We start from the raw sequence: 144,179 nt of genomic DNA, 5'->3' as shown, positions 1-144,179 counted from the left end.
TTTATGAAATCTTGCAGATAGGATGTCAAAACATTGTTTCCTCGACGATTTCCTTGAGGAAAGGTTGTATGTGATGCAACCAGAAGGTTTTGTCAATCCTAAAAGATGCTAACAAGTATGCAAAACTCTAGCAATCCTTCTGAGGACTGGAGTAAGCATCTCGGAGATGGAATACACACTTTGACGAGATGATCAAAGATTTTGGGTTTGTGCAAAGTTTATGAGAAACTTGTATTTCCAAAGAAGTGAGTGGGAGCACTATAGAATTTCTGATGAGTATATGTTGTTGACATATTGTTGATCAGAAATGATGTAGAATTTCTGAAAATCATATAGGGTTATTTGAAAGGTGTTTTCCAATGGAAAACCTGGATTAAGCTACTTGAACATTGAGCATCAACATCTATAATGATAGAGCAAAAACGCTTAATAATACTTTCAAATGAATACATACTGTCGGATTTCGGGTTCCGGTAGACCCTCTAGGTTCGAAGTCTGGGGTGCATGCGGAGATCGCACCTCCTACCTACCTGTGTCTCATTGCCTTGCAAGGATCTAAACTACACGAAGAACAACACAAGGGACACGAGGTTTATACTAGTTCGGGCCACCATTGTGGTGTAATACCCTACTCTAGTTTCTGGTGTGGTGGATTGCCTCTGGGGCTGATGATGAAAAATACAAGGAAGAACTACCTCGCGAGGGGTGTTCTTGGGTTGGTGGTTTTGGCAAGGGTTCAACCTCTCGATCTTCAGATGCCTCTATACTATGGTGGCTAGCCCTACTTATAGAGAGAGGCCCTGGGCCTCTTCCCAAATATTGAGCGGGAAGGGTGCCAACAATTGGCCATATTGAAGGGGAACATCTAGTACACCTATCCTGACTAAAGTCGGTCCTTGCTTGCCAAAGACTCTGGCGGTGACGCCGGCTTGGGCTCCACGATGACCTCCATCCTGCCGTTCTGCTGGTCTTGGTCTTGCTGCACCGAAATGGTTGCCTTTGCTTGATACTCTTGCCTGCACTTGCTCCCTTTGCACCAAAGAGGAAACAAGGACTATGCGCAGGCCGGCGCCCGCCTGGCTTGGGTCGTCATGGCTGGCATCACGGGCACCTCGTGAGGAACCCCACCATGATCTCTCCGCCTCCTTGCGAGCCAGCCTGATGAGGCCATGCCTGAGGAAGCTTCCTGTCGTCCGACCCGCGAGGCTTGGCCCCTCGCGAGGGTCTTGAGCTTGTGTTGATGAAGATGGGCCATACTGGGCCACTCCTTGAGCCACGCCGCAGGCCGCAGGCAGGCAAGTCTGGGTACCCCCATTCCCAGGACGCCCACACTAGCCCCCGGGCCCAAGGCGCGCCTGGACTTGGCTTAGTCGAGAAGTGAAGGGGCAAGTGCGAAGCGCCGCGGGCCCCAACAGCCTGCGGCCTTGGGCGCCGTGTGGCGGTTGATTGGACGTGGGCGTCCCCGCTTCCCACGATGCCTCGGCAACTGCACGAATCAACAAGTCCCTGCATGCAAAGCGGGTCATGATTGCCTGTGATCGTGGAGGCCGACGGTTGGCCTCCATCGACTATATGTACGGAATGGCGAGAGCCTTTCCAGTCCATCCTCTCCTGCTGCTCTCTGTCTCCTTGTCCACCCTTGCTCCACCATACGCCAATGGCACTGATCCGATGGTTTTCTACCGAGGAGAAGGGGAAAACCACTCGAGAGGGTCCTTCCCCGCTTCCGCCGAAGAAACGGCTCGTCCCTCGCCGCGGAGAGGGGGGTGACCGAAAGGAGGTGTCGAGGCCATGGCTTGAGAGGCCGCCTCCTAGATTCCCATTGCCATTGTACACCCGGATCGAGGGTCCCAAAGGCGTAGGCGCCGAGCAGCACCGCCAGAGGCGCCGTCGCTGTCGGCGGATCACAGCGGTGCGCGTCATTCCTCCCGGGGTTCACGTTGAGGACTCCTCCCGCAAGCTTGTGCTTCATGCCTCCATGCCTCCTTGATATTGGATTCACCTTCCTCCTTCCTTCACCTTCGAGATTCCGCCAAGGGGGCCTTTCAGGCTCTGGCTGCAGCACACCGACTGCCAGAATCCTGCGACCAAAGCGGATGTTGAGGTTGTTACTCCAGGCAAGGTCTTCATGACACGAGGTTGGGGTGAGATCGCCCGGATCTGCCGATTGGAGGGGGCCCTCGTGATCCACGTGGATTGTGATGGCGCCTCCTTGATGCTCTTCAAGGTCTTCGACGAAGATGGGCGCCGGCTGGAGTGCTGCCCCAGGGGCAGCGGCCGAAGCTCTGGAGCGGCGAGGACCAGGCCTGCCACCCACCCTTCTAGCAGCTCCTCTGATGGCAGCGGACGTACCGGAGGGTCCAGCGACTCTTCCGGACTCTTCTTGACCCCGGCGACAAGCGACGACAGCTACGAGCCCCCGAGCTCGCGCCGTGCCCGAAGTAGGGCCGGCGCACCCGGCAGTCGACGCAGCTGGTCTGGATGAGGTTGGCGCTGGCCTTGCGCGGCCCACTGTTGATGATGGTGTCTACCGTCATGGTCCCTGTAGTTAGGACTCCTCAGGATACGCGTCTTTTGTCCCTGCGAGGAGCAAAGAACACACCCCGTGGGGGCTTGTAAGGTGTCTGTAGTTCCTTTTGTTAATATGATTCTTATCGCGAAGCAGTGTGAGATGCTCGTCCCGCCTTAGCTTAGTTCCTCCTTTCAAACCTCGCAAGGGCTCGATGGTCTATGCCGACAGGTCCCAGCCCCAAGGCAAGCTTCAGCCGTTGCTGGTATGCCAGGTTGCGATGCCGTGGTCAAGGCCAGGAGGTGAGCGGCCCGAGGTCCAGTAAGAGCCCCTAAGTCGTGATGCTCAAGAGGTCCCCTTTAGCGCTCAAGTAGCCATCGTTTGGTGAGAAAGGAGCGCAACTTTGCCAACACGGAGCTGCATTAGGTGCAAGGTTGGTGTTGCGATAGTTAGTAGCTCCGAAGGATGACTTATCTCGGGAGTCTGAAGCCTCTCCTTGGCGCGGCGCCAGGTCCGCGCGTCGGCAGCTAAGGAGTTGCCGGACAGGATCCTCGCGAGCCTCTCCCCCCTTTCCCTTACTCCCCTTCACGCTCTACGTCCTCGGGTCCCGGCCCTCGAGCGAGCTCAGCCGTCGCTGGTATGCCAGGTCGCGATGCCGTGGACAAGGCCAGGAGGTGAGGGATGGAGGACCAGTAAGAGCCCGTGAGTCGCGATGCTCAGGCGCCCCCCCTTTAACCTGCAAGCGGTTCGCGCGGTCGAGAGGGAAGGATATGTCGCGAAGGCCTCCCCTGACGTTGCTCCTTAAAGATATCATGTGAGCTCACCACAAGGAAAACGAGCGTTGCTGTTACAATTGCCAGCCAGCTGCTGGTTGCTCTGGAAGGGTGACGAGGGCACTGAGGGCCTGGTGAGGTGGCGCCTTGCTGGGCTGCAGCAGCCAGAGCTCAGCCACTTAGGTTTATCGGCGTTGCAGGGATGGACCCATGCACAAGCGTCGTGCCGTTAGGCAGCAGCTCCATAAGTTGGTGTCAATCGAGCGGGCGATTAGGTCAAGCATGTTAAGCACGAGGGAGCAAATCCATTTAGATACGCGCAAAGAAAGGAGAATATCGCTGGGTCGGGCCCGAGCGACTTGGGGATAATGCAGCCCGAGGGGCGCCCCCAACAAAGCAAGCTAAAAACATGAACAAAAGGGATACATGCCACAGGGACGGACCCACGCGGCCTGGGAATGATGCAGCCCTGAGGGTGCTCCCAGCTGAAAAATGAAACTTGAAAGATGTCACCTGATGGTGTTGAAGTTGAAGGGATGCTGAAGTAGCGACGTCGTGTGCTGCGGAAGCCAATGTTCACGAGCCCCCAGGCCCAAGAGCCTCGGGAGGCTCTGGAGGTGCTGGTGGCTCCTCGTGGACCATCTCCATCTCTGCCAGGACTGTGGAACGCCTGGCAGTCTGGGCCTCCAAGATGCTCCTCATGAGGCGCTGGCGCACAACAGCCGCGTTCGGCAAGCTGTAAGGCATGCGAACATAGCTATGGGGTGGACCTTTGCATCATCCCACGCGTGAGGGCCAGAGGCGCTCCAGAGAGGCGGCTCGGTTGAGCCCTGGTATGTCGATGCAGACGTGCAGCCCACCATCCTCGCCCGGATGGGGAGCTACGGCGGGTAAGCGGCGGCTGCCACTTATGACTCTTGACTCCAGCAGCTCTTGAATGATCTCGCTGATGAACTCTCGAGGATTTGGCCCTCCTTGCCTTGCTCCTGCCTGAGGGAAACGTGCTTTGAAACACGTCTCCAAGTGGTGCCCGAGCGCCTCCCTCGTGATCTTAGCAAAGTCGATGACCCTCCAGGAGAGAGCCCCCGAGCCTTGCTCGAGGAGGGCGCCGAGTGCGCCTTCCTATGCGACAGAAGGAGGCGCCTTTGGAACGGGCGTGGACTCTGAGGGGCTTGCCTCCTGAGGGTTCTGACCAGGCGACGCCTTCTTCTTCTTAGGGACTGCATCAGGAAGCCTTCCGCTCCTGTGATCTGGGTCTTCAATTGATGCGGCTTGAAAGGCACGCTCCAAAGAACACACTGCGTCTCTCTCTTCACAAGGCACTGTGATGACTCCACCGCTTGCTGTCATCTTGAGGACATTGTAACCATGATGTGTTACGGCCATGAACTTGGCCAGAGCTGGGTACCCGAGGAAGGCATTGTATGGCAGGCAGATGTGCACGACGTCAAAGTCAATGAGCTCGGTGCGGTAGTTGTCACGCTTCCCGAAGGTGACAGGAAGGCGGACCTGCCCTATCGGGACTATGGAACCAGCAGTGACTCCTGAGAAAGGCTTGGTTGGCTGAAGCTGGTTGTATGGCACTTGGAGATTGTTGAATGTCTCGACGGACAGGACATTGAGCCCCGCTCCGCCATCGATGAGGGTCCTGGTGACTTGCACATTGCTGATGATCGGGGAACAAAGCATCGGGAGGTCTCCGGCTGTGGCTGCGCACTTGAGCTGATCCGCTGAGCTGCACGTGATGGTGCATGCTGACCACCTGAGGGGGCGCATGGCTTCGAGCTTGGGGAGGACTGCATTCACTTCGCGAGCAAACTGCTTGAAGATGCGCTGAGAGGCTGGGGCTTGAGCTCCGCCCAAGATGCAAGCGATTGCGCTCGGCTCTTGGAAGCCCCTAGCCCCCTCATCCTGATGCTGGTCTTCGTTCCTTCTTGGCTGTGGTGGCAGAGGAGGGAGGCCCGCGTTACCTTGCGGACGATCCTCATGAGGCTGATCCCTCAAGCCTCCCTCGCGAGGCTGGTCCTGCAAGTGGTCCTCGCGAGGTCGGTTGCGCCACCCTTGGCGAGGGCCACGGTCTTCCCATCGTCCTCCACCTCTTCCTCCTCCTCGGCCATAGCCCCGGTCGTTGCGCTCGGGGCATCGGCCGGTGCGCACGCCCCGCACGGCCCGGAGCTCTTGGCATTCGTTGGTGTTGTGGGTGTGGAGGTTATGGTACACACAGTACCGGCTGCCCTTGGACGACTCAGGTTGATCCCTTCCCTGCTTGGTGTCCGGTTCTGCTGCAAGCATGGCTGCCCCCTTGCGCTTCATGTCCTTGACCTTGGGCTTCTTCTCTTCTGGGTTGGCAGGTGGCAGCTCAAGCAGGGAAAGGCGTCCTTCCTCAGCCCTAGCGCACTTGGTTGCCAAGTTGAACAGCTCAAGGGAGGTGCACAGGTCTTCACGGATCGCAAGCTCTTCTTTCATCTTGACGTCACACACACCGTCGGAGAAGGCTGAGATGATGGCCTCCTCAGACACCCTGGGGATCTTAAGGCGAGCGTTGTTGAAATGTCACACCCTAGCTAGTCATGCATTAGAGTGTTGCATCATGTTTATTCTTTCATCAGAAACTTGAAATGGGGATGACAGAACCCCCAGTCCCCTCTGAAACCAATTAGGGTTACTAAAATAATTTTTCAATGAACCTGAAATGCCCTTCTAAAATGTCCATCATTTTAGCCTTGGTTCAGAACCTCTGACAAAAGTGGTGCACTTTTTTCTAGGCCATCATAGGGTCTTTGAATTAAATCATAGATATTTGAATTTGGGCATTTGAAATAATATAAAATATTTAAATGCTCAAATATCTCCAAACTGAAATGTTTCATGTTGGAAATATTCCAACTATGGACCAGGAGTAGTTTGGTGATTTTTGGAGTTGCCTAGGTATTTTATTTAACTCAACAAAGTTGCAGAATTATTAAATAAAACAGAAAATAGAAAAAAAAGGGAAAACCCTACCTGGCGCCACCGCAGCCCACTAGCCAGCCCACCTGCCGGCCCAGCCCAGCACCGCTCCAGCGAGCTGCTTCGGCCAGGCAGGCAGGCAGGTGCCCGACGGCGACCGCGGCGTGCGCCACGCACCTGCTCGCCGCCTCGCCGCTCCCCTCGCCAGGTGACGACGTGGATCGTCCTCCCTCTCTCCCCCGAACCCCCCAGACACCCCCTCTCCTCTCCAGCTCCTCCCCCTCGCACGCCCCAGCCATGGCCGACGCCACCATCGCCGCACCACCGTCGTAGCCGTGCTCCCCGTCGTCTCCACGCCGTCTCACCGTGTCCAGGAGCTTCGCCGCTGTCCACTTCATCGAGCAGCCGAGCCCCGAGCGCTCGCAACGCCCGAGACCACCGCACCGACCTCGCCCGAGCTCACCGTCGCCGGAGATCCCCTTCAACGCCGACGTCGCTCCGGTCCATCTCCGACCGCACCAAGGACTCCGTCGCACTCACTGTGAGCTTAGCCATCTTCCCCTCCCTTCCGTTCTTGCTCCCGAGCCGTGTAGCAACCTCCCGGAGCTCAACCGCACCCACCGCCGTGGACCTCGTCGCCGACGTGCTCCCGGTCATCCTCTGGCCACAAGATGGTGTCCATCTTGCTCACCGCGTTCCACAGCACCTAGCTAGCCACTCCACGAGCCTCACCGAACCCTCTAGCACCAAGTTCACCTCCGACCGAACCTCGGTGGCCGCCAAAGTCGTCGCCGGCGTCGACTCCGGCCACCCCGACCCCAACGGACTCCGCCAAGAGCCGCGGGTCGTCCTCAGCTTCACTCCGGTGGTCGCCACGTTCCATTTGGTGGCCGAAACGACCAAAACCACTATCGCCGCCGCACTGTTGGTCGCCGCCGGCCAGAACTCCGGCGAGCTGACGTGGCCCAGTTGATTAACCACTAATCCATCACCTACTGACGCTGACAAGTGGGCCCCAGGGGTTAGTCAAAGCTAACCAGCCCGGGGTCAACGCGGGATTAGCACCTGGTCACTGACGTGTGGACCCCACACGTCAGGTTTGACCCGAGCCAGCCCTGTTGACCTGCTGATGTCACTGTGATGTCAGGCTGACGCAGTAAATGATATTTCTGGATTTAATTAAATCAGGAAATTCCAGAATATTATTTAAACTTCAAAAATTCATAACTTTTATTCTGTAACTCCAAATTGGACAAATAATATATGAAAAATGATCAGAAAAATCCAATCTATCCATCTGTACTATTTTCATGCATGATCAAACAAGTTAACTTGATGTTTCAATCAGAACAAGAAAAGGCACTTTAAAAGGCCATATTTGAATTGAAATTTGAATCTTTGATTCAAATTTGCTCAAACACTTCTGGCTTTAGTTGCATTACCCTAACACACTCATATTGCCATGTTTCATGCATGCATCATATTGTTGCACATTGTTTGGTGATGCCTGTGTATCGTTATCCTTTGCGACAGGATCTGTCCCCGAGGAGTACCGTGATTACCCTAACGAGGAATCGTATCCGTGCAACGAACCATCAGGCAAGCAACCAACCATTTGATCATATCGATACAAACCCATGTTCTCGCTCCTGCTCTATTTTACTGCATTAAGACAACGCGATTCAAACTGCTGTGTGCTACGGTAGTTGAACCCATTTCCTCTGCATGACCTGTCATTGCCACAGTAACTAGATGAAACCCACTAGCATGTGTAGGAGTTGATTGAGCCATATGTATGTGTTGTTCCTACCTTGCTATGCCTGCTATGCTTAGAGTCGTGTCAGGTCTGGTTCATCTGGGGATGGGCTAGAGTGAAATGATTATGTCGGTAATGAGAGTGGTGTGGTGAACACGATTTGGTAAAGGTATCGATGAGAGGCCATGTAGGAGTACATGGTGGGTTGTTTCATTGAAGCCGACCTTAAGCACTGAGATCTGTATGTGTGATTTAAGAATCAGCTACTACCATGCATTGGGCCCGAAACCAATGGACCCTCTTGACTTCTTATTCACCCTAGTTCTCCGTCCAGGAGTTGCAAGTAGTTTCTGGTGTTTGTAGCCTACTGGAGGCCGTGGACAGCGCTGACCGTAGGGGTGGGCTGTGATGCGGTAGGTACGTGGCCGGGTGTACCGAATACCCGTTAGGTATCTCGGGAACCCTGTTCACATCGTTCGGGGCCGTATGGGAAACCTCAGCCGGACTCCCTGCGGATGGAACCTGAATAGGCGATAAACCTGGACTGGAGGCTTAGGTGATTAGGTAGGTCGTGGCCGACACCCACGTTGGGCTTCCGCTTGAAGGTTGCCGAGTACATGTCGTGTAAACGACGATAAGTGGTGAGAGCGTGTATGAAGAAGTACACCCCTGCAGGGTTAACATGATCTATTCGAATAGCCGCGTCCGCGGTAAAGGACTACTTGGTTGCCTATACAGTTCATAGACAAGTAAATGGAAACTATTAAAAGCCTCAAGATAAGTGTGAGTGCCGAGGATGGCTCTTCCGTAGGAAGACGGAGGTGGATCCTCGGTAGTGTATTGAAGTGGTGAGTAGTGGACTCGTGTGCGCAAAAAATTTCAAGTTGGTGTATCGTAGGATAGTCTAGCCAAGAGTCAAAGCTGGCTTGCTGCAATAACTCCACCAACCCTTCTTGATACTATGCATGTATGTAGGATCTGATGTAAGTCTTGCTGAGTACCTTTGTACTCATGTTGCTATATTCTACATTTTTTTACAGAAGACGCTGCAACCCCTTCTGATGGGTTCTATGTAGACGTTGACATCAACGAGTAGGCTAAAGACCCAGGTGGTGACCCTGAGCTTGTGAAGGACCACATAGTATAGCCAGGCTTTCCAAGCCCCTTTTTATTTTACTAGTTGTCTGTACTCAGACAAGTTACTTCCGCTGTTGGCTTGTATGATTGTATGACTTGTATGTTGGGTCGTGAAACCCGTACCTTTGTGTGTATGTTATGTATGGCTCACTGAGCCTTAAATAAGTATTTGTGTCGTAGAGTCATGTTGTGATGCTTCGTTGTATTTGCACATATCAAGCATATTGTGTGTATGATTGAAATGCTTGGTATGTGTGGGATCTGACTATCTAGTTGTTTATCTTTAGTAGCCTCTCTTACTGGGAAATGTCTCCTAGTGTTACCGCTGAGCCATGGTAGCTTGCTACTGCTCTGGAACACTTAGGCTGGCCGGCATGTGTCCTTCTTCGTTCCTGTGTCTGTCCCTTCGGGGAAATGTCACGCTTTGAGTACCGGAGTCCTGTTAGCCCGCTACAGCCCGGTTTACCGGAGTCCTGCTAGCCCAGTGCTACAGCCCGGGCCCACTTGCTGATGACCGACACGTTCGAAGCTGGGTCATGGATGCCTGTCCCTGTAAGTCTGTGCCACTTTGGGTTTACGACTAGTCATGTCAGCCCGGGCTCTTTATCATATGGATGCTAGCGACACCATCATATACGTGAGCCAAAAGGCGCAAACGGTCCCGGGAAAAGGTAAGACGACACCCGTGGGGATACCGTGCGTGAGGCCGCAAAGTGATATGAGGTGTTACCAGCTAGATCGATGTGACATCGAGTCGGGGTCCTGACAGCGTTGGCATCAGAGCCGGACTGCCTGTAGGTTCTTCAAGCCAAACTGGTCGATGTTGAGTCTAGAAATTCTTTAGTTATATGTAGGGGAATTGTTTGTGGGTTGGAACGTAAGGCTCTTTTTACTCCTTATATCTTATGACTTTCTGATCTGAGTCAGTCCATTCTTCCACCGGGGGTTAAGGAATTAGGATCTGCTCTCTCTATCAGGATCACGAGTTACTAATCAGTAGTACCTTATAAGTTTGATGGTTACAAGCCTAGTTCAGTTCTACTACCACATTATGTTGTAAGAATGGTTTCAAGACTTGATATGATGATGTTGAGTGTGTACGAAATCCTTTGTCAAATGTCTCAATATCCTTTTTGAGCATTTACAGCTGTTATGCTGCCGAAATTTTGCTAGAAATTCTAATGCCTTTGCATTATAATTGTGCTTTCAGATGGCCACTCGCGACCTCAATCAAGTGGTTCGCCTGACTCGCTGCCTAGATGTACCCGGCCATACTGCTAAGTTGGTCAGGGTAATGACTGAGGCTGGATACCGCTGGTATCCTGAGTACACGGTCGAAGAGCAATTCCGAGATTTTAATCAAAGCCAGTATCTCTGCACTGTCAGGATATTTCCTTCTTATCCTGGATCCACTGAGCCTCTTCACTGCTCCTATGGACTCGGGGTTACTATCGAGATGGCTGTGCAGGATGCCGCCTACTCTATGATGACCATTATGCGAGTCAGATCTGGGTTATTTCGGGACTCTGACTTCCGGTATATGCCAGGATCACTTCCGGGAGCACAAGGATATTTTCAGGCTATATATGCTGACTCCACTCAGGAGGATTCACGGACTCGCACCACTGCTGAGATGCTCGAGGATAAGGACCGTGAAAATCGGGCCTTAAGGTTAGAGCTCTTCAATACCCGTGCTGACCACTGGGCCACTTTGACTCGGTTCGCACCGGCAGTGCAAGCTGGATATTCAGACATGCGCGATCTCTATCCTGTGAGATCTGCTCTGCTAGACGTGATGGTTTGGCGTGATGTAGGAGGCATCACCCCACCTCGCGGTCCCCGCAGGCCACCGTTTGCTGGTCCAAGACCTCATCCTAGCCCCTATGGTCCACAAGCTCCGCGAGACCGTCTGTTTCCGGATGATCATGTTGAACTTCCGGGCTATGGAGGTGACTTCTACGAGGACTACTACGGATCGGTCTGAGTTAGTAGTAGTATCACTGGTTCGCACTAGCTGTGTCGTCTGTCGTCCCGCGTGACTCGTGGGATATGACCTAGTTTGTACTCTTCCGGAGTTGTAGAAAAATAATGTATAGGAGTTTGGAATGCCTCCGATGAGATGTAATCCCTTTTCACCGTAATAGTACTTTGTTTGGTCTTGTACTAAACCTTGTATGGTGTGTATGACGATGGAATAAAGAAGCAGTTTCTGTATCTACCATGTCATACGGATGATCATCTTGCATTCCGAGTTATTCCTTGCATTATGTATCCTATGTCGGAATTTTATCATTCTGACTAAATCATTGGCTTGTTTACCTAGGATGGTCAACACGCGTGCCAACCCTGCTTCTCAAGAGCAGGCCGAAGGCAGTGAAGCCAGAAATGAAAATCTGCCTCATCCTCCTTCTCTAGCCGAGGTGATGATGGAAGCTGAGAGAAACAAGCGGGAGACAAACCGTTTGTTGGAGCGTATTGAACAGAATACAGCACACCATCAGAGGGCTAACGTGGTGTCACTCAGCGATTTTATCAAATTGCATCCACCCACGTTCCACCACTCCGTCGAGCCTCTCGACGCTGATGACTGGCTTCACAGTATTTCTCACAAGCTGCGTTCCGCGCTGGTAGCGGAGGCTGACAAGGTCACCTTTGCCGCATATCATCTTGAAGGCCCCGCCTGTCTATGGTGGGAGAATTATGGAGCTATGCGCCCAGCGGGCCATGTCACAACTTGGGCTGAATTCAGCGAGGCTTTCCGTGAACATCACATTCCGGAGGGTCTCATGGACCGTAAGCGTGAAGAATTTTGCAATTTCACCCAAGGACGACTTTCTGTGGATGCCTATAGCAGAGAGTTTGGTAAGCTCGCCCGTTATGCAACCGAGGAAGTTTCTACTGACGCCAAGAAGCAAGCAAGGTTCCGTAAGGGCCTTAGTCCTGAGCTTCGTCGCGACCTCCGTCTACATGAGTGCACATCTTTTTCGAAACTTGTCAACAAAGCCATCAGTGTTGAAACTGGTCAGACTGATTATGACGCAACACGCAAGCATGGACGTGACATGGGTTCCTCATCCGGTGCTGGTCCTCAGAAGCGCCGCGTGTGGGTACCCAATACCGCCCTGCCACCCAGGTTCACACCGAGGCCATCTTTTCAGGCGCCTCGCCCTGTTCAACAGTCTGCACCGGCCAAGCCCTATGGGGGTCCAACCATAATGCTCCTCCACGTACCAGTTCCGTGACTTGTTTCAAGTGTGGGGAATCTGGTCATTATATGCGTGAGTGTCCCCAGACCAACCCCAATCAATCTGCTAAAGCTGTTGGCCGTGGCAAGCCGACAGGGAAGGTGTTCCATGCCAAACCGGTCACCGCTTCACGTGGCCATGTCAACTGTGTCTCTGCCGAAGAAGCTCAAGAGGATCCCAACGTCGTTCTCGGTACGCTTCTTGTTAATTGCCACCCGGCATCTGTTCTTTTCGATACAGGAGCCTCTCATTCCTTTATATCTGAAAATTATGCTCGTTTGCATAACGTTGCATTCTGTGATTTGCCGTCCACTATGGAAATCTCTACCCCTGGGTCTAGATGGCAGACCTCTAGGGTAAGTTATGGAAATGAAATCCAAGTCGACAGACTTGTTTTTCTCGCATCTTTGATAGCCCTTAAATCTTCAGACATTAATATCATTTTGGGTATGGACTGGATGTCAGCTCATCATGCCAAAATCGATTGCTTCTCTAGGACCGTTCAACTCACCCATCCTTCGGGGAAGATAGTCAATGTTTTGACCCGAATAGCCAAGCGGCAGTTATATTCTCTTAACGCCAGCCCTTTGCCAGACCTTGAGGACGTTCCGGTAGTCCGTGATTTTCCGGATGTCTTTCCAGAGGAATTGCCAGGTGTTCCACCTGACAGGGATGTTGAGTTCGTAATAGACCTCATTCCAGGTACCGTTCCGATTGCTAGAAGACCTTATAAGATGGCACCCCTAGAACTAGCCGAGCTTAAGAAACAACTCGATGAGTCCTTGAAAAAGGGTTTCATCCGCCCTAGTTCATCTCCGTGGGCTTGCCCCGTCCTATTCGTCAAGAAGAAGGATGGTACGGACCGGATGGTTGTAGATTACCGACCCGTCAATTTGGTCACAATCAAGAACAAATATCCACTTCCCAGGATCAACGATCTGTATGATCAGCTCGCTGGATCCTCAGTCTTCTCCAAGATGGATTTGAGGTTGGGCTACCATCAAATCAAAATCAGAAACGGGGACATTCCTAAAACGGCCTTTGTTACTCGTTACGGCCAATACGAGTACACCGTCATGTCCTTCGGTTTAACCAACGCTCCAGCCACCTTTTCTCGGTTAATGAACTCAATCTTCATGGAGTATTTGGATAAATTCGTCGTAGTTTATCTCGATGATATACTCATCTACTCCAAGAACGAGGAAGAACATGCCGAACATCTAAGGCTAGTGTTGCAGAAACTTCGAGAGCATCGCCTTTATGCCAAATTTTCAAAATGTGAATTCTGGTTGCCAGAAGTGACCTATCTGGGTCACGTAATATCTGGTAAAGGTATTGCTGTTAACCCTGAGCGAGTTCAAGCTGTCCTTGACTGGACTCCACCCGAATCGGTCAAGCAAGTTCGGAGTTTTCTAGGCTTAGCGAGCTATTGCCGTCGCTTTGTCGAGAACTTCTCCAAAGTTGCTAAACCTCTAACCGAACTCCTCAAGAAAGATAAGAAGTTCGAATGGACTCCACAATGTGAGCACAGTTTTCAGGAACTGAAAAGACGCCTGACTTCTGCTCCCGTGCTGGTACCGCCAGATTTCTCCAAGGACTTTGTTATCTACTGCGACGCCTCGCGACAAGGACTAGGTTGCATCCTTATGCAAGATCGACACGTAATTGCTTACGCTTCACGGCAATTGCACCCACATGAGGAGAATTACCCTACTCATGATCTAGAACTTGCAGCCGTAGTCTATGCACTTAAGACCTGGCGACATTACCTCCTCGGTAATCGTTGCGAAATATTCACTGATCACCAAAGTCTGAAGTACATTTTCACCCAACCGGATTTGAATCTCAGGCAAAGACGTTGGGTTGAATTGATCACAGACTTCGACTTAGGAATAACCTATACCCAGGGAAAGCCAACGTCATGGCTGATGCGCTAAGTCGTAAATCTTATTGTAACAACCTGATGTTACAACAAAGTCAACCGCTTCTCCATGAGGAATTTCGGAAGCTTAACCTTCACATTGTACCTCAAGGTTTTCTCTCCACCTTGGTGGCAAAACCTACCCTTACGGATCAAATTATCAAAGCACAGAAGGTAGATCCGGGAATATCCCGCATCAAGAGGAACATTCAGAAAGGAGTTGCGAATTGTTTCTCCGTTAATGATCAAGGAGTCGTATACTTCGGGGATCGACTAGTGGTTCCCAAGGTGCGCAACCTGAGGCGATTGATCCTTAAGGAAGCCCATGAATCTCCTCTCACCATTCATCCCGGTAGTACTAAAATGTATCAGGACCTACGCCAGAGGTTCTGGTGGACTAGGATGAAGAGAGAAATTGCTCAGTATATTGCCAATTGCGACGTCTGTCGTCGTGTAAAAGCAGAGCATCAACGGCCTGCTGGCACCCTTCAACCCTTAGCTATTCCTGAATGGAAATGGGATAAGATTGGTATGGATTTCATTACCGGTTTTCCCAGGACCAAAAGAGGGAATAATGCTATTTTCGTCGTGGTCGATCGTCTTTCCAAGGTAGCTCATTTCTTACCTGTTCGTGAGAGTATAACCGCTAGTCAACTGGCAGACTTATACATCTCCCGGATAGTGTCCCTCCATGGTGTTCCTTTGGAAATCAATTCGGATTGAGGAAGTCTTTTCACCTCTCGATTTTGGCAAAGTTTCCAAAATGCTATGGGAACCCGTCTCTCCTTTAGCACCGCTTTCCACCCTCAGTCAAGTGGTCAAGTGGAACGCGTCAACCAAATTTTAGAAGACATGCTTCGAGCCTCCGTTATCTCTTTCGGAATGGACTGGGAGAAGTGCCTTCCATTTGCCGAATTCGCTTACAACAACAGCTATCAATCTAGCTTGGGTAAAGCCCCTTTTGAAGTTCTCTATGGACGACGATGTCGAACACCCCTTAACTGGTCAGAGACCGGGGAAAGACAATTCTTTGGCCCGGATATGATTCAGGAAGCAGAAGAACAAGTTCGTATCGTTCGTGAAAAGTTGAAAACAGCCAATCCCGTCAAAAGAGTCAATATGACCGAAAACATAAGGCTATGACTTTCGAGGTTGACGAGAAGGCTTATCTTCGGGTCACCCCTCTGAAGGGAACCCATCGCTTCGGTATCAAAGGCAAATTGGCTCCTCGTTACATTGGACCTTTTCGCATTCTTGCCAAACGAGGAGAAGTTGCCTACCAATTGGAACTACCTCCGCACCTCTCCAGAGTTCACGATGTCTTCCACGTTTCTCAACTCAGGCGTTGCTTCTCGGATCCTATCCGTGAAGTGGACCACGAAACGCTTGATCTCCAAGATAATCTTACATATCGGGAGTACCCCATTCGTATCCTCGATCAAGCCGAGCGTACCACACGACGTCATAATATCAAGTTCCTCAAAGTTCAATGGTCGCACCATTCTGAAGATGAAGCAACTTGGGAAAGGGAGGATCGTCTCGACTTGAATATCCTGCCTTCTTCTCGGAGGAACCCAAATCTCGGGACGAGATTCTTTTGAGTGGGGGTGAGTTGTCACACCCTAGCTAGTCATGCATTAGAGTGTTGCATCATGTTTATTCTTTCATCAGAAACTTGAAATGGGGATGACAGAACCCCCAGTCCCCTCTGAAACCAATTAGGGTTACTAAAATAATTTTTCAATGAACCTGAAATGCCCTTCTAAAATGTCCATCATTTTAGCCTTGGTTCAGAACCTCTGACAAAAGTGGTGCACTTTTTTCTAGGCCATCATAGGGTCTTTGAATTAAATCATAGATATTTGAATTTGGGCATTTGAAATAATATAAAATATTTAAATGCTCAAATATCTCCAAACTGAAATGTTTCATGTTGGAAATATTCCAACTATGGACCAGGAGTAGTTTGGTGATTTTTGGAGTTGCCTAGGTATTTTATTTAACTCAACAAAGTTGCAGAATTATTAAATAAAACAGAAAATAGAAAAAAAAGGGAAAACCCTACCTGGCGCCACCGCAGCCCACTAGCCAGCCCACCTGCCGGCCCAGCCCAGCACCGCTCCAGCGAGCTGCTTCGGCCAGGCAGGCAGGCAGGTGCCCGACGGCGACCGCGGCGTGCGCCACGCACCTGCTCGCCGCCTCGCCGCTCCCCTCGCCAGGTGACGACGTGGATCGTCCTCCCTCTCTCCCCCGAACCCCCCAGACACCCCCTCTCCTCTCCAGCTCCTCCCCCTCGCACGCCCCAGCCATGGCCGACGCCACCATCGCCGCACCACCGTCGTAGCCGTGCTCCCCGTCGTCTCCACGCCGTCTCACCGTGTCCAGGAGCTTCGCCGCTGTCCACTTCATCGAGCAGCCGAGCCCCGAGCGCTCGCAACGCCCGAGACCACCGCACCGACCTCGCCCGAGCTCACCGTCGCCGGAGATCCCCTTCAACGCCGACGTCGCTCCGGTCCATCTCCGACCGCACCAAGGACTCCGTCGCACTCACTGTGAGCTTAGCCATCTTCCCCTCCCTTCCGTTCTTGCTCCCGAGCCGTGTAGCAACCTCCCGGAGCTCAACCGCACCCACCGCCGTGGACCTCGTCGCCGACGTGCTCCCGGTCATCCTCCGGCCACAAGATGGTGTCCATCTTGCTCACCGCGTTCCACAGCACCTAGCTAGCCACTCCACGAGCCTCACCGAACCCTCTAGCACCAAGTTCACCTCCGACCGAACCTCGGTGGCCGCCAAAGTCGTCACCGGCGTCGACTCCGGCCACCCCGACCCCAACGGACTCCGCCAAGAGCCGCGGGTCGTCCTCAGCTTCACTCCGGTGGTCGCCACGTTCCATTTGGTGGCCGAAACGACCAAAACCACTATCGCCGCCGCACTGTTGGTCGCCGCCGGCCAGAACTCTGGCGAGCTGACGTGGCCCAGTTGATTAACCACTAATCCATCACCTACTGATGCTGACAAGTGGGCCCCAGGGGTTAGTCAAAGCTAACCAGCCCGGGGTCAACGCGGGATTAGCACCTGGTCACTGACGTGTGGACCCCACACGTCAGGTTTGACCCGAGCCAGCCCTGTTGACCTGCTGATGTCACTGTGATGTCAGGCTGACGCAGTAAATGATATTTCTGGATTTAATTAAATCAGGAAATTCCAGAATATTATTTAAACTTCAAAAATTCATAACTTTTATTCTGTAACTCCAAATTGGACAAATAATATATGAAAAATGATCAGAAAAATCCAATCTATCCATCTGTACTATTTTCATGCATGATCAAACAAGTTAACTTGATGTTTCAATCAGAACAAGAAAAGGCACTTTAAAAGGCCATATTTGAATTGAAATTTGAATCTTTGATTCAAATTTGCTCAAACACTTCTGGCTTTAGTTGCATTACCCTAACACACTCATATTGCCATGTTTCATGCATGCATCATATTGTTGCACATTGTTTGGTGATGCCTGTGTATCGTTATCCTTTGCGACAGGATCTGTCCCCGAGGAGTACCGTGATTACCCTAACGAGGAATCGTATCCGTGCAACGAACCATCAGGCAAGCAACCAACCATTTGATCATATCGATACAAACCCATGTTCTCGCTCCTGCTCTATTTTACTGCATTAAGACAACGCGATTCAAACTGCTGTGTGCTACGGTAGTTGAACCCATTTCCTCTGCATGACCTGTCATTGCCACAGTAACTAGATGAAACCCACTAGCATGTGTAGGAGTTGATTGAGCCATATGTATGTGTTGTTCCTACCTTGCTATGCCTGCTATGCTTAGAGTCGTGTCAGGTCTGGTTCATCTGGGGGATGGGCTAGAGTGAAATGTTTATGTCGGTAATGAGAGTGGTGTGGTGAACACGATTTGGTAAAGGTATCGATGAGAGGCCATGTAGGAGTACATGGTGGGTTGTTTCATTGAAGCCGACCTTAAGCACTGAGATCTGTATGTGTGATTTAAGAATCAGCTACTACCATGCATTGGGCCCGAAACCAATGGACCCTCTCGACTTCTTATTCACCCTAGTTCTCCGTCCAGGAGTTGCAAGTAGTTTCTGGTGTTTGTAGCCTACTGGAGGCCGTGGACAGCGCTGACCGTAGGGGTGGGCTGTGATGCGGTAGGTACTTGGCCAGGTGTACCGAATACCCGTTAGGTATCTCGGGAACCCTGTTCACATCGTTCGGGGCCGTATGGGAAACCTCGGCCGGACTCCCTGCGGATGGAACCTGAATAGGCGATAAACCTGGACTGGAGGCTTAGGTGATTAGGTAGGTCGTGGCCGACACCCACGTTGGGCTTCCGCTTGAAGGTTGCCGAGTACATGCCGTGTAAACGACGGTAAGTGGTGAGAGCGTGTATGAAGAAGTACCCCCTGCAGGGTTAACATGATCTATTCGAATAGCCGCGTCCGCGGTAAAGGACTACTTGGTTGCCTATACAGTTCATAGACAAGTAAATGGAAACTATTAAAAGCCTCAAGATAAGTGTGAGTGCCGAGGATGGCTCTTCCGTAGGAAGACGGAGGTGGATCCTCGGTAGTGTATTGAAGTGGTGAGTAGTGGACTCGTGTGCGCAAAACATTTCAAGTTGGTGTATCGTAGGATAGTCTAGCCAAGAGTCAAAGCTGGCTTGCTGCAATAACTCCACCAACCCTTCTTGATACTATGCATGTATGTAGGATCTGATGTAAGTCTTGCTGAGTACCTTTGTACTCATGTTGCTATATTCTACATTTTTTTACAGAAGACGCTGCAACCCCTTCTGATGGGTTCTATGTAGACGTTGACATCAACGAGTAGGCTAAAGACCCAGGTGGTGACCCTGAGCTTGTGAAGGACCACATAGTATAGCCAGGCTTTCCAAGCCCCTTTTTATTTTACTAGTTGTCTGTACTCAGACAAGTTACTTCCGCTGTTGGCTTGTATGATTGTATGACTTGTATGTTGGGTCGTGAGACCCGTACCTTTGTGTGTATGTTATGTATGGCTCACTGAGCCTTAAATAAGTATTTGTGTCGTAGAGTCAAGTTGTGATGCTTCGTTGTATTTGCACATATCAAGCATATTGTGTGTATGATTGAAATGCTTGGTATGTGTGGGATCTGACTATCTAGTTGTTTATCTTTAGTAGCCTCTCTTACCGGGAAATGTCTCCTAGTGTTACCGCTGAGCCATGGTAGCTTGCTACTGCTCTGGAACACTTAGGCTGGCCGGCATGTGTCCTTCTTCGTTCCTGTGTCTGTGCCTTCGGGGAAATGTCACGCTTTGAGTACCGGAGTCCTGTTAGCCCGCTACAGCCCGGTTTACCGGAGTCCTGCTAGCCCAGTGCTACAGCCCGGGCCCACTTGCTGATGACCGACACGTTCGAAGCTGGGTCATGGATGCCTGTCCCTGTAAGTCTGTGCCACTTTGGGTTTACGACTAGTCATGTCAGCCCGGGCTCTTTATCATATGGATGCTAGCGACACTATCATATACGTGAGCCAAAAGGCGCAAACGGTCCCGGGAAAAGGTAAGACGACACCCGTGGGGATACCGTGCGTGAGGCCGCAAAGTGATATGAGGTGTTACCAGCTAGATCGATGTGACATCGAGTCGGGGTCCTGACAGAAATGTTGGATGAACTTCTGTAGGGTCTCTCCTGGCTGCTGCTTGATGCGGCGCAAGTCGCTCATGGCCGGGGGCCGGTCGCGTGTGCCTTGGAAATTGGTGATGAATCGGGTGCGCATCTCATCCCAGGAGGAAATCATGCCAGCAGCCAGGTTCAGGAGCCAGGTGCGGGCATCGTCCTTGAGCGCCATGGAGAACCAGTTCGCCATGACCTTCTCGTCCCCGTTGGGGGCTTCGATGCCCAGCTCATAGAGCTGGAGGAACTCCGCAGGGTCGGCCATGCCGTCGTAGCGTGGGGGCAAATCTGGCTTGAACTTGCCCGGCCAGGCCACGCCGTGCAGCTCGGCGGTGAAAGCGCGGCAGCCTGCAGTGGCCACGGGAGGCCTCTGGTGACGGAGGGCTTGATCTTGGGAGTCTCTGTGCGCTGCCACCAGGAGCAGCGCGGGGTCTTGGCGCACTAGAGCAGGAGCGCGGTCATGACGGGCCGGCACGGGGAGCGCCCGGGCAGCTTCTTGGGGACGAGGGATCTCTTGGCACCTCTTCTCTTGCTGCGCTGGTGCCGGATGGAGCGGGTTCCGTCCAGGGGCCACGCGCCTTGGGGCCAAGGCGCCTTCTTGAGGGAGAGACAGCTGAGGCGCCCCCGGAGCTTCCTCGTCCGTGCAAGGCAGGGCGCGATGCAGCGAGAGGGATGGAGCAGTGGATCCCCCAGCGGCGCTAACGAGCTCGGTGATGCGGGAAAGCCACTCGTCGTAGAGGTCATCGATGGGACGGTAGTGCAGGAGTTCCCGTGCCAGGAGCAGTGCGGCGTGCGCATCCGCATGAGCGCGATGGGCGTGAGACAAGGAACCGGATGGAGTCAGGGACGGGGTGGCGGTGCGGCCTTCTAGCCGCACCGAAGGATCCAGAGATGACGCCTGCTGCTCGTTCCCCGCCGGGCCGGTGGCGGTGTTGACAGCAGGCGACGGGGAACGACGGTGGCACCGGCCGACGGGGGCCGTCTGGGGAATGTGGGTGGCGAGGGCGGCCCGGCGCTCGGCGCGGGCTCGACGAGCGTCTGACATGGATGCCAGGGGCGGCGAAAAACAGGGCGGCGGAAAGCGGATTCCGGTGCACCCCTACTTGGCGCGCCAAATGTCAGATTTCAGGTTCCGGCAGACCCTCTAGGTTCAAACTCTGGGGTGCACGTGGAGATCGCACCTCCTACCTACCTGTGTCTCGTCGCCTTGCAAGGATGTAAACTACATGAAGAACAGCACAAGGGACACGAGGTTTATACTAGTTCGGGCCACCATTGTGGTGTAATACCTTACTCTAGTTTGTGGTGTGGTGGATTGCCTAAGGGGCTGATGATGAACAATACAAGGAAGAACTACTTCGCGAGGGGGTATCTTGGGTTGGTGATTCTGGCAAGGGTTCAACCGCTCCATCTTTAGAAGCCTCTATACTATGGTGGCTAGCCCTATTTATAGAGCGAGGCCCTGGGCCTCTTCCCAAATATTGAGCGGGAAGGGCGCCAACAATTGGCCATTTTGAAGGGGAACATCTAGTACACTTATCCTGACTAAAGTCGGTCCTCGCCTGCCAAAGACTCTGGCGGTGACGCCGGTTTGGGCTCCACGATGACCTCCATCCTGTCGTTCTGCTGGTCTTGGTCTTGTTGCACCGAAATGGTTGCCTTTGCTTGATACTCTTGCCGGCGCTTGCTCCCTTTGCACCAAAGAGGAAACAAGGACTCTGCGTAGGCCGGTGCCCGCCTGGCGCCCGCTTGACTTGGGTCGTCATGGCTTGCGTCATGGGCACCTCGTGAGGTACCCCGCCTTGATGTCCCCGCCTCCTCGCGAGCCAGCTTGATGAGGCCGTGCCTGAGGAAGCTTCCCGTCGTCCGCCTTGCGATGCTTGGCCCCTCACGAGGGTCTTGAGCTTGTGTTGATGAAGATGGGCCGTACTGGGCCACTCCTTGAGGCACGCCACAGGCCGCAGGCAGGAAAGTCTGGGTACCCCCATTCCTAGAACGTCGACACATACAGTGACAAGATTTTGAAGGAGTTCAAAATAGATCGGCAAAGAAGAAGTTCTTGGTTGTGTTATAAGGTATGAGTATTAAGTAAGACTCAAGACCTGACCACGGCAGAAAAGAGAGAAAGGACGAAGGTCGTCCCCTATGCTTTAGACGTAGGCTCTACTGTATGATATGCTGTGTACCACACCTGAAGTATGTCTTGCCATGAGTCAGTCAAGGGGTACAAATGTGATCAACGATTGGATCACAGCACAGCGGTCAAGGTTATCCTTAGTAACTAGTGGACTAAGGAATTTTTTTGATTATGGAGGTGGTAAAAGAGTTCGTCGTAAAGGATTACGTCGATGCAAACTTTGACACTAATCTGGATGACTCTGAGTAGTAGACCGGATTCATATAGTAGAACAGTTATTTGGAATAGCTCCGAATAGCGCGTGCTAGCTGCATCTACAAGATGACATAGAAATTTGTAAAGCACACATGAATCTGAAAGGTTCGGACCCGTTGACTAATAACCTCTCTCACAAGCGAGATATGATCAAACCCCATGGGTGTCGATTCATTACAATCACATAGTGATGTGAACTAGATTATTGACTTTAGTTCAAGTGGGAGACTGTTGGAAATATGCCCTAGAGGTAATAATAAAATGGTTATGATTTTATTTCCTTGTTCATGATAATTCTCTATTATTCATGCTATAATTGTATTGACCGGAAACCACAATACATGTGTGAATACATAGACCACAACATGTCCCTAGTGAGCCTCTAGTTGACTAGCTCGTTGATCAATGGATGGTCATGGTTTCCTGACCATGGACATTGGATGTCATTGATAATGGGATCACATCATTAGGAGAATGATGTGATGGACAAGACCCAATCCTAAACATAGCACAAGATCGTGTAGTTCATTTGCTAAAAGCTTTTCTAATGTCAAGTATCATTTCCTTAGACCATGAGATTGTGCAAATCCGGATACCGTAGGAATGCTTTGGGTGTGCCAAACGTCACAACGTAACTAGGTGGCTATAAAGGTGCACTACGGGTATCTCCAAAAGTGTCTGTTGGGTTGGCACGAATCGAGACTGGGATTTGTCACTCCGTGAGACGGAGAGGTATCTCTGGGCCCACTCGGTAATGCATCATCATAATGAGCTCAATGTGACTAAGTAGTTAGTCACGGGATCATGCATTACGGAACGAGTAAAGTGACTTGCCGGTAACGAGATTGAACGAGGTATTGGGATACCGACGATCGAATCTCGGGCAGGTAACATACCTATTGACAAAGGGAATTGCATACGAGATTGCTCGAATCCTTGATATCGTGGTTCATCCGATGAGGTCATCGTGGAACATGTGGGAGCCAACATGGGTATCCAGATCCCGCTGTTGGTTATTGACTGGAGAACGTCTCGGTCATGTCTGCATGGTTCCCGAACCCGTAGGGTCTACACACTTAAAGTTCGGTGACGCTAGAGTTGTTATGGGAAATAGTATGTGGTTACCGAAGGTTTTTCGGAGTCCCGGATGAGATCCTGGACATGACGAGGAGCTCCGGAATGGTCCAGAGGTGAAGATCAGTATATTGGACGAAGGGTATTGGAGTCCGGAATTGTTCCGGGGGTACCAGGTGATGACCAGCGTGTCCGAAAGGGGTTTCGGAGGCCCCGACAAGCGTTGGGGGCCCTTATGGGCCAAGGGGAGAGGGCAAATCAACCCACTAAGGGGCTGAGTGCCCCTCCCACCCCATCTCACGTAACCAGGAGATGTGGGGGCGCCACCCTTACGGCAGCCGCCCCTCCCGGCTTGGGGGGCAAGTTTCCTAGAGGGTGGGGGCGCCAAAACCCATCTAGGGTTTCCCCTATGGCCGCCGCCCATCCCCTAGGGAACCCTAGGGCGCCTATCCCTCCTTCCTTCCCCCTATATGTAGTGAGGGAGAGAGAGGGCAGCCGCACCCTTCCCCTGGCGCAGCCCTCTCCCTCCTCCAACACCTCCTCCTCCTCCGTAGTGCTTGGCGAAGCCCTGCCGGAGAACCACGAGCTCCATCACCACCATGTCGTCGTGCTGTCATAGTTATTCCCTCAACTTATCCTCTTCCCTTGCTAGATCAAGAAGGAGGAGACGTCCCCGGGCTGTACGTGTGTTGAACGCGGAGGCACCATTCTTCAGTGCTTAGATCGGATTCGGTCGCAATCTGAATCACTTCATGTACGACTCCACCGACCGCGTTCTTGCAACACTTCCGCTTGGCGATCTTCAAGGGTATGAAGATGCACTCCCTCTCTCTCACGTTGCTAGTCTCTCCATAGATTGATCTTGGTGATGTGTAGAATTTTTTTAATTTCTGCTATGTTCCCCAACATAGCCCAACTATGCTTTGCGCTCATGTGTGGCACAGGCCCGGGATCTCCTGTCGGTGTACAAAAGTATGGGCTCTTTTGTGCCCCCTACTTGTGCACGGGAAGTTGTAGCCATGCCTGTGGCGGGCCCGGCAGGACAGCAGAAGGAAAAACACAAGACTACCACGACAAATATTCAATATAGTAGACAAGGAACGAGAGACGAGCTGGGCCTCCCCTAACAACATCCTTGCCGGGATGGCTTGCGTAGCCCTGGCAAGCTCCTTGTCGGGACGACCTGCAAAGCACCAGCCAGGCCATAACCCTTGAAGACTGGGACCTCTAGCACCTTCAACAACGTCAAGACAAGGGCTCAGGGGGCGCGTGCAAAGTAGCATGCAGATCTTTGTGAAGATTGATAGCCTGCGGGTCCACGTGGGGCCAGAAGGAGAAGACCCCCGGCAAGACCCTTGCCGGGGACGACCTCAGGGCCTCCGGCAAGCCTTGCCGGGGACGATTGCTGGGCCACGGCCAGGACCGCGCCCGACAAGGATTTGCCACCTGACCACCACTCCAGTGCGACGACCAGCATGCCAACTAAGCACGCGTTTGTGTGGCGGCATGTAGATCTTCATGGAGGCTCTACCACTGCGCCAACATAGCAGTTAGCTAGCCAGTGTGGCACTGCATGCTTCATCAGCTTGGACGCGTGTCAAAGCAAGGAGCAACGACGATGGATGGGACGACTTCCGTTGCTGTCCCCGATAAAGTCAGAGGGCACGTAGGCAGCGCATTAAATGCGTTTGTCCTACAGTGCCGAGCGATAAGCTCATACACTGTAGCTTGCTTTCCACCTCCAGTGTGCCACTTTGGCGACCCATTTTACGTATAAAAGGAGGCCCGAGGCTTACTTAGAGAGGATTCAGACTTTTTGAGCTAGGCATGCACCGCAGCTAGTTCAAGAACACAAGAACACTAATATACAGACAAGCAGGACTAGGGTATTATGCATCTTTCCGGCCCGGACCTGGGTAAAATCCCCTTGTGCTGACTGCTATACCTTCTCTTCGTGCAGCTCCTCTCCCCGCCAACTGTAGAAGGGATACCTATGATCGCATAGATGTTTGTTTCCCTGACATCTCTGAATTCTTATAAGCATGATTTGATATCTTTGCAAGTCTCTTCGAATTATTGGTTTAGTTTTCCCTACTCGATTGATCTTTCTTGCAATGAGAGACGTGCTTAGCTTCGGGTTCAATCTTGTGGTGTCCTTTCCCAGTGGAAGTAGGGGCAGCAAGGCATGTATTGTATTGTTGCCATCAAGGATAAAAAGATGGGGTTTCCATTTTATTGCTTGAGTTAATTCCTCTTCATCATGTCATCTTACTTAATGCATTACTCCGTTCTTTATGAACTTAATACTCTAGATGCATGTTGGATAGCGGTCGATGTGTGGAGTAATAGTAGTAGATGAAGAATCATTTCGGTCTACTTGACACCGACGTGATGCCTATGGTCATGATCATTGCCTTAGATATCATCATAACTATGCGCTTTTCTATCAATTGCTCGGCAGTAATTTGTTCACCCACCGTAATATTTGCTATCTTGAGAGAAGCCACTAGTGAAACCTATGGCCCCCGGGTCTCTTTTCCATTATATTGAATCTATTAGTTTCCCATCAACTTTCCAATTTCTGTCGCTCTTCCTTTTAATTGCAATCTTTACTTTCCAATCTATAAACCAAAAATAAAAAAAAAATTATTTTACCGTTTATCTATCTCTATCAGATCTCACTTTTGCAAGTGACCGTGAAGGGATTGACAACCCCTTTATCGCATTGGGTGCAAGTTGTTGATTGTTTCTCCAGGTATTCGGTGACTTGTGGGTTGTATCCTACTGGATTGATACCTTGGTTCTCAAAACTGAGGGAAATACTTACGGTACTTTGCAGCATCACCCTTTCCTCTTCAAGGGAAAACCAACACAAGCTCAAGAGGTAGCCCTGGGTGCATAGCCGCACACAAGAAAATGCCTCCTTATTACACGCAAAATAATGATTCCTCCACGCGACAACTGGGACCCGCCTGAAGGGCCTCTATATTTCGCAAAAAAACGTCGCCCCCGCTGATATCTCTGACCCACCAGCTATATCTTCGCACGGAAGGAAGTGCCTCCTTATTACGCACAAAAAATATAAATACTCCCCCTACTAGCTAGGACCCACAATAGTGGGAGGCTGACTTGTGGGCCTACTAAGTTGACGCGGACGGAGGGCTTTGTCAACTTAGTCAATATAAATGATTCTAGCTCCAATGACTGTATGTTGTCCATCAAACAACCATAGTGCTTCTTCAACCTCTGGTCCTCTTGCTCCAGCCGCCCAGACCAGCGCCGACCGTGCCGCGTGCTCCTACCTCCTGTGGCCGGCTCTGCTGGCGCGGAGGCCTCACCACCCACTACTACTCCCACAGCTGGCCAACCCATCCCTCTACTCACCCACACCCCCTGTTATTCTGTGGCGACAACATCCTCACACCGCAGCCGAACTAGTGAACCCTCGTACTCCTCTCCGCGTGGGCATGCACTGCCGTGTCTTCCCTGGCTCTGTGTCGTCACCTTCCTAGGCCTCGCCGTCGTCCACCGCCTTGGTGATCTTGGCGTGGCATGTTCAATGTGGTCAAGAAACGACTTCCATCGGAGGAGTACTGTATGTGGAGAGGCTGACAACTGGGTCCACGGCCGCAGAAAGGAAGTGCCTCCTTATTACATGCAAAATAATGATTCCTCCACCTGACAGCAGGGACCCACCGGATGGGCCACCATATTTTGCGAGAAAAACATTTCCCCCTGACTATTGGGATCCACATGCTACATCTTCGCACGCAAGGAAGTGCGTGACAGTTGGGACCCACCTGGTTGGAGCGTACATAGTGTTGTCATTCTGGTCGCGAATGTGTACGTACATACTGGTCGACCAGTCTGTCTGTAGGCTGCAGTGATGAACCGTGGCCGAGTAAGGAAGGGCACGTGTCGTAGTAGAGGCGCGCATGTAGCATGTACAGATACGTACACCAAGGGTGCAAGAATGTAAGAATGGCCCTGCACATACATATGGGCGGGGTCTCGAACGCCTACCCGTGCATATGTATGGCCAGGGCTCGTGTACATGGAGAGGCAGCGACGGCGTCCTGTTCATTGGCAGCCAACCAGCTGGGTCAGAACGGAGAAACTGCATCATCGTGTTCATTGGGAGCCAACTGCTACGTCTTCAGCTTGCAATGGTTTTCATTGCGAGGAAACGGTGATACAGAACAGTAGCATAAGTATTTCCCTCAGTTTTTGAGAACCAAGGTATCAATCCAGTAGGAGGCTCCTCAGAAGTCCCACGCACCTACACAATCAGACAAGAACTCGCAACCAACGCAATAAAGGGGTTGTCAATCCCTTCAAGGCCACTTGCGCAAGTGAGATCTGATAGAGATAATATGATATGATAAATATATTTTTGGTATTTTATAATATAGATTGGAAAAGTAAAGATGCAAATAAAAGCAGATAGAAAACTTATATGATATGACATAGACCCGGGGGCCATAGGTTTCACTAGTGGCTTCTCTCAAGATTGCATAATTATTACGGTGGGTGAACATATTACTATAGAGCAAATTGATAGAAAAGCGAATAATTATGAGATTATCTAGGCATGATCATGTATATAGGCATCACGTCCGTGACAAGTAGACCGACTCCTGCCTGCATCTACTACTATTACTCCACACATCGACCGCTATCCAGCATGCATGTAGAGTATTAAGTTCAGAAAGAACAGAGTAATGCATTAAGAAAGATGACATGATGTAGAGGGATAAACTCATGCAATATGATATAAACCCCATCTTTTTATCCTTGCTGGCAACAATACAATATGTGCCTTGGTGCCCCTGTTGTCACTGGGAAAGGACACCGCAAGATTGAACACAAATCTAAGCACTTCTCCCATTGCAAGAAAGAGCAATCTAGTAGGCCAAACCAAACTGATAATTCAAAGAGACTTGGAAAGATAACTTAATCATACATAAAAGAATTCAGAGGAGATTCAAATATTTCTCATAGATAAACTTGATCATAAACCCACAATTCATCGGATCTCGACAAACACACCGCAAAAAGAGTTACATCGAATAGATCTCCAAGAAGATCAAGGAGAACATCGTATTGAGATTAAAAGAGAGAGAAGAAGCCATCTAGCTAATAACTATGGACCCGAAGGTCTGTGGTAAACTACTGACAACTCATCGGAGAGGTTATGGTGTTGATGTAGAAGCCCTCCATGGTCGATTACCCCTCCGGCAAAGCGCCGGCGAAGGCTCCAAGATGGGATCTCGCGGATATAGAAGGTTACAGCGGTGGAAATAGTTTTTCGTGGTCTCTTCTGATGTTTTTGGGGTACATGGGTATATATAGGAGGAAGAAGTACGTCGGTGGATGATCGAGGGGCCCATGAGACAGGGGGTGCGCCAGTACGGGGGGGGGGGGGCGCCCTCCACCCTCGTGGCCGCCTCGCTTGTTTCTTGACTTCCACTCCAAGTCCTCTGGATCACATTTGTTCCAAAAATCACGCTCCCGAAGGTTTCATTCCGTTTGCACTCCGTTTGATATTACTTTTCTTCGAAACACTGAAATAGGCAAAAAATAGCAATTCGGGATGGGCCTCCGGTTAGTAGGTTAGTCAAAAAATGATATAAAAGTGTAAAGTAAAGCCCATAAACATCCAAAACGGGTAATATAATAGCATGGAACAATAAAAAATTATAGATATGTTGGAGAAGTATCACCAACCGGCTTGGACGGAATAGCCGATTGAAATGAGGTCTAGCATACTACAGAATGGAGGAAACATCCTTGTGTTCGACCGGCCACGGTCGAAACGGGATCCTGTTCATCGGGAGGGGTCTGGCATACCGCAAAATGGAGAAAATGGACTTGTGTTTGAGTGCCTACGGTCTAAACGGGGTCCTGTTGGTCAGGAGGAGTGTGGCATGCCGCAAAATGGAGGAAACGGACTTGTGTTGGAGCACTACGGTCGAAACAGGGGCCCTGTTCATCGGGAGGGTTGTGGCGTACTGCAAAACGGGACTCCACGGGCTATTGTTCATCTCCACCATCGACCTCCTCCAGCCTCCACGGGCTACACTTCATCCACCGTGGACCTCCTCTAGCCTCCACCTACGACTGTTCATCCATGGCCTCCTGTTCATCCAGCCTCCACCACTCCTCCACCGGCTACTTCTCAACCAGCCCTCTCCACGGGGTCCTGTTCAACCACCCCTCCACGGGCTACTGTTCATCCAGCCCTCCACCGGCTACTGTTCAACCAGCCCTCCACCGGGTCGTCAAGTTCATCCAGCCCTCCATGGGGTCCTGTTCATCCACTCCCAACTGGCTCAATCGATCGGGGTCATGTTCATCCAGCGGCAATGGCCTCTACTACCACGGGGTCCTGTTCATCCAAACCCCCACCGGGAACTGTTCATCCAACCCCCCACCCCCGCAACAAAACTCACTATTCATCAAGGGAAGGAGGCAGCAGGTTCGATCGGCTTCAGTTAGCAGCAGTAGCGAAGGAATCGCTCGATCGGGTTCACTTACAGCCATGGATTGATCGATCGCTCGGGTTCAGTAGCGCGTATCCTGCAGTGCAATCGCTCGGGTCTAGTTAGGGCCCAATGCCTCGCACCGACGCACCTTCGTGTACGAGAGAAACGCGCATCGGTCGGTCCCCGACCACCCACCGTAACCGAGAACTCCCCGATATTTTCCTCGCCCTCGCATCTATCATGGGTTCTTCCGTCATGGACGACCCGAACAATGTCATGCAACTACGTCTCCGGCCCGCCCAGGACGAAAAGCCCATTTTCTGTCATGATTTTTTGTCATAGAAGTAGGAGCCCACCACACCTATGATGATACCGGGTTTTGTCACAATTACCATCATAGAAGTGTCATAAGCATGATAGAAAAAATATTCGTTTGGCCCAAAATGTCATGGATGTGTCTTTTTTTGTAGTGTATCCTTAGATGAGGAATTTGTGACCACATAAATAGTTGAAGAAGTTGAAACAATAGAAGCATTTGAACTCTTAGGTGAAGAATTAGCAGCTTCATGTTTGATGCATTTGAAAAAGGGTGGAATGAATTCTTCCTGAGCGGAACTGATCTGTTCAGCATGCAAAGAATCATTTTCCCTTTGAATAACGGATACATCTCTAATGTATCTATAATTTTTTATTGTTCCATGCTATTATATTATCTATTTTGGATATTTTATATGCATTAATATGCTATTTTATATTATTTTTGGGACTAACCTATTAACCTAGAGCCCATTGCTAGTTTTTGTTTTTTTGCTCATTTTTGAGTTTCCAGAAAAGGAATACCAAATGGAGTTCAAACGGAATAAATTTTTTGCGACGATCTTTATTGGACCAGAAGCAAACCAGGAGACCTGGAGATGAACTCGGAGGAGCCACAAGGAGGCCGCAAGGGTGGAGGGCGCACCTCGGGGGGTAGAGCGTGCCCCCTATCTTGTGGGCCCCTCGTGGGTCTCTTGGCCTAATTCTTTTGCCCATATATACTCTTATTTCCCAAAACCATCAGGAGGAGCCACAAAAACACTTTTCCGCCGCCGCAACCTTATGTACATGTGAGATCCCATCTAGGGACCTTTTTCAGCGTCCTGCCGGAGGGGGATTCGATCACGGAGGGCTTCTACATCAACACCATTGCCCTTCCGATGAAGCGTGAGTAGTTTATCACAGACCCACGGGTCCATAGCTAGTAGCTCGATAGCTTTTTTTCTCTCTTTGATTCTCAATACCATGTTCTCCTCGATGTTATTTGAGATCCATTTGATGTAATAGTCTTTTATGGTGTGTTTGTCGAGATCCGATGAATTGTGGATTTATGATCAGATTATCTTTGAATATTCATTCAATCTTCTCTAAATTCTTTATGCATGATTTGATATCTTTGCAAGTCTCTTTCCACTATCGGTTTAGTTTGGCATACTAGATTGGTTTTTCTTGCAATGGGAGAAGTGCTTAGCTTTGGGTTTAATCTTGTGGTGTCCTTTCCCAGTGACAGTAGGGGCAGCAAGGCACGTATTGTATTATTTACATTGAGGATAAAAATATGGGTTTTCATCATATTGCTTGAGTTAATTCCTCTACATCATGTCATCTTACTTAATGCATTACTGCATTCTTTATGAAATTAATATTCTAGATGCATGCTGGATAGCGGTCGATGTGTGGAGTAATAGTAGTAGATGCAGAATCGTTTTAGTCTACTTGACATGGACATGATGCCTATGTTCATGATTAGTGCCTTAGATATCGTCCTAATTATGCGCTCTTTTATCAATTGCTCGGCAGTAATTTGTTCACCCACCATATTATTCGCTATCTTGAGAGAAGCCTATGGCCTTCAGACCTCTTTCCCATCATATAAGTTCTCTTTTCCATCATATAATTTCTCTTTTCCATCATATAAGTTTCCGATCTACTATTTTACAATCTGTTACTTGCCGACCTATAAACCAAAAATACCAAAAATATTTACTTTACTATTTATCTATGTCTACCAAATCTCACTTTTGCAAGTGACCGTGAAGCGATTGACAACCCCTTTATCACGTTGGGTGCAAGTTTGTTTGATTGTTTGTGTGGGTATTCGGTGACTTGTGCATTTTGTCTCCTACTGGATTGATACCTTGGTTCTCAAACTTAGGGAAATACTTACTCTACTTTGTTGCATCACCCTTTCGTCTTCAAGGGAAAACCAACACAAGCTCAAGAGGTAGCAGGAAGAATTTTTGGCGCCATTGCCGGGGAGATCTACGCCAAGTCAAGCCATACCAAGTACCCATCATAAACTCTCATCTCTTGCATTACATTATTCACCAATCGCCTCTAATTTTCCTCTCCCCCACTTCTAAAACGATTTTTGAAAAGATTTGCCTTTTCTTCGCCCCTCTTCCATTCGTATTATTCGCTTGCTTTTTGTGTGCTCGTGTGTTGGATTGCTTGCTTTGTCACGATGGCTCAAGATAATACCAAATTGTGTGACTTTTCCAATAGCAATAAGAATGATTTTATTAGTACTCTGATTTCTCCCACTACTAATGCGGAATCTTGTGAAATTAATGCTGCTTTTCTGAATCTTGTCATGAAAGATCAATTTTCTGGCCTTTCTAATGAAGATGCCACATCCCATCTAAACAATTTCGTTGATTTGTGTGATATGCAAAAGAACAAAGATGTGGATAATGATATTGTTAAATTAAAGCTATTTCCGTTTTCACTTAGAGATCGTGCTGAAACTTGGTTTTCATGTTTGCCTAGAAATAGTATTGATTCGTGGAACAAGTGTAAAGTTGCTTTCATCTCTATGTATTTTCCTCCTGCTAAGATCATCTCCCTTAGGAAAGATATTATGAATTTTAGGCAACTTGATCATGAGCATGTTGCGCAATCTTGGGAGAGGATGAAATTGATGATAAGAAATTCCCCACACATGGTTTGATTTGTGAATGATTATAAAAAAATTATGCCGGATTGAATATTTCTTCTAGAAATCTTTTAGATTCACCCGCGGGAGGCACTTTTATGGAAATTACTTTAGGAGAATCTACAAAACTCCTAGATAATATTATGGCTAATTATTCTCAATGGCACACCAAAAGATCCACTAGTAAAAAGTGCATGCGGTTGAAGAGACTAATGTTTTGAGTGGAAAGATGGATGAACTTATGAAATTCTTTGCTAGTAAGAGTGCTTATTTTGATCCTAATGACATGCCTTTGTCCATTTTGATTGATAATAATGAATCTATGGATGTGAATTTTGTTGGTAGGAACAATTTTAGTAATAAAGCGTATAGAGGTAATTTTAACCCTAGGCTGTTTCCTAGTAATTCCTCTAATAATTATGGTAATTCCGACAACAATTTTTACAGAAATTTTAATAACATTTCCTTTGATTTTGAAATTATTGTTAAAGAATTTATGAGTTCACAAAAGAATTTCAATGCCTTGATTGAAGAAAAATTTCTCAAGATTGATGATTTGGCTAGGAACAAGGATAAAATTTCTCTTGATGTTGATTGTTTGAAAATTAGATCTATTCCACCTAATCATAATATCAATGAGTCTCTCAAAGCCATGAGAATTTCCATTGGTGAGTGCAATGAAATAACTGCTAAGATGCATGCTAAAAAGGATCGATTTATAAAAGTGTGTTCTTCTAGTTTTCATGAGAACAATGATGAAGATCTAAAAGTAATTGATGTTACTCCTATTGAATCTTTGTTTTACAATATAAATCTTTATAGAGATGGGGGTGGAGATGAGTCAACTTTATTTAAAAGGCGTCCCAATGATTTGGAGTTTTTTAGATCTAGATGCAAAAATTGATAAAAGTGGGACTAGAGTGGTCAAGACTTTAAGTAGCAATGAACCCACTCTTTTGGAGTTCAAGGAATTTAATTATGTTAATTGTTCTTTAATAGATTGTATTTCCTTGTTGCAATCCATGTTGAATTCTCCTCATGCTTATAGTCAAAACAAAGCTTTTACTAAACATATCGTTGATGCTATGATGCAATCTTTTGAAGAAAATCTTCAATTGGAAGTTTCTATCCCTATAAAACTTTATGATGAGTGGGAACCTACTATTAAGATTAATGTTAAAGATTATTAGTGCCATGCTTTGTGTGATTTGGGTGCTAGCATTTCCACGATTCCAAAATCTTTATGTGATGTGTTAGGTTTCCATGAATTTGATGATTGTTCTTTAAATTTGCATCTTGCAGATTCCACTATTAAGAAACCTATGGGAAGGATTAATGATATTCTTATTGTTGAAAATAGGAATTATGTTCCCATAGATTTTATTTTTCTTGAATTAGATTGCAATCCTACATGTCCTATTATTTTTGGTAGACCTTTCCTTAGAACGATCGGTGCAACTATCGATATGAAAGAAGGAAACCTTAGTTTCTGATTTCCGTTAAGGAAGGGCATGGAACACTTTCCTAGAAATAAAATTAAATTTCCATATGAATCTATTATGAGAGCCACTTATGGATTTCATACCAAAGATGACAATACCTAGATCTATTCGTGATTTATGCCTAGCTAAGGGCGTTAAACAATAGCGCTTTTTGGGAGGCAACCAAATTTTATTTTTGTTATTTACTTTTTTCCTGTTTAGTAATAAATAATTCCTCTACCCTCTTGTTAGATGTAGTTTTGTGTTTTAATTAGTGTTCCTGAAAAGTAAGACCTTTGGGATAGCTTATGGTGATAGTTGTGTTGATCCTGCTGAAAAACAGAAACTTTTACGCCCAGTAAATAATTTCCAGGATTTTATTGAAATGTGATTTTGATCTGATTCTTTTTGATATGGATTGGTGAACAAATTTCTCCGGCTGTCCTAATTGTTCAGAATTTTTGGAGTTACAGAAGTATTCGGGAGTTACAGATTACTACAGACTGTTCTGTTTTTGAGATTTTGTTTTCTATGCGTTGTTTGCTTATTTTGATGAATCTATGGGTAGTATCGGGGGGTAAGAACCATGGAAAAGTTTGAATACAGTAGATATTACACAAATATATATAAAGAATGAGTTTGCAACAGTACCTAAAATTGGTGATTTATTTTCTTATAAGATTTTCTGTTGAGTTTTGTGTTGTGAAGTTTTCAAGTTTTGGGTAAGGATTTGATGGACTATGGAATAAGGAGTGGCAAGATCCTAAGCTTGGGGATTCCCAAGGCACCGCAAGGTAATATTAAAGGACAACCAAGCAACTAAGCTTGGGAATGCCTTGGAAGGCATCCCCTCTTTCGTCTTCGTCTATCGGTAACTTCACTTGAGGCTATATTTTCATTCACCACATGATATGTGTTTTGCTTGGAGCGTCTTGTATGATTTGAGTCTTTGATTTTTAGTTTGTCATAATCAACCTTGTTTTACACACCTTTTGGGAGAGATAGGCATGAATTTTGATTTATTAGAATACAATATGTGCTTCACTTATATCTTTTGACTTTTGAGCTAGCAATATTGCTCTAGTACTTCACTTATATCTTTTTAGAGCAAGGTTGTGGCTTTATTTTATAGAAAATGATGAACACTCATGCTTCACTAATATTATTTTTAGAGTATTTTAGAACAGCATGGTAATTTGCTTTGATTATAAATTTAGTCATAACATGATAGGCATCCAAAAAGGATATAATAAAAACTTTCATATAAAGCGCGTCGAATACTATGACAAGTTTGATTCTTTATGATTGTTTTGAGATATGAGGATTATGATACTAGAGTCATGCTAGTGGAGTAATTGTGAATTTAAGAAATACTTGTGTTGTGGTTTGTGATTCCCGTAGCATGCACATATGGTGAACCGTTATGTAACGAACTTGGAGCATGATGTATTTTTTGATTGTCATCCTTTGTGTGGAGGTCGGGATCACGCGATGGTTAACTCCTACCAACCCTTCCCCTAGGACCATGCACGTAGAGCTTTGTTTTGATGACCAATAGATTTTTTCAATAAGTATGTGAGTTCTTTACGACTAATGTTGAGTCCATGGATTATACTTACTCTCATCCTTCCACCATTGCTAGCCTCTCTTGTGCCGCACTACTCTCGCCAGTATCATACACCCACCATATACCTTCCTCAAAACAGCCACCATACCTACCTATTATTGCATTTCCATAGCCATTCCGAGATATATTTCCATGCAACTTTCCACCGTTCCGTTTATTATGACACGTTTCATCATTGTCATATTGCTTTGCATGATCATGTAGTTAACATTGTATTTGTGGCAAAGCTACCTTTCATAATTCTTTCATACATGTCACTCTTGATTCATTGCACATCCGGTACACCACCGGAGGCATTCACATAGAGTCATATTTTTTTCTAAGTATCAAGTTGTAGTTTTCGAGTTGTAAGTAAATGATCATCATTATTAGAGCATTGTCCCATATGAGGAAAGAAAAAAAGAAAAAAGAAAAAATGAGAGGCCAAAGAAGCCAAAATAAAAAAAGAGGCCAAAGAAGCCAAATGAAAAAAGGAAAAAAAGAGAGAGAACGAGAGAAGGGACAATATTAATATCCTGTTTCCACACTTGTGCTTCAAAGTAGCACCATGATCTTCAAGATAGAGAGTCTCAATATTTTGTCACTTTCATATACTAGTGTGAATTTTTCATTGTAGAACTTGGCTTGTATATTCCATGGTGGGCTTCCTCAGATCGCCCTAGGTCTTCATGAGCAAGCAAGTTGGATGCACACCCACTCAATTTTTCTTTTTGAGCTTTCATAAACTTATAGCTCTAGTGCATCCGTTGCATGGCAAACCCTACTCACTCACATTGATATCTATTGATGGGCATCTCCATAGACCGTTGATACGCCTAGTTGATGTGAGACTATCTCCCTCTGTTTGTCTTCTCCACAGCCACCATTCTATTCCACCTATAGTGCTATGTCCATGGCTCACGCTCATGTATTGCGTGAAACTTGTAAAAGTTTGAGAATACTAAAGTATGAAACAATTGCTTGGCTAAAACCGGGGTTGTGCATGATTTAAATATTTTGTGTGATGAAGAAGGAGCATAGCCAAGACTATATGATTTTGTAGGGATAAGCTTTCTTTGGCCATGTTATTTTGAGAGGACATAATTGCCTTGTTAGTATGCTTGAAGTATTATTGTTTTTATGTCAATATTAAAAGTTTGTTTTGAATCTTTCGGATCTGAACACTCATTCCACAATTAAGAGAACTACATGGATAAATATGTTAGGTAGTATTCATCATCAAAAATTCTATTTTTATCATTTACCTACACGAGGACGAGAAGGAATTAAGCTTGGGGATGCTTGATACGTCTCCAACGTATCCATAATTTTTTTATTGTTCCATGCTATTATATTATCTATTTTGGAGGTTTTATATGCATTAATATGCTATTTTATATTGTTTTTGGGACTAACCTATTAACCCAGAGCCCAGTGCCACTTTCTGTTTTTCGCGTGTTTTTGAGTTTCGCAGAAAAGGAATACCAAACAGAGTCCAAACGGAATAAAACTTTCGCGATGATCTTTCTTGGACCAGAAGGAAACCAGGATACTTGGAGATGAAGTTGGAGGAGCCACAAGGCGAGCACAAGGGTGGAGGCGCTCCTAGGGGGTAGGGCGCACGCCTTGTCGTGTGGGCCCCTCATGGGTCTCCTGACCTAATTCTTTCACCCATATATACTCTTATACCCCAAAACCATCAGGGGGAGCCACGAAAACGCTTTTCCACCGCCGCAACCTTCTGTACCCGTGATATCCCATCTAAGGACCTTTTCCGGCATCCTGTCGGAGGGGGATTTGATCATGGAGGGCTTCTAGATCAACACCATTGCCCTTCCGATGAAGCGTAAGTAGTTTACCACAGACCTACGGGTCCATAGATAGTACCGAGATGGCTTATTTTCTCTCTTTGATTCTCAATACCATGTTCTCCTCGATATTCTTGGAGATCTACTCGGTGTAATACTATTTTGCGGTGTGTCTGCCGAGATCCAATGAATTTTGGATTTATGATCAGCTTATCTATGAATATTATTTGAATCTTCTCTGAATTCTTTTATGCATGATTTGATATCTTTGCAAGTCTCTGTGAATTATCGGTTTAGTTTGGCCTACCAGATTGGTTTTTCTTGCAATGGTAGAAGTGCTTAGCTTTGGGTTCAATCTTGTTGTGTCCTTTCCTAGTGACATAGGGGCAACAAGGCACGCATTGTATTGTTGCCATCGAGGATAAAAAGATGGGGTTTTCATCATGTTGCTAGAGTTAATTCCTCTACATCATGTCATCTTACTTAATGTGTTACTCCGTTCTTTATGAACTTAATACTCTAGGTGCATGCTGTATAGCGGTCGATGTGTGGAGTAATAGTGGTAGATGCAGAATCATTTTGGTCTAATTGACACGGATGTGATGCCTCTGTTCATGATCATTGCCTTAGATATCTTCATAATTATGCTCTGTTCTATCAATTGCTCGACAATAATTTGTTCACCCACTCTTTTATTTGCTATCTTGAGAGAAGCCACTAGTGAAACCTATGGCCCCCGGGTCACTTTTCCATCATATAGGTTCTCTTTTCCATCATATAAGTTCTATTTTCCATCATATAAGTTTTTGATCTACTATTTTGCAATCTTTTACTTTCTGATCTATAAACCAAAAATACCAAAAATATTTACTTTACCGTTTATCTACCTCTATCAGGTCTCACTTTTGTAAGTAACCGTGAAGGGATTGACAACCCCTTTATCATGGTGGGTGCAAGTTTCTTTGATTGTTTGTGTGGGTATTCGGTGACTTGTGCATTGTCTCCTACTGGATTGATACCTTGGTTCTCAAACTAAGGAAAATACTTACTCTACTTTGCTGCATCACCCTTTCCTCTTCAAGGGAAAAACCAACGCAAGCTCAAGAGGTAGCAAGATCATCGTGAGTCACCCTTCTCAAGATCTTGCTTTCTTTGCAGAAATTCATAAGAGAGCTTCTCATGATCATCTAAGAGTGTTTCATGACTACTTTGAAGGATATCAAACTTAGACTGAGGACATTGAAGATCATCAGTCACAGTTTGAATTCGATACATTTCCTTACTCAACAAGTCATCTCTTTTCTCTAGCAATTTCTGAACCTTTTCCAAAGCTTTTTGTTGTTTCATGGCAATATTAGCAAATTTGGATTAGCTAGGTTTGAGATTTTCATCAGATTCACTTCAATAGATTCATAGGAGGAAGGATATTTGAGTACCTTGGGACCTTTTGCCATGAAGCAATAGGTGGGAGCAAAGTCATCATTGTTGTTGTCAGTGGTGTTGGAGTTTCCATCTTCCTCAGTGTTGAAGATGGACTTGCTGACGAAAGCAGTAGCGAGAGCTAGGCTAGCCACACTAGAGTTTGACTCCTAAAATTCCTCCTCTTCCTCATTTACCTTAGATTCAGCTTCAGAATCCATTTTCTTTATCAATAAATGCCCGAGCCTTTCTGGAATTGCTCTTCTTATGAGATGAGGACTTTGAAGACTTGGACTATGAGGACTTTGAAGATTTCTTCTTTTTTGATTCCTTCACCCACTGATGACAATCATCAATGAAGTGACCAGACTTCTTGCATTTGTGGCAAGTCCTTTTCTTGTGGTCGCGGGATGAAGAATCTGATCTCATGTCATCACCTCTTGAAGATTTTCCAAAGTGGCCTCGTCTTGAGAACTTCTAGAATTTTCTCACGAGCATTCCTAGCTCCTGACTTAGTTTTTCAGGATCATCAAGGCTACTATCAGTGTCTTCCCCTTAAGATGAGGAAATTGCATTGGCCTTTAGTGCATGTGATCTTCCATAGCTTGGCCCATAGAGGTCTCTCTTCTCAGATTGTTGGAATTGATGAACATTTATTCTCTCAAGAATATCAGCAGGATCTAGTGACTTGTTGTCTCCACGTTCTTGAATCATCAAAGCCAGTGTATGGAATGAGGAATCAAGGGGTGTCAACAGTTTCTTCACCACCTCGTGGTCAGTTATGCCCGTGGCACCAAGAGCTTGGAGCTCATTGGAGATATCAGTAAGATGATCAAAAGTTTCCTGAACATTTTAGTTCTCGAGTATTTTGAAGTGGTTGAAGAGATTGCGAAGAACGTCAACTGGGAATCACATTTGGTTGAGACTCCTTCGTTGACCTTGGACAGCCTATCCCAAATAAGCTTTACAGACTCTAAAGCACACACTCTGCCATACTGTCATTTGCTTAGATGGCCACATATGATATTCTTCACTTGGGAGTTGAGTTGCTTGAACCTCTTCACATCCCCAGTGTTTACAGAGGGAGCGAAAAGGGAACACCATTTTCTACAATGTACTAGAGATCATCGTCAATTGCCTCAAGATGCATGCGCATCTTGTTCTTCCCGTAGGGGTAGTCCATACAATCCAAGGTAGGACACCCAGCCGAGACCTTGACCATACCTACACTCGACATAACTAGAACTCTAGGTGGTTAAACCAAAATGACATAGAACAAGGGAGTACCTTGTTCTAATACCAATTGTAAGTGTGTTATATCGACTAGAGCGGGGGGGGGGGGTTGAATAGACAATTTTTACAAATTCGTCACTAAGGAATTTCTACTTGAGGAATTTGCAAAGTGATGAAATACATGCAGCGGATAAAGTACTCAAGTGCAATCATAACATGGAAGTAACATAGTCAACATGATGAGACAAAGCATACACAAAGCACAAGTAGCGTGTAAACAGGATAAGCAGGCTGAAGACAAGGTGACTGAAGAATTTGGGTTGAGGAAATTGAGAAACTCTTCAGTCAAAGTCTTCAAATAGTAACAATCAATTTCATCAACAACTAAACAAGGAATTCAAAGGGTTGAGGAAATAGAGACAGTATTTCAAAGAAGACAGTGATTTGGTAGACCAGCTCCAACCGTTGTGCCAGTTGTACGTCTAGTTGGAGCGGTTTGGTATTTAAAACAAAGGACAAACAGTCCCTGGACACACAATCCTTACCATATTCTCCTTGAGCTAAGGTCACATAGACCTCACCCAATCACTCGTGGTAAGTCTTCAAGGTAGAATTCTAAACCTTTACAAACTTGGTCATCCCGCGATCCACAATTCCTCTTGGATGCTCTAGACCATGACGCCTAACCGTTTGGAAGATGCACAGTCATTAAGCGTTGGTTCCACACAGGAACAATCTCTTCAGTGATTCTCAATCACTTTGGGTTTGAGGTGTTGGGGTTTTGGGTTTTCCTCATTGATGATTTTCCCTCAAAGTTCTCAAAGGATGGGTTTATCTAAATGACACTTGTCAATCTCTCTCGGAGCAGCCAACCAGCTAGTGGTTGAGGGGGCGGCTATTTATAGCTAGGGTGCAACCCAACATGATAAGACAGAAATGCACCTAATGACATGACCGTTATGGGGATAAGATATTTAGACGGCTGGTGCAAAGAACAACAACGGTTAGAAATTAGAACCATGAAAGTCCTTAGGGCTTTGATGTTCCTCACTATAGGCAACTCGCATTGGTGAAATCCTAACTCCTCGGTCAGAACAAATTCCTTAGAGGTCAGAGGAACTTCGTCTCTGTTACTGAAGAACTTGACTGAACTACAAGAGATTTCCAAAGGCTTCGCTCGAAGGATTGGGTATGTGTAGGCTTTGAGAAGAGCATCACTTTAAATTATTTCCTTAGTATTACCTCGAACCCCTTTAATAGTATGATGTTTCCTATGACTCTAAAGAAGGAAATGAAACTACGAAAACAAAAGTCTTCATGCTTCATAGTACTCGCATCAATATCTTCATGGTCACACCAATTTCCTCATTTTCAAAGTCTTTAAGAAAAGCAAAAAGTCTTTAGATGAAGACATTCATTTTTAGGGGTGGACATATGTCAGACATATCAAACTTCTCATAGACTTATAAGACCTGTGTACACTCAAACATATTAGTCCCTTAACCTATAAGTCTTCAATACACCAAAATCACTAAGGGGCACTAGATGTCGGTGTCAAAACTGGCAGATCTCGGGTAGGGGGTCCCGAACTGTGCGTCTAAGGATTGAAGGTAACAAGGAGGCAGGGGACACGATGTTTACCCATGTTCGGGCCCTCTTAATGGAGGTAATACCCTACATCCTGCTTGATTGATTTTGATGAGTATAAAGGTTACAAGAGTTGATCTACCTCGAGATCGTAATGGCTAAATCCAAGATATCTAGCATGTATGTTTGTGGTCACGTCTATGGACTAAACCCTCCAGTTTATATAGACATCGGAGGGATCTAGGGTTGTATAGAGTTGTTTACAGAGAAACGAAGGTACATGATCCAAACGCCAAGCTTGCCATACACGCAAAGGAGAGTCCCATTCGGACACGTGGTAGGTTCTTCTACCTCATATCTTCCCGACCCATTAGTCCAGCCCATATCACATAGCCCAGATGCCATAGGACCCCTTAGTCTAGGACTCCCTCACTAGATGCACTTACAAAGTGGAATCAAGAGATCTCATGGTATGAGAGAGGATAAAATTCAAGGTTGATCAAGACTAACTGCAAAGAGTGATTCAAGTTGATCAACACATAAAGCTTAGAACCAAGTGGGATCAAGTGATCTCATGGTATGGTAAGCATTGTCCATTGCACTTTGTGTACTAACCCCTGATCTTTGTGAGGTTTGTTTGTGGGGTTAGGCTTGTTTCCATGGGCGTGCATCAAAAAAACATATCATATAACTCATGGAAGATTGTCGTGCGCAAGTTCAAGTTGAGCATCATGCTTGAAGCTTGCCGTCCATTCTCGTGATAATGGATATGTGAATATGTGCCTAAGGGAGGCTCACCCGTAGTGGAGTATGGGGGAGAAATCTACTAGTCTTCATCAAGTGTGCAGAATCATGATTGGTGGTCCAACTTGAGGAGGTCAAGATCGTCATCATCTAGCTCAAGAGGATTATGTGCAAGGCAAAGGTTTGTCCTCAATAGGTTTTTTATTTTACTGGTCTCATGGTGTTAGTTGGGAGACCAGGTTATATGATTGATTGTCGTACTATAAAGGGGGGCTCTTGAGTGAGTAGCTTGATCGTATCGTATGTGGACAGCTCAAACCATTGCATTCTTGGCACCATCTTTCTTGGTTCATATTTGGCTTTTCTCTATATGAGATTTTAGAGTCTATGTTCGTCTTCTTGTCAAAATCAAGCTCATCGAAAAAGGAGTTTGCATGCATCATCGATGTTGGAGGTTATGCCAGATCTTCATTCATGGCTTTTTCACACCTCTCTATCATTAGCATATTTCTATTGCCACTTCTGAAAGTTTCCAGTCATGATTTGACCTATCTTGTAAGCAGCTTTCTATCAAGCTTGAGTTCATCGTGATTAGAGTTCTTTTGCAGAATTTGGTAGTTTTGGTCTTACTTGCATCCATCTGTTTTGATTGGGAAATTCTACAACATCCAGGCGGTAGTACCACTCTCGCCCACGGTAGTACCACTTAGGCAGTACTTCCGTAGACCAGTGTCGCTCCTACTTCCGCCGGTTTTCTAGCTTCAGTGAGTCTCTGTTTTTTAATGGTAGTAGAGCGGTAGTACTACTTTGGCAGAACTACCGTTCTTGTACTTTTGTACTCATTGGGTTGCGTTGATCGAGCTAAGCGGTAGTACCACTTTCCGAAGTGGCAGTACTGCTTGTGCATGACCAAAGCACTTAAAGGTTGGATTTGAGCCCCTACTATAAAAGGGGGTCTTCTTCCCCATTGCCTCTAACAACTTTGGGAAAGCTTTCTCCTCCATTGTTAACCTCCAATATTTTTTCCTTTCTCTCTATTCCTCCCAGGATTCTTGCTAGATTTTGAGGGAAAAGAGGGAGGAGATCTAGATCCACATTTCCACCAATACATCTCTCCTCTAAGGGAGGGGAACCCCTTGGATCTAGATCTTGGAGTTCTTTGTGCTCTCTTCTTCGTTCTTCATCTCATATTCCTCCATATATTTCATTGTTTTGGTGGGATTTGAGAGTGAGAGGACTTGGGCACTCTGTGTGCCCTTGCCATTGCATTTGATGCATCGGTTTGAGTTCTCCATGGAGATACATGGAAGTGAAAGATAAGAAGCTTATTACTCTTGGGTGGTTGGGCACCATAGAGCTTGTGCCTCTTGGGTGCTTGGGCACCCTAGACGGTTGGTGGTGTCACAAAGCTCAATCATTGTGGTGTGAAGCATTGGGCAAGCGTCAGGGTCTCCAGTTTTGTTGTGGAGATTGCGTCGATCAATTTGTACAAGTTCGGTGACCGCCCACAAGGGTTGCCAATTGTACGGGTTCAGTGACCGCCCTCAAGGGTACCTTAGTGGAATCACGACATGTTGCATTGTGCGAGGGCGTGAGGTGATTATGGTGGACATGGTGGCATTTTGGGAGCATTATACCTCCACACAGCTCCAAACGGAGATTAGCATCCACAAGGGTGTGAACTTCGTGATACATCATCATCTCGATGTGCCTTGGTTATCTCTTACCCGAGCCCTTTACTTATGTACTTTACATTGTGGTAGCCATTGTGTTTCCTGTTATATATCTTGCTATCACTTAGTTGTTTATCTTGCTTAGCATGAGTTGTTGGTGCATATAGGTGAGCCTAGCTTATTTAGGTTTTGTTCTTGACAAATTAAACGCTACTTTTATTCCACATTTGTTCAAGCCTAAATTGTAACTATTTTAAAGCACCTATTCACCCCCCACTAGGTGACATCCACGATCTTTCACCCGCTAATTACTCTGAAATATATAAGTGAATCACATAGAAAAATAAGAATGCAATAGCCATGCAACTCTCGCATGGTATCTTTTCAGAAGTTTTGATTAAGTATATTTAAAAAGAATAAGTAATAGGTGATACATGAACTTACATATATTTTGGAACAAATTAAAACATAAGTTCACCAAGGACATCTAATATACTTGGGAGAAAAAGGGGGGCTTGGCATTCCCAAGCTTGGAGCTTGAGACCGCTTAGAATTAAATTGGGGATGCATTGGCATCCCAAAGTTTGAAATCTTGCTTGTCATTGCTTCTCTCATCTTCAAATTTTTAGAAAAAGAGAATTACCCCCGGCCTCTGCATCATAATGATGCATAGCCATAGTATTAAAAAAGGTGTATCAAAATGAACAACAATCAACCAAAACTCGCCACAACCGGCATAAACAGGACTAGATGACTAAACACATATCCTATTGTTGGAGCGTCATCCAAACCGGTTGTAGGTATCCCGTGCTACCGTCTCCCAACGGTTGCACCTAATAGCCATATGCTCCTTGGCATCTACATGACTGAGTGACGAACACATACAGATCCTTCCAGTTGCCCTGTATATGACTTGCAACAATTTTGTGAAATTTTGTCTGTTAAAAATTACATCATTCTGGCAGTTTCATATAGCCTAAATTAATGCACACACTTGATTCGAATATGCGTTGCCATTTTAGGATCTACCCCATTTAGCCACATTCCAAATAACATGGCTATGCTATTAGGGGGATTGACATTGAATTAACTTGTATTGTATGCCGAAGTAGCCTGGCAGGTGGGCATTTAATAAAAAAGATGTTGGATAGTTTCATTCTAATCGCAAAAACAACATCACTTACTACCCTCCCAATTAAGTTTTGGCCCGTTATCTTTAGTCGAAATCACTTCCTTGTGCACAAACCACATAAATGCCTTTATTATTAAAGGTACCTTAATCTTTCAAATGTGCAATGACTTTGTTATTGGACCATAATTTATCAAATCTGAATACATAGATTTCATCTAGAAGATTCCTGTCACTGAGAGTTTCTAGGGAATTTTATCTGGCTCATCGGATAGGTTACCCCCCATCAATCTATGCACAAGATGTAACCAGCTATGCCACCTATCCCCACCAAGGACCTCTAGAATTCACTACTGGGAAAAGGCTTATAGGTGTCTCTTAATGAGTGGCAGGTGTGGACTAGCACTCTCCACAACTACTTTGGAAAATTTGCAATGGCGGGTGCTACTAAACTGCACGCCACTTCTATCCACATAATAGTGTTGTGCGCAAGTAAGGACCATCCACTGCTACACTCTTGCTAATTTCTTTATGGGTGAAAATCAGCAGTGGCGGACATGTACAAATCCCCGCCACTAGTGCCTTGCTAATCAATGGAGGGAAATTTCTGGCCACCACCACAGCTATATTGGGGTGACTCGCGCACACTGGTTTAAAACTTTTAAGAGTTTCTAGTGGCGGGTACTATTAAGCGCTCGCCACAACTATATTTGGTCCCCCTGTCTAGCAGGTGCTATCTACCGCCCGTCACTATTATGCATGACCTTATCCGTCCGGCCCCACCCACAGCCGGTCAAACCTTATCCATGTAGACACAACTCTTTATCTCTCTCTCTCTCTCTCTCTCTCTCGCTTGGCCATTGCCAGTGTTGCAGCTTCATCCGTTACCTAAAACGGCATCGCAGACACAATCTTCCATGTCGCTTGTGCCGTACACCACCTCGAAGTTCCTCTGCCTCGCCGTCCAACGCCACCTCCAACTACTTCCCCATGTCCATCATCTACGCCTTCCTCTGCCTCCAACGTCGTCGGCGTCCCCGTCAAACTCATCGTCCACCTCCTCTATCGTCCTCGTCCTGCGCGCCATCTCCGCCCGCACTGGTAAGCAAACCTCCTTTCTCTCTCTTATTGGAGATTATAGTCGTTCTCATTTATTGTACTTGTACATTTGCAACATTTTGTTACTGTAGTTAAAATTTGTTATAGGATGTACTGTAGTTGTCTCTTGTTATATCAGTACCATTGAATTTTTAAATTAGACGTCTTAAATTTGATTGCTTGTGCTAGAGGACTATGTACTGCATATGGATCAAAAAATAGTACCATATTTTCTTCATGATGCAGGTATTCATAATGAGTGTCAATGTGTTCGTGAAGTGTGGATTAAGTTCTTTTTTCTTAATTTTCTGGCACTCAATATGTCTGATTTCTAGCAAGATCATGTCGATTTTTCCATAAATTTATAACTTTTTATGGACAAGCTACTTAATTATATTTTCCATCGAGTGGACAATACTCACTCTTAATCCACAAATTGAGATGAGAGTTATTCTGAGAGGAGGACACCCACTATTGTCATAGGGTGTTGTCCTTCTTCTTCTCTTCCTCTTAGACTTTGGTAAAGCAGGAGGATTAGATAAAGGACGACTGTCGGTGTCAAAACCGGCGGATCTCGGGTAGGGGGTCCCGAACTGTGCGTCTAGGCGGATGGTAACAGGAGACAAGGGACACGATGTTTTACCCAGGTTCGGGCCCTCTTGATGGAGGTAAAACCTTACATCCTGCTTGATTGATATTGATATTGTGGATGTTTACAAGAGTGGATCTACCACGAGATCAAGGAGGCTAAACCCTAGAAGCTAGCCTATGGTATGATTGTAATGGTTGTTGTTGTTGTTCTACGGACTAGAGCCATCCGGTTTATATAGACACCGGAGAGGGCTAGGGTTACATAGAGTCGGTTACAATGGTAGGAGATCTACGTATCCGTATCGCCAAGCTTGCCTTCCACGCCAAGGAAAGTCCCATCCGGACACGGGACAAAGTCTTCAATCTTGTATCTTCATAGTCTTGGAGTCCGGTCGATGATGATAGGCCGGCCGATGATAGTTCGGCTGATGATGGTAGTCCGGCTATCCGGACACCCCCTAATCCAGGACTCCCTCAACGACCATCACTGATAGTTGAAAATACAGTGACTGAGTGATTGTACACCAGATATACAACCACTTGAGAGATGAACCTACTGTTTTCGTAGGGGGTTGTTCCTTGATACGTCTCCAACGTATCTATAAATTTTTATTGCTCCATCCTACTTTATCTACTGTTTTGGACTATATTGGGCTTTCTTTCACTACTAGAAAAACCCCTACTAATGGCGCACCTAGTATGGCCATTAATGGCGCATCTGTGGTGCGCCATTAATAGCACGCCATTAGTAATTTTTACTAATGGCGCACCACCTGGTGCGCCATTAGTATCTGGTATACTAATGGCGCACCGCGGGTGCGCCATTAGTGTAGGCCAGGGTGCGCCATTAGTATGCCTCCCAGGGGCCATGTATATCCAGGTGCTTTGGCATAATAATGGCGCACCACCACTGGATGCGCCATTAGTAACCATGGCATACTAATGGCGCACTTACCAGTGATGCGCCATTAGTATGCTTTGTCATACTAATGGCGCACTGTCATGTGATGCGCCATTAGTATGAATATTAGGTTTTTTTATTTTTTTATTTTCTGTTTTTTGCATAGGTTACAAAATGTATAATTTGACAAAATATAGACAGCACATATCAACAACAGATTCATCGAATACAATAGAAGATTAGTCTTTGAATACAATTCATCATATTAGTCTCCGAATACAATTCATCATATTAGTCTCCGAATTGAAAAGACCGAACAAAGATAGAACATTATATTACAAGTCTCGAGACCGCGAGTAGCGAGTTTGTCTTCACATTACAAGTCGATATCGATCATCTAAACTACCATCACATAGAAGAGAGCTGCGGTCATCACGATGAGCATCATCACGATGAAACTCGTCTTCATCCGGTTCCTCCAACGCTCCCTCCCCTCTCCCGCTAGATAGCGGGCGTATCTAGATTCAGCCTCGGCCCTAGTGGTGTACCCTTTGTAACTGTTACCGCTGAATCGGTGAACCTGTCTCCGACACTCCTCCCAGTCATCGTAGACTCCGGGAACCTTACCCTCGTACACGACATACGTTGGCATCGCTATGCACTAGCCAAACGAAACGTTAGTACCAATTCACAGAAAATACATAAGCAATATATAAGTATGCAATAGAACGATCGGAAGAGAAAAGAAAGACATTAATAGCATCGATTACATCTAAGTTGAACGACTCTCGAAACCAAAGATACATACTACAAGTTCATTAAAGTTTAATTACAACATGAGCCAATCGATGTTTCAGAACTAGACACAGCATCATTGCTTTCGACTCGACTCAAGGGACCGGAGTGTGGATGAAGCCGCCGTCTATCGTGGGAGTCATGAAATAACGGTCGTTGTCAGCCTGCATTTGTAGCATTGTGTCGATGTCACTGTTGGACGGTTGATTTCTGAGGTAGAACTGCCCCGAGGTACGAAGGACATCTTGATGGATGATTTCCGCAAACTCCGACTGGATGCGAAAGAATTCTTGTCGGAGGTCCGCGTCCTGGATTGCCGACACGCTCGCGGCCCAATCTTTGAGTTTACTCGGTAGCAGAAGTTGATGATGGTCCCGTACGATCGCCCGCATGTGATGGATGGCGTAGTAGGCACCCTTCTGACCGCCAGGCGGCTGCTTGACGCAGCAGAATGTCGTATTGTAGGAGAACACGTGCTTGCCATACTTACGAATAGGCCTGGTGAAGGTGCCTCCAGATTTGGCACCCGAGCTGAAGCGAGTACCCCTTGACTATTCGTTCAGGCGCCGTTGGATTCCCGTTGGAGTCCACTTCAGTAACTTCCTCCTTGAGGGTGCGGAGCACGATCGGGCGCCGGTCCTTCCGTTGCCTCTTCGGTTGGCTGCCATCTGTGCGTGCGCCGCCATCATCTGTGGTGGCATCCTCGGCGGCACCATCAGTGGTGGCATCAGTGTGGTCATCCTCGGCGGCACCATCCGTGGTCTCAAGATCGGTGGGGAATGCGGCGGCCTCATACAAGTGAGGTTGTTCCTCCATCTCCTGGGACAGCTCCCAGAATGCCTTGCCGCCCCTACCCCCGGCCTCATCGTTGTGGGCCATGTTTCTCTCTAAATAGAAACAAAGTTTGGTCAAAAAGTTGGTTATTGTCAAGGAACAAGATCATGGTCTCATCATTTAGGGTTTGTCGACACCGAGGCATCCTAAAATCTAAGCTTTTAGCATTGAGGGTTTTTCGACGCCGAGGCACCCTAAAATCCTAACCTTTCATCATTTCGGTTTTTATCGACACCGAGGCACCCTAAAAGCCATGCATTAGTCACAAGTACGCCGGGGCACTTGATCCTACTTAATTAACTACTAAGATACCCCGGCCCATGCATTAGTCACAAGTACCCCATATGTCCTATTTTTAGCAAAATCATGCTAAAATTCACGGAAAATTTCAGCATGACCTTTGCTGAAAATAGGACATATGGAGTACCCGAATTTGCCGGAACGGAAGTTAATCGACATTCCGACAAACTCAAGGGCCTCTCGGGGTACCTGCAAAATCATTATCCCAGGTGGACATGGATGCAATGTCACATGTCACATGGATCCCACACCCACAGGAGCTCTGCTAACAAATGTGCTCTGCTTCAAGACAAATGTGCTCTGCTTCAACACATTGGAAACTGAGTTCTGACTGCTACAAATTCAGTTTTCAAATACCAGCAATCAGGAGCCTACATGGTACCATTTTGTTATCCTAGCAAGAACAGCATGAGCCAAACAAGTAAATGGAAAACATGTTTCCTCAACAAGCAAAAAGAGAAAATGCAATTTATGGCACATAGATGTTGATCCATTGAAATTCATAAATTTCAGAAGAGAAAACAGCAGGCATTGCCCATGCAGTATTTACTGCTAACCAGGGAGAAGAGGTTCTTATTTTCACTCCCGCAAATTGCCAAAGCTGAAGTTATATTCTGTTCTTGCTGTATAAACTTTGGTAACACGAACATAGCGGTTGATATAATGTACTACTCCTTTATCAATGATGGAGTACCTCTGTACCATAAGTCTTATATTTTGATACGGACGGAGTAATATTATGGTTTGCTTCTAGTGGTGATAGAAACTAATCATTGTCTCAGAAATGCAGAGTACTCTGTTTCTGATAAATAAATAGATCCCAAGAGACAAGAAATTAAGTTTATTTTTTGTGCGCTACAAATGGGCTAGCAATCCAGCGGGGCAGGCCATCAAGTGGTGACAAAAAACTTATTGCTCAAGCTTTGGTTAGCAGCACTTGTTGGTCTATTTCTCAAAAAAAACACTTGTTGGTCTTCTGCAACTGTGTTTAAGTGCTGGAGAAATTATTGTTCTTGGAGCATTAAGTATTTGGAAGACTGGTCATCCATTCTGCAAACTTTGTTCTGGCTTTGTACCATACTGTTTTTTCATCATCTAGACTAGACTAGAATACAGTTTGGCATTAGGATTTTTCAGATCCGTGTCACACCATTACAATTTAATCTGTGTTAATCCCAGTCATATAAAACACGCTTGAAATGACTTGGAAAGTTCACCAGAGATCGCGTACAGCTGAGAATGCAGCCTCGTGCTGTATGTGTTCCTGCGATGACTGAGTATGACGCTTTTCTCTAAAACAAAAAGAAATTCTCTAAAAACTGAGTATGACTCAGATTAACCACTACAAATAGCTGGACAGCTGCAGGAGCAACCTCAGTCCCAGGGCAACACAATTTCTACAGCATTAATTTTGGACTTGTAAATGTCGAGATAACTTCTACTCTAGACCAAAACCCAAACCATGGCTTACGAGGATTCATTTTGGTCGAACAGACGCAACTTTGATTTGATCTGATTCTCAGCCATGCAAACCACGTCTAGACTGAACCCATCATGCTTACATCTTTCTGGCAACATACACACATCGAATTTACCTGCCCAGCATGCCAAACTATAAAACTTCTATACTCTATAACAACTTCCTGGCATTCAATTTTCTACAGATTTCAGGGTGCCACCAGAACTGAACATACCAAAGAGCTACAGATTTCAGGATGCACTGGAACTCAGCACAAGGAAAAACAGCCGCATACCTTGCTGCGAGAGGGGCGGCGGGCGGCGGGGCGACGGACGGTGGTGTCGGGGCGGCGGGGCGACGGTGGTGTCGGGGCGGCGGGGCGACGATGGTGTCGGGGCGGCGCTGGGGCGGCGGGGCGACGGTGGCGTCGAGGGAGGCGGGGCGACGGTGGTGTCGGGGCGGCGCTGGGGCGGCGGGGCGACGGTGGTGTCGGGGCGGCGCTGGGGCGGCGGGGCGACGGTGGCGTCGAGGGAGGTGGGGCGACGGACGGTGTCGGGACCGTGCGACGGCGGCGGGAGAGGAGAGGGCGAGGGCGAGGGAAGGCGGGGAGAGGGCGAGGGAGAGGGAAGGCGAGGAGAGGGCGAGGGAGGGAGAGGGCGAGGGCGAGGAGAGGGGGGAGAGGCAGGGCGGCGGCGGTGGAGCGGGCGCGGGTGGACGGCGTCGGGTTAGGTTTGGGCGGACGGCGCGGGCTCGAGGGGGAGGAAGGGGAGAGGGAGGCGGCAGGGGCGCGTGGGCGGCTGCGGCGCAGTGGGTCAAGGCAGCGGGAAGGGGGGATCGGGCACAATACTAATGGCGCACCACCCCTCGGTGCGCCATAAGTACATCCATACTAATGGCGCACCTCACCGTGGTGCGCCATTAGTATTTTTTTTTGTTTCAACTCGAGCCAACAGGTTATGTACCACCAGAACTGATCCACATCAAGTCCCCTCTACTAGCTCGACTGGTCAGCAGCCAGTTCTCACACCAGGAGGTCCTGGGTTCGACTCCCAGGCTCCACAAATTGTTTTTAGCATTTAAAAAGTTGTTTGATACTTATTTGTGTTTAAATATGTTCAAACTTGTTTAAATAATAATAGTAATATTTTTTTATAAGACAGTAGCATTTAAAAAGCTGTTTGATACTTATTTTTTTATAAGACGGTGCACGGGGTGCGGGGGGTCGGCAGCGGCGGTTGAGTAGGGGAATCGAGGGTGCGGGGGGTCGGCGGCGGTGGCCGATGGACTGGGGGGTGCTCGGCGGCGAGGGGGACTGGATCTGGCGAGGTGGGATAGCGATCGAGATGGAGGGGGATCGAGATCGAGTGTCCATGAAATTTAAAAATATTCATGATAGTTCAAAAAGTACCCATGAAATACAATCGAGAAATGAAGGCTACGATTTAAATACAATCGATCTTAGCTAGCTATCTGTTCACAATCTTCTTGCCCTTCTTTTTCGCAAATGGAGTTCTTCTGTGGAACGGACGTCCTTTAGGTAGGGTGGTCCTGCTTCTTCTTGTGGTGTATGCTGCTACTTCATCATCGTCGTCATGTTCGATCCTCGGGTCGCCGTACTTGTCGAAGTCTTGCTCATTGGCTACTCCATCCATTCCGATGACCTTCCTTTTGCCTCTCCTCACGACAACACGACTGGGCTTTGGCGGGTCGGTAATGAAGAAGCATTGGTCCACTTGGGAAGCCAGTACCCATGGCTCATTTTTCGCTGTGACGTTTGCTCCCGCGGTCTTGGATTTGGCTTCGGGTATAACCATGGTGGTGAAATACCGGTCTTCTTTTATGACGTTCTTGGCCCATCTGACACGGAACATCGGGACCTTCTCTCCAGCGTAGCTCAGCTCCCAGATCTCCTCGATCCTTCCGTAGTATCTGTCCTTGTCGTTACCGGTGTAGGATTCCATCGTTACCCCGGAGTTCTGATAACCATCGCTCTTCATGTCCTTGGCCTCGGTGTAGAATGTGTAGCCGTTGATATCGTACGCCTCATAGGTCATCAGGTTGTGCTCGGCGCCCTGTGACAAGGCGAATATGAGTTGTTCTTCCGCGGAAGAATCCTCATGTAAAGGGTACGACAAAAGCTTCTGCTTGAACCAACGCGTGAAACATGAGTTGTGCTCTTTGATATATCTCCGTCTGTCCTCTGTTGGCCTCGGTCATTGTACGTCTTCTTAATAAAGGTTTTGTGCTCTACCACCCAAGGATCGACCACGTCTATGTGTTGTAGCGCGACTAGGTTTGCTCTTTCAAAGTCGGCGAGTCGACCCTCGAAGTCGACATGCATTTCGCGGCGACCCTCACGGTGACCCCATCCAGCGAGCCTGCCGAGGTGCCTGTTGACGGGCAGACCAACGGGGTTCTCGATGCCTAGATAATTCGTGCAGTAGGAGATGCACTCTTCGGTCAGAAAGCCCCTTGCTATGCATCCCTCTGGACGTGACATGTTGCGAACGTATCCTTTGATGACACCATTCATCCTTTCGAACGGCATCATGCTGTGCAGGAACGTCGGCCCGAGTTGGATGATATCCTCCACTATATGGACCAGCAGATGCACCATAATGTCGAAGAATGCGGGTGGGAAGTACATCTCAAGCTCGCATAGTATCACCACGATCTCTTCCTGTAGCCTTCTGAGTTGCCTCACGCCAATCGACTTCCGAGAGATGACGTCGAAGAAGTTGCATAGGCCAAATAGCGTTTCACGGACGTGCGCGTCCATGATCCCACAGATTGCAACTGGAAGTATCTGCGTCATCAGCACGTGACAGTCGTGAGACTTCATCCCGCTGAACTTCTGCTTCGCTGGGTCTAGGTATCTGCTTATCTTCCCCGCGTAACCATAAGGAAGTTTTACTCCTAGGAGGCAGGTGAAAAACTGCTCGATCTCCTCCTGACTTAGAGTGAAGCACGCGGGAGGGTAGTCATTTCCGGTCTTCTTGGCCTTTTTGCCTTTGCGACGACTTTCTGTGTCCTGCTTCGCCTCATCATCATCATCATCATCATCATCATCATCATCATCATATATAGCGTGAAGCTCCTGCCTAATGCCCATTGATTTCAAGTCTGCCCTTGCTTTCGGCCCATCTTTGGTCCTCCCTGGCATGTTGAGCAGGGTACCAAGCAGACTCTCGCACACGTTCTTCGTGATATGCATGACATCAAGGCTGTGAGGCACACGGTGGATCTTCCAGTACGGCAAGTCCCAGAAAACAGACCTCGTTTTCCATACCTTCAGCAGCGGCTCTGGCGCCTTTTGCTTCTTTCCCGGCAGTGGGCAGTCTTTCCAATTTTTCAACAGCTTGTCTATTTCCTCGCCGCTCCTTGTACATGGGCGTTTTCGGGGTTCGGTTTCACCATCGAACAGATCCATGCGTTTCCTCCATGGGTCATCGTCGCGAAGCCACCTTCAATATCCCATGAACACGGTTTTCGAAGACCCGGGATCTCTATCTAGCTGGCGATACGTTGTGTCATCCATGCACCTTACGCATCCAGAAAATCCGTGGACTACCTGCCCCACAAGATATCCGTAACCGAGATAGTCGTGCACCGTCGTGAGTAGTGCGGCTCTCATAGGGAAATATTCTTTCTCTGCAGCGTCCCACGTATTGGCTGGCGTTTTCGACAGCGTGTCAATCTCCTCTTTCAGCAGCCCAGATACAGATTGATGTCGTTCCCTGGTTGTTTCGGCCCTTCAATTAGCATACTCATGTGAATGTACTTCCTCTTCATGCACAACCAGGGGGGAAGGTTGTACATCCACACGAACACAGGCCAGGTGCTATGTGTGCTTCTCTGGCTGCCAAACGGATTGACTCCATCGGTGCTCGCGCCCAGCATGATGTTCCTTGGATCGTTCCCAAATTCTGGGTATTCGAAGTTCAACGCTTGCCACTGGCTCGCGTCCTTAGGGTGACTCAGCATCTTGTCTTTTTATCTATCTCCGGATCATTTGCGTCATCTTCTCGCTTCTTCTCCTCCCTATCCACGTGCCAACGCAGGAGCTTTGCTACCTTAGGGTCCGCGAAATACCGCTGCAGACGAGGAGTGATCGGAAAGTACCACCCCACTTTTCGAGGAGCTTTCTTCCTCTTCTTGTATTGAGTGACACCGCACACCGGACATATGGTAGACTCCGCGTGCTCGTCCCAATAAATGATGCAATTGTTCATGCACACATGGTATTTCACGTGCGGTAAATCCAGAGGACACACGATTTTTTTCGCCTCCTCCAAACTGGTCGGGCACTTGTTCCCCTTGGGAAGACGTTCGTGCCAGAATGACATGTTCTCGTCGAAGCATGCGCCGGTCATTTTGTGTTTTACCTTCATCTCCAGAGCCATGAGCGTTACTTTCAGGCGGGTATCCTCGGGCCTGCATCCTTCATACAATGGAGTAACCGCGTCTAACTCAAGTTGATCCATCTTGGCTTTCTCTCGGGCGGCAGCTCTTGCGTTATCTGTCTGCTTGAGAAGCAGCTCTTGAATATGAGGGTCCTGCACCCAGCCCATCGATGGTCCAGCGTCGTCTGCTCCGCCGGCATCATCATCATGTCCTGCATCTTCTACATGATGATTGTGTACAGCATCACCGTCGTGATCATCTCCTGGGGATTCTTCGTCTTCTCGCCCCCCGAGCCGCGGTGGTTGTCTTGCTGCCCTTCCTCATTTCTTGCCCGGCCCCCATGGATGACTTCGTAGTCATCTTCATCACCTTGCCACCGATAGCCATCCATGAAACCACGCAAGAGCAGGTGGTCCCGCACCTGCCCGGAATCCGGGTCCACATTAAGGCTATTCAGCTTGCATCTTCGATACGGACATCTTATCTCCGTCTCGTTCTTTTGAAGCATCTCGGCCTTCGCGGACCTCAAAAACCTATTCACGATGCCTTCGGTCATCGTGCGGACCATGGTCGCCTGTGGGGTAGAGCAAAACGATATTTTAGGACCAAGAAAAAATTTGGCATGACTTTCCCTAAAAATAGGACCAAAAAGAATGCTTAATGCGAAAATTCTCGCCGAAACGGAAATGAATCAACATTCCGGCAAAATATTGGCAACTATCGCATTTCAAATACCGGTACACCTCCAAACACAAACACATATGTAACACCACAAACATATGCAACACCACGAACATACATAGATCTAGCTAGGCCATAAAAAGTGCATGTGCACATTGTTGTAGGGAGATCAACATAAATATAGCTTCCCCCTTACTTACCTAGCAAAACAAGGTAACTTAACCACTTAATTTGAATGAATCTATGGTGGAAATGAGGTGAAAAAGAGGAGGCACCCGAGACAAGGAGGAGGCGGTGGAGAGAATGAAGTGGGGAGAAAGTGAGTGTGGGAGGAGAGGTTGTCCAAAATATCTTGTTGCTGCCCACTTACTAATGGCGCACCAGCAACAAATGCGCCATTAGTAATCCAGGTTACTAATGGCGCAACCCCTGGTGGTGCGCCATTAGTAGTTTTGCAAAAAAAAACACACTAATGGCACACTCTGCCACGGTGCGCCATTACTAGTTTGAACTAGTAATGGCGCACCGCGTGCGAGTGCACCATTAGTACTTTTGCAAAAAAAGGAATAAAAACAATAATAAAAAAATAACATTAGTGGCGCATCTTCTGGCTGGTGCGCCATTACTAGTTACAACTAGTAATGGCGCACCACCAGTGGATGCGCCATTAGTATGTTTGGATAGGCGCACTAGTTAAAAAAAATTGGTACTAATGGCGCACCGTGGGCAGGGTGCGCCATTAGTAGTTTCAACACTAATGGCGCATCAGAAGGTGGTGCGCCAAATGTCTGGTGCGCCATTAGTGTCATTTCCATCTATAGCCCTTTTCCTAGTAGTGTTTCCACTTTTATATTACTTTTGGGACTAACCTATTACCCGGAGGCCCAGCCCAGAATTGCTGTTTTTTGTCTATTTCAGTGTTTCGAAGAAACCGAATATCAAACGAAGTCCAAACGGAATGAAACCTTCGGGAACGTGATTTTCTCACCGAACGTGATCCAGGAGACATGGAACCTACTCCAAGAAGCAGAAGAGTTGGTCATGAGGGTGGGGGGCGCCCCCTGCCTCGTGGCCCCCTTGTTGCTCCACCGACGTACTCCTTCCTCCTATATATACCTACATATCCCCAAACGATCAGAAGAGGAGCCAAAAACCTAATTCCACCGCCGCAACCTTCTCTATCCACGAGATCCCATCTTGGGGCCTGATCCGGAGCTCCGCCGGAGGGGGCATCCACCATGGAGGGCTTCTACATCAACACCATAGCCCCTCCGATGAAGTGTGAGTAGTTTACTTCAGACCTTCGGGTCCATAACTAGTAGCTAGATGGCTTCTTCCCTCTTTTTGGATCTCAATACAATGTTCTCCCCCTCTCTCGTGGAGACCTATTCGATGTAATCTTCTTTTTGCGGTGTGTTTGTTGAGACCGATGAATTGTGGGTTTATGATCCAGCTTATTTATGAATAATATTTGAATCTTCTTTGAATTCTTTTATGTATGATTGAGTTATCTTTGCAAGTCTCTTCAATTATCCTTTTGGTTTGTCCAACTAGATTGGTAGTTCTTGCAATGGGAGAAGTGCTTAGCTTTGGGTTCAATCTTGCGGTGTCCTTTCCCAGTGACAGAAATGGCAGCAAGGCATGTATTGTATTGTTGCCATCGAGGATAACAAGATGGGGTTTTTTATCATATTGCATGAATTTATCCCTCTACATCATGTAATCTTGCTTAAAGCGTTACTCTATTTTTAACTTAATACTCTAGATGCATGCTGGATAGCGGTCGATTAGTGGAGTAATAGTAGTAGATGCAGAATCGTTTCGATCTACTTGTCTCGGACGTGATGCCTATATACATGATCATACCTAGATATACTCATAACTATGCTCAATTCTGTCATTTGCTCAATAGTAATTTGTTCACCCACCGTAGAATATCTATCCTCTTGAGAGAAGCAACTAGTGAAACCTATGGCCCCTGGGTCTATTCTCATCATATCAATCTCCATTACTTTATTACTTGCTTTGTTTTTACTTTGCCTTTTACTTTTCACTTTGCAACTATATACCAAAAATAACAAAAATATTATTTATCATCTCTGTCAGATCTCACTCTCGTAAGTGACCATCAAGGGATTGACAACCCCTAATCGCGTTGGTTGCGAGGGACTTGTGCGTGGTCTCCTACTGGATTGATACCTTGGTTCTCAAAAACTGAGGGAAATACTTACGCTACTTTGCTGCATCATCCTCTCCTCTTTGGGGAAATCCAACGCAGTGGTCAAGAGGTAGCAAGAAGAATTTCTGGCTCCGTTGCCGGGGAGTTTGCGCAAAAGTCAACCATACCAAGTACCCATCACAATCCCTATCTCTCGCATTACATTAATTGCCTCTCGTTTTCCTCTCCCCCACTTCACCCTTGTCGTTTTATTCGCCCTCTCTTTTTCGTTCGCCTTCTTCCTATATGTATCTTTGTTTATGTTTCCTTGTGCGTTCTATATGCTTGCATCTTTGCTTGCTAAAAATCTATTGATATGGATCCACTTAAAGTGTTCTACTTGGATCATCTTCGATCCTTAAGCACTCGTGCTGAAACCCTAACTAGCCTAGTTGATGGGAAATCTTTAGATGAGCATGCTCATTTTTTGCGTCATCGTTTATCTAAAAAAGGGAGACTCTTACGGTATCATATAAATAGTTTGCTATGCTATGCTTGGAATCTTTGTGAAATGTGTGATTTTACTTGTTGCTCTAAGAACCCTAAAAAACACCTTCCCTACCTATGTGAGTTTAATGATAATGAAATCTTATCTTCTTATGCAAAGGGTGTTTATAGTTACTATGATATCGAACAAATTGAAGGATTTGTCGTTTTTAAGGGTCCTCATGAACTTGCTTCTTTGATTGAAAAGTATTATTTTACTCTCAACAAATCTGAAAATTCCGTCATACTTAAATATTGCAATGAAAACCTTGCTTATAATGCCTATGTCCAAGAATTTATTGAAAGAATGACCGTTGCTTTGGAAGAAAATAATGATATGCATGAATCTATAGATAATGATGATTCCGATGATTTGATTGAAATATCCCTTGATGAACATGATGCTTGCTATTCTTGTGGCCATGAAGCCAATATTTATGAAGACGAATTTGCTATAGCTCCTTATGTTAAAAATGAGATCGTTGCTATTCCACCCATGCTTGATAGCTCCCTCAACGAAAAGAATGATTTAAATGATTTTACTATAAATTCTCTTGATGTCAATTGTGCTAATAATATGCAAAACCCCAAGCTTGGGGATGCTAGTTTTGCTATGTCTACTACTTGTTGCAATGATCATGATTGGGGTGATTCTTCTTATGATCTTGAAAATTTATTTAATCCCCATGATGAATATGAGATTGATAATATTGTTTGCAATAATATTGAAAGTGGGTTTGAAAGAGTGTCAACTCTAGATCCCACATATTTGGAGAATATTCAATCTTATGAAATTTTTGATAAAAGTGGGTTTGGAGAGGTCATGACTTTAGTTAATGTTAATCCCACTATTTCGGAAGAGTGTCAACTTTGCATGCATGTGGATCGTGTTGAAAATATTTTATGTGATAGCTATTTTGTTGAATTTTATTATGATCCCACATGTAATTATTATGAGAGAGGAAAATATGGTCGTAGAAATTTTCATGATAATAAATTACCTCTCGTTATGTTGATATTGCTATTGTTTGTATCCACCTCCTTGCATATGCTAGTTTTTGCTTGCCTTGATAAATTGTTTCCCTATAAAATGCCTATGCATAGGAAGTATGTTAGATTTAGATGTGTTTATACGTGTTTTATGACACTCTCTTTGTGCTTCAATTCTTGTCTTTCTTGTGAGCATCATCGAAATATCAATGCCCAGCTAGGGGTGTTAAACGATAGCGCTTGTTGGGAGGCAACCCAATTTTATTTTTTTTGTTTTTTGTTTTTGCTTATGTTTAGGAATAAATAATACATCTAGCCTCTTTTTGGATGTGGTTTTATGTTTTAATTAGTGTTTGTGCCAAGTAGAACCTATAGGATAAGCTATGATGATAGTTGATTTGATTCTGCTGAAAAAAAGAAACTTTGCGCTCACGAGAAAAAATTCAATAAATCACAGAAACGTGATTTTGCATTGATTCTTTTTGATGATGATAAATAGGCAAATTTTACAGTACATCCTATTTTTGTAGGATTTTTAGAGTTGTATAAGTTTGCGTTAGTTACAGATTTCTATAGACTGTTCTGTTTTCGACAGATTCTGTTTTGCGTGTGCTGTTTGCTTATTTTGATGAATCTATGGCTAGTAAAATAGTTTATAATCCATATAGAAGTTGGAATACAGTATGTTTAACACCAATATAAATAAAGAATGAGTTCATTACAGTACCTTGAAGTAGTATTTTGTTTTCTTTCTCTAACAGAGCTCACGAGATTTCTGTTGAGTTTTGTGTTGTGAAGTTTTCAAGTTTTGGGTGAATTCTTTTGATGGATTATGGAACAAGGAGTGGCAAGAGACTAAGCTTGGGGATGCCCATGGCACCCCCAAGATAATCCAAGGACACCAAAAAGTCAAAGCTTGGGGATGCCCCGGAAGGCATCCCCTCTTTCGTCTACTTCCATCGGTAATTTACTTCGAGCTATATTTTTATTCACCACATGATATGTGTTTTGCTTGGAGTGTCTTGTATTATTTGCGTCTTTGCTTGTTAGTTTACCACAATCATCCTTGCTGTACACACCTTTTGAGAGAGCCATAGAAGAATTGGAATTTGCTAGAATACTCTATGTGCTTCACTTATATCTTTTGAGCTTGATAGTTTTGCTCATAGTGCTTCACTTATATCTTTTGACCGTGACAATTTTTGCTCTAGTACTTCACTTAGATATTTTAGAGCACGGTGGTGGATTTGTTTTAAAGAAACTATTGACCTCTCATGCTTCACTTAGATTATTTTGAGAGTTGTTAATAGCATGGTAATTTGCTTAATATTAATATACTTGGTGTTCAAGATATGTGAAACTTTCTTTTGAGTGAATTGAATACTAAGATAAGTTTGATGCTTGATAATTGTTTTGATATATGGAGGTGATAATATCAAAGTCGTGCTAGTTGATTAATTGTGAATTTGAGAAATACTTGTGTTGAAGTTTGCAAGTCCCATAGCATGCACGTATGGTTAAAGTTGTGTAACAAATTTTAAACATGAAGTGTACCTGGCTTGTTCATCCTTATGAGTGGCGGTCGGGGACGAGCTATGGTCTTTTCCTACCAATCTATCCCCCTAGGAGCATGCGCGTAGTACTTGATTTTTGATGACTTCTAAATTTTTGCAATAAGTATATGAGTTATTTTGACTAATGTTGAGTCCATAGATTATACGCACTCTCACCTTTCCGCCTTTGCTAGCCTCTTCGGTACCGTCCATTGCGCTTTCTCACCTTGAGAGTTGGTGCAAACTTCGTCGGTGCATCCAAACCCCATGATACGATACACTCTATCACACATAAACCTCCTTATATCTTCCTCAAAACAGCCACCATACCTACCTATCATGGCATTTCCATAGCCATTCTGAGATATATTGCCGTGCAACTTCCATCATCATCATGACATACATTACTTTTGTCATATTGCCATTGCATGATCATGTAGTTGACATCGTATTTGTGGCAAAGCCACCATGCATTATTTTTCATACATGTCACTCTTGATTCATTGCACCATCCCGGTACACCGCCAGAGGCATTCATATAGAGTCATATCTTGTTCTAAGTTTCGAGTTGTAATCCTTATGTTGTAATCAATAGAAGTGTGATCATCATCATTATTAGAGCATCACCCAAACAAAAAAGAGAAGAGAAAGGCCAAAAAAAGAAAGGCCCAAAAAAATAAAAAATAAAAATGGCAATGCTACTATCTCTTTTTCAACACTTGTGCTTCAAAGTAGCACCTTGTTCTTCATGTAGTGAGTCTCATATATTGTGCTTCAAAGTAGCACCTTGTTCTTCATGTAGTGAGTCTCATAAGTTGTCTTTTTATACTAGTGGTAATTTTTCATTATAGAACTTGGCTTGTATATACCTACAATGGGCTTCCTCAAATGCCCTAGGTCTTCATGAGCAAGCAAGTTGGATGCACACCCACTAGTTTCCTTTTGGATGAGCATTCATAGCTCTAGTGCATCCGTTGCATGGCAATCCCTACTCCTCATGTTGACATCGATTAATGGGCATCTCCATAGCCCATTGATTATCCTCGTCAATGTGAGACTTTCTCCTTTTTTGTCTTCTCCACACAATCCCCGTCATCATATTCTATTCCACCCATAGTGCTATATCCATGGCTCACGCTCATGTATTGCGTGAAGGTTGAAAAAGTTTGAGATTATTTAAGTATGAAACAATTTCTTGGCTTGTCATCGGGGGTATAGAAGTTGGGAACATCTTTGTGTGACGAAAATGAAGCATAACCTAACTATATGATTTTGTAGGGATGAACTTTCTTCTGCCATGCTATTTTGAGAAGACATGATTGATTTGATTAGTATGCTTGAAGTATTATTATTTTTATGTCAATATGAACTTTTGTCTTGAATCTTTCGGATCTGAATATTCATGCCACAATTAAGAAGATTTACATTGAAATTATGCCAAAGTATCACTCCGCATCAAAAATTCTTTTTTATCATTTACCTACTCGAGGATGAGCGGGAATTAAGCTTGGGGATGCCTGATACGTCTCCAACGTATCTATAATTTTTGATTGCTCCATGCTACTTTATCTACTGTTTCGGACTATATTGGGCTTTATTTTCCAATTTTGTATTATTTTTGGGACTAACCTATTAACCGGAGGCCCAGCCCAGAATTGCTGTTTTTTGCCTATTTCAGTGTTTCGAAGAAACGGAATATCAAACGAAGTCCAAACAGAATGAAACCTTCGGGAACGTGATTTTCTCACCGAACGTGATCCAGGAGACTTGGACCCTACTCCAAGAAGCAGAAGAGTCAGTCACGAGGGCGCGCCCCCCTGCCTCGTGGCCCCCTATTGCTCCACCGACGTACTCCTTCCTCCTATATATACCTATGTATCCCCAAACGATCATAAGAGGAGCCAAAAACCTAATTCCATCACCGCAACCTTCTATATCCACGAGATCCCATCTTGGGGCCTGTTCTGGAGCTCCGTCGGAGGGGGCATCCACCATGGAGGGCTTCTACATCAACACCATAGCCCCTCCGATGAAGTGTGAGTAGTTTACTTCAGACCTTCGGGTCCATAGCTAGTAGCTAGATGGCTTCTTCTCTCTTTTTGGATCTCAATACAATGTTCTCCCCCTCTCTCGTGGAGATTTATTCGATGTAATCTTCTTTTTGCGGTGTGTTTGTTGAGACCGATGAATTGTGGGTTTATGATCCAGCTTATCTATGAATAATATTCGAATCTTCTCTGAATTCTTTTATGTATGATTGAGTTATCTTTGCAAGTCTCTTCGAATTATCCTTTTGGTTTGGCCAACTAGATTGGTAGTTCTTACAATGGGATAAGTGCTTAGCTTTGGGTTCAATCTTGCGGTGTCCTTTCCTAGTGATAAAAGGGGCAGCAAGGCATGTATTGTATTGTTGCCATTGAGGATAACAAGATGGGTTTTTTTATCATAATGCATGAATTTATCCCTCTATATCATGTCATCTTGCTTAAAGCGTTACTATGTTTTTAACTTAATACTCTAGATGCATGCTGGATAGCGGTCGATGAGTGGAGTAATAGTAGTAGATGCAGAATCGTTTCGATCTACTTGTCTCGGACGTGATGCCTATATACATGATCATACCTAGATATACTCATAACTATGCTCAATTCTGCCAATTGCTGAACAGTAATTTGTTCACCCACCGTAGAATATCTATGCTCTTGAGAGAAGCCACTAGTGAAACCTATGGCCCCCGGGTCTATTCTCATCATATCAATCTCCATTACTTTATTACTCGCTTTGTTTTTACTTTGCCTTTTACTTTTCACTTTGCATCTATATACCAAAAATACCAAAAATATTATTTATCATCTCTATCAGATCTCACTCTTGTAAGTGACCGTGAAGGGATTAACAACCCCTAATCGCATTGGTTGCGAAGAGCTATCGTTTTGTGTAGGTACGAGGGACTTGTGCGTGGTCTCCTACTGGATTGATACCTTGGTTCTCAAAAACAGAGGGAAATACTTACGCTACTTTGCTGCATCATCCTCTCCTCTTCGGGGAAATCCAATGCAGTGCTCAAGAGGTAGCATTCCTCTCCCTCTTCTTCCTCTAAGACCTTGGTAAAGCAGGAGGAGATGGGGAAGAACGACCATCACTAACAGTCAAAATTACTGTGGGTGAGTGAGTGTACACCATATATACAACCACTTGCGAGATGAACTGACTGTTGTCGTAGGGGGTCGTTCTGCTCCCTCTTCCTCCTCTGAGAGCTTGGTAAAACAGGAGGAGAGGGTGAAGAATGACCATCACCGACAGTCGAAGTACCCAACTTAAGAGCGAGAAATGTCCACCTGAAGGACAAATATGGAGCGTTGTCGTAACCGTTATCTTTTTATTGTCATAAATCTTCTTTCGTGAAAAATGTGTTTGATCTAAATGTCAATTTCTTTAATACGATTTAGATGGAGAAGACAAGACACCTTGTTAGGACTCCTACACCTATAGATGGAACTCCTACAGCCGTAGACATCATCGCGAGGGTGGCTGGGTACACAGAGATCATGCTCGCCTATGCTGAGAGCGCTCAAGCAACCACCGGGAGCGCTCGGGCAACTGTTGGGGATATATGTATTGGGTATGAACCGCCCAGGAGGGATCGGGTCATATTGCTGGAGATAACCCGCGAAGGTGGTGGGTCATAGAAGCCCGCTGACGGCCCAAGACCCAGAGGCGTCTTAGGGCCTAAGAGTATGAACCGCCATGAGAATAACTTGTATTCTAAGGTAGGCTTAGTTGGTCACCGAGCCGGACACGTTGTCTATGAGCCAGCCGGGACTTTGTAAGCCGTCGGGCGTTGACCTGTGTATATAAAGGGATGACTCGGCGGTGAGTTAGGGTTGGGAAAAGAAGAGATCGAGAACTAGGTCAAGCGTTTCATGCCCTGGTAATCGAAGCCCAAGCAATAACCACCCTACACTGGATTACGCTGTTACCTCCACCGCGAGGGGCCAAACTAGTATAAACTCTCCGTGTCCCTTGTCTCGTTTAACCCCTTCAAGCTAACTACGTTGCGATGGCTCCACACCTAAGTCCTTACGCTAGGACATCTGATGTTACAATTCCACGACAGTTGGCGCCCACCGTGGGGCTAGAGCATGGTGGTTTCGAGTTCTTGAAGGGCAGCTTCGCAGGCCCAAGGGGTACATTGTTGGCCGGATGACCAAGAGTCGTTGCAGCAAGCTCTACATCAACAACGAGGGTTGGGGTCCCGAGGCCGACTCAATCGAGTATAGGTACCGCGTCCCCTTTGGCAGAATTCACGTCTCTTTATTGGCAAGATCAGAGAGTCGGAAGCTGAGCCACACATCTGCAATCACATCATTGAATCAGCTCGGTGCGCGTGACCCGCCAAGGCTAAAGCCGCCCCAAAACATGTTTTTGTTGGTTTCGTTCATGGAGCAGAACTAGGAGGATCTGAATCTGGCGGTGAGACGTTTATTTACTCAGGCGATGAGTCTTCTACTAGTGAGACCAATTCCATCTATCAGGTTCAGGACGACGGGCTTGGGGGCTGTTCCGATGGCGACAGTATTCCAGACCCCTACGAGCTGCCACACCGGGTCACGATCTTCATGGCCGGTACACAGCCAGCGTAGGACTCTACAACTACAGCAGCAGCAGCGATGGCTTCCAGGGCAGGAGGCCCTGTGCGCCCGCCGGCTCAAGTTTTGTCTGATCTTTTGGATGCTCTGACAACATTGTTAACGGCGAAGGTTGAAAGTGTGTTAAGTCCACTAGAGGGGAGGTGAATAGGTGATTTTTACAAATTCGTCACTGAGGAATTTCAGGGTGAAGAAATTCCTAAGTGACGAACAACTAGCAGCGGAATAAGTACTCAGGTATAGGTGGAACAGAGCAATAGTATAGTCATCATGATGAAATGAAAAGCAAACACAGAGTACAGAAAGCGTAAACACAGGATAAGCAGGCTGAAGACAATGTTACTAAAGAAATAGGATTGAGGAAATAGAGAAAGTCTTCAGTCAAAGTGTTCAAATAGTAATGATCAGGTTCATCAACACATGAATGAGGAAATGAAAGGGTTGAGGAAATAGAACCAGTAGGCTTGGTGAAGACAATGATTTGGTAGACCAGTTCCAACTGCTGTGACAGTTGTACGTCTGGTTGGAGCGGCTGAGTATTTAAGCTCGAAGACACACAGTCCCGGACACACAGTCCTCACAGTATTCTGCTTGAGCTAAGATCACACAGACCTCGCCCAATGCTTGTGGTAAGTCTTCACTGGTGACTTCCAAACCTTCACAGACTATGTCACTCGATGATCCACAATTCCTCTTGGATGCTCAGACCATGACGCCTAAACGTCTGGAGGATACATAGTCCTCAAAGGTAAAATCTGGAGGATACACAGTCCACTCGGCGATCCACAATTCCTCTTGGATGCTCAGACCATGACGCCTAAGCGTCGGTTCGACAGAGGAACAATCTCTTCAGTGATTCTCAATCACTTTGGGGTTGTAGGTTTGGGTTTGGAATTTTGGGGTTTCCTCACTTAATGATTTTCGCTCAAAGTCCTCGAAGGATGAGATGCTCTCAATTGACAAGTGTCACTTTCTCTCGGAGCATCCAACCAGCTAGTGGTTGTAGGGGGTGGCTATTTGTAACCTTGGCAGCAACCTGACATGATAAGACGTAAATTTCTTTAAAGGATATGACCATTAGGTGGTAGGATATTTTGGACATCTGGCACATAGCACATCAACGGTCGGATTTTGAGGTTCGAGTTCCTTAGGGCTATCATGTTCCTCACTATGTAGGAAATCTGCACTTGCGAATTCCTAACTCCTCAGTCAGAACAAATTCCTCAGAGACCAGAAGATCTTCGTCTCTGTCAGTGAAGAAATTTACTGAACTGATATGAGATTTCCAATGGCTTCACTCGAAAGGATTGGGTAGGTGTAGGATTTTGAGATGATCATCACTTGGAAATCAGTTTCCTTAGTATTACATCAACCCCCTTTAACAGTATGGTGTTTCCTATGACACAAGAAGGAGAAAACGAAACTGCGAAAAAAAAAGTCTTCACGCTTCATAATCCTCGCATGAATATCCAAGTCTTCAAGGTCACACCAATTTCATCACTTTCAAAGTCATTCAGGAGAACCAAAGTCTTCAACTGAAGACATTCCTTTTTAGGGGTTGATTTTCACTGTAAATATCAAGCTCCTCATTGACTTGTAGAGCCTCTATACATTCACAAACATATTAGTCCCTTAACCTATAAGTATTCAATACACCAAAATCACTAAGGGGCACTAGGTGCACTTACAATCTCTCCCTTTTTCGTGATTGATGACAATATAGGTTAAGTTTTCAACGGGGATAAACTTATGAATTGAAAGTGCTCAATATTGAGGAATTTGATTGCAAGATATAGAAGAACTCCCCCTGAAGATGTGCATAGTGAGGAATTTGCTTTTGAAGCAATGCACATTTGAAGAGTAGAATCATGGAGATCTCCCCCTATATCTTGTAATTCATACACACATTTAACATATCGAATGAAGAATTTGAAATGCATGATGAAATATGGTGACTGATGTAATTCATCATGCGTGCATTGGATATATGAGGAAATAGCATGCAAAAAAACAGAGCAAAAGTATCAGGTCACCACCGGACTAAATTTACAACTCAATAAAGAAACACTTCAGAAGAGAGAGAGAGTTGCAACATAACAAAAAAAATGCCCATATAAACAGACCCGCTTGAAGGCTAACTCCAATTTCTCCCCACTTGTCATCAAATGACCAAAAGGAACAAAAAATGAGGACTAATGCCCCTGAAGAATTTCATCACGAATTTGATGGAGAAGCGCCAACATTGTTGGGGTCGGTTGTTGGAGTAGGGCCTGCCGGAGTGTCGTCCATGTCTTCATTTTCATCGGTCTTGCGCGATGAAGAATATGAGCTGGGCACCAAGGGAGGAACTTCGACTTTCTTGAATTTCTTCATCGGAGGCTTAGACCAGCTAAAGTCCTGCTTGAAGCCCATCTGCTTGAGATCTTCATCACCATAGAGATGAGTCAGAACAACCCGTGTGCAATCAAAAACTTCATGGATGTAGTAGTGGTTCTTCTTCAATAAATTATCTGTAGCAGTCATGCTATGAAGAATTGAGCCAAACTGACGCTTGACCCATTTATAGTTGCGATGAACCTTCTGATGAAGACTAAGGAGAAGCTCACGATCAGTCATCACCCTTGGAGCTGTGGCTTGAGGACTTTGCTTTGAGGAATTGGCGGCAGAATCATGAGTGGCAGATTCATCATTTGTGGAATACGATGCAGCTTTGAGGAACTGTCCATCCAAAGGATGAATTCCCTCATCAACAATTGTAGTGGCCTTGCCCTTTTCATCAGTTGAGGAAAATGTCTGCTTGAGGACTTCAATAGGCGTCAAGTAACTGCCATGGTTAAGCGTGTTATCCTTGTAGTTGATTGAAGACCTTGATATGAGGAATCTCATAATCCAGGGAGTGTAAGGCTTCAATTCAAAGGGAGACAGTGCAACATTTGCCAAAGTCTACATGAAGAAGTCATGGTAGTTTATTGGGATACCATGCATGATATTGAACAATAGGTTCATGATGCCAATGACTTCTTCATCATTCGAGTCATTGCCTTTGATTGGACTCAATGTCTTGGTCAAAATGTGATAGACAATTCGAGGAACATATATAAATTCTTTCACGAGGAATTTTGTTCTTGGGGCTTGACTAGGCTTCAGTGGCTTCATCAGTATTTGCATGAAGTGATCAGACAACTCAGGTTCATGATATATACGACTGGCACCTTCAAGGGGAGGACTGACAGGCAGGGCATGAAGTAATTCCGAGGCCAGTGCTTTGAAATGGGTGTTCTCTATCATCTAGTCCAGCACCCAAGAGTTGACATCTTCAATGGTGCCGGTAATGTGCAGCGTCACATGGAACTGAAGAATGAGTTCTTCATTCCAATTACATATGTCTGTGCAAAAATTGAGCAGTCCAGCGTCATGAAGAACACTGAGCACTGGTGTCAAGCACGATAGCGATTCCATGTCCACATGAGGAATATGCGCATGGTCGAAGACTTTGTCCTTATTGAAAAGCCGTGAAGAATAGAAGTTTGCCTAGCTGGTAGTCCAGAAACGCTTCCTTCTAAGACGAGCAGAGTCATAAGGGTTGTAGTCGGTGAAGAACACATGCTCATGGAAGAAGTCATTAGCCTTGAATTTTGGCGTCTTCGAGAATAGATTCTTCGGCTTCTGCTGAGGAGTATCAGTCAATTGCAGCACAACCTCAGGAATCTCAATCTTTGGAGCCGCAGACTGAGAAATTTTAGCTTCTACTTGAGTAGCAGCCTGGGTCTCCATTTCTGCAGCAGCTTTGTGATCAGCATTAGTGATTGGAATTTCTTCAGGAATGGAAGCGCAGAGTGAATTTCATCAGAGCCCATTTAAACTTCAGTAGGTACTGGGGACTGAGGAATTTGTTGCAGTGGTGTGAACAAAGGAGAGTTGGGGTAATGACTTTCCCAAAAGTCATCATTCATCACAGGGGTGGTGCTCCCAATGTCCACGTCTTCATCTTCTTCCATTTCTTCAATGCCTTCCTCTTCAGCTGTGAACTGAGGCATGGGCAATGATACCAGCGGAGTTGAAGTGATAGTGTCCACTTCAATTTCTTCATCCATCTGCTCTGTCGAAGCAGCAAAAGGAGTTTCTTCATCGGATTCACTCGGAATCACATAGTGTTCACCAGAAGGAATGTTTTTTTTGATGGCATGCTTGAGAGAGGAACAACGTCAATTGGATTCTCAAGTGGGCTTGTCAAAATCTTCGCCTTCTTGGGTGCAGAAGATTCTGAGGAAACAGATGTTTTCCTTTTCTTCAGAGCAGCTTGCTCTACAGCCTTTCTTTTCATCAGTTCCAAAGTAGAAGGAAGAATTGTACTTGGTGTTCGCATTGGTGCAGGAGGAGAAGAGGAAATTGGAGCAATTTCTTCAGGCACAACTGATGTAGTTGTCCTGTTTTGTTCAGCTTCTTGAGGTGCAACTTTAGATGCTTTAGCTGGCTTGACTTGTTCTTCAGGCGCAACACTAGTGGTTGCCTTGGCAATTTCTTCAGCGGCTGGAATTTCTTCAGCCCTGGTGCTTGCAGTTTCATCAGCAGATTGATTTTCATTAGCGGTGTTGGCATGTTCTTCCGTTGGTTGAGCAGATGCTTCAGCCTAAAGAATTTCAATGTGCATTGGAGCAACAACATTGGAAGTGAGTCCTTTCGCCATTTTGATGAATCTGACTTTGGCTCCCAGCCATTCTGCCCCGTAGGCGTCAAATTTATCACTGAGCTTTTTGATCTCAAATTGCAGAGCGATGAGTTGTTGCGATATCATGAGCACGTTCTCCTTCAGATAACGTTGTTTCTTGTACTGGGCTTTCTTCATAGTCCTGGCTTGTTCATATTTCCATTTTTCCTGAGAGATGAAAGCTGTCAACATGTGACTTTGTCCATGAGTGAGGTCTAACTCTGGCAAAGGAGTGTTTGGGTCTTTGTGCAGAGGTCAATGATGTCCAGGATCTTCTTCGGATCCAATAGAAGACGCACAACACCTCGCTTGGCTCTAGCGGCCCTTCACTGTCTATCTTTGATGATTTCGGCCAATTCTTGATCATCAACTTCATTATCATTAGATGGTACTTGGAAGGCAACTTGCTTTTTGTGAGGACTTGGTCTAGTGCCTCATCCTGCAGTGGCCTTGGTCTTCATCAAAGTGGGGATTTTTGAAGACAGAGGAGGAGCTGAAGAACTTGCAGAAGCTCCTGAGGCAATTGAGATGCATGTGGTCCTTTGGCAAGTGGCGAGATGCATAGGTGCCGAGGACTTTGCCGGAGAAGCTGAGGGTTTTGCCACCTGAGGAACTGGAGCAGCTTGAGGGATTTTCCATGAGGGCATAGATGAGCTTGGCCGTGAGGGCATTGCTGAGCTTGGAGGTTTGCAAACAGACTTCTCTGGCATAGCCTTCTTGCTTGTGGAAGCCTCAGCAGCGGCAACAGCAGAATCTTCATTGAATTTCCTCACTGCTTCTTTGGCCTGTTTGGCCAGCTTGGCTTGCTGCTTGTCCCATTCATCACCATAATCTTCACCACATTTGATGTTTGTGGGATTAGCTGTTTGGCCAGGTGCCAACGCAGGTCCTGAGCAAGGAAGGTTTAGAGCGAATTTCTTCATTTATTTTGGAGTAACATATTTGTACTCATTCCATTCCCGTGCCCATCTTCGTTAAATTTTCTGAATGCGCACCTTTCGTTCATTCTTTGTTTCCTTCCCATGAGTTGCCTCATCAGGCATGCAGTACCTTGCATAAATTTCAGCAGGGATCTCAAAAGCAGTGTTGACTTCCAGTTTCTTTCCTCCCTTCTGAGGTATTTTGCCATCTGCCATTTTCTTCAGCTGAGGAATTTTAACTATTGAGTTCTCTGAAGAAGTATGCAGCTTTTCTTCGAGGAATGCTGCAAATGAGTTAAGTTGATGAGAACCTAGTGATTCAGCAGCAGACGTGTGTACCTGTGAACAAAGTATATGTTCGAAGAATTTGGAGAGGTCATATGCGTTCTTAGAAGTTTTTGCAAAACGGAACAAGTTTGAGGAAATTAACCAGATATGTCTTCAATAATTTCACTAAGCATTCTTCGACTTAGGTTCCAGAGTTGTGTGGATTGTGAAATTCACACAATTGGGGAATCTTGAGGAAAAACGTCACTTAGAGAAACAGATCAAGAACAGATGATTGTGTGAGGTGTTTAGAGTGTGGAAGTTGAAGAATAGACACCTTCTAAAGATTTTATGGAAATCATCATAATCAAAAAAGGCAGTAAAAGTAAGTTTTAATTACCCTTGATGAAGAACACAACGAACTGGAAGTGTAGATTTATAAGTTCGTCAATCCAGATCTTTCACGCCCTAACTTGGCAGAGGAAGACAGCTACGGCTGCGCGGAGAGAAGTTGTCCGCCGTCGGCGCGAGTACGACGGTGATGAGGTCTAGGCAGTGAAGCTCTTCCTCACCGGCGATGATGAAGGTAGTGGCGATGCTAGGGCTTGAGAGATCGAGCAAGGGGAGTAAGATCGAGTGGGGTAAATGCAGTGTGAGGAGGGTGAGGGGTATTTATAGCCGCAGTGAAAAAACCCGCTCGCCCTAGGAAAATGGATGAACGTGCCCTTGACCCTTCTCATCCTAACGACATGTGTCACCCACGTACAGTGTGATGGAGATCGTGTAAGATCATGGGTGAATAGATAACTCTTATCGTGGATGTGTAACGGTTTGACCGCAAAAGCCGAAAATTCAGATAAGAATATTTTAAAGTTTCGTTCGCAATTTCTTCAGCTGACAAGGACACAGTGAAGATTTTGAACGGGTTTCAAATAGAACTCACATGAAGAATTTGTGAACAGTCTGGGTTGAGTTTAGCATAGGGGGGAAAGGATCCGATCACATTGCCTTAGCAAAAAAATCAACTTGAAGAATTAGCAATAAGTGAATGTTGTAGAGGACATAAAAACTCAAGTATATTATATATAGTCAATGAAGAACAACGATGGAAAGAGTGAAGACAGTGCAAAGTTTAAGAATTTGAAAAAACCAGGGGGAATTTCAAAATTGACAAACTCAAATTGAAGATTTTCAACTTTGGTTGGTGACGTATCCCACCGTATAAGAATGATGATTTCAGACACCGCGTACAATTGCCGTAGGGTTCTGAGAATCAAGTTCTTAGTTAATTTCTTCACACTTAGAGGGTTAGTCTTCATTGATTGAAGAAAAACGTTACTTCGTGTGTTGCACATCTAAGTCATCAAGTTTGCATAGGTTTTAGGATGTGTGTCCTTTTCAAAGAACATTCGAAGATTCTAAGATATTTTGCTCACACTGCAACTTGCTAAATCTCTTCTCATCCAAGGGCTTTGTGAAGATATTGGCCAGCTGGTCTTCAGTATTTGCGTGGTCGATGGAGATGTCGCCCTTCAACACATGGTCATGATGAAAATGATGACAAATCTGAATGTGCTTTGTCTTCGAGTGCTGAACTGTGTTGTGAGCAATCTTGATAGCACTCTCATTGTTGCAGTAGAGTGGCACATTCTTCACATTGATGCCATAGTCCTTGAGGTTTTTCTTCATTCATAGCAATTGAGCACACCAAGATCTAGCACCAATGTACTCAGCTTCACCAGTAGAGAGTGATACACAGTTTTGCTTCTTCGAGGACCAACATACCAAGGATCGTCCGAGGAAATGACATGTTCCTGATGTTGACTTGCGGTCCACCCGATCACCAGCATAGTTAGAGTCTGAATATCCAATGAGAGCAAAGCAAGAGCCCTGGGGATACCATAATCCAAGTGTTGGTGTGTGAGCTAGATATCGAAGAATATGCTTCACAACCTTATGGTGTGATTCCTTCGGTGTAGCTTGAAATCGGGCACACATGCAAACACTAAGCATATTATCCGGCCTAGATGCACATAGGTACAATAAATAGCCAATCATGGAGCAGTATACCTTTTGATCGAAGTCTTTACTATTTTCATCAATGCATAGATGGCCATTTTTGGGCATAGGGATTTTGACGCCTTTGCAATCTTGCATGTCAAATTTCCTCAACACATCCTTGAGGTATTTATCCTGAGATATGAATATGCCATTGTGTTGTTGATGAATTTGAAGACCTAAAAAGAATTTCAGTTCTCCCATCATAGACATTTGATATTCTTCACTCATCATATAGGCAAATTCATCACTATAACGTTGGTTAGTACAACCAAAGATAATATCATCAGCATATATTTGGCACACGAATAATTCATCATCATATGCTTTGGTGAAAAGAGTTGGATCAAGTGTACCGGGTTGGAAGCCTTTCTTTATGAGGAATTCCTTCAATGTGTCATACCACACCTGAGGTGCTTGCTAGAGGCCATAGAGGGCCTCGTTGAGTCTGTAGACGTGATCTGGAAATTTTGGATCCTCAAGACATGGTGGTTGAGCAACATATACTTCTTCCTCAAGCTTACCATTGAGGAATGCACTTTTCACATCCATTTGATGTAAGATGATATTATGATGGTTAGCGTAAGCAAGGAATATGCGAATATCCTCAAGTCTATCAATAGGTGCAAAAGCTTCATCGAAATCAATTCCTTCAACATGTGTGTAGCCTTGAGCTACAAGACGACCCTTATTCCTCACCACAAGGCCATTTTCATATTGTTTGTTGTGCTTGCGTGGGTCTGGTCGCTTCACAAGTTCCCACACATTGTTGAGGTTGAAATTATGCAATTTTCGGTGGAAACGACACCTATGGCATCACTAGAATCCCTACCACGGTCGGCAGGCACGAGATTGTGAAAAGAGCAAGTCTAGGAGTTAGCACAAAGATCATTTACCCAGGTTCTGGCCGTGAGGATGCGTAATACCCTACTCCTGCTTTGGTGTATATTTGAGTATTCTTGAGTTCTTGAACTAGCTACAGCGTGTGCGTAGTCCAAAAGATCCGAATCCTTCCTCAGTATGCCTTGGGCCTCCTTTTATAGTAAAAAGGGGTCGCCAAAGTGGCACACTAGAGGTGCAAAGGTGTACAGTAGCTGAGTCTCTCCTCTGGCACCGCAAGACAATATGCATTAAATGTGCTACTTAGGGGTCCTCTTGCTTTATCAGGGATGGCAACGAAGCCCGTTCCATCCGTCGCCACTTTGCCTTGCTTCGACACGCATCTAGGCCAACTAGTTGTGCAGCGCCATGTAAGCTGGCAGGCTGCTGAGCTGGTGTGGTGGCAGGGTCTTCACAAAGATCTCCATACCACCACTCAGGTGCTTGCTGAGTCGGTCTAGGGGCCGCACATCGCCACGCAGGTGCTCGCCTAGCTGGCTGAGCTGGCAGCTGCATGGGAACGGCGGTGGAGTCTTGGCAAATGTGGGACTGGCCACGGCCCTGCCGATGTCCTCGGCAAGGGTCTTCCCAGGGTCCCGGCAAGAGTCTTGCCGTGACATCATGGTCGTCCCTGGCAAGGATCTTGCCACAGGTCTCGTGCATTTCCACGGCAAGGATCTTGCCGAGGATCGTCGTCTTCTGGTCCCCATCTGATCTTGTGTGCTTATGGTATTCACAAAGATCAGCATGCCACCATGAAGGTGCCTCCCGAGCCTTGGTTCCAACGTGGTTGATGGCATTGGAACCCTTGGGCTTAAGGGTCGCACGCTCTGTTGGTGTTGGGAAAGTTTCCCCGGCAAGGCTCTTGCCGGAGCTGCGGAGGCTGTCCCGGTAAGGGTCTTGCCGGGGGATTATACCTCGCCCACTTGCTTTTTGTGTGTCTGGTCTCAGTGTTTCTTTGATTGTCTTGTGCCTTTGGCTTCCCTCCTCTGCCCTGCTAAGTGTGGCCACGGGCGCGGCTCGGACTGCCCGTGCACAAGTAAAGGGGTAAAAAGGAGAGCCCCTACTTTTGTACATCGACAGGAACCCTGGGCCTGGGCCACAAATAAGCGTGACGCGTTGTTCGGCTAGGCCCAGAATGGTGCGCTGGCAGGCGGGGCAGGTTTTTACTGCGGTAACTTCTTCGTCCACTGCACTTCCCCACAACCCACGTTGAATGCACGACATGGAGGGTCGTGTGCGGGATGGTTCCAACCCTCATGTGTCACATCGTGGTAAAGAGGCAGCTCATGCCTTCCCCATAAAAAGAGGAAAACGGAGGGGCGCTGCTCATTTACTAAGTGGACTCGGGTCGTGGCCTTCAAGGCCCCCGTGCCGCATGATCACGGGGTTGAAAACGGTCGCCTCACTCGTCCCCTTGATTTTTGCTTGCTCGCCACTTGTCCCCCATGCCTCGGAGATGGTAGGCGGTGGGCGCGGGGGTGCACGGGTCTTAAATGACGAGGCGGGAAACCAGGTCACCGCTGATTGGAGCAGCGGGTCGGTCTTGATTCCCTGCACCCCTGATGGTCAGATTAGTTGAGTGGGGTGGCCGAGCGCCTATGTCGGATATCGGGTTCCGGCAAAACCCTTAAGGTTCGAACTCTTGGGTGTGCGCGAAAATCTTCTCCCTACCGATTCACGCCCCAAAACCTCGCCGCCATCCTAAGCGAGCACAATGAACAACACAAGGGACACGAGATTTATACAGGTTCGGGCCACCGTTGTGGTGTAATACCCAACTCCTGTGGGTGGTGTGGTGGATTGCCTCTAGGGCTGATGATGAACAGTACATAGGAAGAGCAGCCTCGCGAGGGGTGTTCTTGTGGTGGTGTGCTCGGAGAGGAAATGATCCGTCTCTGTTGTCTCTAGATGAGATCCTTTCTTTCTACTATGGTGGCTATCTCTATTTATAGAGGCCCTGGTCCTCTTCACAAATATTGAGCGCGAAGGGAGCCAACAACGGCCATTTTGTAAGGGGACAACTAGTACAAGCTATCCTGACTAAAGGTGGTCTTCGACTACCAAAGGCACTGGTGATGATGCTGCCTTGAGCTCCACGTTGACCTCCATCCTGCCATCCTGCTGATCTTGGTCTCATTCCACCGATATGGAAACCTTTGCTTGATGCCTTGGTACTCCGTGCCTGCGCTCGCCCCCTTTGCACCAAAGAGGAAACGAAGACACTACGCAGGCTGGCGCCTGCCTGGCGCCCGCCTGGTCTTGCTCGTCATGGCTTGCGTCATGAGCACCTCGCGAGGTACTCCTTGCCTTGATCTCTCCGCCTCCTCGCGAGCCTGCCTGGTGAGGCCCCCCTGAGGAGGCCTTGCGTCGTTCGCCCTGCGAGGCTTGGCCTCTCGCGAGGGTCTTGAACTTGGGCTGATGAAGACAGGCCGCACTGGGCCACTGGTTGAGCCACGCCCCAGGCCGCAGGCAGGCAAGTCTGGCAACCCTCATTCCCAGAACACCGACAGTAGACCCCGGGCCGAAGGCGTGCTCGGACTTGGCTTAGCAGCAAAGCCAAAGGGAAAGTCCGGAGCACCGCGGGCCCCAATAGCCTGTGGCCCTGGTCGCCGCCTGGCGGTTCATTGGACGTGGGCGTCTCCGCTTCCCCATGCTGCCTCGGCAACTGCCCAATTTGACGGGTCCCTGCTGCATGCAAAAAGAGTCACCATTACCTATGATCGTGGAGGCCAGTGGTTGGCCTTTCTTGGGCTATAAATGGGGAGGGGCGGAAGCCCCCGTTGTCCATCTCTTCTTGCTCTGCCTGGTTCTTCTCCTTCCTCGCTCCGATTGCTTGTAGCGTCCCATGGCACCCGTGAAGAGGTTCTCAACCGCGGAGAAGGGGGAGACCCACCAGGAAGGGCCTGGCTCTCCTCCGCCCAAGCGCGGCCGTGGTCGTCCCCGCAAGCATCCCACGACTCTTGTCGTGGTTCCTCGTGGTCGTGGCGATGGCTCTTTGCACGGTGGTGGCCGCCCACATCGGGGCAGCCTAGTTGGTGAAGGAAGGCGCGTCGTGGTTGCGCGGCCTCCCCGGCCGCGCTTCCATTTAGCAGAGGTGCTGTCGGAGTTTGTTGTGTGGTCGGCTGACCCGGCCGGCAATTGGCTCCAACTCCCTCGGTTATTCGCTGGTGAACTGCCGGCCGCTGTCTCCGGTGGGCTTTAGCTGCAGGCGGACGGCTGCTGCAGTAGGGCCTCCTGTGTCACGGTGGAGATTTCCGTCGCCGGGAACGTGGCCCTGGCCCGAGGCTCTACGTGACGGTGTTCGGAGAAGATGGCTGCCGTGTTGGGTGCTGCCCTGAAGATGATGACGGTGATGAGGTGCTTGGCCTTGGCGTCGGCCGTGACAAGGGCGAAGGCGAACCCGCTCCTGGCGGCGTCCGCAGCTCACCGAGCTTCAGCGGATCCTCCTCCGGTGACAGATCCTCCAATGGTGGCCGCGATCAGCCACCACGTCGCCGCGCCCACTTCGATGGCGGTAGCGGGTCTTCCCGTCACCGCGCCCTAGTGAAGCGCGAGGCAGGGTCTGATTGAGCTCGGGAGGACAATACAGATCCTTCCTCACGACCTTTCGCAGGGCGCGTGCCGTTTTTATTTTGTTTTTCTCCTTTTCCTGCATTGAGAGAGAGAGAAGTATGGGGCCCCGTGGGGGCGTGCAATAGACTATGATTCCTATTATCGTGCTATATTTATCGTCCCTGTGATGTGTTATGGTGTTGCGGTTATGCCTCTACATGTAGGAACAACTTAGCTCGGGATGTTTGCAGTAGTTTTTGCCTCGCGAGGTACCCGCTCGAGGCCTCACCGGGATTCTTAAGATCTGCAAAGATCAGTTGGGGTTATAGTTTCCGAACCTTGGTCGCGATGGTTTCCGGCTTAGGCTTGGCGCTTTGTGTCACGATGCCCGTGGTACATGGTCCGGGAGGGGTGGTCCCGCTGTGAACTTGAATGAGAGAGCCTCGGGAAAACCAAGCAAAAAAGAACTCATGAGGGTGCTCGCGCAGCCCCCTCTCGAGGCTTGCGAGAGAGAGAGAGAGAGCAAGCCAGTCAAAAGCCAAAAACAGAGAACAGGGGCAGAGGACGGCAAACAACACTAGCAGCAACTCCAATAAAGGTACAAACAAGGGAGAATAAGCCAACTGCAGAAAGCAAATGAAAAGTCGCATCCGGCACCTAGTCTAGTCTTCGACGTCTTCTTACCAGCACAGAGCTAAGTGCTGCCACTGGGCGTGGGCGGGAGCCCCTGAGGCACAAGGGCGGCACTCCAGAGACTCCGGGGCATGTACATCCCCAACTCATTATTATGTGAGAGTGTCATGGGCGGCAAGCTTCACAGGCACTGGGCCTTCTTCACAGGCATCGGGCCTTTCTTGGGGTGGCGAGCTTCACACGCACCGGGCCTTCTTTACAGGCACTAGGCCTTTCTTCACAGGAACTGGGACTTTCTTCACAGGCACTAGGCCTTTCTTCACAGGAACTGGGCCTTTCTTCAAGGGTAGAACTTCCGGAGGTGTTGAATGTTCCAAGCATTTGGGATGGGCACCCCCTCCTGAGTCTCCACGCGCGCGGCGCCAGGCCTGGAAACATGAACAACCTTGAACGGGCCCTCCCACAGGGCGAGAGCTTGTGCAGCCCTTCCCTGGAGAACACCCGCCTGAGCACGAGGTCACTTACATCAAGAGTCCTTGGGCGGATGTTGTGGCAATGATACCGCCGCAACGCCTGCTGGTATCTTGCTGCTCGTAGTTCGGCTTCTCGATGGTGTTCCTCCCCCAGCACGAGGTCCATCCCCCGCATGGCGTCCTGCTGCGCTTCGTCAAACGCTAGGACCCGTGCAGAGCGACGCCTGACCTCGTGAGGGAGGACCGCCTCTGCTCCATAGACGAGGAAGAACGGGGTCTCGCCAGTCGACTTGGTGGTGTTAGTGAGGATGGACCACAACACGGACTACTGGAGCTTGTCGTACCAGCCCCTGCCACAGGCCTCCAGCTTCTTCTTGAAGGTCTTGGTTTTGAGGCCTTTCAGGACCTCTGCGTTGGCGCGTTCGGCCTGCCCGTTGCTCCGGGGGTGTGCCATCGAAGCGTAGCATATCTGCGTTCCAAGGTTAGCACAATATGTTTGGAAGAGATTGCTGGTGAACTGCGAACCGTTGTCAGTGATGATCCCATTAGGGACCCCGAATCGGCTCACGAGGCCCTTGATGAACTTGACTGTGAGCCAGCTGGGATGGTGCGGACGGCTTCCACCTCCGCCCACTTGGTGAACTTATCGATGGCGATGTAGAGGTAGCGGTAGCCCCCAGGTGCTCGAGGAAACGGGCCCAAGATATCCAGCCCCCAGACCGCGAACGTCCACGAGAGTGGGAAAGTCTGCAGGCCCTAAGCTGGATGATGGATCTGCTTGGCATGGAATTGGTTGCCTTCGCAAGCCTTCACCAGCTCGATTGTGTCGTTGAGTTCTGTAGGCTAGTAGAACCTGCTGTGAAATGCCTTGCCGACGAGGGTCCGTGATGACGAGTGGTCTCCACAATCTCCATGGTGTACGTCAGCCAGCAACTCCTTCCCCTGTTCCCTGGAGATGCAACATAGGGAAATATCATTCGACCGCCTCCGGTAGAGCTCTCCGCCTTGGATGCAATAGGCCGTGTCCTGCCGGGACATGCGTTCCGCGTCCTCCTCCTTCTCAGGTAGAGTCCCTTGCGTCAGGCAGTCCTTGAATTCCATAGTCCAGCATCCTTCCTGAGGTTCCAGCGCTAGGAGCAAGCGTGCTGCCGAAGTCGGGGCACAAGCCGGGTCTCTTGTGGCAGGTTGTTGAGGGAGTTCCTCCCGAGATTGCGCCGTGCTTGATAGTGACGATGCTGCCGAGGGCTTGAAGAGTCATTCCTCAAAAATGCCAGGCTCCTGAGGCAGCCGCCTGGATGCCCTCCTGGCAATGTCATCATCTTCTTGGTTGGTGCCGCGGGGCACATGTTGCAACTCTAGCCCCCAAATTTTCTTTTCCATCCTACACACTTCCGCAAGATACGCCTCCATGTGCTCGTCATTCGCCTCGTACACCTTGTTGGAGAAGTTGACGAGGAGCTGCGAATCACCCTTGATGATGAGGCGCTTTACCCTCAATGTTGTTGCGGCTTTCAAGCATGCTATCAGGCCCTCGTATTCTGCTATGTTGTTGGAGACTTTCTCGCCATAATGGAAACAGAGCTGCATGGCGTAATAGAGCTTGTTCGGAGTAGGGGGTATAAGCATTGCGCCATCCCCCGCGCCATGTCGCGAGAATGCTCCATCGAAGTATATGACCCAGCCGTCCGGCGCCTCACTTCCTGGGGAAAGTGACCAATCTTCGCCCGCTCCGAGCCCTGGCGCCTCTGTCCATTCTGCCACGAAATCTGCAAGTGCGGCTCCCTTGACGACCCTGGTTGTGCTTAATTGCAAATGAAACACTTGCAACTCGATGTTCCATTCAGCGACCCTTCCAGCAAAGTTGGGGCTCCTGGGTAACCTTTCCAAGGGGTAGGCAGAGACGACCTTGATGGGGTGACCTTGAAAGTAGTGCCGCCGCTTTCGCGAGGCCACCAGTAGCGCGAGCAAGAGTTTCTGAGGCATGGGGTATCATGCCCTTGCATCCCGCGGCACCGTGCTGACGAAAGACACTGGATGCTCGACGAGGGTGGGTGTGCTGACGAGGTCCGTGCCCTCCGGAGGGTTAGGCTCCACCTGTGACGACGGGGTCCCCAGCACCTGGATGCCTGGTGAGGCCTCTTCAGCCCTTGGGGCATCCTCCCGTTGAGGCTGGTTTCCGTCTGCCGAGGATGTGGTCTTTGCGAGGCCTCCTTGGTCTTGTGCTGTCGCGGCCGTTTTGAGGGTGAGCTTGAGCGCCAACAGGGCATCCTTGGTATCTCCGGCTATGGTGAGAACGCCGCTGCTCCCAGGCATCTTCATGAGGTTGTAGGCCGGATGGGTCGCTACCATGAACTGGGCCAAGGCGGGTAGCCGAGGATGGCACTGTACGGGAGGCCTATGTGGCTGATGTCGAAGTTTACCAGCTCCTTGCGGAAGTTGTCGTGGGTGTCGAAGGTCACCGGGGGTGGATCTGCCCCAGGGGGCCGGAGGAACCGCCTCCGACACCCGAGAAGGGCTTGCTGTGTTGGAGTCATTCCAGCGGTACATGGAGGAGGTTGAAGGCCTCCACCAAGAGCATGTTGAGGCCGGCACTGCCATTGAGGAGGGTCCTGGTGATGGCCACCTGGCAGATGCTGGGCGTGCAAAGCATTGGGAGCGCACCCGAGCAGGCGGTGTTGACGGGGTGATCGTCCGAGCTGAAGGACAGGTCGGCCTTGGGTGCCGCCCAACCCGGAGGAGCTCCGTGCCACATGAGGGCGGCGCCAATCTGGCGGATGAAAGGATTGACATGGCGGCCCGAGGGTGGCGCCTGCGAGCCGCCCAGGAGAGCTGCGACGACCGGGGGCACTAGCGCAGCGTAGTTGCTGAGGAAGAGGTTGCGCAGCTCCTCCCAGGAGGCCACAGAAGTCGTTGGCAGGTGGAGCAGCCACGCGCGCGGGACGCCGGTAAGGGCCATGGGAAACTAGTTGGCCATGACCTTGTCATCACACCCGGCCTTGAGGACGGCCTCCTCGTACGCCAGCAGGAAAACCAGCGGATTCGTCAAGCCGTTGTGGCGCGGCGGCATCTTTGGCTTGAACTTGTTCGACCACTACATCTGCTGCAAGGCGGGGGACAAGGTTCGGAGCACCTTGGTCCCAGCGATGGCGTCGGCCACCGGAGCCGGTGGCGCGTTGTCCGCCATGGGGGAAAAGCGCGGCGTTGGTGGAGAGCGAGCCGACGGAAGGGAGAGCTCCGGCGCGCCCCTACCCGGCGCGCCAAATGTCAAATATCAGGTTCCGGCAAAACCCTTAATGTTCGAACTCTAGGGTGTGCGCAAAGATCTTCTTCCTAACGATTCACGCCCCAAAACCTCGCCGCGATTCTAATCTAGCATGATGAAAAACACAAGGGACACGAGATTTATACAGGTTTGGGCCACTGTTGTGGTGTAATACCCTACTCATGTGTGTGGTGTGGTGGATTGCCTCTAGGGCTGATGATGAACAGTACAGAGGAAGAGCAGCCTCGCGAGGGCTGTTCTTGTGGTGGTGTGCTCGGAGAGGAATTGATACGTCTCTGTTGGCAGTAGATAAGATCCTTTCTTTCTACTGTGGTGGCTATCTCTATTTATAGAGGCCCTGGTCCTCTTCCCAAATATTGAGCGGGAAGGGAGCCAACAACGGCCATTTTGCAAGGGGACAACTAGTACAAGCTATCCTGACTAAAGGTGGTCTTGGACTGCCAAAGGCACTGGTGATGACGCTGCCTTGGGCTCCACGGTGACCTCTATCCTGTCGTCCTGCTGATCTTGGTCTTGCACCGATATGGAAACCTTTGCTTGATGCCTTGGTAGTCCGCGCCTGCGCTTGCCCCCTTTGCACCAATGAGGAAATGAGGACACTGTGCAGGCTGGCGCCCGCGTGGCACCCGCCTGGTCTTGACCGTCATGGCTTCCATCATGAGCACCTCGCGAGGTACTCCTTGCCTGGATCTCTCCGCCTCCTCGTGAGCCCGCTTGGTGAGGCCGCCCCTAAGGAGGCCTTGCGTCGTTCGCCCCACGAGCTTGCCCCTCGCGCGGGTCTTGAACTTGGGCTGATGAAGACGGACCGCACTAGGCCACTAGTTGAGCCACGCCGCAGGCCGCAGGCAGGCAAGACTGGGGACCCCCGTTCCCAGAATGCCGACACCCGACCCCGCCCTTTTATAAAGAGGGGGATGGCACCTCTTAATCTTTCATCATCCATCTCCTTCCACCTTGGCTCCTTTCTTCCATTTTCCATGGCAAGAGGGCGCGCTGGCACTTCGATGGTGGCGTCGAGGGTTTCCGCTCGATAGCGTTTCCTTCCTTCCCAAGAGCTCGTGACGGCAGAGCCAGCCACCAGAGGGTGGGGGAGGGGGCGAGGCCGAGGTCACCGTGGTGCTCGGGGAGGAGGAGGACGGGGCGCGGTGCTCCAGCCTCGCCTCCGCCAGCGGTCCATACCCCAATGGAGGGCCACGTTAGGGACAAGCCCCGCGAGTTCTTCATCAGGCTGCACCGGCTAGTGCACCGTCGTCCTCGTCCCCCTACTCCATTCGCTCGATGGATGGAGCTCGACCCGCTGCAGTCTCTGAGATTGCATATGAGGGGCTGCGGGAATGGTGACACGCGGGTTGACGTTGACTTCCCGCCCTTCATGTCATGTATCTTTGTCGCGGATGGAAGACTTTCGCTCGTATCCACAGCCTGACGGAGGGGCTCATTCTCTACTTCAAATTAATGGAGAATGGCCTGCTCTCCGTCAAGGTCTTTGGGGACTTCGGGACTCGCCTAAAGTGTTGCGTGGATTGCTCCTCTGATGATGAAGACTCCTCCCCAAGCGGAAGTGACGAGGAGGACAGTGACGGCAACAACAAGGGCGTCGAGCGGAGGGGAAGCTAACTCCGACCGACCGCGTCGCGCCTCGCTCGACCATGCGTCATGCCAAGGGCCTTCCTCGTCAAGCTCTCCATCGGTGCATTCCCCGTTGCTCCCTTTTTGTCTTCACCTGCAACACCTGGGAGGAAAGGAGCAAGAACAGGGATCAAGGGCATCTTATCTCTTTTTAGCTTTTAAGCCTACGGGCACTTGTCAGATTTAAACCTTGTAATCACCTTGCTCATGTTTACATTCTGTACAAACTGTACCTGTATGGGACGTATTAATGAAAAAAGGGTGCTCGCCATGTTCTTTGTGCGTGAGTGAAGCCCATGCCAAGGAATGAATCCTTGTTATTTTTAAGATAAACATTGTCGCTCGGCAACAAGCCTTGTCGTCCCCTTACTTCGTTCGACCATACTCACGCTTTTGGCGGAGGAAGGGGCAAAGTAGGGTTAGGCCCTTCGTTTGCTTCCTTGTCACTGCGACTACAACCAAGTTCCGACCCAGGGAATAGTTCTTGGGTACAGGAAAAGGGGAGCACGGTAGCCTAGGAATAAAATGAGGTTTCATACGTCCCAAATCCATATAGAAATGCACAACAAGGGATAAAGGACTTATCTGAATCTGCAGCCCCCCCAGAAACCTTGGCTTGCCGTGGTTGGATCCTTGTGTCTGCAGCCCCCGGCAACCTTGGCTTGTCGGGACCGGAGTGCCAGCTTGTTCTCCTTCTTCCAAATAGCTCAGCAGAAATATCCACGTACCCTGTGAACCAAAGAGTACGGAAAGGAACAGAGAGACGCACACTCAACCTATATGCTAGGGGTTAGCCACCGCTAAGCACTATCAACCCTAACCGAGGGAGAGACTCAACCTAGCATGCATGCTATAACTTAGGGCGCCATCGCTTCAGTTATTTATGATCAGGGTTTGCGCCTGGCTTTGTACAAAGGGTTACATGCCTTGCCGGCAAGGCTTGTACAAAAGGTGGTCTGCCGGGGGGGCCGGCAACCGCGCCTTATGGGTAAAACTTGCGAAGATGTTCGATGTTCCAGGAGTTGCTCACTAGAATGGCATCTTCTGTCCCCACGCGGACTGCGCCGGGCCTGGTGACTCGTATTACCCGATAAAGGGCCTTCCCACTTTGGGTCAACTTGTTGGAATTCTTGGCTGATTGGACACACCGAAGAACAAGGTTGCCTTCCTCAAAGCTTGGGGCATGAACCTTGCGGCTCTAGTAGCGGCGCAAGGCTTGCTGGTAGTGCGCTTCTCCCACACCCGCCCGAAGACGATATTCCTCGAGGAGCGTTGCGTCATCTTTCCGCAATCGCTCTTGCTCAAGCTCATCATAAAGCGAGCTCTCTAGGTGAGCCGTATGTGAGTTCCGTGGGGAGAACTGCCTCACCCCGTATACCAGGGCAAAGGGTTTCTGGCCGGTGGCTCGATTTGGCGTCGTTCTGATTGACCAAAGAACCGCCAGCAACTCATCAATCCAGCCCCTTCTGCTCTTGTGCAGCCTATCAAAAGTCTTTGTCCTCAGGCCTCACTGTACTTCAGCATTTGCCCTCTCCGCCTGGTCGTTGCTCCGTGGGTGCGCCACAGAAGCGAAACAGACCTTGTTGCTGAGGTCTTGGGTGTATTGCATGAAGGTGCATCTTGTGAACTGCGTGCCTTTATCGGTGATGCCTCTGTTTGGCACACCAAAATGGCAGACTAGCCCCTTGAAGAATTTGACGGTTGACTGCGTTGTCACCTTCCTCACTGCCTCCACCTCCAGCCACTTTGTGAACTTGTCGATTGCAACGTACAAGTACTCAAAGCCCCAGACAACATAGGGGAAAGGGCCCCATATGTCAAGCCCCCAAACCGAAACTGGCCAGGAGAGATGGATTGTTTGAAGGGCTTGAGTTGGCTAATGAAGCTTCTTTGAATGGAACTGACAAGCTTCACACTTGCTTACTAGTACTGTTGCATCCTGGAGGGCAGTGGGCCAGAAGAAACCTTGCTGGAAGGCCTTGCCGGCAAGGACCCTTGACCCTATGTGGGAGCCACATATGCCTCCATGTATCTCTGCCAACAGCTCTGGTCCTTCCTCCCGGGGAATGCACTTCAATTTCACTCTGCTTGGTCTTTTTCTGTATAGAACGTTGTTAACAAAGTGATACATGGCATATCGATGGGCTACTTTCTCTACTTCATCCTGCACCTCAGGAAGCTCCCCTATTTGGAGGAATCAGATGGTATGCTGTGCCCATACAGGAGCCTGGGGCTCGACGGCAAGGAGTAAAGGCATTTCCTCTGCCATGGGAGCGGTTGTTTCTTCGGCCAGGGCTTTACGCCCTGTTGGAGTCGGTTGCCCCATGGCAGGCTCAGTGTCCATGGCAACATCTTTGCCAGCGGCTCCTGGGAGCTTGGTGGGACAGTACCTGCCGGGGCCTGATTTCCTCTGCTTTTTCTACTCTGTCGATGGTTCAACAGATGGTTAAGTTAAGCGAAGCACAAAAGTACCTGCATCCACACGTAGTTTGATGGCAGCGCGCTTTGATAGGTAGTCGGCAATGTTGTTCTCCACTCGGGGGACATGCTCCGCCTGTATACCGCCAAAACGCTCCTCCAACTTCCTCACCTCATCTACGTAGTCATTCATTAATGGGCTTTCATAATCCTTGTTGACTTGCTTGACGAAAAAGCTGTGAATCACCCCTGACGATGAGCTTCTTTATCCTGAGGTCTGCCGCGATCCTGAGACCAGCAAGCAACCTCTCGTATTCAGCAGTGTTGTTCGTCGACATCTCCCTCGGAAAGTGCATCTAGATTACATACTTGAGATGCTCTCCGGTGGGCGCAACGGGCGGCACACCAGCACCGGCGCCTTGCAGCGAGAAAGCCCCGTCAAAGTACATAATCTAGTTGTGACTTGTTTCCTTGTCGGGAAGAGTGGTCTCCTGGATCTCTTCATCGGGTGTCGAGGTCCATTCTACAATGAACTCTGCCAAGACTCTGCTTTGGATCGTCGAAGTACTTCCAAACTTCAAACCAAAGCCCGACAGCTCCAAGGCCCATTCCACAATCCTCCCGGTTGCAACCGGGTTATGCAGTCTCCGTTGCAACGGGAAGTGGGTGATGATAGTGATCTCATGCGCTTGGAAGTAATGACGCACCTTTTCGGTACCAGGCCCTGCCGGGGGGGAGCTGTGGCTCCCCATCTGCCAGTCCTGCCGTTGCCGCTGCCCCTTCATCGACCTCCCTCTGTGCCACTAGCGCAGCGCTGACCACTTGATTCGTTGCCGCTAGATAAAGCAGCAGCGGCTCTTGTGGTTTAGGCGCAACCAGTATCGGTGTGGAGGAGAGGTATTTCTTCAAATCCTGCAGCACTGCTTCGGCCTCTGGGGTCCATTCCATTGGGCCCGCCTTTTTCAAGATTTTGAAAAAGGGAAGGCCACGCTCAGCAGACTTGGAGATGAATCTGCTCATGGCGACAATGCAGCCAGTGAGCCGACACACATCCTTGATCTGCCTAGGCGCCTCAATCTGGTCAATGGCCTAGATCTTGTCTGGATTCGCCACGAAGAACCGGAGAAGTTTGCCGGATGGAACACCGAAGACACACTTCTCAGGGTTCAGCTTGAGATTGATCTTGCCCAAATTTGCAAATGTCTCTTCCAATTCTTGTACAAGTGTTGCTTTGTCCTTTGTTTTGACCACACATGGGGTGATGAATGCTATCTTCTCTTCATCTTCTCTCGTCATGAAAATCTGGTGGTATCCTGAGTAGGCGTCAAGGAATGATAACAAGTCACACCCAGCCGTGGAGTCAACAATCTGGTCAATGCGTGGCAACAGGAAAGGGTCTTTTGGACAGGCCTTATTGATGTTTGTGTAATCAATACACAGCCTCCACTTCCCATTTGCCTTGCGCACCACCACCGGATTGGCCAACCATGTTGGATGGAGTACTCCTCTCACCAAGCCTGCCGCTTCCAGTTTCTTGATCTCCTCTGTGATGAACTCCTTCCTTTCCAAAGCTTGCTTCCTGACCTTCTGCCTGACGGGTCACGCATGAGGACAAACAGCAACATGGTGCTATATCACCTCCCTGGGAACGTCGGGGATGTCGGATTCTTGCCATGCAAACATATCAACATTCGCCTGCAGGAAAGTGACGAGCGCGGCTTCCTATTTGTTATCGAGGGTGGAGCTTATGGTGAAAGCCCCTGTCGGGGGTTGGGTATGACATATGCCAAAGGATGGCTTATCATGGTGGGAGCGAGTAGAACGTCGCCGGTGCCTGGAAGCGGGATGAGGCGAAGACATGCACGCCGGCGGAACTTACCCAACTTCAGGGCTCTCCTAGGAGATAACACCCCTACTACTGCTTTGCGGGGTCTCTGCATGATCACTAAAGCAAGGTAACTAAAATGGTGCTCCTGGAGCTGTTTCTGGAGATAGAAGAGGGCAAGGCTAGCTCTCTTCTCCCTGGGCTATCTGGTCTATCTTCCTCTCTAGGGTCGAACACTTTGCATGGGTGCCCCGGGGGGTTTATATAGGCCTACCCTCCGGGGGTATAATAGTAATCCGGCAGGGCACGGGTCCCAGCCGTCTGTCTCTCAGGCCGCTGTCCTTCCCGTCGGCTTCTGGGGCCCGCCGACTGGCGGGTCCCGCTGACAGGCTTGATACTGTAGCAGCACTCCTGATGACGCAGACTCGATCATCGGGTCGTGGCAACAGTGCCACCGTCTATCGGGCGATCACTCTCGCCATTCCCCATCTCATCTGATTAATGGCTCGTGGGGCCCGGGAGGAGTCGGCCGACCCCAGGGAGGCCGACTCCCACGGGCCCGTCTTCGGGTCGCCCAGGCCGGCTTCGGCCCTCCCACTGACAGGCGGCCCCGCCGCCTTCGGGTCGTATAGGCCGGCGTCGTGGGCACAGTGCACTGCATACTGTGGCTGAGGTCAGGGCAGGCATGGCAACAGTGCCATATCCCGCCGGAGATCTTCCAGCGGTACGGCTTACTGTAGCCACGCCGGCCCTTTGTAGGCAGGGGGAAACGGCCGTGCCGTAACCGTACCCCGCGTCGTATTTCGGGATAAGGGAGGAGTCTTGGGCCGACTCTCCGTAGTCGGCCTCCGTGGAAGTCGCCGCCTGCGAGTCGGCTTATCTGGGAGCCGCCGCCTGGGACTCGGCATATCTTGGAGTCGGCCCCGGGACTCGGCCTGAGGGGCACGGCCTGCCCCGATGTCTTGAAATGTCCTGGGGCTCGGGTTAGCCTACCCGTGGCCCATTACTCCGACAGTAGTCCCCGAAGCTGGTGAAACCCTGCGGTTGCTGTATTGTGGGGCTTCAACAGCTTCAATCTTTTTAAAAGGGCAGACGCTGGGACTCGGCTGCCGTCTTCCCTTGGGCCGACTGTCGAAAGTTGGTGCTTCGGCGAAGAGCCCCAATTCGATGGTCGCGGTGGGAAACCAGGCGGCGTGCCTGATACGCTTCCCCGCAGCCATCAGGGCGGTCCTATCGCGTGGTGCCACGTGGGGAGAACAGTCTGCCTGCCCACACGCGCGACGGGACGGGCCGTCAGGCGGGGCCCGTCACTACCGCGCCTCGGCATACGGACGGTTCCGCTGCGGCCGAGGATGGTTGATTTTCCCACATCGTTACTACGCGCAGTAACTTCATGGGTAAATCGTGGGGCGGCGTGGGGCATCGTGCGCAGTTAATCCCGCACCCGCCCCCTCGGCTTCTCAGCCCGCAGGGCTATAAGTAGGCGGGGGGAAGCGGAGCGGCACAGCTCGCGCGCCCTTCTTCCCCGCTCCCTCGCCTCATCTTGCTTCTTCTCCCTCCTTCCTCCGCCGTCGAGCAGGAGCGCAGCCTACCGCGACGATGAGCTCTTCCTCCGCCGCAGCCTCTGCCGTGCGCTCCGGCGTATGGGACGGCTTGGAGGTAGAGGAAGAACACATCGAGTTCCTCCGCCAGACCCACCGTCTCCCCAGCGTGGACCTCGTGCGCGCCCGCGCTGCGCCGGAGGGGGAAATCCGGCCGGTGCCGGAAGAGGGCGAGCGGGTCATCTTCCGCTTGCACCTTATGCGCGGCCTGGGGTTGCCGGCGAGCAGCTTCTTCCGCTCATTCCTGGAGTTCCATAGCCTTCAGCCGCACCACCTCACACCGAACACGGTGGTGCTGCTTTCCGCCTTCGCCACCCTGTGCGAAGGCTTCCTCGGCGTTCTCCCCACCATCGAGCTGTGGGGAGAATTCTTCTCTTCTAAGCTCGGCACGCACATCACCGGCGTGCCGGCCCAATGCGGCGCCTTCATCGTGATGCGGCGCTCGACGGCCGACAACCCTTTTCCTCCCATCACGCTGATCAAGTCGGTGAAGATGTGGCAGCGCTCGTACTTCTACGTGAAGAATCTCGCCTCTGACGGCGACTGGGTCAACTTGCCGCCTTACAACGCCGCTCCCCTGACTGGGTGGCTCCCCAGCTGGTCCCACCGAGTCAAGATGCTGACTCCCGCCGGAGCCGCCACCATGGCGCGACTCCGAGTCTTGACGCAGTCGGAGGGACTCGTCGGGGCCGACTTGCTAGCCGCCTTCATGGCGCGTCGAGTTCTCCCGCTCCAAGGCCAGCCTCACCTGATCTGTCAGATGAGCGGCCTCCGAGACCCAAGTCGGACAAGCACCAAGGAGATGCCCCGCAAGGAGGTGGCGAACATGGTAAATTACATCGTGCACTGCGAGTACGAAGAGGACTGGCAGTTCGGCAAGGAGCCGTACTCGCGCGTCAACCCTCCACCAGTGGTAAGTCGCGTCTCCCTGCTGTTTTATCTTTTTACGCAGCCGACTCCGGCTTCTGACTCTTGTTAGCTTCTTCTGAACTAGAATCCTCTTATGCAGCCCGCCGCCGGCGCCATGAGGCAGCCCCGCGAGTATGTTCCCGACCGTGCGGAGAGCGACGTCGACGACCCCGACTTGGGGGCGGCGGCGGTGGAAGCCGATGCCGAAGGCGGGGGAGGGGGGCGGAAGGCGACTTCAGGCCCTCGGCCACCTTCACCGACTGGCCTGATGACGAGGCTGAAGGCGAAGTCGCTCCGCGCCACCAGCTGAGGATCGGCCCGTCGGGCGCCGGCTCCTTAGCCGGCCAAGGCGGCGCGAAGAGGCGTCACGCCGGGCCGAGTGCGCCCGGCGGTAAATTGAAGAAGCTATGGGGGCGGCCGCCGGGACCAGACGAGAGGAGGCGGCCGCGAAGGCCAACCGCTTCCGAAGGGAAGTGAGAAAGCCGCCGCTAGTATCCGCGTAAGTCTTTACACTCTTTTATTTTCTTTGTTAAGTCTTGTCCGAGTCTTCGTTTATATACTCCCTCCATTCTTCTTCAGGGCCCCTCTTTCCCTTGAGAGAGTCGCCGTCCCCTCCGTCATGGGGTCGGCAGAGACGTCTGCCAATACTCGGCGGCCCGACCCGGCCGCCGACCTCCGGGAGGCGACGGAGCGGAATGCGCGGAAGAAGCGCGAGGAGGAGGAGGCCGCGCGTTTGGAGAAGGCGGAGGCCGACAGGGCGGCCGCCTCCGCCCAGAAAAAGCTGGATGATGCCGAAGCCGCCCTTGCGGCGAGATAGCGCGCCGAGGAGGCCGCGCGTTGCCGATCGGCGATGCTCGTCCCCCCACTATCATCTGCACCGCCGCCTCCGGAGTTCACGGGGCAGACCGGGGGATCCGGCACCGAGAACCCCATCGCGGAGAAGGAGAGCGGCAAGGCCTCCATGTCGGATGCTCTCGTGCCACCGCCGCCGCCTCCACCGCTGTTTGGGAGGCCACACGGCAAACAGCCGGTGGATCCGTCGGAGCCACCGGCCGTGGACGAGGCCGAAGCGCGGCTGCTTATCCAAGTCGCCTCGCCGGTGCGTCGCCGTCTTGAGAGGGCAACCTCGGCGCCGCGACCTCGGGAGATCATCGCTGCCAGCTCGGCAGCTCTAGACGCCGAGGCCACAAGCGCCACGCCCACCGGGTGGGTGCGCGGAGGCGGCACCGGGCCGCTAAATTGCTCCTGGAAGTCCAGGCGAAGTTGCGGGCCGAAGGCGACGCCCTTCAGGCCTGCACCACAACGCACCTGGCCGCGCGAACGGCCGTTCGAGTAAGTTTCTTCTCCTTGTTGATTCTTGTTTTTCTCTGTGGGGGCGCGCCAGTGCACCCACTCGGTGTAGTCCCCGAGTTCTGGGCCGGCTGCTGAGTAGGCGGTTCGGAAGTCCCTCTGGTGAGTTCCAAACACTAACTTCGTCTTCAATGACTTATTGCAGGAGTATCACAACCTCCGCGCCACTGCCTTCAACCGCAATGTTGAGGAGTTGAGCAAGCGGGCTGCCGACTTGTCGGAAAGCCGGAGTGAGTTCTTCTTCTTCACGGGGGCGCACTGGCGCACACGGGGGCTGTAGTCCCCGAGATTCGGGCCAACTGCTGAGCAGTCGGGCCGGATCTTCCCGGCGATCTTCTTTGCTGACGACTGATTCATTTTCTGTTTCGATTTTCAGGAGCCAACGCCACTCTTCAGGAGCAGCTGGGCGAGGCCAATACCGCCCGTCGCGCCAAGGAGGAGGAGTGTGACAGGCTCGCCACGGAGCGCGACCTGCTAGCGGCGCAGCTGGCCGAGCAGAAGGAGATGCTCAAGAAGGCGCAGGACGAGGCCAAGAAGAAGGAAGCCGCTCTCCTGGTCGAGTTTGAGAGAGAGCACTCCTCCTGGACTGACAGGGAGGCGATGCTAACCTCCGGTTTCTTTCGATTCTTCGTGCTTCCGACTTAGTGTCGGGCCGACTTCTGATTTTCGACTTTCTTCTTTTTCGTCTTGGTAGACTTCTTCCCCGGCCACTCGCAGGCGGTCCCTCTGGCCATCGAGGTTGCTCGTAAGGCGCGAAGGGCGAATGGTGAGGATATCGCCGCCAATGCCCCCCGAACCGTTAACGAACAGCTCCTGAGCATTGAAGCCCGTCTTCGTCCGGTCCACCGGTAGATGCGCCGGATTCAATGTGCCGGCGCCCAGGCGGTTGCCGCTTTGTGGCCGGATATGCCGGCTCTACGCACCGCCAGTCGGACCGCCGACTGGCTGCAAGTCGCTGTCGGCCGTCTTGAGGCCTGGAAGGGCTCCTCGGCCCGGGCCAGAGCGCACCGAGCCTTGGAGTTTGTCAAGGCGTGGTATCCAGGGCTGGACCTGGACCGCGTGGCCGCATTTCGGTCAGAAGCCCAGGCCGAACTGGAGGCCGTGGAGGGCGCCCTTGTCGAGCGTGCGGCGGCCATCGCCGAGTACATGGACGCCAGCGTCTTCGTGCCCGAGCGGGCTGAAGGCGGCGAGGAAGTGCCGGCAGAGTGGTTCGGGATGAACCCAGAGTATGGCGAGGACTCGGCGGAGGTGATCGACTCTAGCACTAAGGAGGAGGATGAGGCGGAGGCTGAAGGCGAGCCGGAGGTGCCAGAAGACGGAGCAGGTGGCCAGCCTCAGCTCGACCGCGCCTCCAGCAATGAGCCGCGTCAGGAGAAAGCGACTGCCGCTGGAGGCGATCAAACCGAGACCGCCCAGCCGACTCCCCCGGCACCTGACACCGCCGTCTCCTCCGACCCTCCAATCCCAAATGCCGCCTCCTAAGCTACTTTTTCGTCTCTGTTTGTCTGTCTTTGTAATCTTTTGAAAACTTTGTTAGATTCGAACAATTCCACCCACGGGGTGTATCTTGAACTTCTATTCGAAGATTCGGCCAAGGGCCTATGTAAATATTAATCTGCTTTCTGTCTTTCCTTGCTTATTGCTCTTTAGGCTTTTTCCCTTTGCCGCCTTCCTTTAGTCGCTGCCTTGTCAGTCGAACAGCCGCTCTGCGGACTGTCGCTGGGTCAAGTGCTTGGCTACTTTGGGAAGGCAAGGATTTGGCCGTTTAGAGTTTCTTTAGCAAGTCGGATAGGAAGCGACATGCCGACTACCCAAGAGTCGGCCGTCCTTAGTAGAGGCTAATGAAGACGGCGAGCCGGCTACTCATGAGTCGACCTTCCGCTTCAGAAATGCTGGAGGCCGTCTTATGCTATGTTCGTGCTTTTAGGTCCTTAGCCATTTTTCGTGTGGGTGCGCGCTCTTCCTCACTCCTGCTTGCCTCACAGTCGCTCTGCGAGCGGCGGCTTTGCCAGGGGGCGGATTGGGCATCGCACACTACTTGTCGGACTGCGGGAAGCTTCTCATAGCGCAAGGCAGCGAGTCCCCGGGCCGACTAGTCGAGCCCGGTGCCAAGCGGCTTGTAATGAAAGTAATGTACTTGGAGGCATAATTCTTATCGTACAGATAACAAAAAGGGCAGTCCCCGAGCTCGTCTCGGGGGGCCCAAAGTTTGAGTACTTTAATACAAAGGGGTAGTGTGATACATACTGCATCAACTGTAAAATCTTCGAAGAAGATTTGCATTCCACGGGCGTTCTGTCTCTTTTCCGGAGTCGTCCCGCTTGCGCGCTCGGGGCTTCTGGGCGTCGATCAAATAGTAGGCGTCATTCCCTAGCACCTTGCTGACGATTTAGGGGCCTTCCCAAGGTGCCGACAGCTTGTGCTGGCCGGCCGTTCATTGGATGAACCGGAGCACAAGGTTGCCTTCTTGAAAGGATGTTGGCCTGACCTTCCTGTTGTAGTATTGACGCAGACTCTGCTGGTAGATGCTGGACCGGCTAAGTGCCAACAGCCGGCCCTCTTCCAGCAGATCGACGCCGTCTTGACGTGCTTCCTCTGCTTCTTCCTCGGTGTACATGGTGACTCGCGGTGAGTCGAACTCTATGTCCGTTGGGATGACGGCTTCGGCGCCATAGACGAGGAAGAATGGTGTGAAGCCGGTTGACTTGTTTGGAGTCGTGCGCAGGCTCCAGAGGATGGCTGGCAGCTCCTCGAGCCAACAGCCAGCAGATCGCTCCAGCGGTGCGACGAGTCGAGGCTTGATGCCGGATAGGATGAGGTCGTTTGCTCGCTCCACCTGGCCGTTTGACTGCGGGTGGGCAACGGACGCTAAGTCCAGTCGGATGCCCTATGTCACGCAGAAATGGGCCAAGGCACCTTTGGCAAAATTCGTGCCATTGTCGGTGATGATGCTATGTGGGATGCCGTACCGAGTTGTGATGTGAGCGATGAAGGTCACTGCAGTCGGACCATTCAATTTCTTGATGGGCTTCACCTCCACCCACTTGGTGAACTTGTCCACCGCGACAAGTAGGTGAGTCAAGCCACCTCGTGCCGTCTTGAACGGTCCCACCATGTCCAGGCCCCATACTGCAAAGGGCCAGGCGATGGGGATAGTCTTGAGTGCGGAAGCCGGCTGAAGCGGCTTGGAACGAAAAACCTAGAACCCCTTGCACTTTTGGACTAACTCTTTGGCCTCTTCCAGAGCGGTTGGCCAGAAAAAACCGTGCCGGAGGCTTTGGCGACGAGTGCCCTTGAGGCCGCGTGGTGACCGCACTCGCCTTCGTGGATGTCTCTGAGGATTGCCTGACCTTGTTCTGCGTCGATGCAGCGTTGGAAGATGCCGGTAACGCTGCGCCTGACCAGCTCTCTGTTGACTATGGTGTAGGCTGCTGCTCGGCATTGCACTTGCCGAGCCAAGATTTCGTCGGTTGGCAGCTCTCTGTTTACTAAGAATCTGAGGATGGGCTGGGCCCATGAAGGTGCTGCTATTTCTTCGACTGCCACTAGCGCGACTTGGATAAGGGCGGCCGGGCTGGGAGGCGGCGGGTTGGAGTCCGCAGGCGCTTGCTGATTTGACAAAGTGCCGGGGCCGACTGGAGCAGTCCCCGGGTCGAGCTCTGGGGTCTTCGATCTTGCTACTGCAGTCCCCGGGCCGGGTTCTGAAGTCCCCGGGCCGTCTTCGACTGTATGTTTCTTGGAGCTGGATTCATCCTCCTCGGGTGGAGCCGGCACATAGATCGAATCCGATTCTGGTGACGGCTTGATAGAAGGCTTGAGGAGGCACCGGAGGGCGACAACAGATGGTATTGCCTGGCGGGTGGAGCCGATTCGTGCCAAGGCGTCTCCTTGGTCGTTGTCGTTCCTTGGCACGTGGAGGAACTCGCACCCCTTGAAGTATCCGCTGAGTTGCTGGATGAGGAAACGGTAGCTCGCCATATTTGCGTCCTTGGTGTCCCAATCGCCAGATGATTGTTGGACCACCAAGTCAGAGTCACCATAACACAGGATCCGGCGAATGCCGAGTTCTTTGGCAAGCCGGAGCCCGTGGATGAGCGCCTTGTACTCGGCAACGTTGTTGGAGGCAGCAAAGTGGATCTGTAGCGCATATCTAAGCTTGTCGCCCTTGGGGAAGTGAGGACGACGCTGGCTCCCAGGCCGGTGCGCATCTTGGAGCCGTCGAAGTGCATCCGCCAATGGGTGGAGTCGGGCGCTGGCGGCAGATACTGGGTCTCGACCCAGTCGACGAGGAAGTCGGCCAGTGCTTGTGACTTGATGGCGGTGTGGGGCTCATAGTAGATGGTGTAGGGAGCCAGGTCGATGGCCCATTTGGCCACCCGGCCGGAAGCATCTCGGCTTCCGATGATCTCGGCCAGTGGAGCTGTGCAGACCATAGTGATTGGATGCTCTTGGAAGTAAGGCTTCAATTTCTTGGCGGCAAAATGCAAGCCGTAGCACATCTTATGGTAATGGGGGTAGTTCTGCTTGGAGGTCGACAGCACCTTGCTCAAGTAATATACTGGTCTCTGGACGGGTAGCGCCTTGCCTTCCTCCTTGCGCTCGACTACAATGACCGTGCTGACTACTCGGCTGGTGGCGGCAATGTATAGGAGCATGGGCTCTTTGGGAGTCGGAGCCGCCAGCACAGGGGGAGTAGTCAACATCTTCTTTAGCTGGAGAAAAGCCTCGTCCGCCTTGGGAGTCCACTCAAAGAAGGTCGTCTTCTTCATGAGCTGATACAAGGGGAGAGCCTTCTCGCCCAGTCGACTGATGAATCGGCTGATGGATGCCAAACAGCCGGTGAACTTCTGCACATCTAACAGTCGTCTGGGTGCCTCCATCCTCTCGATGGCCTTGATCTTTACTGGGTTGCACTCTATGCCGCGTTCGGAGACCAGGAAACCGAGGAGCTGGCCGGCTGGCACTCCGAAAACGCACTTCTCCGGGTTGAGCTTGATCTGGAATCGGCGCAGATTCTCAAATGTTTCCTTGAGGTCCTCCAGCAAGGTTCCACGCTTCTCCGTCTTCACCACTACATCATCCACATAGACGTGGGCATTTCTGCCGAGTTGCTTCAGGAGGCACTTCTGCATGCAACGCTGAAAGGTGGCGCCGGCATTTCTCAAGCCGAACGTCATGGTCAGGTAGCAGAAGGCTCCAAATGGCGTGATGAAGGCGGTCTTCAGTCTGTCTGCCGGGTTCAGCTTGATCTGATGATATCCTGAATATGCATCTAGGAAACTCAACAGCTCGCATCCGGCTGTGGAGTCTATCACCTGATCAATTCTTGGCAGAGCAAATGGGTCCTTGGGGCAGGCTTTGTTGAGGCTCGTGTAATCAATGCACATCCTTCACTACTTGTTCTTCTTCAGCACCAGTACTGGGTTTGCCAGCCACTCTAGAAAAAATACTTCCATGATGAAGCCGGCCGCAAGGAGCCGGGCTATTTCCACCCCAACAACTCTTCTTTTTTCTTCTGACAGGCGGCGCAAGGGCTGCCTGACGGGCTTCACATCAGATCGGACGTGTAATTTGTGCTCGGCGAATTCCGTCGGGACACCAGGCATGTCCTTGGGGGACCATGCGAAGATGTCGCGATTCTCACGGAGGAAATCGACGAGCTCGCCTTCCTATTTGCTGTCAAGGCCTGTGCCCATGACAGCGTACCTCTCCGGGTGCTCCGGGTCCAACGGTATCTTCTTTGTTTCTCTGGCCGGCTTGAATGATCCTTCTGCTTCCGACTCCTTGGGGTCGGGCGATAACTCGGGCTGCTTGCCGGCCATCGCCACGACCCGATCAAGGAGCCGTTTCTCAGCTGCGATCACCAAGGACTCGGCCAGCCGACTGCTTTCGGCCGCGCAAGCGGACGACTTCCTGTAGTCGCCGGACACGGTTAGGATTCCCTTGGAACTCGGCATCTTCATCTTGAGGTAGGCGTAGTGGGGGACCGCCATGAACTTGGCCAAGGCGGGTCGGCCAAGCAGTGCATGATATGGGCTCTCAAGGTCCACCACCTCAAACCAAATTGGCTCTCGGCGGAAATGATCTTTGTCTCCGAAGAGGACATCTATCAGGATCTTGCCGATTGGTGAGCAGGAAAGGCCAGGGACGATTCCGTGGAACACAGTCCGGCTGCTCTGAAGCTGTCTTCGCTTGATTTCTAATTTCTCCATTGTATCCTTGTACAAGATGTTGATACTGCTGCCTCCGTCTATCAGTACTCGCGAGAAGAGAGCGCCCCGCCTATCTGTGGCGAGCGTGGCGCCTAAGACCAAGGCGTAGGAGCCTGGACTCGGCATCACCTCTGGGTGATCAGCTCTGCTCCAACTGATAGGCTTTCGGACCAATGCATGAACTCTGGAGTGCTTGATGCGACCGCGTTCACTTCTTGCTGCTGTTGGCGCCTGCTGCGCCGGTCATCCGCTACACTGGTGAACACCACATAGGCTCCGTGCTCCTCTGGGAACTCGTCTTGTATCGCGCCGACTGGCCTGACAGCCGGCTGCTGGGGCGGTGGTGGAGGAGGCGGCCCAGCAGGAGCGGGAGGGAGCAGGCCGTCCCCCTTGGCGATTCTGGTCAGCCAGTGGCATTTCCTGGTGGTGTGGTTTGACGGCTTCGCGCCGCTGTGAAACTTGCAGGGACCGTCTAGAGTCTGCTCGTAGGAGAAAGCCGGCAGCCAGTTGGACTTGCCGCCCTTCTGCCACTTCGCTGGAGGCGGTCCCTCCAGCTGCTGGTCCTCTGCCGTTGCCACTTGCCGACTGCTGGAAATTGGCTGCGGGGCTTTGCGCTTCTGGTCATTCTGCTGCTGCCGCCGACTGGTGTCTCCAGCCGGAGTTCTTGGAGCCTGAGGGGCGACTTTACCAGTTGTGCTGACCCGAATCTCCGCCTTCATGGAGGAGTCGGCCGTGGCGTACTTGTCCGCTGTGATCAGCAGCTCGTCGAGGGTCTCCGGCTCGTCGCAGAGGAGCTTGTGCTTGAGGAGGGTGCCTTCTCTGCACCCGGCAGTAAAGTACTCGATAGCCTGCACCTCGTGCACGCCCTCGCAGGAGTTCCGGAGTTCGCCCCATCGCGTGAGGTAGTCGCGAGTAGACTCGTCAGGGCCTTGCACGCACAAGGAGAGCTGGCGTGGCTTGGGAGGTCGCTTGTACGTGCTCGTGAAGTTGCGGACGAAAGCCTCGGTGAAGTCGACCCAGCTATTGATGCTGCGAGGCTTCAGACTGTTTAACCACGTCCGGGCCGAGCCCTGGAGCATGAGCGGGACGTATCTTACGGCAACACGCTTGTTGCCGTTCGCTATGTTGACGGCTGTGGAGTAGTCGATCAGCCAATCTTCCGGCTTCACGGTGCCGGTATATTTGGGCGTGTCTCGGGGGAGCGTGAACCCTTTGGGAAAGGGCTCGTCCCGGATGCGGGGTCCAAAGCAGGGGGGACCCAACTCGTCTTCTTCTTCCAGCGCCAGGGATCGGTGGAGTCGGTCGATCCGGTGGCGGGCGTCGTTCTCTCCGACTCCCTCTCGGCGGCCAAGGCGGTCGCCGAGAGTCGGATGTTCCACGGGCGGCGGGGAGACTTGTCTTTCTCTGCGAGGAGGGGGAGGTAGGTAGTCGTCCCGCCGTTCCACCGCTCTAGGGCGGCCGTCTTGGTCGCGCTCGATGGTGATGTGAGTCCGACTGCGGCTGGCAGCCGGCTCCTTGTCCTTCTTCCCACGGGCCCCGCCAGTCGGCGTTCGGGACGTCACACCTTGGTCTCGGCAAGGCGATGGGTCGTCGTTTTGGTGCTGCGGCGCCTCGGTGCGGCAGCCGGCGTTATTCTGCGCGGCAGCCGCGTCGAGGAGTTGTTGAACTCGCTCCGTCATTATGCGGCGCTCCTCGCCTTCGAAGTTGTCGAGCTTGTCTGCTGCCGCCTGGGCAGCACGGATATTTTCTGTGGGCGTGTCATACACTGGGCGATCCGCCCCGAAGAGGTTGGCGATTGCCGCGCCGCGTTGTCGGACCGCGCCTAGGCGGCTATGCCCGGTTGGAGCCGGCGAGCTGCATACGGCGCGATCCATCTCTCGTTGGTAGGCTTCTGACAAGCGCCTCATGCTTGCCAGTTTCTTCGCGCCCTCGATGAGCTGAAGGCGGAGCGCCTCCAGCTTCCCGGCGTTGGCGTCTTCCGGAATCGGTGCTGCAAGGTCTCGCAGGGCCGCATCAAATGGGTCATGCGCTCCTTCGCCGGAGCGCTCGCCGTGCTTGAGGACGAGGACCTCAGTGACGGTGCTTCCGCCGCTCCTCGCGTAAGAGAGCGGCTCGTCGTAGACCACCACATTGGTGGGGAACGCGTCGAGCGACATGGTGTCGGAGTCGACCAGCATCGGGTCGGTGGATCCTATGGAATGCAGGTCCGCGGAAGGCTCGCCGGTGACGTGGAGTTGGTCGAGGAGGCCCACGAGGGGGCCCTCGGGGCCACCCGTGCCTGCGTCGGGCGCAGGCTCGTCGGAGAGGCAAACCTCACTGATAAGATCGGCGAGGCAGCTGGCGGCACAGGCGATCTCAGCGCTGCACAGCGCGTCGGCACAGACACCGTCCGGCGTGCCGGGCTGGCTGTGCTCGCCTGGGAGGAACAGGGTTCCCGTCCAGAGCAGATCTCCGGACGACGGTGCACCTCGCCCCACAGTGGGCGCCAAATGTCGGGGGTTGGGTACAACATATGCCAAAGGATGGCTTATCATGGTGGGAGCGAGTAGAACATCTCTGGTGCCTGGAAGCGGGATGAGGCGAAGACATGCACACCGGCGGAACTTACCCAGCTTCAGGGCTCTCCTAGGATATAACACCCCTACTGCTGCTCTGCGGGGTCTCCGCATGATCACTAAAGCAAGGTAACAACAATGGTGCTCCTGGAGCTGTTTCTGGAGGTAGAAGAGGGCAAGGCTAGCTCTCTTCTCCCTGGGCTATCTGGTCTATCTTCCTCTCTAGGGTCGAACCCTTTGCATGGGTGCCCCGGGGGGTTTATATAGGCCTACCACCCGGGGGTACAATAGTAATCCGGCTGGGCGCGGGTCCCAGCCGTCTGTCTCTTAGGCCGCCGTCCTTCCCGCCGGCTTCTGGGGCCCGCCGACTGGCGGGTCCCGCGGACAGGCTTGATATTGTAGCAGCACTCCTGATGATGCAGGCTCGGTCATCGGGTCATGGAAACAGTGCCGCCGTCTATCGGGCGATCACTGTCGCCATTCCCCATCTCATCTGATTAATGGCTCGGCCGACCCCAGGGAGGCCGACTCCCACGGGCCCGTCTTCTGGTCGCCCAGGCCGGCTTTGGCCCTCCCATTGACAGGCGGCCTCGCCGCCTTCGGGTCGTACAGGCCGGCGTCGTGGGCACAGTGCACTGCGTACTGTGGCTGAGGTCAGGGCAGGCATGGTAACAGTGTCGTATCCCGCCGGAGATCTTCCAGCGGTATGGCTTACTATAGCCACGCCGGCCCTTCGTAGGCAGGGGGAAACGACCATGCCGTTACCGTACCCCGCGTCGTACTTCGGGATAAGGGAGGAGTCTTGGGCCGACTCTCCATAGTCGGCCTCCTTGGAAGTCGCCGCCTGGGTGTCGGCTTATTTGGGAGCCGCCGCTTGGGACTCGGCATATCTTGGAGTCGGCCCCGGGACTCGGCCTGAGGGGCACGGCCTGCCCCGATATCTTGAACTGTCCTGGGGCTCGGGTTAGCCTACCCGTGGCCCATTACTCCGACAGCCCCTCCCGTCCCATCCTCCTTGACGGACACCTTCTTGGTCTCTGGTGGTGCAACTGTGGATTTCTTGCTCTTGCCGATGGAGCTCTCTGGCACGTCCTCGAGGGGAACACAACACTCCGAAGAGGTGCGCTTACCAGAGTGGGTGCGAGAGGCCTTGCCGGTCTTCTTCCCGGTAGAGTTGGTGAGCGCAGATCAGCGCATCCTTTTTGTCAGAGGGGACGGTGATGATGGTCATGGTCCTTGGCATCTTCAACGTGTTGTAGGTGTAATGTGACGCCGCCATGAACTTGGCTAGTGCCGGGCGGCCGAGGATCCCGTTGTAGGGTAAGGGGATCTTGGCTACATCAAATACAATCCTCTCCGTCCTGTAGTTCAACTCACTATCAAATGTCACGGGCAGCGTGACCTTACCCTTCGGCTGACGCCTTCCCGGGTTGACCCCTGAAACATGCTCGTCTCTTCGAGGTCTTCATCAGGAATCTGCAGCCTTTTGATCACAACTGGCGAGATCAAGTTCAGACCGGCCCCGCCATCGACTAGCATCTTCGTCACCTTAAGGTTGCGTAACATTGGTGAAACCAACAACGGCAAACTCCCGACCGCAGTTGTGCAATCAGGGTGGTCCTCAGTGTCAAAAATGATAGGCGTGCTGGACAACTTCAGTGGCTTCTGAGCATTGAATGATGGCTCCGCCGCAGCGATCTCATGCACCCACTACTTGAGGTGGAGGTGAGAGGTGTGCAGCGAGGCGCCACAGTCTAAGCACATGGCCTCTGTAGCTTTCTGAAACTCGGGTTCGCCGGACTCGTCGTCCTCGTCATGATCATCGTCTTCGTACTTCTTGTCGCGGCCCCGGGCAGGCCTCTCTTGCTAGTTATCCTTGCTATAGTAGCCTCCTTGGATGCCATGCTTCTTGCCCAATCCTTCGGCACCATCCTGAGCCTTCTTCTTGTCCCGCCTCTCATACTCAGCTTTTTGCTTCTCAGCAAGCAGCTCAACTTGTCGGCAGTTCTGGAGGTCGTGGCCCTTGGTGCGGTGGATCTTGCAGTACTACTTGTCAGAGCTTCCTAGCTTGTCAGCAGCCGCCTAGGCCTAGCAAGCGGCACACCCGGCAATTTCCTTGCCGGGGTCACTTGCCTTGGCCTTCATCGGTGTCGTTGGATTCCTCGACGGCAAGCACGGCCTTGCCGTTGCGCTTTCTGTTAGGCGCCGACCCTTCTTCGTCAGGGCGGCGGTGTCTTCGTTTGTGGAGTCGGTTTCCGCACTGGTGTCCTCGCTGGGCTACTTCCTCCCCTCTTCATCTCAAGCGCACCTATCGGCCAGAACATAAAGTTCAGCCACATCTTTGATCTTGTTCATCGCCAGCTCTTCACACATCTTGCGGTTGCACACATTCTGATGGAATGCGCTGATCACGGCGGCGGGGTGAACGTCTGGGATGTTCTATTGTACCCGGTTAAACCTCTATATGTACTTGCATAGGTTCTCACCTTCCTTTTTGGGGGATAGTATGCAAATCGCTTGCCTGGCCGTGAGCTTGATGGCCCCCAGTGAAGGTGCCAACGAACTCATGACACAAATCCGACCAAGAAGAAATGGAGTCCACCAGCAAGTGCATCAATCATGACATGACATTGGGCTTAAGTGCCAACAGGAAGTAATTGTCAAGCACCTTGTCATCGTGGGCTCCAGCAGCTTGCTTCGCGATGGTGTAGATGCTGAGGAACTCTGACGGGTGAGGCTTGCTGTTGTACTTCTCGCCAACGTCGGGATTGAACGTGCGGTGGGAGGGCCACTAGAACTGCCAACGCTCACGGGTAAAGGCTGGGCAACCTACCTCGTAGGCTAGGCCACCATAGCCTCCCGGTGCTGGGTGGTCCATAGTGGGCCCTACCCGCCTATCTAACTGGTGGCGCGCTTCAGGCCGGCGTTCGATGGTGGTTCGAGCATCTTCAAGGGCTCGCTCCCGAAGAACTTGGCGCTGATCGTGGTGGGTCCGAGGGTCGGATGACGCTATGGAAATGTTATCACAAGCGTCATCACGACGGACCTACACCCACGGTAACTGACATGGGGGAGGAGAGTGCATCGTGACTGCATCACCTCCAACACTTCCACCACTGGCATGCGGTGGCTCTATGGTGCGTCAGGCTAAGGGCCCCGCTGGTCGTGGCTCATCTTTGTTGGCAACGCCGACGAGGCTCCGAATGGTGTCTCTCCACTCGTTGAGCTTTTCCGTTGCGGGAAGAAAGTCGAGGAGAAGCTGCGCGCGCGCCAAAGCTTCCGCTGGCGTGGGCGGCGGCGAAAGCTGTGTGGACCGTGACGTGCTGCAACTTCAAACCACGTTAGAATGAGCTCTATCACGGCCTTGCGTCTGTACGCCATTTTCGCCAGCACTTCGGCGTGCATGCTGGCCTCCTTCATCCCGCGAAGGATGCGCATGACTCTTGCCACGGCGGCGCCCGGGGTCACCAGCATGGTAATGCTGCTCATCGCGCATAACTTGGGAAGAGCGCGTCGTGGGAGCCGGCATAGGTGTCTTCAAGGTCGCCGCACCGCGTACAGGGGGGCCAGATCCATCTTTGGATTTGGCAGCGTGCGGCCTGTCGTCTTGTGCACGAACGATGCCGCTCCCCAGGCTTTGACTGCCAGAGCGATGTGGGTGCTCGCGGTCTGCGCCTCGGCTTCCGTCTATGACCGCCCCGCCACTTGCGCACACTGGTACAGGCCGTCCAGCTCCGGATGAACTAATCACCATTGTCCTCTTCTTCTTGGGAGCCATGGAGATGAAGAACTGCTAAACTAACTGCTAGACCGGATTTTCACAGCTGCGCCCCCTACTTGGCAAACCAAAGATGTCAGTGGAAAACGACACCTATGGGATCACTGGAATCCCTACAACGGTCGGCGGATGCGAGGTTGTGGAAATGGTGGGTCTAGGAGTCAGCACAAAGATCGTTTACCCAGGTTCGGGCCGTGAGGATGCATAATACCCTAGTCCTGCTTTGGTGTATATTTGAGTGTTCTTGAGTTCTTGAACTAGCTACGATCTGTGCGTAGTCCAAAAGATCTAAATCCTTCCTCAGTATGCCTCGGGCCTCCTTTTATAGTAAAAAGGGGTCACCATAGCGACACATAGGAGGTGGCAAGGTGTAGAGTAGCGGAGTCTATCCTCTGGCACCGCAGGACAAAACGCATTAACTGTGATACTTAGGTGTCCTCTTGATTTATCGGGGATTGCAACGAAGCCCGTTACATCTGTCGCCGCTTCGCCTTGCTTCGACACACGTCCAGGCCAACAAGGTGTGCAGCTCCATGTAAGCTGGCAGGCTGCTGAGTTGGTGTGGTGGTAGGGTCTTCGCGGAGATCTACATGCCACCACGCAGGTGCTTGCTGAGTCGGTCTAGGGGCCGCACATCGCCATGCAGGTGCTCGCCTAGCTGGCTGAGCTGGCAACTGCATGAGAACAACGGTGGAGTCTTGGCAGATGTGGGCCTGGCCGCGGCCGCGCCGACGTCCTCGGCAAGGGTCTTGCCAGGGTCCCAGCAAGTGTCTTGTCGTGATATCGTGGTCGTCCCCTGCAAGGATCTTGCCAGAGGTCTCGTGGATTTCCTTAGCAAGGATCTTGACGAGGATCATCATCTTCTGGTCCCCATCTGATCTTGTTTGCTTATGATCTTCATGAAGATCTGCATTCCACCATGGAGGTGCCTCCCGAGCCTTGGTTCCAACGTGGTTGATGGCATTGGAACCCTTGGGCTCAAGGGTGGCGTGCTCTGCTGGCGTTGGGCAAGTTTCCCAGGCAAGGCTCTTGCCGGAGCTGCAGAGGCTGCCCCGGCAAGGGTCTTGCCGGGGGAGTCTACCTCGCCCTCTTGCTTTTTGTGTCTCTAGTCTCGGCGTTGCTTTGATTGTCTTGCGCCTTTGGCTTCCCTCCTCTTCCCTGCTAAATGTGTCCACGGGTGCGGCTCTAACTGCCCGTGCAAAAGTAAAGGGGTAAAAAGGAGAGCCCCTACTTTTGTACACTGACACAATTCATCTTGCATGGCTTGAATCCACTCAGATTCCATGAATGCTTCGTCAACTTTAGTGGGCTCGGTGATAGAGACAAACGCAAAATGCCCACAAAAGTTAGATAAGTGTGAAGCTTTTGAGCGCGTGAGAGGCCCCGGTGCGTTGATGTCATCGATGATCGTCTCGATCTACACTTCGTTTGCAACGCGAGGATGTGCGGGTTGACGACTTTGCTTAGGCCCAACAATTTCTTCAGGACCAGTTTCTTCAGCAGCTCCAGTGTGATTTTCTTCACGACCCGGAATGACTGCTTCAGCAGATTCTTCCGTGGGGATGATATCCTCAGTAGCTTTGAACTTGATGGATTCCTCAGGTGACATTTCATCTGGCATAGGAAGTAGGTGATCTATTTGCGAGCCATTAGTTTCATCGAATCGCACATCTACAATTTCAACAATCTTGTGCTTTCGGTGAAAATTTAGATTGATGTTGAAGACTCTGTAGGTATGCAAGTCCTTTCCGTAACCAAGCATAAAACCCTCATGTGCTTTCGGTGAAAATTTAGAGTGATGGTGAGGATCTTTAATCCAACATTTAGCCCTCAAGACTTTCAAATAACTTACATTGGGTTTTTTGTCAGTGAGGAGTTCATATGAGGTATTTTTGAAGAATTTGTGAACATATACCCTGTTGATGATGTGGCACACAATATCAATGGCTTCACCCCAAAAGAGCTGAGGTGTCTTGTATTCATCAAGAATGGTGCAAGCCATCTCAACAAGAGTTCTGTTCTTGCGCTCCACGACGCCATTCTGCTGAGGAGAAGAGGGAGCAGATAACTCGTGAGTAATACCAAGTATATCAAGATATTCATCGAGACCAGTGTTCTTGAATTCAGTTCCATTATCACTGATGATATGCTTGATCTTCACACCGAAGTTAGTAGAAGCTCTTCAAGAAAATCGTTTGAAGACTTCCTGCACTTCATTTTTGTAAGTGATGATATGCACCCATGTGTAACGAGAATAGTCATCAACTATGACAAAGCCATATAATGATACAGAACTAGAGAACGTGGCATAAAGAGAAGGGACAAAGAGATCAATATGAAGTAATTCAAAGGGACAAGATGTGATCATGATAGTATTCGAGGGATTCTTGGCTCTGGTGATCTTTCCAGCCTCACAAGCCCCACAAAGAAGATCTTTGAGGAATTTGACACCCTCGATGACAATGACATGCTTCTTCTTCACGAGTGTATGCAAGTTCCTCATCCTAGCATGACCAAGTCGTCGATGCCATAGCCAGCATTCTGAAGCTTTTGCAAGTAGACATGTGGCAGGCTGTGGTCCTGCAGAGAAATCAACAATATACAAGTCTCCTTTCCTAAAGCCTTCAAAGACTTTGGAATTGTCAGATTCCATCAACACAATGCAACGATATTTGCAAAAGACGATAACCATATCAAGATCACAAAGCATTGAGGCAGACATGGGGTTGAATCCTAAGGGCTCGACAAGCATGACTTTGTCCATGTGTCTATCCTTTGACATCGTAACCTTACCTAGACCCAATACCTTGCTTTTGCCTTTGTCAGCATAGGTGATATGCTTCAGATGAGATGGTGACAAATCAGTGTCCATCAACAAGTTCCTGGCACCGGTCATGTGGTTTGTATAGCCACTGTCGAGGACCCACTCAGTAGCTTTAGGTTGTTCATCCTGCAGATGAATTAGTGCAACTTACGAACCCATATACTTCATCAGTGAAGAATATGATATCAATTTCATCAACATTAATAGATATAGTAACATGAGGACGTGAGAATTGAGAGTTTCATTTCTTCATGATTAGTTTGCGTCCATTCAAGCACATTTAGGTCTCCAGCAAATTCTTCAGATGATCAAGTTCATGTGGAGACCTGACCCTGCATAAGAGATTAGTTCTTTTTCTTCACCACCCACATCTGGAGGGGTGGCAAACAATTCATCATTCTACGAGCTCCATAAGAAAAATTTGGCATTGAAACCAGTGCACTTCGTTTCACGGAAGAGTGGTTAGGATAAGCATATGAATAAGTAGAGAAATTCTTCGAGGACTTATCAACATAATGGTTTGAAGAATAATGCACCTATCCATGGCCTTTAGACATTCCCTGCGAAACAGAAGTGTTAGCACGATGATGTTCATATGAGGATTTTGATCCATGTGAGGAATTTGATCCATATAAAGAATTTGATCTAGGGTTCCTATTCTTCGTAGGTGGTGTCATGATGACATTCACCTGAAGATTTTCAAGGCACCTTTCTGGAACCCAGATTTTCTTCATAGGGGGGGGGGGCGTTCCAACATATCGAGCAAATACTTCACCATTCTGATTCTTGGACAATTTATAGTTGGAGTTAAATGACTCATCCGAAGAATATGAAGAATCACAAGTAAAGCCAGATAGAGTGCATGGATCTACAGGAGGTCCTTTTGCAGCAACCCATGAGGTTTTGGGATACTGCTCAGGTTTCCAGTAGGTCCCATCAGCATTGAGTTTTCTCTCAAAGGCAATGCCTCTTTCCTAGGGTTCCTGTTCAAGATTGCTTTTTGAGAACATCACATAGAGTCTGATGCCCTTTGAGGCTTTTGTAAATGCCTGGCACATAGAATTCCTTCAGCCCTGCATTATCGTCAGTGATACTTGTGGTATCCTCAAATAAGGAATTTGTGACCACAGAAACAGTTGAAGAATTTGCAGCAGTAGAAACACTTGAACATTCAGGTGATGAATTAGCATATTCACGCTCAATGCATTTCAGACATGGTGGAATAAATTATTCCTGAGCGGAACTGATCTGTTGAGCAAGTAATGAATCGTTTTCCTTCTGAAGATCCTCATAACTCACTTTTAACTTTCAAGATCTTGCTTTCTCTGAAGAAATTCATAAGAAAGCTTCTCATGATCAGTTAAGAGAGTGTTATGATGATTTTGAAGGTTGTCAAACCTAGTCTGAAGTCTCTGAAGATTATCGGTCAAAATGGTTCGATTCAATTCCTCACCCAACAGGTGATCGCTTTTGTCTAGTAGATTTTGAATTTTTTCTAAAGCCTTTTGTTGTTTAACAACATTTTTAGAAAGTTTGGAATAGCTAGGCTTGAGATTGTCATCAAATTCATCCTCACCAGAGTAAGAAGGGGAATGTTTGAGTACATTGGCACCTTTTGCCATGAAGCAGTAGGTGGGAGCATAGTCATCGATGCTCTTGTCAGCAGAGTTGAGGAGGTCATTTTCTTTAGTGTTGAAGATGGACTTGCTGACGTAAGCAGTAGCGAGGGCTAAGCTCGCCACACCAGAGTCTGATTCCTCAGATTCCTCCTCTTGCACATTATCCTCGGATTCAGCTTCATAGTCCATTTCCTTGCCAATGAATGCCCAAGCCTTCTTGGAACTTCTCTTCTTGTGAGATGAAGACTTTGAATATTTTGATTATGAAGACTTTGAAGATTTCTTCTTCTTCTTTGAGTCATCAGAATCTTCATCTTTGTACTTCTTCTTCTTTGATTCCTTTTCCGACAGAGGACAATCAGCCATGTAGTGACCAGGTTTCTTGCATTTGTGGCAAGTTCTCTTTTTGTAGTCACGAGATGAGGAATCATCATTTCTTGAAGACTTTCCAAAGCGACCTTAGCGGGAGAACTTCTGGAATTTCCGCGCGAGCATTGCTAGCTCCTGGCTCAGTTCTTCAGGATCACAAAGGCTGCTACCAGAATCTTCAGCTTCAGACTTAGAGACTGCCTTGACCTTTGGTGCACATGATCTTCCATAGCTCGGTCCATAGAGGTCTCTTTTCTCAGCAAGATGGAACTCATGTAGCCTCTCGAGGATATCAGCGGGATCTAGTGACTTGTAATCAACTTGCTCCTGAATCATCAGTGCAAGAGTATCGAATGAGGAATCAAGTGATCTCAGTAGTTTCTTCACCACCTCATGATTGGTGATGTGAGTGGCACCAAGTGCTTGAAGCTCATTTGAGATGTCAGTGAGGCGATCGAAGATTTTCTGAACATTTTCGTTGTCGAGTCTTTTGAATCGGTTTAAGAGATAGCAAAGAACATCAACTCGGGAGTCACGTTGAGTTGAGACTCCTTCATTGACCTTGGACAACCTGTCCCAAATCAGCTTGGCAGTTTCCAGAACACTCACTCTGCCATACTGTCCTTTCTCAGATGGACACATATGATATTCTTATCTTGAGACTCGAGTTGCTTGAATCTCTTCACATCAGCAGGATTCACAGATGGAGTGACTGAGGGAACGCCATTTTCCAAAATATACCAGAGATCGTTATCAATTGCCTCAAGATGCATGCGCATCTTGTTCTTCCAGTAGGGGGTAGTCCGTCCCATCAAAGGTAGGACACCCACCTGAGACCTTGATCATACCTGCAGTCAACATAACTGAAACTCCAAGCGGTTAAACCAAAATCACACAAAACAAGGGAGTACCTTGCTCTGATACCAATTGAAAGTGCGTTAAGTCGACTAGAGGGGGGTGAATAGGCGATTTTTACAAATTCAACACTAAGGAATTTCAGGGTGACGAAATTCCTAAGTCATGAACAACTAGCAGCGGAATAAGTACTCAAGTATAGGCATAATAGGGCAATAGTATAGTCATCATGATGAAACAAAAAGCAAACACAGAGTACAGAAAGCGTAAACACGGGATAAGCAGGCTGAAGACAATGTGACTGAATAAATAGGATTGACGAAATAGAGAAAGTCTCTAGTCAAAGTCTTCACATAGTAATGATCAGGTTCATCGACACATGAATGAGGAAATGAAAGGGTTGAGGAAATAGAACCAGTAGGCTTGGTGAAGACAATGATTTGGTAGATGAGTTCCACCTGCTATGATAGTTGTACGTCTGGTTGGAGCGGCTGAGTATTTAAACTCGAGGACACACAGTCCCAGACACACAGTCCTCACTGTATTCTCCTTGAGCTAAGATCACACAGACCTCTCCCAACACTCGTTGTTGGGGATATAACTATTTGAGTAAGCCGCCCAGGAGGGGCCGGGTTACCCAAAGAGAATTCACCAGAGAGAAGCCCAAGACCAAAGCAAGAAGATGGCGGTTCATAGGGAGCTTAAGGCCCACAGGAGACTTAAGGACCGTTGTAGTAAACCGCTGTAATAATATTACTTGTATCATAAGGTAGATTTAACTAGTCACCGAGCCAGACATTGTTTATAAGCCGGCCGGGACTCTATAAGGCGCAGGGCGTCGACCCGTGTATATAAGGGGACGACCCGCTGGCGGCTTAGGGCAGGAAGCAAAACTCATCGAGAGCCAGGCATAGCGCATCTCGCTCCCTGGTCATCGAAACATCAATACCAACCCAACTAGACGTAGGCCTTACCTTCACCGTAAGGGGCCGAACTAGTATAAAACCCCTCATGTCCTTTGTCCCGATTAACCCCTTCAAGCTTCCTAGTTGCGATGGCTCCACAACTAAGTCCTTTCACGAGGACATCTGACGTGACAATTCCACGACAGTTGGCTCCCACCATGGGGCCAGCGCACGGTGGATTTGAGTTCTTGAAGGGCAACTTCGAAGCGCTCAGGGGATACGAAGTGGGCCGGATGACCAAAGGTCATCGTGACAAGATCTACATCGACGACGAAGGCTGGGGCCCCGACGCCAGCTCAATTGAGTACGGGTACCGGGTCCCCTTCGGAGGGATCCACGTCTTCATCGGCCAGATTGGTGAGCCGGGGCCTGAGCCGGACAGCTGCACCGACCTCGTCGAGACGGCTCAGTGTGCGAAACCCGCCCGAGTTCAAACCGGCATGAAGCGTGTCTTTGTGGGATGCGTCCACGGAGAAGAACTTTCGGAAGGTCCTGAAGACGGTGGTGAGACGGCCGTCCACTCTGACGGTGATTCATCCGCCGGTTCAACAGATTCTTTGTATCAAGTTCAAGATGGTGTGCTCGGGGGCTATTCCGATGGCCTTAGTATTTCGGACCCCTATGAGCCGCCAAATTGGGCAGGAGTGTTTATGGTTGGGATTCAACCCGGACAAGACTCTATAGCCGCGGGTGCAATTACTTCCGGGTTAGGGGCGGCCGGGGCCGGAGGCCCTGTGCGCCCGCCGGCTCAAGTGCTGATGGACCTCATGGACAAGTTTACGGCCCTGTTAACCGCCACGGTTATCCCTGTGAACAAAGATGAGCATGACGCGGAGGTAGCACCGGTATGTGAGGAGATAGCCCAGGCCAAGGAGGCCTTAGCAGCTGAGGACACTAGACTAGCTACGGAGCGGGCGGCTCTCGACGCCCGGGCACAGTGGTTGCAGTCAGAGTCTTACCAGCTCACGATGAGTTTGAACGCGTCCAATGAGGTAATGAAGAGGGTTTCTAAACGAGGGAAATGAGATTTATTTCTATGCAAGATCAACACAAATAACTACCGCAGTAGTTCTGCACAGCTTTTACGATTTAGACAAGGCATTGGAGATGAAAGCTAACGAGGTTTTGCGTCGGGCAGTGATGAACGCTGACGAACTCAGTGGAGATTCAATGTAGATCTAAGAAAAGGGGAGGAGAGGAACTCACAGATAAGGACGAGCTGCGGAGGTTCGCCGTTGATCTCTGGTTAAAGTCAGGTCGATGCAGCAGCCTGAGTCGAGGAAGACGAGTGGGTCGATGGCGACGACGGCGGAGCTCGAATGGCACAGAGGAGAGGAAGAAGATGACTGAAAGGATAAAAAGGAAAAGACCTAAGTCGTGGCTATTTATAGGGAGAGGATAACTGAGATGGTGCGGGAAACGAGGAGATAAGAATTATTATCCAGTGGCCCCGACGCCTCGATTTTCTGAGCAATCAATAAAGAAGAGATCCGTTGAAGGATTCGATGGAATAGAAAATGAATTAAAGGAAGAATGACGTCACGCTAGGTTAAGACGGATCCAGAAGATGACGTCATGGCGGGTTAACAAAAACCCTCTGAATAATCAGAAGACTGAAGATTTATTTCTTTAAAAATATTTTTTAGATTGACATGAAAAGATTCAAATCAATCTGGGGCCTAATGTTGGGGATATAACTATTTGAGTAAGCCGCCGAGGAGGGGCCGGGTTACGCAAAGAGGATTCACCAGAGAGAAGCCCAAGACCAAAGCAAGAAGATGGCGGTTCATAGAGAGCTTAAGGCCCACAAGCGACTTAAGGCCCGTTGTAGTAAACTGCTGTAATAATATTACTTGTATCATAAGGTAGATTTAACTAGTCACCGATCTGGACATTGTTTATAAGCTGGCCGGGACTCTGTAAGCCGCACGGCGTCGACCCATGTATATAATGGGACGAACCGCTGCCGGCTTAGGGCAGGAAGCAAAACTCATCAAGAGCTAGGCATAGCGTATCTCGCTCCCTCGTCATCAAAACATCAATAGCAACCCAACTAGACGTAGGCCTTACCTTCACCGTAAGGGGCCGAACTAGTATAAAATGCCTTGTGTCCTTTGTCCCGATTAACCCCTTCAAGCTTCCTAGTTGCAATGGCTCCACAACTAGGTCCTTTCACGAGGACATCTGACATGACAATTCCACGACACTCGTGGTATGTCTTCACAGGTGACTTCCAAAACTTCACAGACTAGGTCACTCGGCAATCCACAATCCAAAACTTCCTGTGTACACTCATAAACATATTAGTCCCTTAACCTATAAGTCTTCAATACACGAAAATCACTAAGGGGCACTAGATGCACTTACAATCTCCGCCTTTTTGGTGATTGATGACATTATGTGTTAAGTTTTCAATGGGGATAAACTTATGAATTGAAAGTTCTCAATATTGAGGAATTTGATCGCAAGATATAGAAGAACTCCCCCTGGAAATGTGCATAGTGAGGAATTTGCTTTTTAAGCAATGCACATTTGAAGAGTAGAATCATGGTGATCTCCCCCTATATCTTGTAATTCATACACGCATTTAGCATATCGAATGAAGAATTTGAAATGCACGATGGAATATGGTGACTGATGTAATTCAGCATGTGTGCATAGAATATATGAGGAAATAACATGCAGAAAAAACAGAGCAAAAGTATCAGGTCACCACCCGACTTAAGTTTACACCTCAATCAACAAACCCTTCAGAAGAGCGAGAGTTGCAACTTAAAAAAAACTCCCATATAGACAGACCCGCTTGAAGACTAACTCAAATTTCTCCCCCTTTCTCATCAAATGACCAAAAGGAATGAAAAATGAGGACTAACGCCCCTGAAGAATTTCATCACGAAGTTGATGGAGGAGCACCAGCGTTGTTGGGGTCGGTTGTTGGAGTCGGGTCTGCCGCAATGTCGTCCAGGTCTTCATTTTCATCGGTCTCACACAATCAAGAATATGAGCTGGGCACCAAGGGAGGAACTTCGACTTTCTTGAATTTCTTCGCCGGAGGCTTAGACCAGCTGAAGTCCTGCTTGAAGCCCATCTGCTTGAGATCTTCATCACCGTAGAGATGAGTCAGAACAGCCCAGGTGCGATCAAAATACTTCATGGAGTTAGTAGTGGTTCTTCTTCACAGAATTATGTGTAGTGGTTATGTTGTGAAGAATTGAACCAAACTGACGCTTGACTCATTTATGGTTGCGATCGACCTTTTGATGAAGACTATGGAGAAGCTCATGATCAGTCATCACCCTTGGAGCTGTGGCTTGAGGACTTTGGTTTGAGGCATTGGCGGCAGAATCATGAGTGGTAGAGTCATCATTGGTGGAATACGATGCAGCTTTCCGGAACTGTCCATCCAAAGGACGAATGCCCTCATCAACAATTGTAGTGGCCTTGCCCTTTTGAGGACTTCAATAGGGGGCAAGTAACTGCCATGGTTAACTGTGTCAACCTTGTAGTTGATTGAAGACCTTAATCTGAGGAATCTCATAATCTAGGGAGCGTAAGGCTTCAATTCAAAGGGAAACAGTGCAACATTTGCCAAATTCTGCATGAAGAAGTCATGGTAGTTTATTGGGATACCATGCATGGTATTGAACAACAGGTTCTTCGTGATGCCAACGAATTCTTCATCATTCGAGTCATGGCCTTTAATTGGACTCAATGTCTTGGTCAAAATGCGATAGACAGTGCGAGGCACATATTGAAATTCCTACACGAGGAATTTGGCCCTTAGGGCTTGACCGGGCTTCAGTGGCTTCATCAGTACTTGCATCAAGTGATCAGACAGCTCAGGTTCATGATATATACGACTGGCACCTTCAAGGGGAGGACTAACGGACAGGGCATGAAGTAATTCAGAGGCCGGTGCTTTGAAATGGGTGTTCTTTGTCATCCAGTCTAGCACCCAAGAGTTGACATCTTCAACAGTGCCGGTGATGTGCAGCGTTGCATAGAACTGAAGAATGAGTTCTTCATTCCAATCACATGTCTGTGCAAAAATTGAGCAATCCAGCGTCATGAAGAACATTGAGCACTGGTGTGAAGCACGACAGTGATTTCTTGTCCACATGAGGAATATGTGCATGGTCGAAGACTTTGTCCTTATCGAAAAGCAGTGACCAATAGAAGTTTGCTTGGCTGGTAGTCCAGAAACGCTTCCTTTTAGGATGAGCAGAGTTATAAGGGTTGTAGTCGGTGAAGAACACATGCTCATGGAAGAAGTCATCAGCCTTGAATTTTGGCGTCTTCGAGAATAGATTCTTCGGCTTCGGCTGAGGAGTATCTGTGAATTGCAGCACAACATCAGGAATCCCAATCTCTGGAGCTGCATGTTCAGGAATTTCAGCTTTTGCTTTAGTAGCATCCTGGGTCTCCATTTCTTCAACAACTTTGTCATCAGCACTAGTGGCTGGAATTTCTTCAAGAATGGAAGGCGCAGTGTGAATTTCATCAGAGCCCATTTGAACTTCAGTAGGTACTGGGGACTGAGGACTTTGTTGTAGTGGCGTGAACAAAGGAGAGTTGGGGTGTTGACTTTCCCAAAAGTCATCATTCATCACAGGCGTGGTGCTCCCGATGTCCACGTCTTCATCTTCTTCCATTTCTTTAATTCCTGCCTCTTCAGCTGTGAACTGAGGCATTGGCGATGATACCAGAGGAGTTGAAGTGATAGTGTCCACTTCAATTTCTTCATCCATCTGCTCTGTCGAAGCAGCAAAATGATTCAGCCACGGGCTACAGATCCCCCGATGTGAATCGGACCACTCAGGCGCCAACAGCTGGGGAACCGGTTCATCCATGGGTTGCAGATCCCCCACGTTTGAATGTAACCCCTCCTCAGCATGTTCCAACACCTTCGGGGCATTTTTCTAACCCTCTGGATTACATGATAGCTGCAGCTACGCGACTGGCATCTCTCCCAACCCAGGATGAGTAGCCAGCGGCATTGGTGATACAGGCGGTTTATTCGTACAGTCATGATCGTATCCACTCAACACCCCGTCCAAGCAGGAGTTATAACATGAACATTGATTAACCGTCCATGTCAAGCAGTGAGCGGCACCACAACCAGCCTCGCAGGCCTGACTCGCCGCATGTTGGCAATGATGCTCAGATTTTGGTAGACCAGGGCAGAGCGCGGCGTGAGGCGCAGCTGGCGGCTCAGTTGGCGGCTCAACAGCAATCTCCGGTTTATCCTTCAGCGTCTGTGGAGGTAGGAGTGACCTCTAGAACCTTAGGGGTGCCGTGTTCAGTGTCGGCTCTATGCAACGAGGGCTTGCCTAAGGATTTTAAGGGCCCCCGCAAGGTGCCTAATTACATGGCAGATCAGCCCACAAAGGCTTGGATCGAGAGTTATGAGATGCCCATGGAGATGCTTGATGTTGGTGATGTTGTGTGTGCCAAGTACTTCACCATGATGTTGGATGGGTCGGCTCGTACTTGGTTAAAAACCCTGTCCGCTAATTCTATTGGATCATGGGCAGAGTTAAAGAGGCATTTTATTCAAAATTTCAAAGACACATGCAAACAGTCTATGTTGATTCTGGATTTGGATTCTTGCATTCAAGGTGGAGGCGAGTCAACAACCCATTGGGTGCACCGGATCTCGTCGATCATACACTCGTCCAATAGTATCAATATCGGTTCTGTAGTGCTGATGTTAGAGAAGAATTGCCATTTCCTCCCTCTAAGTAGAAGCGGGGCGGCTTAAGCGCCACTACAACGACATGGGGGAGCTAATGGCGGCTCTCATTAAATACGCCGACTCTGATAGTACCAAGGACCCCGAGTCTGATGATGATAAGCCGGGTAAGGGAAAGAAGGGCGGCAATGCAAAAGGGCAGCAGCATAACCCGACGGGCGAAGCCGACAACGGTAAGCGCAGGGCCGGTGGTAATTTTAATTTTGTGGCTACACCAATGCGCAGAACAATAATCAGTGTCGCAAGGGAAAGCCGCCCCAAGGGTCAAGACTCAACCTTGAGGCAGTACTGCATCAGCCTTGTCCAGGGCAGGTTACGCATGATAAGCCGTCTGGTTATCAGTGGAAGGATTATTACATCATGAAAGAGTTTAGGAATTCCAATTTTTTCAATCATGGCCCGAATGGCGGCTCTGGATCTGGCTCTCATGCACCAGGCTTTGGTGGTGGCCTGGCTTTGGTGGTGGCGGTTCAAGCTCTGGCTTTCAAGTTCAAGGCAATCAAGGGGGTTTTAATCAACAGTCTAACCAAGGAAACCAGCAGCAGCAGTCTGGTTATCAGAGTAATCCAAAGCAGCTGAATGGTGGTCAGTATCATGTGTTCACTACGAGTCTGTGAAAGCGAGATCAAAAAATCCATAAGCGGACGGTGAACTCTGTTGAACCAGCGGTGCCTCGGTACTTAAGGTGGTCTGAGCAGCCCATTATATGGAGCGGAAAGGATCACCTGCCCCGGGTCGACAATCTGGGTCAGCTGGCATTGGTGGTTGCTCCACAGGTAGGAGGATATAAACTCACAAAGGTGCTAATGGATGAAAGCAGCAGTATCAATATCCTTTTGTCATATGAATTTTACTGACAAGGATGTTAGGCCATCTTCGACTATCTTTCATGGGGTGGTGCCTGGTAAATTGGCGTATCCTGTAGGTAGGATAACACTGGAAGTGGCTTTTGGAGATGACAATGATTCCAGAGCTGAGAAGTTAACCTTTGAGGTGGTGAAAATTAAGAGCCCATACCATGCTTTGTTTGAGCGGCCGGCTTACGCCAAGTTTATGGCATGGCCGTGTTTTGTTTATTTGCAGTGCATGGTAATAGAAAAATCGCTCCGGATTGTGAAGAAGGTGACGCTGCTTACGCCGCGAGTCAGCTTGTGCCAGTGAAGAATTGAAGTTTTATAAAGACAATGTTGACCCGACGGATATGATGCCTTTGAAGAAGCCAACGATAGAGAATGAGACCTTAATGAACTTTAAGTTGGCACATGATACTAAGATGGTTGATTTTTTTCCTGGCGATTCTTCATAGTAGTTTAGCATAAGTGCTAATATGGATCCGAAATAGGAAAGCGCGCTCATCGAGTTCATCTGCGAGAACCGGGACATCTTTGCATGGAAACCTTATTGATATGCCAGGTGTACCGTGGGAACTCGCTGAGCACACTCTTAATGTGGATCCTAAGTTTAAACCGGTCAAATAGTTTCTTCACCGATTCAATGAGGAAATGCGCAAGGCTATTGGTGAAGATGTGGCCCGGCTCTTGGCGGCAGGGTTCATCATTGAAGTTTTTCAGCCTGAATGGTTGGCTAACCCGGTGCTAGTACTTAAGAAAAATGGAAATTGGCGTATGTGTGTGGATTATACAGACCTTAACAAGGCCTGTCCAGCTGATGCTATGGCGGGTTGTGAGCGCTTGAGTTTTTTGGATGCTTACTCTGGTTATCATCAGATCAAAATGGTGGTTAAGGACCAGGAGAACACATCCTCCATCACTCCCCTTGGAGCCTTCTGCTATGTATCTATTCCTTTTTGGCTCAAGAGTGCCCAGGCGACTTACCAATGGTGTGTCCAAAATTTCCTTCATGGCCATATTGGGTGTAATGTTCATGCTTATGTGGATGATATTGTTGTGAAATCCAGGAAGAAGGAGACGTTGATTGAGGATCTGAAGGAAACCTTTGACTATCTTTGGGTCTACAAGATGATGCTTAACCCGGCCAAGTGTGTCTTTGGTGTACCAGTAGGCAAGTTATTAGGTTTTTTGGTGTCTGAGAGAGGCATTGAAGCTAACCCGGAGAAGATCAAGGCTATCACCTCTTTGGCTAAACCGGCATGTATCAATGACGTCCAGCATTTGGCAGGTCACATCACGGCTTTGAGCCGGTTTATAAGTCATCTGGGAGAGAAGGCCATCCCTCTGTATCAGATAATGAAAAGGATATATAATTTTGTCTGGAGCGATGCTGCTAATGAGACGTTTGAGGCACTTAAGAAGCAACTAGCTGAGCCGCCCGTTCTTGCAACCCCCAATGAGAAGGAGCCTATGCTGTTATATGTGGCTGCAAACAACTGGGCTATAAGTGTAGCAGTTGTGGTTGAAAGGACGGAGTCAGGCAAGGAGCATCTGGTTGAAAGGCCGGTTTATTTTGTAAGTGAGGTGCTCTGAGTCTAAGAAGAGATACCCACATTGGCAGAAGCTGGTTTTTGGCATGTTCATGGCTAGTCGCAAATTGAAACAATATTTCCTTGTTCATCCCATCACTGCGGTTAGCTCTGCTCCTTTGGGGGATACTATTCAAAACATAGAAGCCATAGGTCGGGTAGCTAAGTGGGCCCTTGATCTTGGACCCCCATGGTTTAAAATATGTGCCTCAGACAGCTATAAAATCTCAAGCACTTGTGGACTTCATCAATGATTGGACAGAGTTGCAGATGCCTGAGGATAAGCCAGATCATACATATTGGACTATTCATTTTGATGGATCCAGGCGGTTGGAAGGCTCGGGGGCTGGAGTTATATTCACTTCCCCACGAGGTGATAAATTTTGCTATGTTTTAAGGTTGATGTTCCCTTGTACTAACAATGTAGCTGAATATGAAGCCTTACTCCATGGTCTTCGGATGGCTAAAGAGATTAATCTAAGCCGGGTAAGATGTTTTGGCGACTCAGATTTGGTGGCTCAGCAAGTGTCAGGGACCTGGGATTCAAAGGATCCACTCATGGCGGCTTATCGTCGAGACGTGGATACCACTGCTGGTCACTTCAAAGGATATCAAGTGGATCATGTTGATCGAAGGAAAAATGAAGCAAGTGATGCGTTAAGCCGGCTGGGGTCTCTGAATAAGCCGGTCCCCCCTAATATTTTCCTTGATAATTTGCATAACCCATCAGTGAAATTGCCTACGGAGGAGGACTTGGCAGTTCCTGACCCAGAAGCACAATTGGTGGTGGCTCTTCATGCTATCCCTAATTGGACTGTTTCGTATTTGTCTTACATGACCCTGGGCGAGTTACCTGAGGATGAAACTTTGGCCAGACAGATAACCTGGCGGTCTATTCAATCACTATTTTCAAAGATGAGCTTCACAGATGCAGTGTTACAGGGGTGTTTCAAAGGTGCGTTTCTCCCGAGGAGGGACGTAAAATTTGAAGGGAGATTCATGTAGGATATTTCGGTCATCATGCCGGCTCTAAGTCTCTCATTGCTAAAGCTTTTCGTCATGGGTTTTATTGGCTAACAGCTCATGCTGATGGAGAAGATCTGGTCAGTAAATGTGATGGTTGTCAGAAATTCTCAAGATGTGCTCATGTGCCGGCTCAAGAATTGAGGATGATTCCAATTACTTGGCTGTTTGCAGACTGGGGGCTGGATATGGTTGGGCCTTTCAAAAGGTCCAAGGATGAAAAGAGCCAGCTCTTGGTAGCGGTTGATAAGTTTACAAAGTGGGTTGAGGCTGAGCCGGTCAACAAATGTGATGCATCCATGGCGGTTCAATTCTTCAAAAAAGTGATCTTTTGTTTTGGGTATCCTCATAGTATGATCACTGAAAATGGTACTAATCTCTCTAAGGGAGCACTGAAAGAATTATGTCGACAAGAGCATATCCGGCTTGATGTATCATCAGTGGCTTACCCCCAGTCTAACGGCGAAGCTGAATGAGAAAATCAAGAAATCTTGAGAGGTATCAAGCCTCGGCTTATGGTTCCGTTGCAGAGAACACCGGGTTGTTGGGTGGAAGAGTTGCCCTCGGTGCTTTGGAGTATCAATACCACCCCTATAGATCTACGGGTTACACGCCTTTCTTCATGGTTTATGGAGCTGAGGCGGTTCTCCCCAGTGACATACATCACGATTCCCCTCGTGTGGCGGCTTACGTTGAAGCTAACAATGATAAAGCATGTCAGGATGCTGTTGACCTGTTAGATGAGGAGCGTGACCTTCCAGCGGCTCGTTCGGTGATTTACCAACAAGATCTGCGGCGTTATCACGGCCGTAGGGTTAAAACCAGGACCTTTCAAGAAGGCGACTTAGTGCTCCGGCTCATCCAGGATCAAACTGACATGCACAAGCTATCCCCACCTTGGGAAGGTCCCTTTGTGGTCAGCAAGAATCTGAACAACGGGTCATACTTCCTTATCGATGTTCGAGACCATAAGGACTCACGCACGTCGGAGGAGGAGACCCGCCGGTCGTGGAATATTGCTCATCTTCGGCCTTATTACACCTGAGCCACCGGCTCTTGTGATGTACATACTTTATCAATGTATATATTATCATGAATATAATAAAGTCGACATCCCTAATAATTTAGGGCCCTTGTCGTTTCATTTCTGAGAATATGAGTCTTTATTGTCACTTCATACGATTACTTGGGGGCTTCCTCATAGCCATGACTACCCTCTTGATCCGGCTTATACGCCATGTCTGAATAATACTTGGGGTCTTCTTCATGGAGCATAGCTCTGATTCCGGTTTATAAGCCTGGAATGAACTCTAACTTGGGGGCTCATTAAGCATAGCTATGACCCTTTAGGCTTGGACGCCTAGATGTATTCACCAAAAAAATCGGGTTATCCTGCCTTTGTAAGTCTGCCACTCCGCCCAGGTAATCCTGGAATGACCCGCTGTACTCTTGATAATTAATCTTATAAAGATCCTGAACTTGTCAACGTTAAAATGGCGATTGATAATGTGAGGTCCGGCTTCCAAGGTTTTGAATTAAGGTTTCACTCAGTGGCTGTGCGGCCCATAAAAGCACTTGAGTTTTAGGCTTGGCGGCCTATGAAAGCCTTGTTTTCTGATCTTTCTTTCATTTCAGCATTTTTTAGAGTTTTGTCTCTTGTCACATACAAATACATGGTTGAAAAGTCAATTAAGGCCATGTCGCCTTATAGTTCATGTATATCTTTATTCGGAGTGTTATTAACCCAGCCTGGCTTTGAACTTTAAGTCGCTAGGATATAATGATCATATGCTTAGAGCATTCCGCTCAAGTTTTGGGATATCACCCCTTGCTGCATGCGGCGTTATAAGCCGGTAGTGTGAATATATTGAATAGGGCATTGTGCTTGTCCATGGGCTATTGCCTTTACTACATGACTTATGATAAGTCGACAGTATGAACAAATATCACATGTATCATATTTATTTCGTCATATAAGGTTTTTTACAAACCGACCCTGCTTATGGACTGTTCAGTCCTTATTGGTTTTTCATATGGGGAATCATGACCCGCCATGGGGTAAAACGCCAGGGCACTTGTTGTATGTTTATATACAAGGAAAAACAACAAACTAGAACTGCATAGTTGATCATACCATGAAGCATAAGGGACGGATTTCCAAATGATGGATTAGTAGTGTTATGCAAACAAAACGTGCATGATAGCATGATAGATCAGTACTTGACTAGCCTACTACAAGACTCCAAGAGCCCAATGGATAAATTGTTTTTTAAACAGTTCCTGGTGGTGCAAATAAAGAACTGCCCAGTGGATCAATTCTCCTAGCCTTGGCAGTTTGAAGCTTCCAGGTCATCCTGCGCAAGTTCTTCTTCTTCCTCCATCGTCTAGAAGTCAGGCGATGATCAGTTGATACCAGTGAAGGCTTGAAATTCAGCATCGTCATCAATAAGCTTAGATGAATCAAAATCCGGGGAAAATATGCTTACGGATTGGCGGGATAAGACCTACAATCTTATAAGCCGACGTGGGCATCTTCTGATTTTCTGCGGTGTAAGCCGCCTGATATTTGGACAGGTCAGTTTCTTCAACAAGTAGACTCGCCAGAGGACGCACCGCTTTTACACAGGAAGCACAGTCTTTCTTGTCAAAAGGAGATCCGTCCTCTTTTAGACCGGGACAACCAGTGGCTAGCTCGGTCGTGTCTAGTTCTAACTACCATGCCTTAGCCCGGCTTAAAGCTGTAAGGGCACCAGCTCTCGCAGCTGACCGCTTGTTTTCTCCAATCCTGACTGGCAAGATGGAAAGGCTGGTTAACACATTGCTAAGAAGAGATGGTGTTTCTTTACTTGTGGAGATGGTAGCTATCGTGCGTTGAGCTCCGGCATATAGTTGTTCTACTAACATATAAACCGCCTTGAGCTTTATTAGCGTCTCCTTCCCAAGATTGCTGCTTTTGGGACCTGCATGCCATATTATGGTTAAAGTCATTTGGCGGTTTATAACATGAAGAGCAAAGAGTCATTATGATATAAGCAGATCTTACCGAAAATGGCAAAGGTGTGGTTGATATGATGTTTTAAGCCGGTGAGATTGGCAGTGACCTCCCCCAATGAGGCCTCATCTTTCTCAGCCCTTTGGATCAAGGCGGCCCTTTCTTCAGCCCAGGCTGTTTTCATAGCATTAAAGTCAGTTTTGAGCTTCTCATTTTCATCCAAGCTAAATTTGAACTTGGAGTCAGCCTTCTGGATCTCAGTTTCTTGTGCTTCAAGCCGGGATTTCAAGTTAGTCGCTGAGATTGAAATTGACTGGATGCTTCCTGAAATAAGAAGTCCAAACAAATATGAAGAGTTATGAAACAACATATATTGGTAAGTCCCAAGCCCTTTGCAAGCAATAGCACTTGGCAATTGGGGCCTAATGGGTGCAGAAATTTTCTTTATGGAGCTATATATATTTATAAGTCCCAAGACCTTTGCAAGCAATAGCAGTTTGTACTTGGGTGCTAAAGGATGCAAAGCTTGTTTTATGATGCAGTGACAGATTTAAGCCGACTCTTGGGGGCTACAGATGCAAAGTTGATTATTATGAAGTGAACAACCGGCTTAACTTAATAGTTTAATCCGGCCCTTGGGGGCTATAGGTTTTTACTCAGAAGCATAGTAAAAATGCTATTTAGCAAGTCTACATTACGCTACTAGGGAAAATCCTAGTAGTAGCGCGGGTTTAAAGCCCACTAGTAGCGCATGCTGCCACGCTACTAATAAGGCACTACAGCTATTACTTAGCAGTAGCGCATGTGACACACGTTACTGGTAAGAGACATAGTGGCAGCGCTTGTTCACACCCGCGTTGCTGCTAATCTAGCTACTTGCAACGTGTTTACTGTCCATCACTACTAGTATTCTTTTTTTAGTGTATTTATCTGTCGTTATACAAATTTTGGTACAATACCCATTATGAGGTTTATATCATTATGTCCATAACAGTGTGTCAAATGAAGGTGGATTAGGTTCATGTGGAGGCAATATGTGGTGCATGTCAAAAGTATACTACTAATCCAAACTTGATCTAGTTTGGACTAGTAGTACTTTCGATGTGCACCTCATGTTGCCTCCACTTGAATCTAATCCGCCAGCACAAGCTATTTAATCATCATCATAATCATTAGCACCAACAGTATTTATTTAATCACCACTAACACTAGCTCATAATAATCATCATAGTCATTACCACCAACACTAGCTATTTAATCATCATAGTCATAGTGTAGCACACCATCATCTTTAAACTCATTTCTAGCTAGCTAATCACTCCTGCTGCTCTCTCTCAGGTAAAATAACATAAAACATGTGTAGCTCTCCTACTTCATCAAGTTGGAGCATGAAGATGAACATGTCTCTTAATCGTGGGCTGCGCTTCTGATTGCTGCCCCCTAGTACTTGTCTACGCTCCTCCATCACAGATTTGGTCCAATCCTTCACTATTAAGAATTCGTCGCTGATCCTGAATGCACTATAGTTATTTGTAGGATATCTTGGCCGTAAGCTAACAATACTCATGGTACCTTTAGTCTTGATCCCATAAGGCGCAACATTCATCAGGAGTCCCTGTTGAAGAACATCGTATGGTAGCATACTTAGCAATGAAGTTTAGCTTAAAAAATAATGGATGGAAAAGATGCACTGAGGACAAATAGTAAAAATCTTACCATATTTCCTAAATAGATGTGAACGTAGTTCATTACAAACACTATTGGTCGCACGTTTTCAGTACTAACATTTCTAAATCTAGGAAGAAAATTTGTCTTGACAGTATCAAGATTTGCAAGCCATGAAATATAATGACTTAGCTCCTGGCAGTTTAGTTCATCCTCGGGACAATAGTAGGTCCTGTCTACCAAGCGCTGGACATGTTTTCTTGAATGGAAATAAGCTGACAATAGAAATTAGTTGTCAACTATTTTTGAATAAACAATACCAAAGACATAAATATGGTTGATAAACTCACATAATAGTAAAAAAATATAAGTTGAAGCAAATGAAGTAGATGTCATGCTTAATTACGAAAAAAGACTTGTCGTTGTGACTTACTGTATCCACTTCGAAGTTCTTGTCCAGTTTGATGCTGAAGCACCTATCATCGTCTAGGAAGATTCCGTCGCACAGGCCGCGCTCGTCTTCATAGTATTTGCAAATACTGAAATCCTTTTCGTTGTCAGACATTTCCTATGTTCATAGTTAAAACATTAATTCAAAATCGATCGATGACAACTACCAGGATACTCACCAAACAAATCCGGGGCACTCGATATTTCATACATATTCTCGCACAAGTCATGCCAAAATTCACGAAAAAATCTGGCATGACCTTTGCTAAAATAGGACATATCGAGCGCTTGAAATTTGCCGGAACGGAAATGAATCAACACTCCGACAAAACATAGGCCACTCGGAGGTGTAACCTGCAAACATGACCGGCCACTTGGGCAAGCACATATCCTATTTGAGTAACACAAGATATACATTTCAAAATATCTTATAGGACTCAAATTAGCATGCATTCAATAAGAAAAAGTAAATCATCTCAAGCGTCTGTACATCGTCGAATATTATCACTAATACATCCCGAATAGTATCATACATATAACATCACTAATACAACTAAAACCCTAGAACACGATGGGTATCGGTGCGGGCGGTGGACACCCACAGAGAAGGAACCATCATGGGATCATAGCTCTAGTGAGATCCCTGGAGAACCTGCCAGGCATTGGAGAACCTATGCTCCAACGCAAACAAGTAGTGACGGTCGTGCGCGTCCTCCTCACTGACATGGTGAAGCACCACCTCCGTGGGATCCTCGAGCCTTTGGACCGTCACTAGCCCACGCGACCGCCACCAAAGAAGGTTTGGGACAACGACAGGCTGGCTCCTCACCAACCTACGCCCCCGGTAGGTAGCGCCTCCTAGTACCATCCCGGCGGAGCCCAGTCCCAGACATGGCCCATCTGGTCAAGCGGGTGTCGTCCTCCGCGGACTCGACGACGAGGATGCGGGATAGGAAACGTCCACGTCGAAGCGGGAAAATTTGCTTTAAATAAAAAAATAGCAACAGGTTCTTACTAACTAGTTCTATTAATTCAACTAGTTCTTACTAAAAATAAACTTACTCTAAATAAAAATAAACTAGTACCTAATTAGTACCTAGTTCTTACTAACTAATTAGTACCTAGGAACTACTGCCCTAATTACCATATAAGTATCCATTTTTCAACTAGGGTTCGTACTACCTAATTAAATAGGGTTAATACTAATTGTAATTAACTAACTAGCACTAAAACTAGCCTAGGGTTCATACTAACTGGCACTAAATAGCTAGGGTTCATACTAACAGAGAGCAGAGAAGAGGGAAGGGGAGAGTGCTTACAGAGGGCGGGGGGAGAGATGGGGTCGGGGGAGACGGTGGCGAGGCGGGGTTGGGGGAGACGGCGGCGTGGCGGGTCGAGGGAGACGACAGCGGAGAGCGAGGGCAGGGGCTCCGGCAAGGTCGAGGTCGAGGAGGAGGAGGCACAGGCATGCGATGATGTCGAGGGGCAGACTCCGGCGAAGAGCGAGGGTAGGGCCTCCGGCGGAGGCGACGAGGGGGAGAAGAGAGAGTGGGGAATTGGGGGAGGAAGAAGAGGAGAGGGAAGCCCGCAGAGAGGGGTAGGTGAAAATAGCTTTAACAGTAGCGTGGGAAGCGAAAACGCGCTGCTCCTAAAATCCGCAGCAGTAGGGCGCCCTCACAAACTCGCTACTGCTAAGATGGGCCCGTCCTGTGGTGTGTTCAAACATAGCAGTAGCGCCCTACCCTAAAAGTGTGCTTCTACTAATTTTGTAGTAGTAGCACGGTTTTTAGAAGGGTGCTACTACTATACCAAGCACGTCGGGAACGGTGTGGAAATTATAGTAGTAGCGCGTTTTGTTCCTGCCGCGCTACTGCTAAGTGGATAACAGTAGCGCCCTTTAAGGCAACACGCTACTGCTAAGTAGCAGTAGCGCCTCATTTTAACATGTACTACTGGTAAGATTCTATGTATAAGGTTTTCCCTAGTAGTGGTATATTCTATTCTATCATATTCATTAGATTTGGGGGCTAAAGGAATATATCTCATATGAGAACAAGAATTAATACCCTCATGTTTCTGGTGCATGTGCTTGACCATGTCTATTTCAAGATCATGGTTGTTGTGTACTTGATTCAGATAGCCAGAGAAGATTTCACTAGTGCTCAAATGTGAGTAATTGGCCATGTCAAATTTGACCTTGCGCCTCTAGACCAGTTATTCCTTGGCAGAAAGTTTAGCCAGAGCAACAGGGTTCCTGGTTCTTGAAAACCAGTGCCAGTGCCCACAACTTCTTTATTGTTTGGTTTTGAAGGCTTAGTTGGGCTTGGCGGTTCAGCAACCAAGGGATCAACAACCATAGCATCAACAGAGGTGCCACTATTTTCTGGTGGTGCGTCATCAGAAGGATCATCCGGTTCTTGCACGGAGGCCTCAGAAATTGGTGCTTGTTTTTCCGGCTAACGAGGTTGGGATCTTCTGAGGTCTTGGTTGTTCTGTCCTTTTTTCTAGGCTTTGGTTTCCCACTACAAGAGGATTCAGAAAGTCAGTATGAATTTAGAGATGTTTAAACACAAGTTTAAGTTGGTACCCAGGGGCAATCATGAAAGGAGGAAGCTGAGTCTGAGAAGAGTCGCCGGATGAAGAGTGAGAGCTCCCCTGATAATTTAAACCATAAGCATGAAGTAATAGATGAATAATATCTAGGTTAAAATAAATAAGAGTTAGATTTTCTGAATACCTCATTCCGGCATTTTCGTGGGACTGGTGTGTTAGGCAAACCAAAGGAAAGTTCTCCGCCTCCACTGTTTCGAGTTCTGAGCCGGTTCTCATGTTGTTGTTCCTTCAAAATAAAGTTGGGATCCATGTGAGCTAAAGGGTTAGAAAACCTTACTTTACGGATCATGCGTCAGATTTTCTGTCTTGGCAAAGGCTCTGAGTCGGAGGAAATAATGTTTACCTCGTCATCAACCGCCTGGCTGCTCTCAACGTCATCCTGATAGTAATCAGTGTCCATAGGATGGATGAAAAAGGAGCCAGTGGAATCAAGGTCTACCTCTGACTCTTCATTGTCATCCACGTTAAATGAGTCAGAAGCAGTGGATATATTTTTGTTTCTCTTCATGGCTTTGATCTTGGCCCTGGCCTTCTTGGCGGCTTTTTGATCGTATCTTTTATCCCAAAAAGCTGATCCAGCCTGAGAAAGTTTATAATAAAGGTGAGGATCGCCAGATTCTATGAGCAATGAGGTAAAAAGTATGTAAACCAGACAGATGTACCTCTGGTGCCGGGTTAAGTTCGTAGAAAGGATTCAGACCCACTCTGCTGCAGCTTTCCAAGGTTTCATTGAGAAGAGTCTTGGTCATATCATTGATAGCTTTATCAGTCAAATGCTTTGAATTGTAACGCAGTGTGTCTTAGGTATCACCAGTGTACGTGCACATTAAACCGGGCCGGCGGCTTAAGGGTATAATCCTCCAAGCTACCCAACACCGAACCAGATCAATCCCGGTTAATCCGTTGCCCAGTAAAGCCCTAACCTTTGAGAAGGTAGGTGCAAGTTTGGCCCATTTGGCAGTGGTAAGCCAGCCATGAAGAGGATGCTTTGGGTTGAGCCGTTGATCACGGTAGCATGGTAAGGGCTTTTTATTAGCAGGAGAAGTGTCCTTGCAGTAGAACCAGGTTTGATTCCAATCTTTGGGATGGCTTGGAAGGGAATCATAAGGGAAAATGGCGTCTCTGCGATGCTAAATTGAGATCCCTCCGAGTTCTTGGCTAGGATAGTCAGTAAATTCATTCTGGCGGTTCAGGTAGAAGTACTCTCTGAAGAGGTTAACACTAGGTTCTTCTTGAAGGTATACCTCACAGAAGACTTGGAAATTGCAAATGTTGGAAATGGAGTTGTGCCCGATATCTTGCGGATGAAGTTGCATAAAATGTAGAACATCACACAAGACTTTTGACCCGGGCAGTGAGAAGCCCCGGTTCATGTGATTAGTGAAAAACATAACTTCGTCGGCTTGCGGTTGAGGTTTGGCTTCACCCGGATTTGGAGCACGCCAGTGAATGACGTCTTTGGCCGGTAAGAAACCAATCTTTACATTATCTTCAAGCATTGCTTGGCTGAAAATGGATGGGACCCAGTCGCATGATGTAACTGTCCTGGTCATGATTGGGTGCACGACCTACAATAAGCGGTTCAAGATGTTATTAAACCGGCAGATATATGGCGAGTTACAAGTTATTGTTTCAACCATTATACAAGGATAAAAGCTATAGAGATCCAGTTCAGAACAAGCCAGCTTGGTTAAACCGGAAGGAGATGGCCGGATTATGAGCCAAGTGGATAATGGCGGATCACATGGGGCCTAATTCTATATGATGGGTCACAGTTTATGTCATAAGCCGCCATTGCAGTTTTGGGGATTTGAATCTATCAGGTGAAATTTTTGATAAGGGGTACACAAACAGATTTTACAAGCTAGAGTTATAATTTCGGATCTGCAACAATTTAGAAAAGGAAGTGAAAGTAAAACATAAGGTGACAGCAGTGAAAAACTTTGATGCGTTGATGTAGTTTTCTACAGAGAGATGCTACTTTAATGATGAAAATGGTGAAAAACTACTTCTATGCAAGATCTATGGTCTATCCAGATTAAAAGCTGTAGGAGTTGAAGAAGGTGATGAAGAACAACAAGAACACCGATGAACAGCACAAACCCTAAGACAGTTCTGATATGAAAGGGGGAGGCGCACTTACAAGTGATGAGGATCAGCGGTGGTGCACTGAAGTTCTCTCATCTAGTCAGGTTGATGCGGCGGCCTGAGTTGGTACAACGGCTGGAGGTCGCGACGGCGGGGTTCGAGCACGTGTGCGGCTATGGGAAGGAGGAAGACGAAGAAGGAAACAAGGGGGAAATGAGAGAGACCCATGTCCCTATTTATAGGGGGGCGAATACAAGGCATGCACGAAATCGAGGTGGCTGAAATCATCGTATGGCTATAGGGATGCCTCAATTTTCGGGATATTTATTAAGATAAGGATCGGTTAAGATGTTCTGGGCCTCGTGCCGAGTTAATGCAAAATGACATCATGGCGGTTTAAGAAGATTTCAAGAGCTGACGTCATGGCGGGTTGCAACGAGTGATGTAAATTCTTACAAGATAGGTATTGAAGATTGATATGAACAATTTCAAATCAACCTGGGCCTGATGTTGGGGATATAACTACTGGGTATGAACCACCCAGGAGGGACCGGGTCATACCACTGGAGATAACCTGTGAAGGTGGTGGGTCATAGTAGCCCGCTGACGGCCCAAGACCCAGAGGCGACTTAGGGCCCAAGAGGATGAAACACCATTAGAATAACTTGTATTATAAGGCAGGCTTAGTTGGTCACCGATCCGGACACGTTGTCTATGAGTCGGCCGAGACTCTGTAAGCCTCCGGGTGTTAACCTGTGTATATAAAGGGATGACCTGGCGACGAGTTAGGGCAGGGAAAAGAAGAGATCAAGAACTAGGTCAAGCGTATTCGCTCCCTGGTAATCGAAGCCCAAGAAATAACCACCCTACACTGGACTAGGCTGTTACCTCCACCGCGAGGGGCCGAACCAGTATAAACTCTCTGTGTCCCTTGTCCCGTTTAACCCCTTCAAGCTAACTATGTTGAGGTGGCTCCACACCAAATCCTTACACTAGGACATCTGATGTGACAAATCCACGACACATACATCGAGAGCGCTACAGCATATTTAGAGAGCGAGAGAGTAACCGCCAAGAGTGCGCGAGTAGCCATCAAAGCTACAAGGACCGCCCAAGCCGATACCCCGAAGATGTTGGAAGGTGAGGAGAGCTCACGATAGAGCTGAAATTTTACTTCTGAACTATTAGGGCACTGCCTTTATGTGATCTATATGATTGATGGATGTGAACTTAATTTCTATGTTGCGATGATCGAGCCAAACTTTTTCTTCTGAACTAATAGTGAACTACCTTTATGCCATTTGTCTCATTGATGCTTTTGAACATATTTTCTATAATGCTATGAATATTGCTACATGACTTACTCTATGTGATCGGATAACTATGAAATTGACTTGTTAGCTTGTTTAATAATCATCCTAGCTGAAGTGGAACTAGTATGTCACTGGTACGGCGAGGTGTTATACAAACGGTTTTTAACCCCTTCCCGTGACGGCATTCGGAACCATCACCTAGTGAGTGTGGGTGATAGGGGGATCCTTCCCACACGACCCATAAACCATTGGGGATATGCCATCCTGGCACACACGCTCGACAAAATGAGGTCGTGTGCGACCGGCGAGTGAGCAAATAAAGTTATACATACAGGCGGAATCATTTCCGGTCGTAAGTACATCCCACATAGTCAGTCCCTGCTAAATGTTTCCGTTCGTATATACATCCCACACATTTGCTGGAAGGAAAACCTTTTCATTCATAGGTACATCACACACAATTTTCCCCATTCAATCATTTGTGATAGCGTACTCATCGCACACAATATTAACAATTTTATCGTTTGTGTTATTGAATGCGTCACACACGATGCGTAGAAGAAACTGTGTGGCAAAGGCTGTCCATCACACATAGTTTTTATGCGGTAAACATTTGCGCAAGGTGGCCTAACGCAAACAGTTTTGAAGATAATGTCGTGTGTGATTGTTCATCGATCCAACACGGTTTATTCCTAGAAACTCTGTGCATTGCCTTAGGTCATCACCCACGGTATTTTCTCAATAACTGTTTGCAATAGCAAAAACCAATCAGCAGGCTAATTCGCCATTAGCATGCTAATTGCCCTATTATTAATAATCCATTTATTAATCTAATTGACATTCATATTAAACACGTAATATATTTCATTCCCATATTAAGGAAGCATGATTTCATAATTGAAATACATCAGAGTACAACATGATACAGCTTGAGCATTCACCTACCCCGTAACACAACTGTACCAGCACCAAGTTTCACATGCAACATCTAGAACCTTTCGAAATTAGCATCATATATGGTACAAAGACAGATGTATCTCATAGGGAAAACTGCTGAAGTGGAAGGCGAAGATTGAGCCTTCATTGATGTTGAAGGTCTTTGCAACTTTAGGACAATGCCTATGGATGATTGACCGTCCATCGTTCGTTCTCTTCAGGAACACTTCAATATTGAATCGTGGGTGTCGTATGAAAACCTTCCTCGCCTCCTGACCATAGAGGTGGTTTGAGAGGTAATCATCAATGAACTGCTTTGGAAAGGCCTGAAAACAAGGATGTGCATAAATATCTTCTCTATATTGGAAATGAGGAAAAGGAATAAAAAAGGCAAGGTATAATAGTTAGTACCATCTTGTAGTGAACTGATGTCTTCTTCATTGTGCACACAAAGATCTTGTTTTTTGTCGCTAATTTCTTTATCCGAACAATCTTTCTGAGTTTCTTGACTTGATTGATATTCCTGGAGAACTCATTTCCCCATATGCAAAATGGGTCGAACAGTGGGTCAAAACCTCTAACAGCAGGACCTACATGTGAAAGACCAAATTGTTAAAAACCAAAATATTAGAATGGTTCCTTCAATTGCACAATAATATCCTATTAGACAATGGACCATGCACGTGCTAACCTCGATTGTAAACCTCAGTGCTTCCCATTGTTTCCCTGCAACACATATAAGGTAGTTAGTGATCAGGTTAAGTAAGGGTTCGCATGCTATCAGTAAAATATGTTGATGAAAAATAAGCACATTGCAGATTCATCAGATTAATTCAAGCCACATGGAAAACCCATTTATCCAAACCAAGCATGATTAAGAACTAGGAAATATAGCACTTGTATATGTTTCTCATGTATTAATTGCAGCCAAATTCGATTTATTCCTCACATGCACAACAATACAAAATTCCACACACGACAATTGGACATTGCATTGCAGAATTGAACCAAGACATTAACTAAACACCACAACAAGTGAACCAAACATTAACTAAGCTCCACATTGCACAATATAACATACTCCTAATGGAAGATCAGACAGTTAACCAAACCACGCATGCCTAACAACTTGGAAATATAGCAATTGTATTTGTTTCTCATGTATTTAGTAAAGCCAAATTCGATTTATTTCGCACATGGTATACAATAACAGAATGCACACACAACAATTGAACATCGCATTGCAGAATCGAACCAAACAGTTAACTAAACACCACAACAAAGGACCCAAACATTAGCTGAGCACCACATTGCACAATATAACATACTCATAATAGAAGATCAGACAGTTAACCAAACCAAGCATGCTTGACAACTTGGAAAATTGCACCCTAAAGAATTGAACATCACATTTGCACAATTGAACCAAACAGTTAACTGAACACCACATTGCATGACATATAGAACATATACACTAGAGAAGAAGATTGCATGGTAAAAGTAGATAGCACAATTCACTATAATTTGTTAAGGAAAGGTAGTAGCTAGGAAACTGAACATGGGTCCTTATAGTGAGCTAATAAGACCAGCTACTCATTGTTAGAGATATCAATGACGATTGGCTCCTTACACATGGAATAGGGCAAGGGCTCCGCATCGTGGGTGCCCTCATCGTAGTGGTCAGTTGCTTGAGCCGCTCCTGGCACTAACCTGCTGGCTCTCGAGATGAGGTAAGCACGTGCACACTGAGGAAACACCTCATATTCTTCGTCGAAGGCACCAATGGTGGCCTCGAGAAAATGCCACGAACTGTTGTTTAAAGCAGCCAACCGCGCCGCGGTGTCAGCGCACGAGGCATCGACGGTGGCCTCGACGGTGAGGTGCTCCTCCAAGATCTGGGGGTTGGCACGAATGGCAGCCATCGCGACCTCATCCGCGCGTGCAGTTGCGATTTGCTTCTCCGCTGCCAAATGCTCCTTGAAATCCTGGCTATACTGCGTGCACCATGGCTTAGGGCGGCGCTTATTTGGTGGAGGGGTCGGCGATTTGGGTGGAAGGTGTCACGCTCGCGTCAGCGGTCGGGGCATGTGGGATGTGGAAGGAGGAGGAGGATGGGGGTCGGGTGTGGATTAGCTGCCTGGATAGGTGAGGCCGAGCAGCGTGATGGAGGGTCGCCGCTAAGGAGGCGGCGCTGCAAGCAAGGAGTGAAGGTTTCAACTTGAAAGGAAGGCGGAAACATGGGAAATGTGGCTGTTGGTAAGAGGGAGGGGGCGGGGAGGTAGATATTTCGGCCAAAGCCAAAAATTTGGAATCGCTTCAGCAAAAAGACTGGCGCGCAAAGTGTCATCAGACACGGTCCCTTATTCAGAACTGTGTACAATATGTGAACATCACAAAAAATTCAGATAGCTTAACCCGTGTGTGATGAGTTTGAACATCCAAATTTTGGTTCCAATTTGCCTGTAGCCGACGCAGCTTCTCGCGTAAGCCATAGGTGTACTATACACGGTGCTCCAGGATATTTTGTACTGCATCTCAGACGGTTGGTGATAATAAACTGTGTGGGATCTACTTGATTTTTCATCTTGATTTGAATTACTTAATGGGGTCACAGCTGCAAAGGATGGTGTTTGAATCGCTAAAACTTCTATATGTAGTGAACATGCAACTATAGGTGTGTTGTCAAAAAAATTGGAATTATTCAGGGTTCGTTTGGACATTTTTATACAATAACTTGGTTTTCTAGGCATTTCAGGTGCACAATTCAAAATTAAACCACATGCACATGCTCTGGTGCACCAAAATGAGTTGTAAAATGATATATGTGTCCATGGGTTGATGCTTACGTCCCATTCAAGAAATGGGGAGGAATTTCAAACACCACGGCACCGTGGCTCTCCGGCAAACGTTGAGGTGCTTGCTTTTGTAATTCGACTAAATACAAAACTCGTCTGAAATTCATGAACCTTGGCATGCTATCATGGAACAACATCAAGATGCTGCGGTAAAAAAATATTGTCCCATTTGCTCTAGGTTTGGTATAAGCTTCTCGCAAACCAGAGCTTCTCTCACAACAAGCATGATGGTTTCGGTAGGGAATATTTCACCTTTCTGGACGAAACGATATTCGTGGCCTCTTCTCGATTTCAATTTTTTTCCTAGTGTCAACATAGAACTACAAGAGTGTTGTGTCAATTTTTGGGATTTTTTGGTGTTCGCTTGGACATTTTTACACATTAACTGAGTTTTCTATGCATTCATGTGCATAATTCAAATTTGAACTACATGCAAATGTGTGGGAGTCCTAGATTAAGGGGTCCTCAGGCATCCAATCTACTGATGTGGGCCGGCCTGGTGGGCCGTCAGTACACAACACCAGAGATCCTCTCTTGTATCTGATGGGGACTCTCTCATGCGTGGATGGCAAGTATATGTGTCCGGATATATTATTCCTTTCTGTAAAACCCGACTTTGTACAAACCCTAAACCCCTTCGTTGTCTATATAAACCGGAGGGTTAGAGCGGAGGCAGGGCGATAACATTACTAGGCTAGCTATCTAGGGTTAGCCGAATCAATCTCATGGCAGATCAACTCTTTTAACCTCTATACCCTCGAATATAATCTAGCAGGAGTAGAGTTTTACCTCCATTAAGAGGGCCCGAACCTGGATAAACATCGTGTTCCTTCTCCATTGTTACCATTAATCTTCAGACACACAACTTGGGCCCCCTTACCCGAGATCTGCCGATTTTGACACTGACATTGGTGCTTTCATTCAGAGCTCCGATGTATCGTCGACAGAAGGATCAATGGCTCACCTCTTTTTCAACGATGACACTTCATCCTGGGAGACTTTTCTTCCCAGGAAGGTTTTTGTGTTTGATGGCTTTGTGCTTCGAGCCAACTCGATCGGCCGCCTTGAGCTGGTCGACAGTGGCGCCCCCGGCCATCAGATCAGGTTTGGAAACCTGAGTTACATCGCTAACATCCGAGGAGATCTAGTTTTTGATGGGTTTGCGGCCTCGACAGCCACTCTTTGTCCCATACAAGAAGAATTTTCGGATCCCCTGCCAGATCCCATCCAGGGGTCAACACTCTCCTCGGCCTTAGATCCGGGGCAGGTCTCATCGTCCGAAGATAGGAGCATAAACCCCGCCGTACTTCTTCCCCTTATCGAACTTCCTTCCGAAGACCCAGACGCAAGCTTGAACCCGACTATGGGCAACCGTGCCGAACTGCCGAGGACTTCACTTAGCGGATCTGATCAGGATGTCCAAGTCGAATGTAGAGCGGCAGACCCACAGTTTTCGGGCCCGCTCCCGCTCTTAGATGAAGCATTGGGCCTAATACAGTCGCTCGCCATCATGGAGGCCTTACCTCCGAACTGCACCCAGCTCGGACTGGGGGTTGAGAGAGGGGAATTTTACGCCCCACCAACCATCCACTTGATAGCCACTATCGAGGACTTAACCGACATGCTAGATTATGCGTCCGAAGACATTGATGGCATGGATGATAATGCCGACGCAGAACCAAGCCAAGTCCCACCCATTATGGGGCACTGGACGGCCACCTAAACATATGATGTATACATGGTGGACACTCCAAAGAACGACAAGGAGAACCTCAGCGCATATGAGGATAGACCCGTCGATAAACCACCAAAGCACCGACGTCAGCGGCGTCGCTCTCGATCGCGTTGAGAGAAGGACAGTAATACCGGCACCGGAGACAATGAGACTCCGGATGGCGCTGAAGATAATGAACACCTTATCGAGCCCACATCTGAACAGGACGAACGGGAAGAAGGTGAATACAGCCGTGGACGCGCTGACAATGAAGACACGGAGGATAGCAGCTACATGCCAGAATTCTAAGAGGAGGTCAGCCTCGGTGACGAGGACTTCATTGTCCCAAAGGAACCCCTCGACCAAGAACGCTTCAAGCGACAGCTTATTGCTACAGCCCGGAGCCTGAAGAGAAAGCAGAAGCAGCTCAAAGAAGAGCAAGACACACTGAACGAAAGGTGGACTGAGGTCCTGGCCGCTGAGGAATACGGCCAAGAGCGACCTGTCAAAAGTTACCCTAGGCGTAAGTTGTTGCCTCAATTCGACGGCGAAGTCCTTGAACCAAACCATCGAAATACAATTAGGCAGACTAACCAGACCAACCACCACGTGGACAGGATAAAGCGGCATATCAAGCCGAATACCAACCCATGCCCCCTCATCGAAGAGGCAGGGAGACTGCAGCCACGGGCTATACATATGATTTGCAACATGACCTACCTTATAAAGCTGGTCAGACCCGGTCCATCTATGGATCTAGGGGGCAATACTAGGAAAAGGGTTATAGATAATATGGACACTAATGGCTTACCATGTATGTGGTGCGCCATTAGTAATATATTACTAATGGCGCACCTCGTGAGTGGTGCGCCATTAGTAGTTTTGAAAAAAAATTATAAAAAAATTAGTTACTAATGGCGAACCGTGGGATAGTGCGCCATTACTAGTTGACATAGTAATGGCACACCACACCCACCGTGCGCCATTAGTAGTTTTGCAAAAAAACAAAAAAAATTGTTAGTAATGGCGCACCAATGGACAGTAATTTTAACTAGTAATGGCGCACTGTCCACTGGTGCGCCATTACTACGTTTTTTTTCAAAAAAAAATCAAATTTTTTTAATATATTTTTTCAAAACTAGTAATGGCGCACCGTGGGTGTGGTGCGCCATTACTAGTTTAACTAGTAATGGAGCACCACTCCCACGGTGCGTCATTACTAACTTGGCCCAAAAATTCCACCGAATGCACCCCCCCTCGTGGACCGCCTTTTCAGTTTTAAAAAAAATAAAAGAAAATTATGGAAATGTCAAAAAAATAAAATAAAATAAGTGTCCCATGTGATATGTGGTCTAGTTGTTGGGAAAATTTGCAAATATGAATTTCGACTTTATTTGCAAAATCTCTCGAGAATTTGTAAAATGGGCATAACTTTTGCATACTAACTCGGATGAAAAAGTTTTTTATATGAAAAATCATCTACTCGAAAAGTTACATCCAAATTTTACTGGGGGAACCCTGTTAAACATTTTCAAAATCCTCAACAACCTAACAGAAAAAAGTTACGGGGCTTTTTAGATCTGGAGGCAAAAAATCAAAAAAAATTAAACTTACTAGTGGCGCACCGTTTGCTAGGTGCGCCACTAGTAACAGAAAAAAAATAGTTTAGAATTTTTTTTGGGAATTTTTTTTCAAAATATGATAGGTAATATGAACGGAAGTTTGAAATAATTTTTCAAAATTTCATCACACTCATGAACATGAACAAAGTCCTAAACATCAACAAGGTTTAATAGGATTGATATGTTAGATATAACAACAAGTGCGTGTGAAGTGAGCTGGTGCTGGGGGTGGATAGAACTCTAAAGTTAAGCGTTCTTGGGCTAGAGTAGTGTGAGGATGGGTGACCTTTCGGGAAGTTTGACCATGGAGTGTGATTTGACCCGAGATTAATCATATTGACCCGAGATTAAGCCATAGTGACCCGAGATTAAGAAAAAAATGAAAAAAAATAAAGAAAATTCAAAAAAAATTGTTACTAATGGCGCACTCCTATGTGGTGCGCCATTACTAAGTGTGATAGTATTGGCACACCTCTAGGCATACTAATGGCGCACTACAGGTGCGCCATTAGTGTCTGGTATACTAATGGCGCACCAGTGGTGCGCCATTAGTAAAAAATTCTAATGGCGTGATTCTAGTGGCACACCTTTAGTGCGCCATTAGTAGCGAAAACAGGTGCGCCACTAGCAGGCCTTTTTATAGTAGTAGGGCGTGCCCCAGCATGAGATAATGGCTATGCAGCCCAGCGTGACGATCGCTACCATGTTCGGGATCAGTACCGAACCCAGATGTCAATAGATCTCTGCCACGACATCGCCAAATATAGAGGAGTCGTACACCCCTTATGCTTTACCAATGAGGTTATGGAACATTAGTTTTCTGAAGGGTTTAAACCCATAAACATCGAGCCATACGATGGAACGATGGATTGAGCCGTCTGGATTGAAGACTTTCTTCTCCACATTCATATGGCTCGAGGAGATGACCTCCACGACATTAAATATCTCCCTCTGAAGCTGAAGGGACCAGCACGGCACTAGCTAAACAGCCTCCCAAAAAACTCCATTGGAACCTGGGAAGACCTAGAGGATGCCTTTAGGGCTAACTTCCATGGCACTTATGTCCAGCCACCGGATGCGGATGACTTGAGTCACATAATTCAGCAGCCAGGTGAATCACCCCGCAAGCTCTGGAATCGGTTCTTAACTAAAAAGAACCAGATCATAGACTATCCGGACGCAGAAGCCTTAGCGGCCTTCAAGCACAACGTCCTTGGCGAATGGCTCGTCCGACACCTTGGGCAAGAAAAGCCAAAGACCATGGCAACATTAACGACGCTCATGACCCGCTTCTATGCGGGCAAAGACAGCTGGCTGGGTCATAGAAGCAACAGCTCAGGTGACCCTGGCACCTGTGAGGTGCGAGATGGCAATGGCACACCTCGCTGCAATAAAAACAAACTTCAGAACAATAGCACCAACAACATAGACGATATGGTTGTCAATGCCGGATTCTGCGGTCCTAAGTCCAGTCAACAGAAGAAACATTTTAAAGGTAGCAAGGATGGGCCATCCAGCTTAGACAAAATCCCCGAGAGGCCCTGCCAGATTCATGGCACACCCGATAAACCTACAAACCATACCAACAGGGACGGTTGGGTCTTCAAGAAGGCTGGTAAGTTAAATACCAAAAACAAGGGAAAGGGCCTCGAATAGAATACAAGGATGAGCCCCGTCAGCCGAACACCGGGGGTCAAAAGCAGTTTCCCCCCGAGGGGAGGATAGTGAATATGATATATGCAATGCTTGGACGATATGCCTTCGCCCGCTTTAACACAATTCCGCACTATGCTTACTTGAAGCTCAAAATGACTGGACCTCGTGGCGTCATTACAGTCAATGGTAATATGGAGCGCTCACTCCATACTGAAGAGCACACTGCGGCCCTCGCAGCCAAAGTGTACATCGGCCTTATCAAGCCAAATAGCTCGCTGGCCAATAAAGCCAACGACGCACCCAAACGAGTGCGATCCATGCATAACAACGCTAAATCAATGGATATGGACATTGATTAGCATTTCGGCCTCTGCCGACCACTCCATCAGGATGCGGCTTATGTACCATGCATACATAACTATGCACTAAAAATACCTTGGGTGGCGTAGGAGGCACACTGCGGAATAGGTCCATTACACAGCTCGACAATAATTGGACCGCATACACCTTTTTCCTTTTAACACAGGTTCATCAAGAGCCCTACTTAGAAGATGGTTGTTACAGGAGATCCCTTTAAGGCCAGCATATCACAACCATCCAACGATCCTCTCAAAGGACCCACTACTAAGGAGGAAAGGCGCAGACGTGCGGCAGGGCATCATTGGAGTTCCTTTCCTGAACTACGTTTTTTTAGGCCTTATGACCCACAAGTGTAGGGGATCTATCGTAGTCCTTTCGATAAGTAAGATTTTTGAACCAAACGAGGAGTAGAAGGAAATGATAAGCGGTTTTCAGTAAGGTTTTCTCTGCAAGCACTGAAATAGTAGGTGATAAATAGTTTTGTGATAAGATAAATAGTAACGAGCAAAAGGTAAATAAAGTAAATAAAGTGCAGCAAGGTGGCCCAATCCTTTATGTAGCAAAGGATAAGCCTGGACAAATTCTAATAATGAAGAAGGAGCTCCTTAGGACACATTGGGAATTATCATCAAGCTAGTTTTCATCACGTTTGCAGGATTCGTGTTCGGTACTTTGATAATTTGATATGTGGGTGGACCGGCACTTGGGTACTGCCCTAACTTGGACAAGCATCCCACTTATGATTAAGCCCTATTGCAAGGATATGCAACTAAAAAAGGAGTATTAAGGTAAACCTAACCACAACATTAAACATATGGGTCCATATCAACCCCTAACGAAGCAACACATAAACTAGGGTTTAAGCTTCTGTCACTCTAGCAACCCATCATCTACTTATTACTTCCCTATGCCTTCCTCTAGGCCCAAATAATGGTGAAGTGTCATGTAGTCGACGTTCACATAACACCACTAGAGGAAAGACAACATACATCTCATCAAAATATCGAACGAATACCAAATTCACATGACTACTAATAGCAAGACTTCACCCATGTCCTCAGGAACAAACGTAACTACTCACAAAGCATATTCATGTTCATAATCAGAGGAGTAATAATATGCATAAAGGATCTGAACATATGATCTTCCACCAAGTAAACCAATTAGCATCAACTACAAGGAGTAATCAACACTACTAGCAACCCACAGGTACCAATTTGTGGTTTTGATACAAGATTGGATACAAGAGATGAACTAGGGTTTTGAGAGGAGATGGTGCTGGTGAAGATGTTGATGGAGATTGACCCCCTCCCGATGAGAGGATCGTTGGTGATGACGTTGGTGATGATTTCCCCCTCCCGGAGGGAAGTGTCCCCGGCAGAACAGCTCCGCCAGAGCCCTAGATTGATTCCGCCAAGGTTCCGCCTCGTGGCGGCGGAGTTTCGTCCCGTAAGCTTGCCCATGATTTTTTCCAGGGTAAAAGTGATGATATAGCAGAAGATGGACGCCGGAGGCCCACCAGGGGGCCCAGGAGATAGGGGGCCGCGCCCTACAGGGGGGGCCGCCCCCTGTCTCCTGGACAGGGTGTGGGCCCCCTGGCCTATTTCTTTCGCTCATAAATTCTTAATAAATCCAAAAGTTGTTTCGTGGAGTTTCAGGACTTTTGGAGTTGTGCAGAATAGGTTTCCAACGTTTGCTCCTTTTCCAGCCAGAATTCCAGCTGCCGGCATTCCCCCTCTTCATGGTAAACCTTGTAAAATAAGAGAGAATAGCCATAAGTATTGAGATATAATGTGTAATGACAGCCCATAATGCAATAAATATTGATATAAAAGCATGATGCAAAATGGATGCATCAACTCCCCCAAGCTTAGACAGCTTGTCCTCAAGCGGAAGCCGAAATCGAAAAATATGTCCACATGTTTAGAGATAGAGGTGTCGATAAAAATAAAATACGGACATGAGGGAATCATGATCATTGTAATAACAGTAACATATATAGATTTTGTCATATGATTTCCTATGCTCAAGTAATAAGCCATTCACAATGTCAAGTATGGTTCATAAACTTCATTGGGAACTAACAAACTATAATTTCAGTCATTGAAGCAATTGCAATTTATCGTAACATCAGAAAGAGTCAATAATAGAGCTTTTGAACAAGCTCACATACTCAACTATCTCGTAGTCTCCCATAATTGCTAACAATCACGCAATACTTGTGGTTATAGAGTTTCAGCCGGACACTGAGAAAGATAGGGGCTTATTGTGTTGCCTCCCAACGTATTCACCTTTAGGTGATGTCAACAATAATAGCCTATGCCAACTTACATCCAATTGGATATATGTAAAATGAAAAAGGGAAAGGTGAGGATCACCTTGACTCAAGCATAAAGTAAAAACATAAAGTAAAAGATAAGCCCTTCGCAGAGGGCAGCAGAGGTTGTCATGCGCGTTTAGGGTTGATGCACGAAA

The sequence above is a fragment of the Triticum aestivum genome, chromosome 4B, assembly GCF_018294505.1.
Source record: "Triticum aestivum cultivar Chinese Spring chromosome 4B, IWGSC CS RefSeq v2.1, whole genome shotgun sequence".
Taxonomy (NCBI): Eukaryota; Viridiplantae; Streptophyta; class Magnoliopsida; order Poales; family Poaceae; genus Triticum; species Triticum aestivum.
The sequence above is the reverse complement of the archived record's forward strand: the minus strand, read 5'-3'. Positions refer to the sequence as shown.